This window comes from Dendropsophus ebraccatus, chromosome 5 (assembly GCF_027789765.1).
Source record: "Dendropsophus ebraccatus isolate aDenEbr1 chromosome 5, aDenEbr1.pat, whole genome shotgun sequence".
In the NCBI taxonomy this organism is placed as follows: domain Eukaryota; kingdom Metazoa; phylum Chordata; class Amphibia; order Anura; family Hylidae; genus Dendropsophus; species Dendropsophus ebraccatus.
The window spans coordinates 47,679,258-47,813,801 of record NC_091458.1 but is presented as its reverse complement, the minus strand read 5'-3'; the positions used below and the strand labels follow the sequence as shown (position 1 = coordinate 47,813,801).

General features: G+C 42.5%; 1 protein-coding gene and 2 long non-coding RNA genes across 5 annotated transcripts; 2 read left to right on the top strand and 1 right to left on the bottom strand.

Moving 5' to 3' along the window:
• Window positions 1-31,517: 31,517 nt before the first annotated feature.
• Window positions 31,518-51,989, top strand: LOC138793528 (uncharacterized). 2 transcript variants are annotated; one of them, XR_011363291.1, is made up of 3 exons: window positions 31,518-31,603; window positions 48,772-48,857; window positions 51,744-51,989. It is a non-coding gene; the product is annotated as an uncharacterized lncRNA (long non-coding RNA). The 2 variants fall into 2 exon arrangements; XR_011363290.1 differs by having other exon boundaries at window positions 51,741-51,989.
• Window positions 51,990-57,318: 5,329 nt separating this feature from the next.
• C1QL4 (complement C1q like 4) lies at window positions 57,319-96,967 on the bottom strand. Of its 2 annotated transcripts, none has more exons than XM_069972136.1 (2): window positions 96,401-96,967; window positions 57,319-58,565 (listed from the first exon to the last, which is right to left on the bottom strand). In XM_069972136.1, the coding sequence occupies exons 1-2, from the start codon at window positions 96,965-96,967 to the stop codon at window positions 58,386-58,388; spliced, it is 747 nt and encodes a 248-aa protein (XP_069828237.1). In that variant the 3' UTR covers window positions 57,319-58,385. The 2 variants fall into 2 exon arrangements, 1 of the variants encoding a protein (XP_069828237.1); XR_011363288.1 differs by lacking the exon at window positions 96,401-96,967 and adding an exon at window positions 73,125-73,235 and having other exon boundaries at window positions 58,476-58,565.
• Window positions 65,608-79,208, top strand: LOC138793527 (uncharacterized). The gene is made up of 3 exons (XR_011363289.1): window positions 65,608-65,684; window positions 68,038-68,168; window positions 78,881-79,208. It is a non-coding gene; the product is annotated as an uncharacterized lncRNA (long non-coding RNA).
• Window positions 96,968-134,544: the final 37,577 nt, after the last annotated feature.

Genomic DNA, 134,544 nt, shown 5'->3' with positions numbered 1-134,544 from the left:
GTTGCATTCCATGTGTCAAGCCACTCCTGACCAATAAACAACAGAAGCGTCTTATCTGGGCCAAGGAGAAGAAGAACTGGACTGTTGATCAGTGGTCCAAGGTGCTGATTTCAGATGAAACTAAATTTTGCATTTCATTAGGAAATCAAGGTCCCAGAGTCTGGAGGAAGAGTGGAGAGGTACACAATCCAAGCTGCTTGAGGTCTAGTGTGAAGTTTCCACAATCAGTGATGGTTTGGGGAGCCATGTCATCTACTGGTGTAGGTTCACTGTGTTTCATCAACATCAAAGTCAACGCTGCCGTCTACCAGGACATCTTAGAGCACTTCATGCTTCCCTGTGCTGAAAAGGTTTTTGGAGATGGAATTTTCATCTTCCAGCAGGATTTGGCACCTGTCCACACTGCCAAAAGTACCAATACCTGGTTTACTAACCACAGGATCACTGTGCTTGATTGGCCAGCAAACTCGCCAGACCTAAACCCCATAGAGAATTTATGGGGTATTGTCAAGAGGAAGATGAAAGACACCAGAGCCAACAATGCAGACGGGCTGAAGGCCGCTATCAAAGCAACTTGGGCTATAAGAACACCTCTGCAGTGCCATCAGCTGATCGCCTCCATGCCACACTGCCACATTGATGCCGTCATTCATTTTAAAGGTGCCCCGACCAAGTATTGAGGGCATTTAGTGTACAGACTTTTCATTTGGTCAACATTTCTGTGTTAAAAACATTTTTTCAGTTTGTTTTATATAATATTCTAATTTTCTGAAATACTGACTTGGCTGTAATCCTTAATCATTAACTTTAACAGAAATAAAACGATTGAAAAAGTTCACTCTGTATGTAATAACTCTATTGAATATATGAGGTCACTGTTTGAATTGAACTACTGGGAAAAAAAAAAAACTTTTTGTTGATATTCTAATTTATTGCAAACCACTGTATTTGTAATGACACAGGATCCTCAGGACCCTCACTTGATGCAAGGTATGACACGTAATTATTCTACACCAAAATGCTTGCATATTAGATCAGTCAGTGTCCTGCCACTGTGATCTCCTGATGGATGTCCGTTCATCCAATCTTGGCACACACTTCAGAAATACTGGCACCATACCTCCAGTCATAGGGTAATGTGTTTCCAGCACTCAAAAAAAAAAAAAAAAAAAGGTAAAAATTACATTAACCCTTTCACATCCTGGGGTCATTGATGCCTCAATGCCCAGGTTGTGTTTGGACATCAGCTTATGGGATCATAATGTCCCCTGCCGCTGTTACTATCTTGTAACAGCGGCAGGGGAAAGGGGAGGGGGCAGAGCTCACGGGCGCGCGCCCAGCCTTCCCTCCTTTCCCCCCGCCAGCCTCTGTATCCAGGAAACCGGAAGCCTGGTGCTTTCGGTTTCCTTGGCTACCATTGGGGCTCTACGATCACTTCGCAGAGCCCATTAATTTTAATAGATTTTAATATACTTTACATTCATTTATTACACTATACACACTGATCACTGCTATGCCATAGGCATAGCATTGATCAGTGTTATAGGTGATCTGCTCATTGAGCCTGCCTGTGCAGGCTCAGTGAGCAGATCGCCGATCGGACTGCACGGAGGCAGGTGAGAGACCTCCGATGGTCCGTTATAAGAACGATCGTTAAGTGACAGGGGACTGCCCCTGTCACTTACACTTAAATGTGGCATTTATGGGGTTAATGACTCGCTGCAGCCTGTGATTAACAGTGAGGGCCGGGCTGCTCACTGCAGCCGGCCCCCACCTCCTATGAAGTGCGCTCCGCTTCGGAGCGTGCTTCATCGGTCAGGACGTACCAGTACGCCCAGGGTCGTCTGGGCACAGACTTCCAGGGTGTACCAGTACGTCCTTAGTTGTCTAGGGCAGTGATTTTCAACCAGTGTGCCGTGGCACACTAGTGTGCCGCGACACATGGTCGGGTGTGCCGCGGGGAAAGCTCCCCAAACTATGGTGCCCCTGTGAAACAGGAGAAAACAATGGGGGAGAGAAGCAGGGGGGAGAGAAACATGGGGATGGGGGAGAGAAACAGCGGAGAGAAACATGGGGATGAGGGAGAGAAACATGGGGAGAGAAGTTTGGTGGAGAGAAGCAGGGGGGGAGAAGTATGGTGGAGAGAAGCACAGGAGAGAAGCACAGGGGGGAGAAGAAAACAGGCCCAGGTTTCACACTGAGTGAGTATAAATACTATAATATATAATAGTATAAATGTATAATATGTACTGTTTTAGTGTGATTTTGTGCTATTTTGGTTGGTGGTGTGCCCCGGGATTTTTTAAGTATACAAAGTGTGCCGCGGCTCAAAAAAGGTTGAAAATCACTGGTCTAGGGGTTAAACATAACCCTCAATTGTCACTGTCTTTATAACTTTCAAAATCTAAATCAACAGTAGATGTGATATAAAGCAAGTTTGCAATTTACATTCATTATTTTTTGTTATCATGCTGTAAAACAAAGCTGAACTTACCAGAAATCCAGGTCCAGTCTCCTGAAGACAGATTTTCTGACTTGTGCTGGTTGAAAAAAAAAAAAAAAAAGACAGGAATTCCGGCCAGTCCCTGCTCAATGTGTCCCTGCTCAATGTGTCCATCAGTCACATGACTGCCTTCTCTCTGTGAGCGCTCAGATGGCCTGGGATACACAGAACTCCTGTTTTCTGACTGTTTCCTGTTTTTTGAGAAAAAAGTCAGAAAACATGAAGTCCTGTTGAAAAAAATTAATGTATATGGCAAACTTGCTTTATATTACATCTACTGTTGATTTAGATTTTGAAAGTTATAACGACAGGTACACTTTAAATAACACCCTGTCCGGACAAAGAATTTACAGTCCGGAAGAGAGGATTTCTGTATTTGTGGCTTATGCCATAAGAGCTGGTTTAGAAGAATCAAGTTTAACGCAGGGCTTTCAAAATCTGTTAGAAGTCTGCTGACCAGCAGGGGGCAGCTGTGTATTGGTAACCTCAAACCAGGGCTACAACAGTAACTGAGTCCGTTGCAGACTTCACCCTAATTTAGTGGTGTAAGAATGGACAACGTGTAGCCTAATGCTATGCGCTAACTCTTTATAACAAGCTATCAACAGTGGAGGCGGAGTGGGAAAATACAAGGGTAGGTGTTGTAGAACCAAACTGTGAAGAGAAGCCAATGTTCTATTTACTGAGACCTGGTATGGTCAGATCTGTCTGTAAAAAAATGCCAAATCCAGCTAAACGCTGGAATAAATTCCCCTTACGGCAATCATATATAAACCAAAGATACCTACTAAGGATAATTGGGGAAAACACCATTAAAACTTCAACTTTTAATAATACAATTAAAAATAGAAAACCCCCACAAACAATTAATACCATATGCTGGCGAACACAAAGTACAGGTGTAATTCTACAAGGCCACGCACCAACCACGTGGCACTCCTGGACCCTAATCCACACCAAGGTTAATGAATGCGGTAATAAAGAATAAAGATACGATCTCACCCATTCAGTTGTCCAGCTTGTTCATGGTGTGTCACTCCATGGTCCAGTATAGAGCAGGAGTATACACTCACAATTAGCAGGCCTTCTTTTCTCTCCCTATCTGCCCCTAAGTACGTGTGTGTGTATATATGATTCTACCCCTGCTCGCACAGGGTCCGTCGGGGCACTCGCCCTAACAAGGGCGACCCCTGCCCCGATCTATCCTTTGAAATCCAATCCTTATAGAAACCCTATATCTGCCTCCCGACGTAGCCCGTTTCTATTGGATATACCAATTATCATCAGGGGAATGACAAACAAAAAGGGAATGACTTGATCTGGGTATTAAAGTGCGTAAATCACAAAGTGCCTTAATATAATCACAGTGGTGACTACAAAAAAAGTGTCCTGTGCAGGTAAACAAATCCCCATGCTAAAGTGCTCAATGCTGTAAACTATACCAGTGGGTACGTAATGAGCCGATGCACTATATTAGCTCCGGGGCCTGCCGAGGTGCAGTCTGGTGCCTTTGTGTTCACCAGCATATGGTATTAACAGATCTGTCTGTAGCTGCCTTTTTAATAGAATTATTATAAGGCATATGAAGAATCCTATATTTACACTGCGTTCCCTAAGAACCTTTTTGATTCAGACTCTTATAAATTAAACTTTAGTCTCCATAGCTGTATTTTACATATTTTTTTTGTGTCTTACCAGAAGACTGGGTTTGTACTATTATTACCCTTGGACTATAGATCAGTGGTTGAAAGTTTTCCCCATAGAGAAGCCTATAGGTAAATGCCAAGTTAGGAAGACAAAACACCATGTTATCCTGCATTGAAAAAAAAAAAAAAAAAAAAAGTGAAAAAACATCATGGCAAAAATCTGGTGTAGATTTCTGGGACTGATGCACGGCATCCTCAGATTTTTTTTCCCCTGAGGTTTCCCCACCCCAAAGAAATCTATGGGAGTAAAAACAGGACTGCAGGGGGGGGGGGGGGGCATTCACCGCTAAACACTCAACATTCTGCAATTTATCAAAACTGCCAAAGAGCTGAAAAACACAAACATGCCTTGTAAGAAGGGCAAATGCCTATGGGAAAAAGCTGTTATTTCATGACATCATAAAATTTGATCAACATTGTTTGATGCGTAAATACACACCTAAATCATGAAAACCCAGTGAAAACTATAACCAGGACACACATTGATATATAATTTTATCGTCTTGCAGTGTATAGTCTTCCCTAGGGATGCATTGGAAAGCAGTATAAAATAAAATGTATGTTTTATAGGAGTGTAACCTGATTGATTATGAGCTTTAGGGGCATAAATCCTTGCAGGGCAATGCATAGCTTTGGAGACTTTCATTTTTTGTTTATGGTCACACTTTTTATGTTTAGGCTGGAATCACACATCCTGTTTCTGTGGAATCTGTAGTTATTTGAAGCAAAGCCAGGAGTGGATGTGAAAAAAAAAAATAAAGTACCATCTCCATTGTCACTGCTCCTGTGTTTGGCTTTAAAAAATTGCATGTTTGATTCCAACTGGGGTATTTTCATGCTAGTAGGTGATTGCATATTGTAAGGACTAGAGATGAGCGAACCTCAAGCATGCTCGAGTCCATCCAAACCCGAACGTTCGGCATTTGATTAGCAGTGGCTGCTAAACTTGGATAAAGCCCTAAGGTTGTCTGGAAAACATGGATGCAGCCAATGACTATATCCATGATTTCCACATAGCCTTAGGGCTTTATCTAACTTCAGCAGCCACTGCTAATCAAATGCCGAAAGTTCGGGTTTGGATGGACTCGAGCATGCTTGAGGTTCGCTCATCTCTAATAAGGACATCCCACTACTTTCTGATCAGTAGAGCGACCAATTCTCCTACTCCACTGCTCTTTTACAGGTTTGTGGCATTCTTAACCACTTGAATGGAGCTGTACTTTAGTTCTCTGGCCATGGGTGACGCTGTGCAGGGACTAATCTGATAGGATCTTTGTTCTGCTGATTGGTGGGGGTCCGAGGGGTCAGACCCAGGCTAATCTTAGTGCTATAGCATATGTTATTCATATGTCATACCATTGCAAGGTGAGAATACACATTTAGGCTTTGTTTTTTTGTCTTATGGGCAAAAAACATGCAAAAAAAAAATCTATAAATCAGTTCCTGTCATGGCTGCACCATGGAAAAACTTAAAGGGGTATTCCCCTTGGGGGGGGTGCGGGTGCCGCGGCTGCCGGTGATGGGGCCCGGGGGTGGGGGCACAAAGGTGACCTGGGGGGAGGGAGACACTAATCTGCGGCTGTCAGTGTCCTCCCTTGCTTCAATGGGCAGGGTTAGAAGACAGCGCATTGAAGAGATGGAGGACACGTGATGCCGTCTCGGAGGGTCGGGGCCAGGAGCAGGCAGCGTGTCGGAGTGGACTGAGAGTTGATGATTCTATGCATTCAGTGGGGGTGAATGCACCTAGATAACAGCAAAACTGTGCAGAATCCACAATAAATTGATAGTGGAAAGATGGAAAGCTACGGGTGGGCAACGTATTAATGCAAAAATTTTTTTGGGGGAATACCCCTTTAAGTTTGTTACCAAACCCACCATGCCCAGTCCAGTTGTGATGCTGTGGTAGCAGTAATGGTCTGCCTCCTGTCTGGGCTCCTCTCCTACCTATTCATACCCTTGCTTTTGTCTTTTGCTTTGTCATTGTGCTTACAACTTGCGGACTGCAGATTTCCCTGATATAAGCTGTTGTAAGAAGGGATCTGAAGTTCCTACTGATTTCACTGGGTGTTTCAAAGTAGGACTGCGTGGGGAAACAATAACATTTTTCTTACAATACCACACCTCCCACTAAAATGAATGTTTTTTTTTTAAAGAAACCTTTGAAAAAAAACCATTACTTTATTGCTGCCTGAATATAAGAAATTAGGGTGGTCCTCGGTAGGTTCTCCCCACCCACCAGATTTGATTGATAGATTATGGGGGTGGGTGGGGCTATCTCCTGAGAAGGATGTCATCTATGGGGATTGGGGTATGGGATGTGTAAAGGGGGTATCTTATTTGGAGATACAGTCTACTCACAGTGGTGGTGGTGTCTAACCACCAGGAGGATTACCAGGAAGATTACTGCTGGGGGGGGGGGGGTTGTTGGGTGGTGAATACATACCAGGGGGATTACCTACATGAGATGGTGCTAGAGGGGATGCCTACATGGAAGATACTACCTTGAGGGGGGGGGGGGATTGACTGATAGATGCGCAGAGGGGAGTCTAACTTCTATATGAGGGCACAGAGAGCCCTAACTACTACCACACGAAACAGAGCGAAATAATAACTATATTGGGGCACAGAAGGCCTAACTACTATGTGGGTGCACAGAGAAGCTGAATTTCAATAAGAAGGTACAGAGGGGCCTCACTACCATATGGGGGTGCACAGGGAGGGTCTATCTTCTATATGGAGGAACAAGGGGAAATAATGTACTATGTTAGGGTATAGATGGTGGCCTTTTTTACTATATGAGAGCATAGAGGGACCCTGTAAACTATATGAGGGCTAGAATTGGGTCTAAATACTACATGGAGGCATAAATTGGCTGCTCTCATATACCCTGTACACCATGATTATCAGGGCTGATTTCTCCTACATATTTAATGTATTGTGATGTATTGTTTCTATGAATTAGTAAAGTAATTATTACATTTAGTTATGTTGCAGTAGTCTGTTTTTTTGTATATAGGTTATTTAGTATAGTTGCCTTGAACTGCAAATTACTATTTATTGTTATTACCCAGCGTTTGTACTATACATTTACTCTTAGTATTACAGGTATACCCTTCAGGTATTGCCTATTTGGTCATTGACTATCAGCTATGGTGTAGTCATGCTGTCTAATACAGTGATTTACAACCAGTGTGCCGCGACACATGGTCGGGTGTGCCGCGGGGAAAGTTGCCCAAACTATGGTGCCCCTGTGTTTTGTTCCCCGGCAATGCGCAGCGATCAGTGGTGGATTGTAATGTGGGCGGTCACGTGGTGCGCCGCAGCGCACCACACTCCCGGTCTCCGCTGATTGGAGGAGCATGTCCGGGCCCTACGGGCGGCCAATAGGTGAGGCGGACAGCAGCGGCGACCATCTCGGAGGAGGTGAGGAGGAAGGGGGGGGGGAGAGAAACCTGGGGATGGGGGAGAGAAACAGCGGAGAGAAGCAGGGGGGAGAGAAGTATGGTGGAGAGAAGCACAGGAGAGAAGCAGGGGGGAGAAGTATGGTGGAGAGAAGCAGGGGGGAGAAGTATGGTGGAGAGAAGCACAGGAGAGAAGCATGTGGTGGAGAGAAGCACAGGAGAGAAGCAGGGGGGAGAAGTATACTGGAGAGAAGTATGGTGGACAGAAGCACAGGAGAGAAGCAGGGGGGAGAAGTATGGTGGAGAGAAGCACAGGAGAGAAGCATGGGGGAGAGAAGCACAGGAGAGAAGTATGGTGGAGAGAAGCAGGGGGAGAAGTATGGTGGAGAGAAGCATGGGGGAGAGAAGCAGGGGGAGAAGTATGGTGGAGAGAAGCATGGGGGAGAAGTATGGTGGAGAGAAGCAGGGGGGAGAAGTATGGTGGAGAGAAGCATGGGGGAGAGAAGCACAGGAGAGAAGCAAGGGGGAAAAGTATGGTGGAGAGAAGCACAGGAGAGAAGCAGGGGGAGAAGTATGGTGGAGAGAAGCATGGGGGAGAGAAGCATGGGGGAGAGAAGCAGGGGGGAGAAGTATGGTGGAGAGAAGCATGGGGGAGAGAAGCACAGGAGATAAGCATGGGGGAGAGAAGCACAGGAGAGAAGCAGGGGGGAGAAGTATGGTGGAGAGAAGCACAGGAGAGAAGCAGGGGGGAGAAGTATGGTGGAGAGAAGCACATGAGAGAAGTAGGGGGGAGAAGTATGGTGGAGAGAAGCACAGGGGGGGGGGGAGAAGAAAACAGGCCCAGGTTTCACACTGAGTGAGGAGACATACATTTAGAATCTATATTATTAACTATATATAGAATATGTACTGTTTTAATGTCATTTTGTGCCATTTTGGTTGGTGGTGTGCCCCGGGATTTTTTAAGTATAAAAAGTGTGCCGCGGCTCAAAAAAGGTTGAAAATCACTGGTCTAATAGATATTAGACAGATAAATATGAGATAAAGAAATAGAAGAATGAATGGATGGATGGATGGCTAATAAAAACAAAAACAGCGCTATAGCTTCCTCTATGTTGTTTCTGGTATTACAACTTGGTTCTATTCTCTTTTAGTGGAACTGAGCTGCACTACCACATCCAAGCTTTGGAGGAGGGTGGTGCTGTTTCTGGAAAAAGGCAGCTATGTTTTTGTAATGCTGGATAACCCCTTTAATTTTTACACGGTTATACATGTGAAATGTAGAAAGTCTTTTCCACTGTTCTCAGTCCCTGTTGACTATGAATAATGTAGTAGAAAATACCCTTTACTATTCAGAAAGCATTGTCATCTGCTGAGGTTCCCTATGGGTAACATAATTGGTTGGGGGCCCACTGAGACTAACTCTCCCCCCCTAGGCTGAACCCCTAGCTACGCCCCTGATCCCAAGGATTCATGGTTCAGGCAGCATCAAAGTAATGACGTTTGCGTTTTCCTATATGGTAAAGGCACAGAGATTTTGATGCATAAATCAATGGAAATCCACATTGTCTTTGCATGTATAAAGAAGACTTAAAAAAAGATCAGACATGGATAGACAATGTCAGCCATTAAGGAAAGTTTTTTTTTTTTAACTTCGAAACTCCCCACTCTTGTCCCTGGCCTTTAAACTTTTTGCAGACTTGCAATTGACTGACATCTTACTTTATCCCTCTAAGGACAGAACAGGAAATCCAAATCTGCCAGTATCTGCGTCACAACCGAATATACTTCTGTAATAAACCCCTAAACTCATTGTGGCTGTTTGTGTTGCTTTTGGCCACTTTTGTCATGAGCCGATGATTCTGTATACCAAGCAGTCAGCCATCCCATGGTGGTCTTGTGTTAAGCCAGATGTTGTATTTAATGTAGATCCTCCTGAAGCAGTTTTAAGAACCTTCCAGTCACTCCTATAGATATTGCACTCTGCTGGTAGCATATTCAGTACCTAAAGCCTCATTCTCATGGGGTCTCCGGGTCTGGTCTGACCCTCCCTTCTCTGTTTCAATTTAATCCTCACTCTGTACACTTTCAGATCAATGCTCTGGATGGAGGGATAAGAGCAGAGCCCTGGATTTATGGAGGGGATTGCAGGAACTCCTCAGGGAGAAGATCTAGTCAGAGAATGCTTCCCCCTCATTCCCCACCCCATGTCTGGCTCACTTTAGGTCTGGTGCGAGGAGCTGACATTGCTGAGTGCCTTTGACATCACTCACTGAGCTGGCGTTGTGTTAGCCAGGGTGTGTGTGTGTGTGTGCAATACTTTAATAAGCTCCCAGGATACAACCTGCTTCATTACTCCATGTAAAAGCCTATGTTTAGGACATGGACAGCTGACTTTACAGCAAGGAGGTCGGCATGGTTAATGGTAGCCAGCAGGGCATTCATTACATACAAATATACTATAGACTTTCCACACATCTATAATACAACTTACAAATATGACGCAGCACTATGGGCATCCCTTAACTCATTGCCTAGTGTATTTCTAGAATTATCTACCTTGTTGTGTTAGTTTTATAAGCCTGGGGCCGTATCCCAGTGCATTGCCCTCTTTGGCTATAAGGTGTTAATAATGGAGAAGTCTGGCCTCTCTTTTTGTTCATCCAATTCCTGGAGGAGATGAAGGGAGGGCTCTGGACCTGACTGAAAATGGAGGTTTTTTTTTGTTTTTTTAATACTTCTACCTGAGCAATGATGTGAGGAAAAAAAAAGGGAGGGGGAGAATACAGAGAGGTTGAAAGATATTCATAGGCACGAAGAGAGTCACCTCTGCGGCTGGAATGACGGAACGTACAAGAGTCTGCTGACCAGACCACCTCTGGAGACCGTAGAACCTGTTCCCTGTGATATTGTACATACCGGATGGCCATATATTAGGAGAGAATTAAAATTCACCCGTTGAACAGATTACCATTAGCACAATGCAGCATCATACAGTATGACCACTATGGAATTCCTAGCTTTTAAATTATATAAAGCATTGAGCTCAATAGTGAAGGTCTTTCTAGAAAAGCCGGATAATGATGTTTTCATCATTAACAGTCAAGATTTCTTATAAAAGAAACGCATATGTTAATTGTGTAAAAAAATTACAACCTGGAGAGGTGGCCTGTTCAGGTTCCTTGAGGACTGCTGCAGAACACTGCTCTGTATTTTATTAAGGTATCTTTAGAACGTCCACTTCCATTTTCTCCTTACAAGTGGATCTGGTCTTTTGGCTCAGCTCTGTATTTTGTTCTATTAGACTGTGTAGTAATCTATTCCTTCAGTATACAGCATGGACTGTCTGACCTTTCTGTGGTGGTATACTTCCTATACTATCTATACTAGCACATATATTGCTATAGGAGCTGTATGCAGAGTATGTATAGATTGCTGATCCCTGTAGTAGTAGTAACCTCAGCTTTGGAAAATCCCAACTTGTTAGTAGGCACAGTAAGCATATGTCAAAGTATTTGGCAGCTGGGGCTATATTCTATGGGAAAAGCTTACATTTAATGGGCATTTATTAAAGTGAATCTACCAGCACATATGCAGAGTTTTTATAGTTCCTGGTCATTGCTGCCAGGCTGATTCATTTAGGGATCCGCTCCCCTGTTCTGCAGAGATTTCTATTTTTCGTTATATTCTAATTCGCTTCTCTGGTGCACTAGAGATGGCCCAGCACTCCCAGTGCGCTGATATCTCCTCTCATGGCTGTTGGAATTGATATGGGTAAATAGATTGTATAGCAGATAATATTAGAAATTTCTGGGTCTCATGCAGTAAGTAGTCAGGGCTCTTCCTTCTGTGGTATTGGGACAATATATAAATTTGCACCTCCTCATTTTTCTACCCCAGAGCTAACCATATGAACGAATTATTATTGCACTTCAAAAGGCGATGGAGAAGGCTTGATAAATAAGACACTTGCATGTTTCACTGTTGTGCTGAAGAGGAGAGAAGCCCTGTATGTCAGGTGTACTGTGACAGGTTATCTCAAATAGGAGAGAACTTGCTCATCATGCAAAGGGGCAGAGACAACATATGAGGGTGAATGGAGGAACAACAGGACTTCCAGCAAATGAAGCAAATCTTAGGACTGCACCCCATTACCAAAGAACATATACACTCACCGGCCACTTTATTAGGTACACCTGTCCAACTGCACGTTACCACTTAATTTCTAATCAGCCAATCACATGGCGTGATGTAGACATGGTAAAGACAATCTCCTGCAGTTCAAACCGAGCATCAGTATGGGGAAGAAAGGTGATTTGAGTGCCTTTGAACGTGGCATGGTTGTTGGTGCCAGAAGGGCTGGTCTGAGTATTTCAGAAACCGTTGATCTACTGGGATTTTCACGCACAACCATCTCTAGGGTTTACAGAGAATGGTCCGAAAAAGAAAAAACATCCAGTGAGCGGCAGTTCTGTGGGCGGAAATGCCTTGTTGATGCCAGAGGTCAGAGGAGAATGGGCAGACTGGTTCGAGCTGATAGAAAGGCAACAGTGACTCAAATAGCCAACCGTTACAACCAAGGTAGGCAGAAGAGCATCTCTGAACGCACAGTACGTCCAACTTTGAGGCAGATGGGCTACAGCAGCAGAAGACCACACCGGGTGCCACTCCTTTCAGCTAAGAACAGGAAACTGAGGCTACAATTTGCACAAGCTCATCGAAATTGGACAGTAGAAGATTGGAAAAACGTTGCCTGGTCTGATGAGTCTCGATTTCTGCTTGAACATGAAAATGAGTTTACTGTACTCAAATGGCCTCCACAGTCACCAGATCTCAATCCAATAGAGCATCTTTAGGATGTGGTGGAACGGGAGATTCGCATCATGGATGTGCAGCCGACAAATCTGCGGCAACTGTGTGATGCCATCATGTCAATATGGACCAAAATCTCTGAGGAATGCTTCCAGCACCTTGTTGTATCTATGCCACGAAGAATTGAGGCAGTTCTGAAGGCAAAAGGGGGTCCAACCCATTACTAGCATGGTGTACCTAATAAAGTGGCCGGTGAGTGTAGATTTTAGAATTGCTATATATGCATTAGTGACCAATTTTTCTTTGACTGGGAAATCTCTTTAAATGGAATCTCTCAGCAATTTAAATTCCAAAGTGCTGGCACTTTTAGCTGTCAGGGCAAAGAGACACATGGTACCTTTCATATATCCATTTGTGCCACCATAAAATGCCTCTGTTCTCTGGTGCCAAGTGTCAAAGGGGTGTTCCAAACATCTACAGAGCTGAGGGCTACTATGCATCTTTACTCCCCCTCATATCCCTATTCCTGCTTGATTGTCATCTCCTAGTGCTGATCTCTACTTCCAAATCTCCTTCCTGTGCCCTGCATACATATTGTGCAAGACTTGGAAGCTGACCTCCACTTCCAGCTAACTGTCAATCAAGAAAGGCTTAGGAATGGGGGGGGGGGGGGGGGGGGGTGTTACAGCCCTTTAGGGTCTTGGGGACACCTAATTTACATTTTGCACCAGAGAATAAAAGCATTTTTGTATGTTTTGGAAGCACAGATGGCTATAAGAAAGGTACCATGTGTCTCCTTGACCTAACTGCAGTGTCCCAGCACGGAGTTTCTTTCTCTTTATACAGATATCCTGCTTGGTGTAGTGCTGGGAAAGTTTAATGGCCACTGCAAAAGCTTGTTTTATGTTGCCCCCCAGTGTTTAAGTCTAGTATTGCATCTTATATTATCATAATGCTGTTATGTATATCGATTTGCATATTTGTTGGTCATGTGGTTTGGTGATGCAAGAGGCCTAGTATCACGTGACTTCCCCAGCTGCCATAGCAACTCCAATAGCCATCGAGCTTTTGGCTTGGGGTTTAGTCAGTTCCTCCCTAGTCCTCAAGGGAGAAGGTCGTTTTTTTTTCTCTGGTCCTGTGAAGAGAAGGTCCGGTACCGCCAGCCTCGTGGTGCGGACACTCCTCTGTCAGATATCTCAAAACTCATTTCGGTCCAGGCAAGACCTGGCATATTCTTCAAGATTCCTGTATATTCTAAGATCTGGGTTCATCTTCTAAGTCTCCATAGTCTCCTCATCGCTAACTGCAAGTATTCTCCACATCATTACTACACCCAGCATCATTATCTCAAGGGAACTACTACTCCCATCCTCAACAAAGATTCGTCCTAACGAAAAAAGCCATTTATATATATACGGCCTATTGCAACACCACCCATCTCTTCAGTTATAACTAATTGCCAAGTTGATTATTCCTAGTTGCATCCAGAGACTATTGCTACTAGTGTTGCTGTTCCAATAAACATACAACTACCGTTGTTTCCGAACCCTGGCATTGGTCTCATCATTGGTACCTTGACTAGGGGCAACGAAGAATTGGTGGCCCGCGTGGTCAGGTTCCCGTGGATTAGCCATATACCCTCGTGCCATAACCGTGACCATACCATCTGGCATAGTGGCAACCTGGGCCTGCTTCCTCCCCGCGTGGCATACCACATAACAGCTATCTATTTATCTATCTATCTATCTATCTATCTATCTATCTATCTATCTATCTATAATGTGAGCAGTTTGAAATGTGAATTGTAGCTGACAGATTCACTTTGTGACTATGTATGGCTCCTGTATTATAATAGCAGTCCACGTTTGTCAGCCTCCCATGTGTTCTTTTGGTGTTTTTAATGTTCTGTCAGTTTTTTTTCTATAATGGTGTTGCAATTCTAAATATCTATATTAACCTTATGTCTTATCATTTGCAGCATGCTGTTGCACTTTTCTGTTTTTGTGTACTTAAAAAAGTAAAACAGTAACTAAAATCCTAAGAATTGTAGTTGGTTTCTGTACAGTTTGTGGTTTTTTTTTTTGCTCTGGGTTATCTTTTGGCAATAAGTACTTAGGGCCCAAGAGAAGAGTATAACAGGTGGAGTGACTCCCAAATATAAAGTCATCATTTTAGCTACATCGCACTACATAAATTAGTATAGTATTTGTATATTAGTATAATAAGTTCTGTGTCCAGAAATGTCTGAGCTATTACAATATAATGTTATTTATCCCACAGAGTGAATGCAATAAAAGAAGAACAAAATACTCAGTGCCAATACCAGTATTGCTTAAAAAAAGGTGTCTGAAAAAAAAAAAGACTATAGGATACAGAATACAGAGTAAGAATCCTGGGAAGAGCCAGATGTGTTTTCCTGTAGGATAAGTATCCATTAGGTGTAATAAACAGAAGAGTAATCGGATAATGTCTATCATATCCACCTCATGGATTCTCTGTAATATGAACAAGCAGAGTAAAAAGTAGTCAGTCATCGACCCCAACATTTTCCATTGTGTTTTGTGTTTGCCATACATCTGCTCTAACCTATAACAGATGGGATACAGGTCATTCTAGGTGTTCATCTGTTCATGCTAGTCCTTATGTTGTCCTCAGCTGTATTATGTGCTGTACTTAGGTCTCCCCTAGTATGATGTTCCTTCTACTGGACACTCCACAACCACCGTCAGTAATCTACTTGTCAGTGTCACACGATATCACCTTGAAATTATAGTAAGCCCTTTTATAAAGACCACCTCTTTGAGAAGACCACCTCTTTATCCAGACCAGATTTCAAATGATAAATTTTCAGTCCACCATAGTCTGAATAGTGACATTTTTTTTTTTTTTTGAGAAGACCACCCCACTCCAGGACCACTTTCTACTGCAATTTTGGTTGGTCTACTCAGGTCTACAAAGGCTTTACAGTAACTATGTATTAACCTTTTAGTGGCCAGTCTTTAATAAGGGGTAGTCCCATCTTAGCTTGTTTTCCCCTATCTCTGGAATAGCAGAAACATACTGATTGTTAAGGGTCCAACCACTGGGACCCCCGCAATCACGAGAAGCATTTGGGGGCCCAATGGAGAATGAATGGTACACAGACCATGGAGGCCAGATAGGCGCACTGAGCAACCCATTCATTGTGGAATGATTGCATCCACTTTCTAGGGAATGATGGGGTCCCAGTCGATAGGAGATAACAAGCTAAAGTAGGGCTACCGCTGTAATGACCAAGCAATTTTTCTCAATTTTTATTGACACCTACTAAGAGCCGTATCCTTTCCATCGTTCGGTAGATACAGCCATATGAGAGCTTGGGTTTTTGGCTGGAACAACAGTTTTTTTTTAATGATGCCACTGTTGCTATTGCCTGTGATTTCTCATGAGTTAAATGTCCTCTTATATGTCCTGTCTTGATACAAAGGAAATAACAGCTCAGACAACCCACTACGAAAGCTTCTCCTTGACCTATTCTCCATGTCCTCATCCTCTACTTTGTCTTGTAATGTGTGGCTTCATTTAAGCACCTGTCTTATTCTCACCTGTGCCCTTCCAAGTTTACCCTCCACAAGGCACAAGGTATTTGTTAGGCTAGAGTGTACCACCACCACTGAGTGTATCTGTGTCAGCGCTGATACCACTGAGGTCTCCAGGGAGGACTTTAGGCCTAGTGCGTAAAGCTTTGCCGACTAAAGTCTTACATGATATATTGAGGCCAAGCAAAATGGGATCAATATCCATTTCTCCTTGTTCTGACTTCTGTGGTGGCAGTCGCGAGGCAGATCTAATATACTTTGCTGAACAGGCTGCTTCAGACATCAAGTTCCTTCGCAACCTGTCTGGCCATGAGCTAGATCCAGTGGTCTTGGGACCTTCTCTTTTAGCTAAGCATGCCTTTGCTGGGAATATTATAAAAATGTATAACAGAGCTACGTATGGAGTACTTACACTTAGTAATATAGACTTCATGACAATCTTATACAGAGAATGGACACGTAGACTGCCTAGAGCTAGGGCCATGCTGGTGGCTTAAAGGACGAGCTTGCTCACATAGAAATCAATATAAGCAGGCATGTCCTTAAAGCCGCTAACACAGACGTGACCCTAGGCTGTCTGCTTGCCTCCAAGTTGAACCCACTGCTGTAGAGCTGTCTGTTATGTGTATTACGTGCATATTACAGCACACAATTCTACATTGGAATGGACAGGACCCCTTAGTTAATGGATACCATGAATGTATTCATGTCTCTAGTGAATCTCTTTGTAGAAATAATATTATACCTTTGTTAGTAATAAAATAATCTGCATTTGTAAATTATAACACAAGAAAAGCTGGATTTGTGTTTTTTTTCTGTCCAATGCTTTTCCTCCCCCCCCCCCCCCCTTTAAGTTAGTGCCTGGGAGACCGTGAGCTGCTGCCGCATATTTCCCTTTTTTTTGATCTGTCACACTGAACCATTTACCATAACAATATCTTTATTATATATAACAAAATGTGTCCCTTTGTTGCCAATGAAGATCGAATACTCACCTACCTCTAGGCTTTGCCTCAGGCACTCTCAGCTCACAATGCCCATTGCACAAAGAGAGCCTCGAGCAAGTCCTGAGGCTCTCTAACTTCAAGTGTAATAGTATCCAGCCTTCAAGACAGCACACTGCCACATATTATATATAACAACTACCGAATGGGTTCGCTTTTGTTATTTCCTGCTCCTAATGGATCGGGGATTTTTTTCAAAAAAGAGTTTTGTTTTACTGAAAAGTGGAAAAAAGTGATTTGTTTAATGTCTGCATCTGTTTTTTATATTATTTAAAGAGCAAGGTTCAATAAGCTGAGCGTGCACTGTATCAGAAAGCTAACCGAAAGTGAAAGTATTTACCAACAAAAGTTATAGGATAGTATAGGATATAGGATAGGATCTTTTCACTGAAAGGAGTTGGTCACCAAACTATACATTACAGTAAACTATAGTAATGATAATATAGATTAATTTATTATGGACGGATGAGCAGTCACAAAGACGGAGTAGCCGTGGGGCAGAGTTATTTTATATGTATTATTATTACTACCATAGCATCCTGCAAAGTTGTTATAAGGAGAGCAACTTCCTTCACCATGAAGCTATGTTCACATGCTGTTAAAAAACACCACCATGAATGGCCGTTTTTAAAGCCGGAATTGTTGTTCAAGATCATTAATTCCGGTTATAGGTAGCACTAAACAATGGCTGTTCATGGCGGAACGGCCGTTGTTTGTACATCGTAAAAATGTGAAAATGCTACCAAAGCTATTGTCATTTTGTTATATAGTAGATGGAGCTGAGCAGATTGCCATATATGTTTATGGGAAAAGATTCAGTATAACTTGTAGTTAATTGATTGTTATCTCTGAAGTTTCCATGATAAAGAGTCCAGTCTATTGAGTGACACCACCCACTGGACTCCTTATCACAGAATGAGCAGGGATTTCATTCAACACGATACAATTTATACTGAATCTTTTCCCATAAAGAGATATATCAATCTGCTCAGTTCTCTTTGCTCTAAATCATGATGCTTATAGATTAGATAGCATTATCTTGGTGACAGGTTCCCTTTAAGTACTTTATGGCTAAAGATAACACCCTGTCAAATGACTGGTCACTTGGAATGTAGGGATAAGTTAGGCACAAAGGTGCAGGCAAATAAAACAGACTTTACTTGGCAACTTTGAGAATGGAGACGCAGTCTTTGGTATAACAATATTCCTAGTTATTGCTGGAGCAAGGGGATCCTCCTTGAGGAAAGTGAGGTACGAACAGGGCTGCATCTGCCATGAGGCAAAGTGAAGACTGACCACCTTACACTGCTCCAGGAGGAGGAGGAGATCTGCTGCACAAGGTGTAGGCACAGTATACAGGGGGTTACTGGGCAGTCCCTCCCACTGCAGGAGGAAGCTCCGCCCACACACAGCCCAACAACATACAGGAGAGGGGAGGAGGACTCTGTAAGTACCTCAGCATTGTGTTTGTGTATGTGTAAATATGACTGTATGTGTATATATATGTCCCTGAATGAGTGTGTTTGTATATGTACCTGAGTGTGTGTGTATGTGTATATATGTGACTGTATGTGTATATACCTGAGTGTGTGTGTGTATGTGACTGTATGAGTGTATATATCTACCTGAGTGTGTGTATATGTGACTGTATGTGTATAAATATGTCCCTGAGTGAGTGAGTGTGTGTATATATGTACCTAAATGTGTGTGTGTGTGTATATATATACAGTGGTACCTTGGTTTAAGAGTAACTTGGTTTAAGAGCGTTTTGGTTTAAGAGCTCACAGTTTTTCAAAATTGTGACTTGGTTTAAGAGCATTGCTTTGGTTTAAGAGCTCCCTCTACTGGGTGGGAGCGCAAGTTGAGGAGCAGCATGGTCTGCATAGCGGGGGCTACAGCCCTGTACTCTCACCCAGGAAGTCTCCCTCACCTTCCAAATGATAGCAGATTCAGTTCAGGCTGTGGCTTACATCAGGGGACAGGACTGTGGAGGTAATCTCTTTATAGCTGTAAGTGCAACCCCTCTCTCCCCAGACAGAGAGCGCTGCATTTATGTGCCCACATATGTCCTGCTCATTCCTTCATGCTCCCTGCAGTCTTTGTCCGCCCTTATGTTTCCCATCCTCTCCAATACTGTACAGTAACTTATAATATCACATATTCTGCTGTTTCTGAATGTTTGTTTTACATGTTATTCAGAATATTAAATCATTTTTTTTTGGGGTGTGGACCCAATTGTCTTCATCTCTATGTTTCTTATGGGAAAATTTGCTTTGGTTTAAGAGTGGATTTGGATTACAAGCATGGTCCTGGAACGAATTATGCTCGTAATCCAAGGCACCACTGTATATGTATATATAATGTGACTGTATGTGTATATACCTGAGTGTGTGTGTATGTGACTGTATGTGTATATACGAGTGTGTGTGTGTATGTGACTTTATGTGCATATACCTGAGTGTATGTGTATGTGACTGTATGTGTATATATCAGTGTGTGTGTGTATGTGACTGTATGTGTATATACCTGAGTGTGTGTGTATGAGACTGTATGTTTATATACGAGTTTGTGTGTGTATGTGACTGTATGTGTATATACCTGAGTGTGTATGTGACTGTATGTGTATATATGAGTGTGTGTGTGTATGTGACTGTATGTGTATATACCTGAGTGTGTGTGTATGTGACTGTATGAGTGTATATATCTACCTGAGTGTGTGTATATGTGACTGTATGTGTGTATATATCTGCCTGTGTGTGTGTGTGTATATGTGACTATGTGTGTATATATCTACCTGTGTGTGTGTAAATGTGACTGTATGTGTATATATGTACCTGAGTGTGTGTGTATATGTGACTGTATGTGTATACATGTACCTGAGTGTGTGTGTATATGTGACTGTGTATATATGTACCTGAGTGTGTGTATATGAGATTGTATGTATGTATATGCCTGTGTATACGTACTTGTATGTGTCTTTCTGTAGGTACAGTTTGTTCAAGTCCATATGTGTATATGTCACTGTATGTATGTGCTTGTGTGTACCACGTGTGTGTGTGTGTGTGTGTCTGAATGGGTATATATGTGTCTGGCTGCATGTACATATGTGAATGTATGTGTCTCTATATATGTATGTATGTATGTATGTGCCTGTGTGTATATACTGTATGTGTGTGCTTGTGTGTGTATATATACGTGTCTTTATAGAAATAGAAAACGCCCAAAACGCCAACCCTAGCCCCCATGTATGTGAGTTTTATTCGGTAACAATATGGTGGTATGACATCATTAGGCGGTGGTAATATGTGGTCAGGATTTGTCCCTTGTATAGCGTTGCTATTGGCCCTTTATATACTGGGTTTTAACAATACGATGATACCCAGCACAGTGTGGTGGTAATACATGTTCCTGGTGTGGTGGTATTATTTGTTCTGTACATGACATATCTCTCAGTATACTGGATGTGGCCAGTAAGTATGGTGGCAATATGGATGGGCATATTTTCTGTATACTCTATAGACCATACACTTTGCTGGTACCGTTGTATATATGCGACAGATTTAAAATGTGTTTGTTTTGGTGCAGAAATACCGTACAGTAGATCTGCCGCAGGTCCACAATGTCTGCAGAGGATCCAGTCCACTTACTTATCATCTTCAGTGCGGGGTGGGGGTGACATGTGAATTCTCGCCTCAGGCGGCAAAAAAGCTAGAATTGGCCCTGGGTACGAATATGGGGGAGATTTATCAAACATGGTGTAAAGTGAAACTGGCTCAGTTGCCCCTAGCAACCAATCAGATTCCACCTTTCATGTGTTTATGGGAGGACACATCCAGGTGGGAAAATCTGAAACTAGGAATAGCCTGCAAATTGCATATTAGATCATCTGAAAATGAAGAAAGGTGAAGATTATAGAGTTAGACTCAATGGGGAGATTTATCAAACATGGTGTAAAGTGAAACTGGCTCAGTTGCCCCTAGCAACCAATCAGATTCCACCTTTCATTTTCCAAAGAGTATGTGAGGAATGAAAGGTGGAATCTGATTGGTTGCTAGGGGCAGTGTACTCCTGAATAGAGGTGATCGAACATCAGGGAATCTTAGGTTTGATTGAACTCGAACCTTCAGCATTTGATTTCCGATGCCTTTCCATTCCGTGGGGAAGGTGGAGACTGCCCGAGTACCGCCTGGAAAACAGGGATACAGCCTAGGTGTCTGAAGCACTGAAAGGTCCTAGTATGCGATGGGGCTCCTGTAAAACTTCTCTTCACAGTCGAATGTCGTTCGTATTCGGACGATATCGGCCACTACGAACGATAATCGTCCCGTGGAATAGAGTGCAATGATCAGCCGACATCGTTCATGTCGGCTGATCGTTGCAGTCGCTTGTTTTTCAACATGTTGAAAAAACATGCGACTGATACAGCAACAATCTGCTGCCTTCGCTCCGTGGAATAGGAGCATCGGCAGCAGACGCTGCTGTATCCTGTGGGCTGCCCGGACGATCAGCGATCCCCCGGGCAGCCCCCCCGCAGCTCCCCGCCGCCCCTCCCGCACTCACCCGCTCGCTGCAGCCGTGATGAATAGCGGCGGCAGCGAGCGGGGAACGAGGCGCAAACGAGCGCTGAGAGTGCTCATTTGCTCCTCTAGACGACCGGTGGAATAGGGGCTTTAGTCTCTTTTTCTCTGTAGAAATTCTTTATCTACCTCAGAAAGTGGACTAGGATGCTGCTATGAGGTTTAATCCTTACTCTGCAGGAGCTGCCATGCCCCAAATAATCCCGGGCAAAACTTATCCTGCTGGTCCTCTCCAGAGTGGACAGAGCCACAAAAAGAAACAAATTAAGCTGGTCCTATCCAGTGGCGTTGAGACTGAAAAAATTTAATTTTAATCTAGTCCCCTCCAGAGGGGAGACCAAGCTGAACACATCCTCTCTGTAAAAAGACTAACTCTCAACTGACTGAAACTCTTATATGCCACTAATTTCTAATATTGTTAATATGCGTGCTGTAATCAGAATGGGTCATTTAGGTGTATTTTTTCCTAGGGGTAATATTTTTATGTATAGGTTCTTATTATGCTCAGAACATATGGTATTCTTATAGGGATGAAGGAAATTAATTCCCCTAGGATAGCCTGTCATGGTATGTGTACAATGAACATTAACAGAGCATGGACATCTATATATGATCAGAAAAGGAAAAATTAAAAGGGGTATTCCACTTGAACATAACTTTTGGTGAGACTAAAAATTCATTTCATGCTTGTTATTATGTATTCAGTTTTCTTCCCCCAGTTTTGGGCTGCTGCTTTCTACTAAAGACACAAAAACTGCGTGTAAGCCTTTCTTTCTGTCTCCCCCTACTTCCCCTCCCTTCTGAGATGGATTATGTAAACAAGTTCCTGGCGGGCTTTATCTGCAACTTTGTAGCTTCTTTGTACTGCTGGGAATGTTAATCTGAGGTAAAGTTGCTAATGAGCTCACTGTGATTAATTCTCCTGGTATTACAAAGTTGTAGTTAGGGACTTGTTTACATCAGTGGTTGGGACCCCCGCAGTGTGAGTGAGGAGGTCCTGATCGCTTTCGTAGATCTTCTCATAGAGTATGACTCTGTCTGAAAGGCCCTGTACATGGAGAAGTAAAAGTGCACTAGCTCTTAGAAGGCGAGGAGGAAAAAACAAAAATGAAAGAGTGAAAATCGGTGTGGTCATTTACGCCATTTTGAGCTGGGTCATGAAAGGGTTAATATAACTATATAATATATACCACTGATACCATTTTTTTTTTTTACTATTTATTTGCAGATTTCTGTATTTCAGAAAATTCACACAAAATATGAAAGTGTTTGTAAGGTTTTGGCAAGATGTCTCCTGAAAATGACAAACTCTGATAAACTGTATATGCAGGATACTGAATGTGAGATTCTATACATAGCAAAAAGTTCACAGTTATTATATTGGGAATTAACTGAGATAATATCTAAAAGCTATGAGTTCCAGATACATTATTTGGCCCATATCCACTACACAAATGTACAGGTTACTTCTGATAGTACTTTCATATTGGACAAGTACATTGCAGGTGTATGGGGACCTACATCAACAGCAACAGATAGAGCTGGGTTGGGAAGAGAGGGGTCTAGGAGCTGCCAGGGGAGATCTAATAGATGATAATGTCAACCGTAGTTCACAGGAAGTCAGCTACCCAGGGCAGGTCACTTCCTGTAACACATTCAGCCATGTATTATTCTGGTGGTGGTCACGTGACCCAGAAGCAATAATGAAATGAATGGATGCAACTGAGCTGGAATGAAACAGATGACACTACAGGAATACTAGTGGTGGGTATGGATTATACAGGCAAAAAGTTCTTTTTTTAAGTAGCTTCAAAAAGTCTAAACTATTTGATAACTATGGAATACATCATCTGAAAATTTCGAGGGCATATTTTTTCCACCTCAGTCTGTAAGTTGCCAAGTCATGTATTTTAGTGTTCACTGTTTACTCCCGATTTGACTTAATTAAAGATGGTATATTGTTTGTTAGAGCGACTGCACCAGCAGTACATTCCCACAAGGAAAGAATGGCACCAGTACAGGGAAGTCGATGCCACGTTCCTTTTTTTGAACCACAGCCCGGCTGGGGCTGAAGCACTAGAGGCGGGCCGGTCAATGCCCATTGGGAGGTAACCCCCGTCCCTCTGTGATGCGGCTTCATTAATTCTAATGGAGTCACATCATAGAAGGGCGGAGGTTTTCTCCCACTGGCGACAGGCCGACTTAACTCCAGTGCTTCAGCCCCAGCCGGTGCACGGGAATAGAACAGCACCATACATGAGAACTGGGAAGCCGATGCACTGCTCCTTTTTTTTTTTTAACTGTGGCATCCCTGCGATGGCGCTGTTCTATGCATGTGGGAACCTTAAAGGGATAGTGCGGCGCTAAACATTTATACAACTTTGTAATGTGTGTTATGTATGTGAATGTCCCCCTTCCCCGTGTTCCCCCCCCCCACCCCCGGAAGTGTGGTGCATTATACTCACCACATTCTTGTCGACCCCTGGCCGCCATCTTGGGACAATGTCGACATCTTTGGGAGGCCGGCCGAACCGCTCCAGCCGTCCCTCATGCCGGCCCCCTTTGCTGGGTCATCAGCTGCTCAGCCGCGATTGGCTCAGCACAGTTATGCTATGATGCGGCAAAGGGGGGCAGGCATGTGGGACGGCTGGAGCGGTTCGGCCAGCCTCCTGAAGATGTCATCATTGTCCCAAGATGGCGGCCGGGGGTCGACACAAATGCGGTGAGTATCATGTACCACTCTTCCGGGGTGGGGGGGGGGAACGCGGGGAAGGGGGCCATTCACATACATAACACACATTACAAAATTTGTAATAACTTTGTAAGGTGTGTTATTTTGTGAATAAATGTTTAGCGCCGTACTACCCCTTTAAAGTGAATGTACTGCTGGTACATTCGCTTTAAACATCACATTCTGTCAACCAGCTCTATGACACCTTCTATAATAGTGAATGCTCCCTTTCAGCCCTCTGATCAGGGGTTTGAATGTGGAGTTCAGTGCGCTACTTTGCTTTCTTTTATATCTTAGATGTTGAAATCTAATAAACCCATTTTGTATCACTCACATGTATCATAGAAGAATGCATGTATTGTATGACCGGGATTTCTTCTAGCTGAAAATCGATTCCTCTGGTGACAGGTTCAATGCTATACTTGGATTCTTCCCACCCCCCACCAACAAAAGTTAATTACTCTTATATTTTGCCAATGACCCTCCCCTGCTCCTCCTCCTGTCACCTGCCAGGCGGATGGGAAGTGCTGCTAATTGGCGGTGTGGGCATCTATAATAAGCAATGACGGGAGCCAAGGTGAGAGGTCCTGTCCAGGAACAAACGCCTTTCTCCTTTAACTAATGATTTAATTCATTTTCCCATGTGCTTCTCCTGCTAGTCTCCCACCCCTCCCCTACCTACTCCTAGACAAGCGTGGAGCTGAATGCTGCCTGACAGAGGATCTTTAAGCAGCATAAAGTATGTGCTTTTCTGTTGTGATTCTATAAACTAATACATACACATTTTTCACACTTCCCTTTTTTTTATCATTATCACGTTATTTATTCGTAAATTATCACATATACTGTCGAAAATGTTAAAACAGCTGTGGTGTAACTTGGGGCTGAAAAAAAATATTTCAACTTTTTTCTATGTTGTGAACTGGGTACTAACAGTTAGATAAACCTGCCAACAAAGCACAAACTTACTGGCAGTGAATGCTAATTAATACTGAATCTTGGTTTTTGTGTCTATCTAGCTATCTATGTCCGAATGGGAGCAGTACTCCTAGCAAGACATGTCAGTCAGGGTAAGGGTGCCTTTACACAGAGATTTATCTGACAGATTTTTTTAAACTGAAGTCAGGATTGGATTTGAAAAGAGGAGAAATCTCAGTCTTTCCTTTATGGCCTGTTCTCTGTTTATAGTCTGTTCCTGGCTTTAGCTTCAAAAATCTGTCCGATAAATCTCTCTGTGTAAAGTGCAGGTTCTAAGGCTGGGGTGGGCCAGTCTGACACTGCCAGCAGGTGCGATCGGCGATCAATAATCCACTAATATATTAATCCACTAATAATAAAGATAAACCAGCAGCACTCACAAGTAGTGAGAAAACTCAAATCGTGGGTTTATTTAATTCCAAATTCAGCAGGGACGTTTCAACCACCTCTCGCGGCAATGGCCGCTAGAGGCTATTGAAACGTTGCTGATGAATTTGTAATGGATATATTTATATTGCATATACAAGGCAACAGCAATAAAACAGCAAAGAAAGTCTTTCAATTAAACAGACTTTTAAGTAACAAAAAAACTTTCTTTTTGTGTGGTGGTCACTCCTATCTGCCACTGTCTTTTTTTTTTTCAGCATGCTGCATTGAAAGACTGTGACTTTGCAGTGACAGAGCGCAGATCAGAGAAGTGTTCCTGCATTTCTTATCGATAATCAACATGCGCATATTGAGTTACAGACCAGTTGTTTCAGAGAGCAGAGCAGTCACAGCGAATCTCCTTATTATACAAAATCCTTCTTTCAAATCTCCAGCTAAAGGGTTAAGTGCTCCTATTATGCTAAAAAAAAATTAATGAAGGTCATGTCTTTCCTTTGGAGTGACTTATTCTGTACGTTCTCTTTCTTGTGTTGGGGGAGGGGCTTCATTATTCATTGATTTTTATAAATCAATGCATTATAAAGCAATGCATGCTCATACAGCTTGGCTATGGAGAAAGAGTCTGGAAAATCCTCAGGTTGCAACCCGTCCTAATAACCTGGATATTTTTTATTGCTGGTTAGAAAGCTATTTTTTTTTTTTTACTAAGGTTCTATGACCATTGTTAAAATAGTGTTTTCTATCAATTTTTTTGCACATTTTATATTTAGATTTTTTTTTAACTGTTTTATTCATATTGTATTCTTAGCTTTATTACACAGAAATGCCTAACACAGAGGGGGAGATTTATCAAACATGGTGCAAAGTGAAACTGGCTCAGTTGCCCCTAGCAACCAGTTAGATTCCACCTTTAAGTTTCCAAAGAGTCTGGAAAGAATGAAAAGTGGAATCTGATTGGTTGCTAGGGGCAACTGAGCCAGTTTCACTTTACACCTTGTTTGATAAATCTCCCTCAGAGTGCCTTACTGCTAAATCTGGACAGATGGCCTTGCTAAGTTAGGCCAGGTTCACACACTGTTTTGGGCGTTAAACAACGGCCTTTGCCGCAGTTTGTAACAACGGACGTTGTTTAACAGTACTCAGGTCAATTGCAGTGAATGGGACAATGGACGTAGTGTATACACATTGTATACACTGCAGCCGTACAAAATAATTGACATGTCTATTTTCTATGGCCGCATTTGGATGAAGAGCGTCTGTAGAAAATAGCCTGTGCTCACAGAGTAAAGTAGGGTTTCCAGACCTACACTGTGGTCAATGGTAAATTGGAGTTCGGGCACACCCGAATGTTGTTTGACATGGCGGTGCCACAACAATGGCCGCTATTGTAAGCCCGTTTGAACATGACCTAAAGACGTTAAGTGATACATGATAAAAGACATGCGATAATTGATTTTGGGGCTGCGTTCACACTACGTATATTTCAGTCAGTATACTTCAGTCAGTATTGCAACCAAAACCAGGAGTGGATTAAAAACACAGAAAGGATCTGTTCACACAATGTTGAAATTGAGTGGATGGCTGCAATTTAATGGCAAATATTTGCTGTTATTGTAGAACAACGGCTGTTATATTGAAATAATGGCTGTTATTTACTGTTATATGGCGGCCATCCACTCAATTTCACCATTGTGTGAACAGATCCTTTCTGTGTTTTTAATCCACTCCTGGTTTTGTTTGCAATACTGACTGAAATATACATAGTGTGAACGCAGCCTTAATATGAATTTTAATTATTTTCATAAATCCCACTATACATAGAATCCTGATGCCATTCAGACTGAGGACAATGAGCATGTCAACACACACTCTGTCCTAGTGCTGAATGGTGTCAAGATTCAGTGCAGAGGACAGAGGATGACCAGGGAACCTAGAATAGCCAGTTATGCCAGCAGCCACTGCCCAGGCCTCCTCTACTCATTCTGCCCTCAGACAGACAGACATAAACTCTATGGGGGAGATTTATCAAACATGGTCAGGGCCGGACTGGGACTTAAAATCAGCCCTGGAACTCAAACCTCAGCAGCCCACATACTATATCCTTCCTTATAAATTAGAGATAGCATTGTACTATACATGCTGTAGCGAATTCTACTCACTACTTCCTTAAATATTGAACCCTACCATCAACACATAAAAAAGAAAAAATCTTTTGTGCATATTTATGTATTTCAGCAGCACCAAATCCGCAATAGATTAGGTATGTACGGGAATCTGTGAGGTCCATACCAGGTACAGAGCTGTAGAAAGGTGCGGGGGAGATACAGTATCAGTGACAGGACTTTTAGTCCAGTGTAAACTTTAATAATCATCCTTTTTCTTTACCAGCTGAAGTGTCACAGAGGAGGAGCCTTCCTGCTCTGACTGATTTACATACATGGCGGTGCTGCGGCTGTCACTGTGACACTTCAGCTGGTAATAAAAAGGATGATTATAAAAGGAGTGCTTATAGTGCAATTACATCCAGTGACTTACAGGAGGCGTCTTCTCTGCATGAATTGCAAGTGACGTTTTTGCTAAAGTTGTTCTCTTTTTCTTGCTCGCCTATCATGAAGACTTCTCCGGCCGTGACTCCCCTCTGTAGGATCTACCAGACAAACATTTTAGGATCCTTGTTCCAGCATCATACCCAAGTGTATCGCTTCACAAAGTAACCTTTGCCAAAGTGTCTGGGGCCTCCCTAACAAAAGGGCCAATGCCCCACTCACACCTTGGACGTGACCCTATTATTAAAAATTTGTGTTTGTTAATACCCAATAAAATAATAAATTTAACATGAAGATGAAGGTGACACTATTAAAAATACACTCCAGGTCACCAATATATGAAGTGTATGGATATGGCGGCCCACACAGGCCCTGGCTATACTGTAGTAGCTGCAGACTACTATCCATTGAACAATACTGATGACCGGATGATATATTAAAAGCTGCATAGCCCCTCAACTAGTGTCACTTTGCAAAGAGGCAGCTTATTTCCAGGGAAGTGAATGGAGCTGAGTTCTAATACAATAACACACACAACCTGAGGACAGGGTGGCGCTGTTTTTGGAAGAAAACAACCATGTTTTTCTAATTCTGGATTATCCTTTTAAATTCTGTAGTGATGATTATGACCATAAAGTCACTACATGTGTGCGCAAACAGCCATTTTAATATCAAGTTTAATTGAACATAATAAACTGTTATGGACCTTTTAGGACTTTATGAGCAGCTACTGTATGGTCGCATTCACACGTTCCGTGTTCTGCACAGAACACGGACGTGAAATGCCTGTAACGGACTCTCCCCCGCCCGGACAGCATCTGTGATAAGATGCTGGGAGCGGGGGAACTGTACAGATATGCTGTAATGAAGCAGCCGTGCGGCTTTGTCATTACAGTGCGGCGCATATCTGTACAGTTCCCCCGCTCCCAGCATCTTATCACAGATGCTGTCCGGGCGGGGGAGAGTCTGTTACAGGCATTCCACATTCATGTTCCGTGCAGAACACGGAACGTGTGAATGCGGCTTATGGCTCAAAAAAGTGTGTGTGAACATAGCCTGACAGACAAAAGTCCAGCACCTCGTTCTGGTGTATTAGAATTCACAGCTTCATAACAGATCCATAATGTAAGACACCCTTGTTACCAACAACTGCATCATGTGATGGTGATGGCGTCTTGTATCAGGGAGTTACAATAAAGATGTGAATATAATTACATAGGAAGAAAGTGCTGGACTTTTGTCTATGGAATCCTACATATATTTACAGTCACATTTAAAGGGGTAGTGCGGCGGTAAACAATTATTCACAGAATAACACACATTACAAAGTTATACAACTTTGTAATGTATGTTATGTCTGTGAATGGCCCATTTTCCCGTGTCCCACCACCACCACCCGTGTACCCGGAAGTGTGGTGCGCTATACATACCTGTCACGTGCCGACTCGTCTCCGATCTTCAGTCAGCGATGTCGTCTTCGGACGGCCGGGCCGAATCCCTCCGACCGTCCTGAGTGCCGGCCACCCTCTTCAGTGTCACCAGATGCTCAGCCGCGATTGGCTGAGCATAACTATGCTCAGCCAATCGCGGCTGAGCATCTGATGACTGAAGATCGGAGACGAGTCGGCACGTGACAGGTATGTATAGCGCACCACACTTCCGGGTACACAGGTGGGGGTGGTGGGACACGGGGAAGGGGGCCATTCACAGACATAACATACATTACAAAGTTGTATAACTTTGTAATGTGTGTTATTCTGTGAATAATTGTTTACCGCCGCACTACCCCTTTAACTACAGATTATTACAGATTATTCCAGTGGTGTAAACACCCAGCACACACTGTGCATACATACATATATATATATACATACGTACGTACACATGTAGCCGGCATTAAACAGATTGTGCTGACGCTACAGTTCAGGTATGGTCACATGTCAGCGCAAGTGTCTAACACTGGCAGCATACACTTTCTGTAGCGCTGTGTACTGCCGATACCCTGGGATGGGCACACTACAACCAACCCATGGCATCCCTGTCACACAATGGAGACTATAAACTAGGACAGCATCTCCTTCATACAAAAATGTGTTTTCATATTCTGCCATATTGCATATACAAAAAATATGTAATACTGTATGTGCAATATGTCAGAATAAGAAGGCACAATTTTATTATACACATGCATATCATATGAGAACATTCTGTACAAACATAAAATTATATACACATATGCCTACTGCACATACATGCATACAATATATCATAAGCATACTACAGAAGCATGTATACACTATAAACTGTACATACAAATACACAAACACACTATACATATATTGATACATCATAAACATACTACAGAGGCATGTATACACTATATACTGTACACACATATACATACATCATAAGCATACTAGAGGCATGCATACACTATATACTGTACACACATATACATACATCATAAACATACTAGAGGCATGCATACACTATATACTGAACACACATATACTGTGTACATTACACACTTGAACACACTCCATATAGTAACACACATACACATACACTCACTTACTTCTCATCACTAAGCTCCTCAGTTCTCTGGTCCTGGCAGGTCCTCCTCCCTCACAGCCAGCATGGTTCTCCCCTGCCCCTCCGACTGCAGAGCAGGAAGGAGATGATGAAATCACTGTGAGGGGGAGGGAGACTTGGTTGCTTCCTCACACAGCCCAGCAGGGGGCAGATGACAGGCCCGGGCCCCCCTCTGACTGACACCTCAGTCAGCAGCCTCTCAGTGCTGCAGCGTGGGGCAACTTCTTCTCCTCTCTCCTCCAGGAAGCTGATCCCCTGCAGGAAATGACGTCAGATGTGAGAGAGGAAGTTGAAGCAGACGGCCTATGCGGCACCTCCGTTATGCTGAGGTATAGGGAAGTAGGCAGAGGGGAGGGGGGAGCAGGGGAGGAATATTCCGGCCCAGTCACACTGGCAGAGGCTGAGAGAACAGCGCGGCGGCCGGCCACACTGTTCTCTCAGCCACTGCAGAGGGCCGATGCAAGTTTACAGCAGGACCAGCGGCCCCACTGACTGGTAATCTGGCGGCCCAGCGGGCATTTGCCCGGCCCGCCAGATTACCAATCCGGGCCTGAACATGGTGTAAAGTGAACCTGGCTCAGTCGCCCCTAGCAACCAATCAGATTCCACCTATCATTCCTCACAGACTCTTTGGAAAATGAAAGGTGGAATCTGATTGGTTGCTAGGGGCAACTGAGCCAGTTTCACTTTACACCATGTTTGATAAATCTCCCCCTTATTGGCTGATGAGCCCTTCCATGGGTCTTTGGGTTCGGGGCAGGTGCAATAACATTTCCCTGCCAGAAGAGGTGAGAAGTTTGTACAGACGTATTCATACACTATGAAAAGCATTACACCTAAAAGGCAAAAAGGCAAAAGAGCTATCTCAAAGTTAAAGAAAAAAAAAAACCTGTTTCAATCTCTTATTATGAAAAAGGTACAATACTACATGAGCTATACCCAGCTGTGAATGATCTACCAGATAAACTGGTTTTAGCAGAAGCGGTAAATCACTTCAATGAAGCTTTGTAGGTTTTACCGGAAGCGGTGTAATATAAAAGGTTCTAGTAGGTGGGGGTTCTTCCTCCGAAAATCTCTTTTTAATTGAAGCTATTCCCACAATCTCCTGATCACACTGTGGATACCCAGTGATCACCTATAATCTGTGTGGGTACTTGGCAGTAACCTGTTCAATTATCTGGGAGCGACACTGCAGAGCAGCTAATGTCTTACAGAGCAGTTATTGAAATCGCTGTAATGCGATAAAATAACGGTATACTGATATATAACTTGCCGCAGTATACTAAAGTGACTCTCCATTTGCATCTAGCAGGTCTATAGGTTTCAACCTATTTAAAGGGGAACTCCAGGTAGAGGTTAAAAAAAAATGAAACTTCTGCAGAAGCATATAGCATTACTTACCTATATATTCCATTTTTGAAACTACCAAAAATCCATTTGTTTTGGGGGATTTTGTTCGGTTTTGTGTTTCTGTACTTCCTGGTTTATCAGTTGTACACAGTACTACAGGTTCCAGAATGCATTGCTTTCCCTCAGCTGTTCATCACAGTCCCCCACCCTGCCTATTCCCTGACCAAATCTGTTGCAGAACATTTAGGCTGTGTTCACACATTGCAGTTTCATTGTGTTACTGAATTATTTGAAGTAATTTATGTCATCATGTAGTCATTGTGGTCCCATGGGAGGCCATGGAACGGCCCTGTAACCCCCATGCCACAGGACCAGACCCAAAAATGCCACACCAAACTCCAGCCAGCACCACCGGCGGAGGAAGCTGCCCCCAAACAGCACAAGTCTGGATAAGGTATTGCACTCGCCATAGCTATTAAAGATAGAATGGGACAGACAGGAGGGATTAAAACCATGAGCACTCAGGTGTCTCCTACTAATTGCTGTCATGTGGGTCTCACCAGGAGGAGTGCAAAACACGGAGAAAAGAGAAACAAAATACGGTTCAGGGAAGAAAAAGAGTGCTGCACCTCACACCTATGGCTGATACTAGTACCTCTCGGCTGCATAAAAAACATCAGAATTCTGTATGTGAATTGATCAAGCCACACTGCCCCATGTACCGCGTGCAGGTATCTGATACACATGGGTCCCTACACTAAGTCCACACTGTGCCAGTCAGCGACCACCACCCCCGCAGGTGTGCACAGTCAGGGAAGGGAGGCCATGAAACGGCCCTGTAACCCCCATGCCACAGGACCAGACCCAAAAATGCCACAGCAAAACCCAGCCAGCACCACCGGCGGAGGAAGCTGCCCCCAAACAGCACAAGTCTGGATAAGGTATTGCACTCACCATAGCTATCAAAGATAGAATGGGACAGACAGGAGGGATTAAAACCATGAGCACTCAGGTGTCTCCTGCTAATTGCAGTCATGTGGGTCTCACCAGGAGGAGTGCAAAACATGGAGAAAAGAGAGAAACAAAATACGGTTCAGGGAAGAAAAAGAGTGCTGCACCTCACACCTATGGCTGATACTAGTACCTCTCGGCTGCATAAAAACATCAGAATTCTGTATGTGAATTGATCAAGCCACACTGCCCCATGTACTGCGTGCAGGTATCTGATACACATGGGTCCCTACACTAAGTCCACACTGTGCCAGTCAGCGACCACCACCCCCGCAGGTGTGCACAGTCAGGAAAGGGAGGCCATGGAACGGCCCTGTAACCCCCATGCCACAGGACCAGACCCAGACACCACACAGCACGCTGTATTCTCTACCTGTAACACCACACAGCATGCTGTATTCTCTACCTGTAACACCACACACAGCACCCTGTATTCTCTACCTGTAACACCACACACAGCACCCTGTATTCTCTACCTGTAACACCACACACAGCACCCTGTATTCTCTACCTGTAACACCACACAGCACCCTGTATTCTCTACCTGTAACACTACACACAGCACCCTGTATTCTCTACCTGTAACACCACACACAGCACCCTGTATTCTCTACCTGCAACACAGTGGCGGATTAAATGTACCCTGGGCCCCGGGCTGTCCACCCAACCTGGCCCCCCACCCCGGTCAATCCGCCCAAACCACCCACATTATAATCCGCTACTGCCCCCCCAACCCCCCATGCTGTCCCCAATAATAAACACTGCCTGCCTCCCCTCCCTGCTGGCCCCAATAAACATAATGTTTGGACCCTTGCTGCTACCCCCAGTAAGCATTGTCCACCCCACCTCCGCTGCCCCCAATAAACATATTGCCATTTGTTCACCCACTGTTGCCCCCAATAAACACATTGCCACCTGGTTTCCTGCTGTCCCCCCCCCCCCCCCCCCCTCAAGGTCACAGCTGCACAGAGGTTGTCAGGAGAGGAGGGGGCTGATCTTATAGGGGAGGTCACAGGGTCACAGCAGCACAGAGGATGTCAGGAGAGGAGGGTGCTGATCTTATAGGGGAGGTCACAGCAGCACAGAGGATGTCAGGAGAGGAGGTGCTGATCTATAGGGGAGGTCACAGCAGCATAGAGGATGTCAGGAGAGGAGGGTGCTGATCTATAGGAGAGGTCACAGGGTCACAGCAGCACAGAGGATATCAGGAGAGGAGGGTGCTGATCTTATAGGGGAAGTTGCAGGGTCCCAGCAGCACAGAGGATCTCAGGAGAGGAGGGTGATGATCTATAGGGGAGGTCACAGCAGCACAGAGGATGTCAGCTGGCCCCCTCTTCCCCCCCCCCCATAGATGGTCCCTCTCTTCCCCCCTCATAGCTGGCTCCCTTCATAGATGGTCCCCCTCTTCCCCCCTTATAGATGGTCCCCCCTTCCCCCCCTTATAGATGGCCCCCCCCCCTGTGCACAGCAGATAAAACACACAAAAAAACACAACACAACTCACCTGCCATCCGTTCCCCCGTTGAGCCTCTTGCCTCCTAGTCTGTCCCCGGCTGATTCGCGGCTGTCGGGGGTGTCCCTTCCTATCCCCGGCAGCGCGCGCATCAGAGAGCTCCCCATGCGCCGGAAGTCACAGCCACAGGCGCACGGGGAGCTCTCTGATGCGCGCGCTGCTGGGGATAGGACGGGACACCCCAGGCAGCCGCACATCAGCCGGGGACAGCCGGACTCTTGTGACCTCAAGGAAAACAATGCTTGCAGTCACAAGAGAGTGGCGTGGCACGGGCCCCCCCGGAGCCTCGGGCCCCGGGCGGCCGCCCAAACCGCCCACATTATAATCCGCCACTGCTGTAACACCACACAGCCTTCTGTATTCTCTACCTGTAACAGCACACAGAACACTGTATTCTCTACCTGTAACACCACACAGCACACTGTATTCTCTATCTGTAACACCACACAGCACGCTGTATTCTCTGCCTGTAACACCACACAGCACTGTATTCTCTACCTGTAACACCACACAGCACTGTATTCTCTACCTGTAACACCACACAGCACACTGTATTCTCTACCTGTAACACCACACAGCACGCTGTATTCTCTACCTGTAACACCACACAGCACACTGTATTCTCTGCCTGTAACACCACACAGCACGCTGTATTCTCTACCTGTAACACCACACAGCACGCTGTATTCTCTACCTGTAACACCACACAGCACGCTGTATTCTCTACCTGTAACACCACACAGCACACTGTATTCTCTGCCTGTAACACCACACAGCACACTGTATTCTCTGCCTGTAACACCACACAGCACACTGTATTCTCTGCCTGTAACACCACACAGCACACTGTATTCTCTACCTGTAACACCACACAGCGCGCTGTATTCTCTACCTGTAACACCACACAGCGCGCTGTATTCTCTACCTGTAACACCACACAGCGCGCTGTATTCTCTACCTGTAACACCACACAGCGCGCTGTATTCTCTACCTGTAACACCACACAGAACGCTGTATTCTCTACCTGTAACACCACACAGAACACTGTATTCTTTACCTGTAACACCACACAGCAGTGGTGTTGCTAGGCATTAAGATTCGGGGCCAGTGCCCCGGATAGGAAATTCACTGCCCCGAATCTTTTGCCTACCAACGTTATGCTACAGGGTCAGGGACGTTGCACGGGCGCCCGGCAGCTCTCTCTATCCCCTCACTCCCCCCGCCCAGAGGCCGGACCCCACAGACGCACCACACGCTGGGGACAGGCTGCTCAGTGACGTCATCCATTGGAGGGACTGCTGCAGCGTCTCCACGCTCCTGCGGCGCCTCTCTCCCCGCTCGATTTACGGCACCCAGCTGGTGAATATTTTGACAGCCGCCACCGCGCAGTCAAAAGGAGGCCGCCCGCTGCCAGACACTTTGGGAGCAAGCAGCGCTACAGCTGCAGTTCCTCTCCTGGCAGCACGTGGTCTCCGGTGATCTTCCGGCACAGGCAGCATGGTACAGAGGCGCTGCCTGCGCCGGTTGTGTTAGGCAGCCTCTATAATGAATTATAGAGGCTGCAGGGGCATGCGATGTGAGCAGCGTCTCTGTACTATGCAGCCTGCACCGGAAGATCATAGGAGCCCGCGCGCTGCTGGGAAAGGAACTGCTGGGAAGGGGTGACAGGTGAGTTTTTTTTTTTTTTTCTGGTGGGGAAGTGCGGGGGCCAGGCTAATGTCACTAGTAGGACAGGGGCTAGGGGAGGGGGCTGGATTGGATGCTATATGGGGCATTATGGGGGAATTGGCTACTATATGGGACACTATGGGAGGATTGGCTACTATATGGGGTATTGGCTACTATATAGGGCACTATGGGGGTATTGGCTACTATATAGGGCACTATTGGGGGATTGGCTACTATATGGGGCATTATTGGAGGGATTGGCTACTATATGGGGCCCTATTGGGGGGATTGGCTACTATATGGGGCACTATGGGGGGATTGGCTACTATATAGGGCACTATTGGGGGTATTGGCTACTATATAGGGCACTATTGGGGGTATTGGCTACTATATGGGACACTATGGGAGGATTGTCTACTATATGGTGTATTGGCTACTATATAGGGCACTATGGGGGTATTGGCTACTATATAGGGCACTATGGGGGTATTGGCTACTATATAGGGCACTATGGGGGTATTGGCTACTATATGGGGCACTATGGGGGGTTTGGCTACTATATAGGGCACTATTGGGGGGATTGGCTACTATATGGGGTACTATGGGGGGATTGGCTACTATATGGGGCACTATGGGGGGATTGGCTACTATATGGGGCACTATGGGGGAATTGGCTACTATATGGGGAGGGAGTAACTAGTCGCTTGTATAGAGGTGGGTAGGAGGTATTATAAAAGTGCAGAGCCTAAGATTCTGACAGATTCTGTCCGACAGATTCTGTGGAGATGGCTTGGGACCAGAAGAAGTCATCATGACAGCCTGGGCCAAGTGGGGAAGACAACAGAAGAGGAAGACGCCAATCAGAGAACAGGTCACTTGTGATTCACTGGATGTACAGTATCTGTGCTATAATATGCTGGCTGTAGGGGGGTATAAATGGTCTGTATATAGTGTATTATATACAGTATAGTGGTGTTAGTCATTATGTGGTGGTGATATGTGGTCATGGTATTTTAGTATCATTTGCCCCCCGTATAGTGTTCGGGGGGCAAATGTACCCTAGTGACTGGCCTTGACTCATGGGTCAGTGCTGTGTGCTTGCCCCCCAGGCTAAAACTTGCCTGCCAGCCAGCCCCTGTGTGTATGTAAGGATGGCGGCCAGGTGGGGTAGTGTGTATGTGTGAGAAGGGATGGTGGGTAAGTGTGTTTGTGTACGGGGGGGGGGGGGGAGGTCAGGTGTGATAGTGTGTGTAGGGGGGGGGGCAGGCGGGGATAGTGTGGGTAGGGGGGGTCAGGTGGGATAGTGTGCGTAGGAGGGGTCAGGTGGGATAGTGTGCGTAGGGGGGGTCAGGTGGGAGAGTGTGTGTAGGGGGGTCAGGTGGGGTAGTGTGCGTAGGTGGGGTAGTGTGTGGGGCAGGTTTATTGCAGGCAGAGGGGGGAACTTTATTGCTATGGTGGGTACAGCAGGCGCATTATTACTATGGTGGATACAGTAGGCGCATTTTTACTATATAGGGGCACAGCAGTGGGAGAATTTTTACTATGGGGGACACAGCAAGGGGCATTATTACTACATGGGGACACAGTAAGGGCATTTAACAATATGGGGCACAGCAGGGGACATTACTATATTTGGGTGCACAGCAGGAGCATTACTACTATATAGGGGCACAGCAGGGGGAGACTATTACTATATTGAGGACACAGCAGGAGGCATTATTAGTATATGGAGGGCACAGCAGGAGACATTATTACTATATGGGGCACAGCATGGGGACATTATTACTATATGGGGGCACAGCAGGGGGCATTATTACTATATTGAGGACACAGCAGGAGGCATTATTAGTATACGGAGGGCACAGCAGGAGACATTATTACTATATAGGGGGCACAGCATGGGGACATTATTACTATATGGGGGCACAGCATGGGGACATTATTACTATATGGGGGCACAGCAGTGGGCATTATTACTATATTTGAGTGCACAGCAGGGGACATAATTACTGTATGGGGGCACATCAGGGGACATTATTACTATATGGAGGCCACAGGGGGTAATATTACTATATGGGGGCACAGTAAGGCATTTTACAATGTGGGATAGCAGAGCAGGGAGCATTATTACTATATTTGGGTGCAGAGCAGGGGGATATTCTATATGGGGATGCTGCACAGCAGGGGGGATATTCCATATGGAGATCCTGCACAGCAGAGGGGGGCATATAATATATGGGGTATGATTCACAAGGGGGGGCATATACTGTATAGGGTGTGTTGCACAGGGGGCCATATACTACACGAGGACTGCTGCATGGGGACCTATACTATATGGAGGCACAGTTAAGGCCTATAATTTAGGCAGACACAGAGGGATGGGGGGGTCTACTACTATGTGGGGTATAGAGAAGGCCTATACTATATGGAAGCACAGATAGGGCACAGAGGAGACCTAATTACTGTGTGTGCTGGAGCAAGGAGCCTAAAATGTTTTTCCTGGCAGATTCTGAAGAGACGGGTTATGGCTTGGGCCGAATAGAAAAGAAAGAGAAAAGTGAGCGACTCAGATCAGAGAAGACGACAACGTCACTATTTCAAATGCTAGCCTATATGACCATCTGTTTTTAAAAAAAGATATGTATACACACACACACACACACACACACATATATATAGTGCGTGTGTGTGTGTAACGTCAGTGCAGAAGTCAACTCGAGGGCCCATGCCCCGGATGTTTTAGGACCCTAGCAACTCCCCTGCCACACATAACACTGTATTCTCTACCTGTAACACCACACAGCACGCTGTATTCTCTACCTGTAACACCACACAGCACGCTGTATTCTCTACCTGTAACACCACACAGCACACTGTGTTCTCAACCTGTAACACCACACAGCACGCTGTATTCTCTACCTGTAACACCACACAGCACGCTGTATTCTCTACCTGTAACACCACACAGCACGCATCTGTTATCTATGAAGTTGAGCCCCACAATAAGGCTCTGATCCTCTCTGCCGTTAAGCATTATTTACTTGTGTTACTGCATCATTTTTGTCAATACACTGCAGTAATGCAATGACACTCCAACATGTGTGAACACAGCCCTAATTTCACTGCACACTTCTGCACAATTAGAGAAATCAGTACAACACCTGCTTCTGGCCATTCAGATATGTTGGATCACTCAGGGGATTGGGGGATCCAGCCCAGCCTCCTGTGACATCACGCCCTGCCCCCTGTCTGCATCCTCAGCCTGATCTCGGCAAACACACACAATGTGAGACAAGAGCATGGAAGATTTGTCTCCTAAGGGGGAATAGCAGCAGGAGCAGGAGACAATGTGGATTTGCACAGGGGGCATTTTTTTTCACTTCCTGGATTTCTATCAGCTACCAGTGTGGCAGAACCATACAGATATGGTAATACATTGTATAGACACATCTATATAACTTTTAATGTACTTTTAATACAAAACAAGTTTTTCTTATCCGGAGTTCCACTTTAAGGTTTGGACTGGGAATATCTCCCACAACCACGTGAGAGATGGCAGATGTAGTAGGGCCAGCTGGGAATTGTAGTTCTTCAGACAGAGTTGGTGCCTTCACAGTAGGACCCCGACCCCATCCCCATGGCTTTAACAACCTTTGTCAATGGTATTCTGCATGCATTGGATAGTCTCTGACCCTGGGGACCTCCTATAATGCTGATGATATTAGGTATTTAAAAATTAAAAATATATAGGACAGTATTGTTTCTTTTTAAGTTTTTGGATAAATTAGACCATACATTATAAGTATGTTTGCACAATGTTTTTTTAGGTGAAAAATCAGCTGAATTTTGATAATTAGAGCTGTAAATAATGATCGTGAATATTATTTACAGCTGTAATAAACAAAATACAGCTGCATTTTCGCCTCACAAAATGTTATGTGAACATACCCTAAGGGTGTTTTGCCTTTTCTGGATCAACAAGGGTTAAAAAGGATTCTTTTTTTTCCCCCCTGTAACCCCTTTCTTCAGTCCCTACTGAATGTGATAGACATGTCTTTTTCATTTTGTCTGTCACACCATGTGTCGGGACAATATTACACTGTAGTGTAGAGACCCTTTCAATCAATTAATGTTCTGATACTGTCTATAAACGGGTATATTTAGTTGATGTTACAGTCCACTTGAAGTATCAAAAAAGACTAGGGCTACACTGAGACTTTTATGGCTCTGCTCAGAAATTGCAGGTTCTAAAAACACATTCAATCCCCCATCAAGCAAACTGCAAATTATCATTATACTTTTTTTTTAGGCTAGGACTACCTGATGACTTTGGTCACCCCACAATATCATGTGACATCACACCTAATGTTAGTGAATGGTGTTGCATGGTGTTGATGAATTTTTGGGCACAGCTAAATTGTATGTGACCTTGCTATCATATACCTCAATGCAAGCTGTGTGTGACTGTGATTTGCTTTTGATTCCTTTGCAACTTGGCCATTTTGTTAACAATCTAGTGACAACTTTATTAAAGGGGTTATCCAGCGAAAATCTTTTTCTTACAAAAAAACTGGTATCAGATATATAGATTTGTAAGTTACTTCTATTAAAAAAATCTAAACTTTTCTCATGCTTATTAGCTCCTATATGTCATGCAGGAAATGTTGTTTTATTTTCAGTCTGACACAGTGCTCTCTGCTGACATCTCTGGCCAAGACAGGAACTCTGTCTCAGTTTCCTATGAATCCCCATAGAAAACCTCTCCTGCTCTGGACAGTTTCTGTCTTGGCCAGATATGTCAGCAGAGAGCACTGTGTCAGACTGAAAATAAAACAACATTTCCTGAAGGACATACAGTAGCTAATAAATATGAGAAGACTTCATTTTTTTAATAGAAGTAAATTATAAATCTATATAACTTTCTGATAGTTGATTTGAAAGAATTTTTTTCCCGCTGGACAACCCCTAGTCGCGCAACAGAATGTCACATAAAATATTTTAGTTGCATGACTTGGATGGGACTTGTAGTTGTATGACCAAAGTCATCATAAAGCCCTAGACTTAAAGTGAACCTGTCATGGCAAATATATAGTTAACACTTGAATTTTGTATCCTGTCCATTTTGTTTTTAATTTTGCTGCTCCAGTGGCCGTTTAACCCCCTTAAGGACAGAGCCTGAAATGGCCTTAAATTGTCACTTTTGCGTTTTTGTTTTTTCCTCCTCTCCTTCTAAGACCTATAACGCTTTAATTTTTCCACCTACAGGGCCATGTGAGGGCTTGTTTTTTCAGGAGCAGCTGTACTTTATAATGGCATCTTTCAATCTGCCAATAAATGAATGACGGAACCCCAAAATATCATTTATGGGGTGAACTTGGGTCAAAAAATGCGATTCGGCAAATTTTGCGGGGCTTCCATGTTTACGTAATCCACTTTGCGGTAAAACTGCAATTTTTCCTTTATTCTATAGGTCGGTCTGAACACAGCGATATGCATGGTTACTAGGTTTTCTTACGTTTTACTATTTTTATTAGCAGTAAAACTTTTATTTGCAAATAGGCATATTTAAAATGGTCCTATTGTGACTCCTATAGCGCATTTATTTTTTCACCTATGGGGTCGTATGGGGTGTCATTTTTTGCGTCATGATCTCTAGTTTTTATTAGTAACATTTTTTTCTAGATCAAATGTATTGATCGCTTTTTCTTAAATTTTTTATACATAAAATGTCATTAAAAAAAGCAATCTCTGTGTATTTTTACCGCTTTTTTTTCACGCCGTTCACCGTGCAGGAAAACTATTGTTTTATTTTAGTAGATCGGACGATTACGCACGCTACGGTGTATAATATGTTAATTAACTTTATTACGTTTTCTGTGTTTTATGTATGCAATGGGAAGGGGGGGGGGTGATTTACACTTTTATTGGGGGAGGGGCTTTGGGGCACTTTGTAAAACAATTTTTTATTTTTTTTACACTTTGGCCCATAATTATAGTTCCCTTAGGGAACTATCACTTGCATATATTAGATCAGTAACACTGATCCCTGCCATGCCATAGCATTGCAGAGATCAGTGTTATCTGTGATCTTCTAAATCAGCCTGCCTGTGGCAGGCTGAATCAGAACACCGATCCAAGGACTGCACAGAGGAAGGTAAGAGACCTCAGGCAGTCAGGAAAAGCGATCGGGACCCCCGCAGACACGCTGCGGGGGTCCCGACTGTTAAGTGCCCGGAGATGCTCCGGTCACTTATACTCGAACGGTCGTGGTGCAATTGCGGCATTTAAGGGGTCAATGGCAGGCGCGCCCGTCATTGAGGGTGGGGACGTGGCTGCAGATAGCAGCCGGTCCTCACCCGGTATGGGGCGGGCTCAGCTTGTGAGCCCGCTCCATAGCCCGGGACCGCGCCAGGGCGTACATTTACGTCCTCCTGCGTTAAGTCCCAGTCAGTGAGGGCGTAAATGTACGCCCGTTTTCGTTAAGGGGTTAATGCCCCTTTGTGTTGCTCATGCTTCTGCATTTTACTGTACAGCAGTGCACGGTTGCTGACCAATCAGCATTCATCTTCACTTCACCAATTGACTTCACTTCCTGCATTTGGTCTCTTTTTTGCTGTTACTAAAGACCAAATGGCCTTCGTGATGGAGTCTCAACTGCAGTTTTCTAGTAAGTGAGACACCTATTGGCTGAATGTATAGCGTTGTATTTCAGGCAAAACAATAAATAAAGTAAATTGCAAAATGTAGTATATCACCCCCTGCTGACTTATAATTATTTATTGGTAATGACAGTGCCCATTTAAGGCTGTTGTCGGGGAAGGTATACTTCTGTGGTGGCAAGTGGGAGCAAGTGTTCTCCGGAAAACCCCTTTATCAAAGTGCAGATTTTTGAGCCAAGGCCGGAGGGGATTCCAGAGGAATGAGAAATATAAAAGAGGGATCCACCTCTGACAAAAAAAAACTGCATAAAAAATGTGCTTCCAGCCTAATAGCAGTCTTCTGAGCTATATCTGAGTATAATAACTACTTTTTCCTTCACAGAGTAATATTTAAATAGCTTCAACATCCCTAATAAAAACTGCACATATGAATACTCAGTGGCAAAATGTTTTACTGCATACAGCTCCGTGTAGCCCTAGCTTTATTTACCGTCACCACAAAATGCAAATATGGATCCCTTTATTCTATACTATAAAACATAGATAAAGTGGCGCTTGCTGTCAGCACTTCCATTACAATCCATCTAATTTAGAGTATACAGACCTGGTCTTAGAGTAGCTGTCAGTCTTCCTGGCAGGACTGGTGCTGTCATCCTGGGAGAATGCTCAGCGTTTAGAGGGACACACTTCACTGCCTCTGTCTGTTACAGCAGGGGAAGACAAAAGTGATGGCTCAAACAAGAGACGCTACGTACCTGACTGTGAGCTACAGCATTCATTGTTTCATGCGCTTGAATGAAAAAATATGGATGTAGGGATTAGCAAATTGTTGGACTAGTTGTGAATAATGGTCAGACAGGTTTCCTAATAGCTGGGGAAATGGGTAACTAAAGGGAAAAAACGTAATGAGTCCCAGGATTCATCCTTCCTATGCTGGTATGGCTAAGGTAGTTAATCATAAAAGGCTTATGGATTAAAGTAAAATGTAATTATTTTGCATGTACACAATATCAGGTTTACTAGTACTAAAATGATACTCCAGAGAATTTTATTTAAATCAACAGATGTCAGATAATTATACAGATTTGTAAGCTACTTCTATAAAAAACAGACAAACAAATAAACAAAAACCTTGAGCCTTTAAGTACTTATCAGCTGCTGTATGTTCTGCAGGAAGTGGTGTATTCTTTTCAGTCCGACACAGTGCTCTCTGCTGCCACCTCTGTCCATGTCAGGAACTGCTACTGCTACTGCTCTGAACAGGTACTGACATTGGATAAATAGGATCTGAAATAATGGTTATGTTCTTTTTTTCAGGCCGTATTTATCCAAATAGAGCCGTATTTAGCCTTTATTTTTACGTTGTGTGACCCTGGCCTTAATGTACAATGTTGATCCAGGGATTTTTCAGCAAGAGTCAGGAAGATTTTTTTCTTTTTATTGGATTAAGTGGGGTTAATTTTGTTTTCATCCCACTGCTTACATAACTATGTTATAACTACATATCTACCATATCCATAATGGTAAGTACCAACACGAAAAGTATGAAGTCCCAAATAATTAAAAAATGATAACATTTGAGGTTGAAGAAACAACATAACAACCATAACAGCATATTTTCATATGCCTAGGGCTTCCCAGCTTGGGTTCCCTTCTCATCCCTCTCAAAGAGTGAGAGTCCTGCTCTGGTGAACTCAACACAACCAAGTTAAACATCCTGGACTCACTCAGGGCTCATCAGAAAGCTTCATTGTCATTGGGGTTGTGCAGCAAGGCAGTAAAGGCCAACAATAAACAGCATATAGGAGCTAAAAGGGACATTTATTAAGGAGTCTAATGTGTGCAACTATTCTAATGAGGATTGGTGTATATTTTGTTCCAAAAGCTTGTGACTGATTCATTAAAATGTAGCACTGCCATAGTGAATGTATCTAAGTAAAAAGTCGCAAAAATGCAAAAATTGCGCAATTATATTCACCTGGTACTGACCAGATCTAGTCCTGCACCTGTTTGCGTGACTTTTTAAAAAGTCACAAATGATAAATTGGGCGCTAATCCCAGATTATGTGAACTTTTGGGTGAATATTTAAAACAGGCAGATTGAAAAAAAGTTGCATCTAAAAAATATTCACCTGTTCAATACTGGTTCATAAATAGAGCTTAGACCAAAAATGGGCGAAAAATCCAATTATTCCTCTAAAAATTGGCGCAAAACCCTTAAAATAAATTTCCCCCTAAATGTTCATTACTAACCATTTACATTTGTGTCCTTTGATAACTTATCTCTAGATACTGTATATTCTGAGATGTATGGTGTGAGATTACCAGCTTTTTACAACAACATGATCTTCAGACACTTTATCACTAAGGGGGGGATTTACTAAGCTTGCGTCAGAGGCGTACGCCAGGGAGAAGGTGCAGATTCGCCCCTCCCTGGCGTACGTCTCCTGTGTGCAACGCTCGCCTGATAGGTGGGCTGGCGGAGCTTGCGGGGCGTGATGAGGCGGGGAGGAGGCGTGGCCTCCTCCCGTGCCTCTTTTATCATGATTTACGCCTGCTCGCAGGTGCAAATCATGATGCAAATCCACACCTGCTGGAAGCAGGTGTAGATTTGGTACGCCGGGGGCGCAGATTCGGGCGCCCAGACAGCCGGATTCACTAAGAGGCGTACGCCTCTTAGTGAATCCTGATGCGAAAAAGGGGTGGGGCTTAATGTAAGACCTGCGTACTTGTCTGCTGGTCTTCATAAATCCCCCCCTAAATGTATATACTCTGTCTATGTGCATGTCCATAGTTACCTGATTTTCTGGTGGCAAGAGTGACTGCACACCGATCCTTAAATGATAGTTGTGGCCTATTTAAAGGCTCATGTAGGTATCTATAAATGCAGTTGTAAGCTGGCTATACATATAAGATAATGGTCAGACAAAATGGCTAATTTTGACTTTTTTAGCCTACCATCTTCTGTAAATTACACATAAGTGATCTAGCCTAAGTTTTAAATTAGACTTGACAGCCTAAAAGTATTTTAGATTTTTAACAGTGGCTCAGGCTGCTTGAAAATGAATGTCAAAACTCATATTCTTATTGAATTTATTATAAAAAACCTGTCTAATAACACAAGCTTCAGTTTTTGCACACTGCCAAAATATTTCTAGTGGACACAACTTTGATCGGAGCGGCAGTGGGGGTGGCGATCGGGGCAGCGCAGGGGGCTGCGGTTGACCGTGGGGCTGGGCTGCGAGCGGGGGGGCGGGCTGCGGGCGCGCGATCACAAAACAATCGCACAACGATTTTTCCATACGATATATCGTACCGTCTAAACGCTGATCGTTATGAAAAAAAAATCGTTACTCCAACATCGTTAATCGTACGATCGGGCCAATTATCGTTCAGTGTAAACCCAGCATAAGGGTCCATTTACACAGAAAGATTCTGTCAAAGATTTGAACCAAAGCCCGGAATGGATTTGAAAAGAGGAGAAATCTCAGTCTGTTTCTGGCTTTGGCTTCAAATTTTTGTCAGATAATCTGTCAGATAATCTTTCTGTGTAAATGGACCCTAAGTCTAATGAGTTTGGCCAGCTTTAGTAATGAGCATGTGTAAAAAAAAAAAAAATTTAAACTCAAAGTCAAAAACAGGAAGTTATGACAAAGAGCAAAACTGAAATTTGTTGGCTTTTAATTTAACTAGTATTTTATTGCTGTCTGTCTCTTTTCCCTAGACATTCACGTCTGAAAAATCTTTTCATATTCTTGACTTACTTGCTGTCTTCCATGTATATGCTCTGTTTTTGTTAGTTATTACATTTCTAAATCCTATTATATTACAGTTTTGTCCTTTCTTTTGGGGGCAGCGATACAGATAATTGCTCACTTTATTTTTGGAGCAGCTTTCGCGAAATCTGTTAAGCAGAATTTCTAAATCAATATTCTACAACTTTTGAGAACCTGGCGGTTATCGTGTTCACTGGCAGGTCACTGATCTGGTTCATTAAAACCAGAAGCAAAAATATTGAGCATTCCTGAGTCTTAGATTTTTGGGTACTTGATCATAAAAGCCATGATTTAAAAATATCAAATTTTAAAAGTCCACCAGTTAGTAATCTGGTGTACAATGGGTATACAGGGTCAGAGCAAGCTTACAGTACATAGGTCACTGAATTCAAATGCCAGACAGCGGGAATCTGCTGCCGAGCATTTGGGTTCATACGAACCCGAATCTCGGCAGGTTCGGACCATCCTTAACTGCGATGTAAAAATTATTAATGGGGAGAGATGAAATTAAGAACTAGAGGACCTTGACAATTATATGGGGCCAGTATAAGTGAAATGATTTCTCTGCTTTGGATCCACTTGGCAAATTCTGTCAATTCCTGTGAACACAAATAGAAATAGGTAAATTATTGTAAGAAGGATTTGTGAATTTGGTATCTCCCGGGATATAGTCACATAATACCCCAGGTTTACCAATGTGTCTGACAGAATTCTGGTTGAAAAAGTGGTGCATGCTTTTCCACCAGGGCATATAAAGAGGGCGCGGAAAAATTAATCTGGCTGAAAATTCGGAATAAAAAACTTCAAGCCCCCCTCCCCTCTGTGATGCAGCTACATTGATTCTAAGGAAGTTGCATCACAGAAGGGAGGGGGTTTCCTCACACTGGGAGCCGGCAGGCTGCCCTCAGTGCTTCATGTCCAACCAGTGCCTCGGAATAGACTGGTGACGCCGGTCTGTTAATGTAAAAAGCCCATAGTCATGTAGCTGGTGGTATATTCGCTTTAGGTTGACCACATTTATAAATCTGGCCCATTTAAAGACACTTCGACAGTGTTAGTAAATTTGGAGAAATATACTTGTTTTGCACACAAAAGGGGACCGTTCAATACCCCCCCCCTTCAAATATAATTATAATTTCCTGCTTTATCCTATAGTCAGCCTCATCCAACCATTTCCTTATTTCCTGCTTTTCGTGTTGGCATCACCCTTTCACTTTTATTCTTGCCTGCCGATATTTCAGACCTGTATAATGAAGCCACTTCATTACCATATCCTCTATGAGACATTTGCATATTTTGCACAATTTTCGTCTACACGTTGGGCTTCTTGTACAGAAAGATTCCAAAGGGAACCTCACTCTTTAGCTCATGAATACATAGACGTGTCTTTACCTGTTTAATAGTACATTAGTTTTTGGCAATTTTATCGTTACCTATTGGACTTCTGTGCTTCTTCTTATTTTATGATAATATATAATATTCTGGAGTCAGATTTCTAGTCATATAGTCCAATATTGCCACACTGCTTTGTATAGTTACTGGTTTATAATATAAGCCTGTCTAGGAGCCGATTTACGTTGTAGGATATAACATTGCATCATATTATTATAATACTCATGAATATTCCGGTAAGGAACACCGAGAAGTCACTCAATATGCTTGCTCCATCCTCCAGTCTTACTTTTACCCATTGACTGAAAGAGTTAAGTGATGAAACAGACGAAGCATATTGAACCCATAGGCCTATTAAGATGGCTCTCCTGGGGGAACATTGCAGACAATGTCTTTGTTTAGTGGCAGATACTAGAGAGAGAGTTACATTGAGAAGCAGCCGCGCTAATCCTCAAACACTCTGATCTTAGTCGCTCCGTCCTATATTGATCCACCGGGTTTTATGGACAATGTGGCGTGTGGTGAAAATATTACAGATGATTAAAGAGTGCTGACTTGTAAACAATTCAACCCTTTCCCTTCTGCAGGCCAGAACATGACCAAGACCTTCGATTTCTCACTTATTCACATCCTACAAGGCCGATAGAAATTGTGTACATATTCCTAGTTAGCGGTAAGTGAGAAGTGAAGCAAAATTGATTAAAAGAGATTGAAAACCAATTTTATTATGCCATCTTACGGTCACGTAGCATGACTTCCTCCTGAGAGACGCAACCTGTCTCAACCACTCGCATCTCTTGTTCAGCAGGAGTCATAAAAACGTAAAAAGAAGAGCAGTAAATGTTATTTATTAGTCTCTGGTATTTATATAGTATCAATATATACAACAGGGGTTACATTTCCTGCCCACTGGTCCTGAAACATTGGTCTCCGCATCAGCCACAGAAAGGGTTTTTTGAGAAATTTTTGGAGTTATCCATAAAGAAATATTAACGTCATCTTGAAGTAGACATCAGATGCAACATTTAGGCATATAATTAAAAAAAAAAAATCAACGACCTCTAGCTATGATATTAATATATGGAATAGTGTTGGCTTAGGGAGCTGACCCCGATAAGTCAAAAAAGTCTGGAGAAATGTAAAAGGCAGGAATACTTTATTATTAAGAAATTCTGTTGCTATATTAGACTTACTTGTTAGAGCTTACTCTATTTGCTGTAGTAGTCTATTATCTGTTGATTCCATGTTTTTTTGGAAACTCACTAGAAACCCCATTTATTGCTTGGCATTAGGGATGGTCCGAACCTGCCGAGGTTCGGGTTCGTAGGTTCAACCCGAACGCTCGGCATCAGATTCCCGCTGTCTGCCGGCTCCGTGGAGCGGGCGGATACAGCGGGAGGACCGCCTGGAAAACTGGGATACAGCCTATGGCTATGGCTGTATCCCAGTTTTCCAGGCGGTCCTCCCGCTGGATCCGCCCGCTCCACAGAGCGGGCAGACAGCGGGAATCATTACCGAGAGTTCGGGTTCGTACGAACCCGAACCAAACTCGGTTCGGACCATCCCTACTTGGCATTTCCTTCAATAAAACTTCTAGCCAGGTGGACTCAACATTTAAATTTTCCCTTTAAGGTAAGGTTTAAAGAGGATTTAATAATGATCAACTACCCCCCTTTCCAATTTATGTTTTTAATCATATGAGTCAAGGTCCTATTACACGTGTCGACTATGGCCCAAACACTTTAGTAAACAAGCGCCGATCAGCTAGATCGGCGCACGTTTACTGTACCTATTAGATGGCCTGATAATCAGGCAGTAAGGGCTACATGGACAGCTTTAGCAATGTCAATGCAGCCCTTGCCCAAACACCTGACACCTTACCTGTGCTTTGTTTGCTTCTGTCTCCAAATGGGGTGGATATTAACTTTAATTTAAAGTTCAGATGAGACTCTCGGGTTTTGGGAGTGTACCCAGAGTTCTGCAGAGACATAAGCATATTTCCATAACTGCTCTGACCCTTTACACCAACCCAACATTTACTAACATTTCCCAGTCTTCTAAACTACCTTAACCACTGTTCCTACATTCTCTACCCCCACCATCTAACCCACAAGCCACCTTCTTTTAAAGAATCCCTCCACTTTACTCCTGCGAAAAAAAATAATAAATTCACATCAACTGGTGTCAGAATGTTATACAAATTTGTAAATGGTTTGTATTTAAAAATATCCAGTCTTCCCATACTTATCAGCTGCTGTATGTCCTGCAGGAAGTGGTTTATTCTTTTCAGTCTGACACAGTGCTCTTTGCTGCCACTTTTGTCCATAACAGGAACTGTCCAGAGCAGTAGAAAATCCCTATAGAAAACTTTTCCTGCTTTGGACAGTTCCTGACACAGACAGAATAGACTGGAAAAAACAAATTGCTTCCGGCAGGTCATATAGCAGCATTAGAAAAAAGTAAGACAAAGTAAGAGACCCCTTGTTTTATAGAATCCATTCTATAATCTGCAGGAGGAGTTAGTGGAACCTATATGAGCTAAAAAATTATAATTCTATTGACCTTGTTGAACCATGGTTAGAAACTTTATATGGCTATGTTTACACAACGCCAAACTTAAAGAAAAGGCGCCCGATTTTGATATTTTTAAAAAGTCTGTTTTTGCCGCAATTTAACTGACTGCAATGGCAATGCATCGAAGTCAATGGGAAGACGGACGTCCAATGACACAATGTGTTAAAAAACTGATGGTTTTACTGTGGACGCCAAAATAATGAAAATGATCATTATTTTCGGACGCCATTTGCAAACAGCGGACGTTTTTCATTACTGTTTACACACAGTTTTTCTTTTTCCACCGTTTTTACTATTGAATTCTATGGACTTTTCAATTAGGTCAATTAGTAACCCCAAACTAGAATAATGTACAAACCTTACACTAAGGAGAGGCCAGACAGCTAAATAAAGTACATTATTTTAGACTCAAAATAACGGACGTCATTTAAACGGAGCTGAAAAAACGTTGTGTGAACATAGCCTATGGGTGTACAAAGTCAAAACACGGGACCCCCTCTCAAGAAAGGGGACCCAAGGCTTGTTTCAGAGTCTTGCACGTCTTTGCTATCTCCATAGACAATGAATGGAGCATGTGCATGTACAATTCTGCTCTATTCCTAAACAAGACTCAAGCTCCCGTTCTCGAGATCAGGGGAGATCTCAGCACTGACAATCCATGATCGGACACTAATCACTTATAACATGGAATGTCCCTTTCATATTCTCTGAGAATTCTGAAAACTTACCCACAATTACAAGGAACAAGATAAATGATATTAGGCAGCAATGTAGATGAGTTTGAGCAAATTAATAAAAAAAACTTTTTGGTTCTTCACTGGTAATCTGCAAACTTCAACATACATCCAGTATAAGAACACACAATTCTCAACACTTACATCATGCTGAAAAAATATATTACATTCCGAACATCCGGAAACATAATTCCGCATATACAAAATAGTAATATATCATGTTTCATGCTTTCTTTTTTTTCCACCAGTAGTGCTGCTACTTCATATGGTGCTGCCAGAAAACAAGTACATTCTTGACGATAAAGCGGTAGACAGAGAATATGCGACATCCCTCCACCGATGTTACAAGGACTTATCCCGCTGCCACTTTCTACCAGGAGGTTGAACCATTAGTGGAGAGACTTGTGCTGTCATTCCTCAAAGCCCTTTTTCCAAAGTCATCTACATTTTTCAGCATCAAAGGATAAAACACTTAAGGTGCAAGCCAAGTCCATGAAGGCTTAGCCTACAGCTTCGTCCTGTCCTTAGTAGTGGGGCGCGTACTAGTTGTTGATTGTCTTGTTGAACATCACTACAGTATCACCATCTGTAGGGCAATACCAGTCAGACAAAGCTACCGTCTCCTTATCAGACTGAATTCCTCCCGGCAGCCTCTTATGTATGACTAATATATAATAACATGATTTCAGGGGCCATTTGCCAGTTTTTCTAGTTCTATATAAGCTGGAAGCCTTTAGTCCCCAGGAATCAAGAAATTCCTGGCATGTAGCCAGTGTGTGCTGCAAACAAAAAGATTCTGTAGACGTTAATAGGGAATGGTAACAAGTGGGCTAACCTCAGCTAAAGCTCCCAGTCGGCCCCATTGTGTCAGAGACGATAAATTCACAATTTCACTGTTGTTAAAAGGAGACAAGAATTTAAACCCACATCTTGAACTCAACTTAAAACCTCTCGGTTGTATTAGGTGGCGCACAAACATGTTATTTCACTCCTCACCTCAAAATGAGAGTGCTACACATGCGTCTATATCAAAATAGATCTAATGAAAAGAGAAGTGAAGCATGTGCAAGTGCACACCTGATAAGTAATATAAATTAAGATAAAAACACTAAAAAGTAGTCAATGGACACAGGGCAATACATGTAAGTACTGTAACAACCATGATAGTAGTACAGCAGATGAGCGGCTATGGGTGAAACATATAAAGAAATCACAATATAACAAAGCAATTAGGGATGGTCCGAACCTGCCGAGGTTTGGTTCGTATGAACCCGAACGCTGGGCAGCAGATTCCCGCTGTCTGCCCGCTCCGTGGATATGGCTATGGCTGTATCCCAGTTTTCCAGGCGGTCCTCCCGCTGGATCCGCCCGCTCCACAGAGCGGGCAGACAGCGGGAATCATTACCGAGGGTTCGGGTTCGTACGAACCCGAACCGAACTCTGTTCGGACCATCCCTAAAAGCAATATCCCCAACCTAAATTTTTGCAGAAAAAACAGAATGGGGTCATATAATCCAGATATCACATGAAAAAGAAAAACCTAATGCATAAAACAAATTGAAGAGCAAGTGGAGAAAGAAGCAGCCCAGCCTGCCCATTATCACTGAACTGGAACTTCAACAGCATTGTAGTGTCCTCCCAGAGGTACAGTATGACACTCATGATCATAAAGCATCACTTTACAAGATGGAAATATGTATTTAAAGTGTACCTGTCATACCGGCCTACAGCCAGATCAGTGGAAAGTTCCTGCTAAACCAAAAGTTTGGGTCTCTGGATACCAACAGGAAATAAGACTTTAATTGAATCCTCCCAATGGATCCATGTTAGGTCTCTACTGATTTCTAGAAAAACATAGCTTTTTATAGAACTTTATCCACTTTGTACTTCTCATATATATTTGCTTCTGAAAATCTGACACAGCATTTCATGGCATCTGAAATAAATGTTTGCTTTGAAAGTTAATGTCAGATACCCACCAACTCTATGAAAAGGGACAAAGGGGTTTATGTTCTTTTTGAATAAGCTATTGGACATTGCACTCCCAAAACATGCATCCTCTCCCTCTCTGAGATGGCCGCCTGTAGATATACAGCTCCATACCCAGCAAGTTGTGATACAGTCTGTGTTTTGACACCTTTCATTTACCGCCATTATTGCTAATTGAGTAATTTGTGCTTCAGTAGCTCTACTGTTGGCATGAATCAGACATCGTAGTCTTCACTCCCAACATGTTACCAGTTGTTCTGCCTTACACGGCTTTGGTAGGTATTATCTATCCATGAGTTCAGATGAGCATCACTCTCTCCTTATGCAACATCTCTCCCAGGACTGCAAGGAAAAGCAATTTAGCCTCTAGTCTTACACTCCTGTGTACATGTTTGTATGTTTTCTTGCAAATAATGCCAGAAAGTGATAAAACTGTGATGTGTAATGATCCCTAGACACAGATGTATGCAGAAGGACCTGCAAAGATAAGGACATCTAACCATACCTTTTCAGACCATTAAAGGGGCAAAATAAAAAAGATGCTGAGCAGCAAGGGGTGCTGTGAACACATTGGGTGAGGCCCCCTGTACGGAGTCAATCCCTCAATTAGATTGAACCCCTCAGTAGGTAAATATTCCCCCCTATTAGGTAGATGCCCACCAGTGGGAAGACCTCTGCCCCAATTCAGTAGATGCCCCCAGTGGGTAGGTTTTCACCATTAGGTTAATGCCCTCAGTAGGTAGGTAACCCCCATTAGGCAGATAGCCCTAGTGGGTAGGTAACCCTCCATTAGGTTAATGTCCCCAGTAGGTGGGTAAACCCCCCATTGGGTAGATGTCCCCAGTAGTTAGGTAATCCCTCATTAGGCAATTGCTCCAGTAGGTAGGTAATGTAGGTGTTCCCCTATTTTGTAAATGCCCCCAGTATGTAGTAGGTCTTTTGAATCAACTGGTGTCAGAAAGTTCTACAGATTTGTAATTCACTTCTACTTAAAAATGTCCAGTCTTCCAGTACTTATCAGCTGTTAAAGGTGCTGCAGGAAGTTGGTTATTCTTTCCAGTCTGACAGTGCTCTCTGCTGCCACCTCTGTCCGTGTCATGAACTGTCCGGAGCAGGAGAGGTTTTCTATGGGGATTTGCTTCTGCTCTAGACAGTTCCAGACATGGACAGAGGTGGCAGCAGAGAGCACTGTGTCAGACTGGAAAGAATATACCATTTTTGAAGGGAACCAATCACCTGAAAGATCGATATTAGGCCAATAATATGTGGTTATACACCCTCCAACACACTTCCCACACATGTATCTATAGCAGCTGCCCCTGCTCCACACACCCCAAAATCATACTTTGATCTTGTCCCCGCCGTATCTAAATTCCAGTAAGGTAGTCATGTGGGCGGTTTTTGGCTGTAATCACACCTCTATGGGTGTCATACACAGCCCTTGTTACTGCATCATCATAGGGAGCGGGGCTAGGACTGTGTAGCTGAGATACAGCATAGTGGCTGCCTATTCCCCTGCACTGTATATGTGTGACCTGTCCTCACACACAGGCAGCTGCTGCACACAGCCTCCCGGAATGGATGGTTCTACACCAGCAGCTGGCTGCAGAATCATTCAGGGACGCTCTTATCACCCCTCCCCCTCCTCTCTCTTCATGTTCTCCGTGTGACTCCATCTCCCTGTGACAGCAGCGGCCTCACCCTCCCTCCTCTCCCCTCTCCTCCTCCTGCTGTGGGTGATTCTGCAGGTGTAGAACAATCCATTCCGGGAGGCTGTGTGCAGCAGCTGCCTGTGTGTGAGGACAGGTCACACATACACAGTGCAGGGGGATAGGCAGCCACTATGCTGTATCTCAGTTACACAGTCCCAGCCCCGCCCCTTATGATGATGCAGTAACAGGGGCTGTGTATGACACCCATAGAGGCGTGACTACAGCCAAACCCCGCCCCCCCCCCCGAGGCCGTGGCTACTCGGTCTGAATGTGACTACTTGGAATGATGAAACGCCCACATGACTACCTTACTGGAATTTGCATACGGCGGGGACAAGATCAAAGTATTATTTTGGGGTGTGTGGGGCAGGGGCAGCTGCTATAGATACATGTGTGGAAAGTGTTTTAGAGGGGGTATAACCACATATTATGATTTTTTTTGATGATTGGTTCCCTTTAAATAGAAGTGAATTACAAATCTTTATAACTTTCTAATACCGGTTGATTTAAAAGAAAAAAAAAATTCCAGAGTTCACTTTAACCTACCACCAACATATTCAAGCATTTTGTTTTCTGATTTCATACCGCTTCTAATACACAATGTGAGGTGTGCTCTGACACCTTTTACTTGATCCATCTCTTTTTTAACCTTTAAAAAACATGTTTTTAATTCACTTACCTTTCATAAAATATCTCTGAGCCCTATTTCTCCTGCAGGCCATATAATCACTGTGGCACAGTGATTTTTCATCCAAATGATCACATGACTCTAGTCTTAGAATCCACCTCTCCAATGTACAATACATTAGTGATGTCCTGTTCACAGGGCTGCAGCAAGTCATCCACCAAGAAGGGGTAAAGTGGTGTAAAATGAATACTACACATAATCAGTCATATAATGTAGTTTTTTGGCATCACACTGAAAAAAGGGCATGCCCCACACATAATACAGGAGATCTTAAAAATTTCTAGAGATCTGAAATCTTTTCAAAGGTATACAGTAAACAGAATTAAATAAAGGAAAAATAACTCCTTACCCACAAAAAACCCTAAAGTCTTAGCCAGTAGGTGTCTGACTTATTATCACTTATTACCGCTGCTTATTGTTAGGCTCAGTGTCTTTCTAGTAACAGAGAGACCAGGATGGGACACAGGAAGTGGGGCAGGTCTTAGCTTATGCTATGCTCAAAAAAATGAAGAGAGCCTGGGCTGTGTGCATGCTGGCGGCTTGTCTGCCTCCTTCAGAGGGTCTAGGTTGTACCTGAAATGTAAATGACTGGTTCCTCTTTACATCTGACCACCCATACAATTACTACCTCCTTTCAGGCTGCAGGCTTCCCTTCAATATTATTATTAGCAGTAATTTAAGGCTTAGTGTAACTTATTCTTGCTGTGCTGCTGCTGTTTAGTTCTTGCAAACCCTGTGCATCAATAACCCTCTAACTCACATGACATCTAAAGTAGTTTACTGTGTAAAGCATTCCCAGGGCAGTAACAGTCTGCTTAGTCCAATGCACTTTCATGACATTGTCATGACATAGCAGAGAAAAGTAGGTGCTGTTCTGTGACTTGCCAGACAAGCAAGGGAAAGGAAGTCAATGTGTGAGTACTGCTAGCAAAAAGATTGTCTCTGATGCCCTTGAAATAGAATGAGACATAGATTAGCATTCTCAATGGCTGAATATCAGTAGCGAGAATACTAAAATTACCTGTCACCTTTCTCAATTGGTTAATGTAACCAAACCAGGTTATAGGTTCTTACATTTTTTTTTTTAATACAAGTATGTATTAAGCTAGAGACACCAACTCCTCATAGATGGTTTGGAATCACATGTGTTTTATTATTAGTAGTACAAAACACTCCAATATTTCACGCTGCACAACACAGAGATGTGGGACAGAGAGGTGGAGGCTTGAACCCAGCAGCATGCACAGCCAGAGCACAACTTTCAGGGCCAGAGTCAGTACAACACTTGGGGGGAGATTTATCAAAGGGTGTAAAATTTAGACTAGTGCAAACTGCCCACAGCAACCAATCACAGCTCAGCTTTCCTTTCAGCACTGCCTAAAGCTGAGCTGTGATTGGTTGCTGTGGGTAGTTTGCACCACTCTAAATTTTACACCCTTTGATAAATCCTCCCCTTGGTGTATATCCCTTCTATATCTCCCTTATTAGGAGTGGGACTGGGTGCTCAGGTTCCATTGTGCACATTACATTCATCCATTCATTCATCCCAAACACACGTACAACAGACATCACTACATTTGGGGATTTTGATATGAATTATTTTGCTCTATATCTGCTGTAGAAGTAGTGAGCACACACAGATTGAGTTTAATGAGAAAGCATACCTTAAAAAAGACTTTTTTCAGTACCCTTGTAGTACCTTGTTGGTACATTGATGTTGAATACTTTGGCATACTTTGAATACTCATGTAACAAGGCAAGAAGAAGGGACAACTTTACAGAAAGATGTCTGATGTAGATATAATGGACTAAACTATGTCCTGAAAGGCAGATGCAGAAGACCCAAATGCATATTTCTCATTACCAATACACCCTCTTTAAGATTTGCAAAGACATCTTGAAACTTGGATGAAGTCAACTTTAAAGTTATAAATGAAATATACTCCATCAGCTCACAACCACTACATTGTTTCACCTATAGGGCCCAGCACTTATATGGTTTCTGCATATTGATACTTAGGGACACACAATAAATTACACACATGCACACAGATGGTTCACCTTAGTTATATGTGATATTTGCCCCAGGTTTAGTCCCCCCATGCTCCCATATCCTGCAAAGACAACAAAAGATGGGACACTGACTTATTCATGATCTCCAAGGTGAATGGCTGATAACCGGCAAATATAAATAGGTTCTGCAGATCAGAAAAAAATAAGTATAATCTCTGGCCACCGGTAATAGAAGCTTCTCAGGTCACTCAGATGTAGGGAAATTCTTTCTTTAACCTCTCCTTTGCTAGAATAGTCCCCATTGTCATTAGGCATTCTAGCCATTTCTAGCAGAAAAGGGGTTAAGATATGTCCTGCAGGTCACCACTGGGGAAAGGTAATATGGAGCATCACTGTAAGACTTGCAGGTGAAGGGTTACTGGAGCAATGCTCTGCAAGTTTCTGGCAAAGAAAGTGTTCATGAAGATATTGTTTGCAGCTCTTCCTATTCCTCAGTCAGGATAGATGATGAATCCAGAGAAGGTACTGTATTTGTTTGTGTTCCCACCATGCACTTTGCCACCATCCAATTTTACATAGACCTCATCCCCCACATCTAAGTGAAGTATTACGCTGTTGCTGGCATAGTCATAGTTCTGATCTGCGTCCTGAGCAATAGCACTGGCCCGGACCTACAGGAGATAAAGGAAAATAAGAACAGTTACAATTTGAAACATAAAACATTGCTAAAAGGTCCAACATGATACAAAGTTGTGTAACGGAACCTGAATATTATGGTAGCACACATGGTGCCAGGTGGTGGCATTTATAATATTTGGGTCTTCTGGTGTAAGTATATCTTACGGTGGTATTCCCATCACCTAAATCTTTGTTGGATAAGGAATGAAAAAGAAAGCAATTTTACAAATGATTTGAATTAGCAAAATCGCTTACTTATGAAGTTTGGCCATTCGTCTCACTGTAGTTTTGATAACATGTTGTCGTGGTTCCCAACCACTGCTCTCCACTCTGATAGCTGTGGCTGGGCTGAGACGCCAGTGGGGTGGTTGGGTCCTTGGGGAGTGGAACGTATACTTTATTGCCTCTCCCTCTAATGCTGGTTTACACGGAACGATTATCGTGCGAATTTGCACGATAACAATCTAATTCGAACTATAATCGTACGTGTAAACGCAGCGAACGATCAAACGACGAGGGAGAAATCGTTCATTTTGATCTTTTAAGTTGTTCTTAAATCATCGTTCGCAAAAAAATCGCCGATCGTCCCATGTAAACAGTCGTCGCGAAAGTCCGGCCACCCGCAGCCCGGCCCCCAGCTCATCCGCAGCCCCCTGCGCTGGCTCAATCGCCACCCCTGCCACCCGGATTGCCACCCCCGCCGCTCCGATCGCCACCCCCGCCGCCGCCGCTCCGAACGCCACCCCCGCCGCTGCTCCGATCGCCGCCCCAGCCACGAGCATACCTTACCTGCTTGGCGTAGCGGGTGTTCGAAATTCCTGGCTTCCCTCTTCAGTGCATTGATTGGCTGAAGAGGGGAGCCGGGAATTTCAAACAGCTCCTCTTCAGCCAATCAGTGCTCCTCTTCAGCACTGATTGGCTGAAGAGGAGCCGTTTGAAATTCCCGGCTCCCCTCTTCAGCCAATCAATGCACGGCAGCACTGATTGGCTGAAGAGGAGAGTCGGGAATTTCAAACAGCTCCTCTTCAGCCAATCAGTGCTGCCGTGCATTGATTGGCTGAAGAGGGGAGCCGGGAATTTCAAACGGCTCCTCTTCAGCCAATCAGTGCTGAAGAGGAACACTGATTGGCTGAAGAGGGGAGCCGGGAATTTCAAACGGCTCCTCTTCAGCCAATCAGTGCTGAAGAGGAACACTGATTGGCTGAAGAGGAGCTGTTTGAAATTCCTGGCTCCCCTCTTCAGCCAATCAATGCACTGAAGAGGGGAGCTGGGAATTTCGAACACGGGCGATCTTAAAACGATCGCAAAACTATTTTTCCGTACGATATATCGTACCATCTAAACGCTTATCGTTAGATAAAAAAAATCGTTACTCCGACATCGTTAATCGTGCGATCGGGCCAATTATCGTCCCGTGTAAACCCAGCATAAGTTTACACACATCTCCATCTGAAGACATGTGAAAGCTCAGTGGGAGACACAGCAAAGCTAAGCTGATTCAGTTCAGCTGAGTCACAGCACAGCTCCCATTGTGCTGAATCAGGATCAGCTGTAGTCAATTGAATATTCAGCAGGTGGGACAACCCCATTTAAAAGAAAGGCTTGAGTGAAAAGGTACATGGTTTAAAGCATACCTGTCAATTTGGGTAACATTTCAGGATAAGCTGTTTTGTATGTACATAAGGAGTAGAACTATTTATGGCCATCAAATAACTTCTATATAACATCTTTATCATGTCTAATTGTCAGTTGTCCTTAAGCTAGTGGGTGAGGCCAAGCTTCTAATATCTCTCCAATACTCTACCCACATACAAAAAAAAGAAATCTTGCCCCCCTATATCTCTATAGAAACACAAATGGCATTATTGAGCAGTACTAAGCAGTTTAGGCTGTCAGATAATCTCTGGTGTTAGATCTGTTGCTATAAGCTTCTGTAATATCTCTACAGTCTGCAGTAGAGTAGTTCTGGAAAGCTCATACACTAGCCCACATTACTGTCCAATCACATTTCATTTGTAAAATTCATAGGAATATGCAGAAAAAAAGATCAATGGGGCTACATGTGCAGAACAAATTACTCTGGGTGAGAGGTACATAAGTAATGTATGACAAATGGCCACTTACCTACCGTGGTCGCATTGTTTAGGCACAACTCTAATGTTGATATAATGGGACTGCAGCTCTCCGCTGACAGAGGAGTCTGTGACAATTTAGATCAGAGAATTGTAAAAGAAAAGTGGATTTAATGGTGCATTTCCTTATTTGATCCATTGGTTTTCTTAACAATTCCTTGATCTATTAGTAAAATTGACTTTTTAGGGAAAACATTACATTTTGGAAATGAATCATAAACCTCATGTAAGTCCAGAGAGATGAAAACATTTGAATAACCAGACACATAACAATAGACTTCACTACGTTCCTGGGATATTTTTGCTTAGTCAAGTGTAATTTTGTCCTAAAACCACCGGGATTCTGGGTTTAACACTTTAATTAATATTTATTATAGTAATATTGTGGATAACATAACACAGCCATCTGTGAACTATCCATTTAACCCTGACATACTGTAGGTAGCATACTTCCAGCAGCTATAGATTTGGTACACCAGGCGCTGAGATGGGTGCCTGGCAAGATTCACCGGTGCACCTCATAGTGAATTCGACTGGGGAAAAGGGGGGGGGGGGTTGGCTAATTTAAGACCGGCATACCAGTTCATAAATCCCCCCCAAGTTTCTCACTTATATGAATTAACTTTCTGCCATTGTATTACTTTGCTGGTCTCATCATCTGATGATACAGTAGTCATCACACTTCTTCCCTATAGAGCAGAAATCCTAAAAATGTCTTTTTAGCAGCCAGCATTTGAGCTTCTTAAAACTAAAATGAGATTTTACCTGTAGTAAAATTGTGCACACCTTCATTGTTTTTTCAGATTAATTGTTAGATTGCTGCCACCTCGTGGTGCTTGGGTAAGGGTGGCCATGCACCTTAAATAACTGATAACCGTATGATGCTGCAAGTGTCTTCCTGAGACCTTTTCATTCTAATTTATGTATATTCCATTTAATCACCCCTTCAAGGGACAAAATATACAAAAATGTTAACTAAAAAATTAAATGGGTTTCTGCAAGACACATTAGAACTCTGGCGGAAAGAAAAAATGCAATGGGCTAACCAGGCACCCTCCGCTGTACACCTGGTTAAATGCTCGAGTAATCCATATCCATCAGTTACGAGCATTGAAAAATGCTGAACTCGAGTAATGAGCACTTGCTTAAGACTATTTAGTATTATACAATAAAATTAGAAAAAAACTCTTGGCAAAGTCTGAACTAAACAAAGAATACTGCGTGGAAGGTATATGGTAGTTTGAAATGGCTATGCAGACTCAGAATTTAAAGGAGCTATCCAGGTGTTACATTAATATTCATAGAACTTCATGGAACTAAACTGCAAAACCACACCCAAACTGTAGACAAGGGTGGTGCTGTTTCTGGAAGAAAACAGCCATGTTTTCTAGGCCTGGATAATCCCTTTAAAGGAATTTTCTGGCAAAATGGGTGCCATAAAAATGACAAATAATAATAGCCTCCTGATCAATCTACACCCCTGCCATTCATAAGTCCTTGCTACTCATTGCTTCCTGATGATGTCTCTACATACGGGAAAGGCACAGTCACTGACTGTGACATGAGTCCCCATAATGTCCAGCCATTCATTGAGAAAGCACTTCCTGCATGCTAACATACCACCAAGAAGTGGAGAAGTGGAAACCTGGGCACCATCAGTAGTCAGTAGGAGATTGTATAGGTGAGTATCACCTATTTTTCTTTTTTCTTGACACACTGGCCCTTTAAACAATTTTTTTTTTTGCCAGAAAACCTCTTTAAGGCAATGTTCTAAAGAAACAATAAAAGCTTTACCATCATAGGGAACAGTGCAATAAGAAGGTGCTTGTCCATGAACTGAAACGTAGGATGTAGAATGTAGGTCATGTAACATGATAGTTGTCCTAAAGACATAATTCTTCTGGGTTTAGAAACTGAGAAAAAAATAATCATTTTGAAATTGTAAACTGACTGCCTTGACCCTAAACGGATTTCAGCTATGACCTGAAGTGAGCAATACATGAAGCATATACAGAATCTCAAAATGATAACATGGATGTCATATGGATGTGATCAAAAGTGCAGAAATGTTCAGTCAAATTTTGGATCAGAGCCAGAAGTGGACTTAAAAGAGAAGAGAAATATAAAGGAAAGACTCTTTTTCTGCTGGATCCACTTCTGGCTTTGGCCACTTTTAAAAACTTGGCCACTTTTGAAAACTTTGAAAACTTTTTTTTTAGTTTACTACATTTAAAATTTTTAACATTTTCTTGAAGTTAATGTACCATCAGGTACATTCGTTTTAAGCCGGCCCGCCTCCAGTGCTTCATCCCCGGCCCAATACCCATGAATAGAACAGTGCCGTACACGGGAAGCGGTTCAAAAAAAGAACTGCGGTAGCGGCTTTCTTGCGCCGGCGCCATTCTATACATGGGTAATACTTAAAGCAAATGTACCTGATGGTACACCCCTATAACTTTTTTAGTTTGTTGCTGGGGATGTGAGGGCTCATTTTTGTGCCATGAAATCAATTTTTTATTGGTTATCTTGGTTTTATGGTCACTTTTTATACATTATTCGTGTGGCATTTTCACTCGAGAAGTGGGTGCTTCATAAAGCGCAATGACTAAGGGTTTCTGTCTTAGGCTATGTTCACACTGCATACGAATCTGTCCGCAGTTCTTACGCTGCCGCAAATGTGTGGCTGAAACTACGGCCGTGGGAAAAATCGACATGCGGCCGGATGCGTACGCACTGCGAACATACGCCCGTAGTACACTTATGCTTCCCTAGCTTGTTTCGAAGCGATCTGAGGCAGGTCATTTACTTGGAAATCTTCGCCCAGCCCAATAAACCACACAGAACCTTTTGGATCGAAAAATCAAGTTCAATTTGGCTGAAATAAGTACTTCGTACGGGACCGCATGTAAATCCACGGCCGTGAGTTCGAACATTTCTGTCCTCAAACAATGGTCTTGTTCATTTTTCACGGCAGCGTATACGATCCGGTCGTAAGTTCATAAGTAGTGTGCACTGTGCGGGCGTATATCGTATACTTTCAAGCAAACGCATCAACCTCAAAACTACGTGCGTATATTCGCGGTTCACACTACGAGCATAAATATACGTAGTGTGAACATAGCCTTAAAGTGGACAACCATGTTAACCATCTGTTTACTAAGGAAAAACCATGGGGTACCGTTTCCAAGTTACACCAGTCTCTGGTTAATAATATTTGTATCACACCATCACAGGCACTTCAACCCACACTAGCCAGGGGACTTACATACCACAGGAAATGTCCAAGGGACTACCACCATAGTCCTAGCCAGGCCAAAGAGTATAGAATGCCTGGTAGAGCCCAACCAGTGTAACTACTGTGTATCATACTGGGACAAACCAAAGACTACAACCTTCATCATTCATCTACCTGTATCCCACTTGGCTTTCATACCACACACTCCCCTGGGGTAGCTGCACCCACGCACAATCCTTCAAGCGTTCTCTTCTTGCAGCTAAAAGACCCTTTTGGTGCTATTTATTTCACTCAAACACTGCATGTTGTATCCTGTACCATCTCATGTATATTATAAGGAGGTAGTTATAAAAAGTTAGAATTATCTGCCCAACTGCCTGCTGTTCTGACAATGTGTGGCTCAGTGATTGGCATTGAGAGGGCATTTCCTATATACTTTCCAGAGTTTTCTGTGCAGTGATTTTCACCTGCTCCAAATCTACTTACTGATCGCACTCTTGAGACCCACTGTGATCCCAAAATATATACAGGAGGAGTGCGTGGCGGTGCACTCCACACCTGACCGTCAGGTTTGATTGACAGATGGGGAGTGAGCCTCTTCTCTGCACATTCCCCCGGCTGTATCCTGAAATGACAGACTTTAAACCTATTTATTAATATATTTTGCATTGTTTACCTAGCACCATTGCATTACTGTATGGTAATTTCTACCACTCTTCAAATCATTTTTGCTCCTAGTGTTACATATAATCTAATTTCTCTATTTCAAACACTGGAGCCAATGAACCTATCAGTATGTATTTGAAGTGTGGGAGAAAACTGGAGGACCCGAAGGAAACCCATGCAAACACAGGGAGAACATGCACTCTCCACGCAGATGTTGCTATTAGCTGCTCAGAGTCCAGAGCCCGATCGCTGCCAGCTTTTATTTCATCAATATATTATGAAGAAGTGAGAACGATTCCTTGTTATCACAAATGAATTGAATGACATTGTTTAAAAAAACAAACAAACAACAATTGATTTTTCTCATTTTTGTTACATAGAAAAAGAGTGGATAATTTTCAGCTGCGCCTGGCCGCTATGACTAATATTCTGTATCAAAAGTTCATATTTAATAACCTCGAGATTTTATCGTCTTTTCCTTTGTTACACGACTTCATAAGCAGACCTGCTGGTTTTAATATGCACACAATGATCCTCCACAAGTCTACCTTTCAGAGATTGTCCTCCGGGAGGAGACCAGAGATGAACCCTTAACCTGGACTACATGCAGACTTGATGCATGTAAAGGAGGAGGTGTCTCACTGCTGACCCTCCTCCCCTTTCCCTGGACAGCAAGGGTGTGTTGCCCTGGAAACCAGACCGCTGGGACGGTTACGGTGTGTGCCCTGCCAGATGGTCAGGTGAGAGAGTGCGCAGCCCGCACTGTCTATATGACAGCAGCACCTTTAGCTGATCTCTTACTGTAAGCTTTCTCTCTACTTCCTGAGCACTTCTTTTGTTCCTTCCATTTATTATAAAACAAAGCTATTCTTCAGCAAGGGATACGGCTTTATAATATTCAGAAATTAGTAATGATATTAATTAATGGAAACATTTATAACAAAGTTAATGCGGCATTAAAGTTAAAAATGTCCTCTGTATGAATAAGAAATCCAACTAGAAGTTTTTGAGACATCTGTATTTTTTGAATTTTCAAGACCTTTCACACTATGGATTACCAGTTAGACTGGCACACAGTGGTGAGTGAAAGTTTGGGAACCCATTTCTGTAGATTTCAATAGAACACTGCAGCATTTCATGTCTATGTTAGGCTATGTTCACACAATGTTTTTTCAGCTCCATTTAAAATGACATCCGTTATTTTGAGTCTAAAATAACGGACGTCATTTAGCTGTCTGGTGTTTGCACATTATTCTAGTTTGGGATTACTAACTGGACTGTGGGTGTGGCTTAATTGAAAAGTCCATTGAATTTACTAGTAAAAACAGAGAAAGAACGGTGGAAAAAGAAAAATGTTTGCAAAAGACGTCCAAATATAATCATAATGTTCATTATTTTGGCGTCCGCGGTAAAAACGTCCGTTATTCAATTCATTTTTTGCATTGGATGTCCTTCTTCCCATTGACTTCAATGCATTACTATTGCAGTCAGTTAAATCGCGGCAAAAATGGAGGTTTAAAATATTAAAATTGGCCGCCTTTTCTCTATTTTTTAAGTTGTGAGAACATAGCCTAATAGTGACTGTATAGGGTGCCAGGGAATGGGATTACGGAGTAAGGAATACATTTTTATTTCAGGATACTAAAATATAATACCTATACTATATTCAAAATGGATGCTGTGCCTGGAAAGGAAACCCATCTTTTAGCACATAGAGCAGGACAGTTTGTGTGGTGATATCTCTCAGGACTGATGTTAGCCATCTTCCCTACTCTGCGTATTACCAAATACCATATTACTCTTTACAATATTGGGGTAAGTGTAGCCTGCTGGATGCTGTCTATATTTATCCCTATGTTACACTATACACTATATCACCGAAATATTCCTTCTAATGTCCCTGTGAGACTGCAAGACTAGAGTAGAGCACAGAGCAGATTAACAGGTACTGCATTTGTACTTTCTTCAGCTGTGTCTATGCTGTGCTTCATACTTCATAGTCTTGGAGGCACAGGCACAGTTTTCTGTCAGCCTGCAGCTTGCCCCTCCTTCTTACGGCTACAGTGTCTGTGCCTCTGAGGCAGTCACCCCTATTACATGGGACGACGCAGAGGAGCAAACAATTGCTGTCAGTGCTCGCTTGCTCCTCACTCCCTGCTCGCTACTGGCGCTATTACACGTGTCGACAGCGAGCGGGAAAGAGCCGGGAGGGGAGGGGGGGGGGCGCAGGGAGCTGCGGGTGGCTGCCCGGTTGATAGCTAGATCGTCCGGGCAGCCCATAGAAGACAGCAGTGGCCTGCTTGCCCCACTTCTATTCCACGTATACGGCCGATAATCGTTTCGAGTAATAGGGCCTTTAGTTCACTCAAGTTCTTGTTGACCCATTGGCAGCCTATAAACATTGTTGGTGTCTGTGGATTGTCAAAATGGGCAGTCACCACTGCTCTCCACTGCTCTGAACCTGAGTCTCTCCCTGATAAGAACTGGATAGTGGAGTTATTAATATATTGGGTGACAAACTAATGGGAGAGATAGATGGAGAATGTGGGAATTCCACATGGTTGATGGTCACAGGTGAAAAGTCAAAAGAAGGAACTGTGGTAATCATATAGAGAACCAATATTCCAAATGACTTCATTTCAAAGCTATGAACACGTTTGCAGACTAATTCAGATAGTAGACCTGGGGGAGGAAAAGCTCACAGATAATAAGTATATAGAGAAAATATGGCTCATATAGCACAATGTAGAATCTTTACAAGCAAATTATACAGAAGATCTATATGTTTTTGCACAATGATATTATTTAAAAAGCAAGAATAAAAAATGTATTTTAAGGCTACGTTTACACAATGTGAACACTTTTGCCCGTTCCACATCCATCTTTTTGGACATCCATCATTTTGAGGCCAAATACCATCCGTTATTTTAAAATAATGGGTGTTATTTGGCCCCAAAATGACAGATGTCCTTAAAGTTAAAGTAACCTTGAAGTTTATATACTATGACCCACTGAGACAATGTTAAGTGAAACTGAAGACATGCAGACCCTCTTTATTTTGTTATTTTGCATATTTTCTTACACGGTCTATGTCAACTGCAGTTTCCTATGTCTGCTGTGATTTATGGCCATATAGCTACGTGGCTTTGTGTGGCTATATGACTTTGTAGAAGGCAATGAATGGCATTGTAAATGATAGGCCAACCTTCAGGGGTAGAAGTCACCACCAAACCTGTCATCTTGGTTTGCTTCTTTCCATAATGATGTTCCTGTATTAAGTCTTGTTTGTGACAAATATCCTAATTCTACTGTTCTAAAATTCATGGATACTATGGATATATGTATTAATTGTTATTATAGTTCAAGTATTAAGTTAATGTATGTACAGTTGTGAATAGTTCAATTGCTCCATATTTTATTACTATGGATTAGGTAAAGAGCACCATCTGTTACCAACAACCCTGAAGCCTCAAGTCACATCACCTAGACAGTGGGATCCACTTACTAATATAGAACATGTCTTCTTGTCCTCTCAGTGCCGTATAAATAGAATATTATACACGGTAGGTGGTGAAAGGTGTTTCAACAATTAACTAGTTTATTTCAACAAACTATATAGGAGGACACTCATGAAAGCATACCCATCATTATAAATGGTTATGCTTAGAAATATTCTATGAAAGTAACCAGTCCCCAAAAATTCTATCTACAAGTATGGACGCAGAGAATGTGCATTGTTCTATCTATCTAAATAGGACACATGCTGGAGAAACGAACACATTCAGATGTGATTTAGATGGATCTTTATATATAGTTATGTCTGCAACCAAAGAGAGCCTAAGGGTACTATTACACGGGCCGATGGGGCCCGATAACAACTGTAAACGAGCGCTGATCTGCTAGATTGGCGCTCGTTTACTGGGCCTATTACACGGCCCGATAATCGTTTAACAATTTATTACCTATCCACGCTCCAGGGCTACTGCTGCGGTCCGCTTCTCCCCGGTCCCGCGCGCTCTAGCTTTAGAGCGGCCTGTCAGCTGACAGGCTGCTTAGCCAGTCACAGGCCGCGACTGTCCCGGTCTGTGATTGGCTGAGCGGCCTATCAGCTGACAGCTAGAGCGCGCGGGACCCGGGGAGAAGTGGACCGCAGCCCTGGAGCATGGATAGGTAATGTAGATCGTCAGTCGCCAGTCACGCACCGCTATTACACATAGCGGTGCACGGCCGGCGCCCGCCACTTATAAGTTCTAATCTATATCAACCATCAGCCAATGACAGCGATCATCAGCTGATCACTGTTTCTATTACACAGAACAATAATCGGCCGAATCGGGCCGTGTAATAGTACCCTAAGGCTATGTTCCACACATAGTATTTCTGTCAGTCTTTTTTCAATTAAAACCAGGAGTTGGTTGAAAACACAGAAACTGCAAATCTTTCCATTATAATTTTGCCCTGTCAGTTCCACTCCTGGTTTTGGTTAAAAAAAGACTGATGGAAATACTATGTGTGAACATAGCCTAAATGTGCGTTGTGGCTATTTAATTTCTTAGGAGGCAAAGAGATAAAGTGCTATATTTCTTCCTATGTATAGTTTGGTGTGGCACAAGCTTAGTGGATCTGTATTATCATGCTACAAAATGTGCAAATCCCCAGACACTCACACTCACACTCTCCTCTGGGGTGCTACACTGCTCCCTCCAACAAGGTGACAAGTATACTACACTGATACCTAAGCAGAAAGATGCTGGTGGCTTTGTATCCCATGAGTTGCTGCTGTGTAACAATCTTCCACTATTATAAGTGTAAATTCTTATTAAAACAAAATAATATTGAAAATAAGGTGATACCACTCAGGTATGGCATATGGTGAATGAGTACACTATAATCTAAAGAAAGTAAAGTTTTCAAAGCATCTAATTGATCCCAAAGTTTGCAGATCTTCGGCCACGGTATTCAAATGTTGCATGATCGAATTCAGAGGAACCTGAGCATGCTCGAGGTTCGCTCATCTCTAATTACAGACTAACCTTATAGAGATGTATTGAAATGTTGCATACCTTATGTATATGACTGCAAGCAAGTACTATGCTCTGCACTCACAAACCATAATATAGCTTGGATAGACCTCAAATAATTTTTTTTTACAAAATCTTATCTAACAGATTAATGTTCAGTAATTGGTCCAAAGTTGTAACTTAATAAATAAAATAAAATAAATAAAAATAAATTCTTACTCTGATCCAAAGTCCTGTACTTATAGTGCCTCGCCCTCATCAACACATCAATGTGGACAGACACTGCATGGGCAAACTCATTACCTGCTACCATACATACACAACTGTATACGATTTGTCAGAACCCTAGTTCCTATAGTGCACTGCAAAAAGCTCAATAAATCTAGAAGAAGAGAGAAGCTGTAGTTGGCAGTCCACTAGTGAGCATGGTACCTTTTGGTAATTTGTCCGTGGATTATACACAATCTCTCATGTCCCCTACTGTAATGAAGAGTCAAAGAGGAGTTGTGGCTCAGTGTTTGTGCCACATTCTGGCACTCCTCACCACTCCTCCTTCATCCTTCTTCATGAATAATCTCTGCTGCCTGGCCTTCTGATCAGCTGTCAGCTTGTGTTCTCTGTAGACAGTTTATGTCTAAAAGACACACTGAGATATAGTTCAATCTCCTAGTTTAAATGTGTTGGAGCTGTGGACCAACAGCAGTTTTTTTCCTTGGTTCAATTCCTCAGATGTAAATTATATTTATTTTTTCTCATCATTGTATCATTTGTAAAACTACACATAATTCCTAATCAGGTCCAAATTAGTTTTTAAATTACATTTTTTATACAATAATGAGAAAAAATATATAGCTATATTTCATTTCCATCAGGAGAACTGAACCAAGGAAAAACAACCTGCTGTTTATCTCTACACCGGTGATTCACCCCTAGACCACAGCTCCAACATATATGGGTTTGAAGATTCAGCTATATCTGAGTGTTTCTTTCAGACATTAACTGCCAATAGAGGACTGTGTAATCAGAGACACTGGCTGAAAGCGTGAAAAGCAGGAGGCCGGGCAGCAGAGATTACTCATGAGGAAACGGAGAAGAAAGGAATAGTGAGGTGTTCCAGAATGCGGCACAAACACTGAGCCACAACTCCGCTTTGACTTTTCATTACAGTAGGAGACACATAATTCATTTAACAGACAAATTACCACAAGGTAACATGTTCAGTAGGGGACTGCCAACTACAGCACACTGCACCTCAGGTAGGGCCCAGGCACGGACAGATTCCCTTTAACCCCTAGACGACTTAGGACATACCGGTACGTCCTGGAAGTCTGTGCCCAAACGACCAAGGACGTACCGGTACGTCCTGAGCTATGAAGCGCGCTCCAGAGTGGAGCACACTTCATAGAAGGTGGGGGCCGGTTGCAATCGCGCTGCAGCGTGCCATTAACTCCTTAAACGTGGCCGCACCGTTTAAGAGTAAGTGACAGGGGGAGGGGACAGTGTGACTGCGAGGGTCCCGATCGTTTAAACGGACCGCCGGAGGTCTCTCACTTGCCTCCGCGCGGTCCAATCAGCGCTCTGGTCACTGAGCCTGCACAGGCAGGCTCAATGAGCAGAGCGCCGATAACACTGATTAATGCTATGCCTATGGCATGGCAATGATCAGTGTTAAAATCAAAGTAATGTATGTAAAAGTCCCACAAAGGGACTTCAAATGTGTAAAAAAAAAAGTTAAAATCACTAATACACTACCCCACTGCCCCTCCCCCAATAAAAGTTGAAATCACCCCCCTTTCCCATTATATAAATAAAACATATAAAAATAAATAAACATATAATATACCGTAGCGTGCGTAATTGTCCAATCAATTAAAATATAACAAGCGTCATGGCGAACGGCGTACATGAAAAGAGGGAAAAATGTGCGCAGATTACCGATTTTATGTTACATTATATATATATATAAAAAGTGAGCAAAACGTCCGATCTTCACAAATATGGTATTAATAAAAACTAGAGATCATGGCGGAAAAAAAGACACCCCATACAGCCCCGTAGGTGAAAAAATAAAACTGTTATAAGCGTCACAATTGGCCCATTTTATTAATAATTAATTGCCAAAAAAAAGGATTTCATAAAAAAAATATATAACATTAGAGAATCTGTGTAACCTGCATATGGTTGTGTTCGGGCTGACCTATAGAATAATAGTATCATGTCGCTGTTACCATATAGTGTATTACGTAGACACAGGAACTCCCCAAACGTTACCATATTGCATTCTTTTTTACGATTTCACCAACTTATATCTTCATAAATAATATATTTGGGGTTCCGTCATACATGTTATGGTAAAATGAAAGGTGCCATTACACAGTACAACTATTCCTGTAACAAACAAGCCCCCATATGGCATTGTGGATAGAAAACTGAAAGTGCTAGAGCTCTTAGAAGGGGAGGAGGAAAAAACGAAAACGCAAAGAACAAAATTTGCGCGGTCCACTGGGTCATTTAGGGCTTGGTCCTCAAAGGGTTAAAGTGTTTACATCCTTCTGCTTTTATGTTTATTTTTTCTGGCAGCAGTTGTAGTGTTTGCCTGGGTCCATCCTGAGCTTTAATGGTGCTTCCTCAGTCTATATAATGGATCCATTTCCTAGTTTTCAGTATTGGTCGTGCTGCTTGTTTGATTGATTGTCCCTATGAGATTTCTAGTCCCTCCAGTCGGTATTCCTATGTATAGTTTAATTTTTGCTAATGAAGTCTGCAGGTTAGTGTTCTGCTGCTGTGTTCTGTCCAGTCTGCCTTATGTGGGTTTGGCCATGTACTACTGGAAATGTCTCTGGAGTGCTTTACTTTTCTGCTTATTGAGTTTTCAGGTCCTGCTGTTGTCAGATATCTTCTTTAGTTATTGTTATCCTGTTGTGTGTTTTTTTTGTTTGTACATTATATGAGTCATCCTCAGGGCGTAGCTAGGATTCATGGGGCCCCATAGCAAAAAACTGTATGGGGCCCCATAAGTCCTGTACGCCCCCCCCCCTCCCCCGCCAAACACAGACAATGACGCACATATACACACACAGAGGCACCATTAACATATATACAGATACGCCACTGACATACACACATATATACACTGTAATGTGATTACACTAGCGCTGATGTATACACCATGAGTAGACTGTACACAGGGAAATCATCTGATTGTAATAAGAACTACTCAACCAGAAATAAAAGAAAATGCAGCAGATATTAATGGTGGGTTCTTTTATTAGAGCCCAACATTAATAGAAGCTGCTGCAGAACATCTTTGGGAGCAAACACACATATACACCAGTGCTACAGACATTGCTGACATACACACACACACATATAGCCACAGATACATACACACACTGACATATACATATATACCCACAGATACATATATACACACACTGACATATACATATACCCACAGATACATATATATACACACTGACACACATACACAGCACTTACAGCTCCCAGGCTTCCCCCTCCTCCTCCTGTAGTCCGGGCTGATCTTCACATAGGTATTGAGGACCTTTGGGTCATGTGACCCAAAGGTCCTTAATCCCTCTCCTGTGCCGTCTGGCAGGTCCTGCTTCTCTGTTTAGCCCGCTCACCCGGCACTACAGTGAGGGGGCTGAACAGTGCAGTGGGGGTCCCTCTTCCTCTCTGGACCCCTGGGGGAGCGGGGTACCTACCATGAAGGCAGGGCAGGCTTCCTCGGGCCCCCTTCATGCAGGGGCCCCATAGCAGTCGCCTTCCCTGCCTTCACTGTAGCTACGCCACTGGTCATCCTGCAAAACTACTACCATGTAAGGGAACCAGGGACCTGGATGGAAGACAGGGGCAGACAGAAAGTGTGAGTCTTGCCTACTTGCCAGTCCGACCCTAGGCAGTTGGGGAAAACTGAGCGACATTCCCTTCACTAGGTAAGTAAAACACAGAAGAAGACGAGACAAACAAACACAATAAAGAATACTCAGGAAGATACAGGTCAAAACGGTGATAGCAGAATGGTAAAAAAACAGCAGGCAAAGAAGTCAGAATTTCAAGCTATCCAATCTAATATAAAATGCTACAGTAGCTTAAGCTACAAGAGACTATCTCAAGCAAAGAGCTAGAGCACAAGTGGACTTCTTATGAGATGTCCAAGTCACTGTCCAGAGCATGATTGGACCAGCCCTCTGGCATCCAGATCACACAGAACACCGACTGGCAAGGAATGGAGATGAGTGGCAAAGGCAACTGTCCATCTCTACTCTAAAATATCTGCAGCCCAGCACTACGTTAGCAGAAGGAACCAGACGGATTTGGTAGAAATCGGTTGATCACTACACAGCAAGTACTAGCATAAGACACAGTTCAGACTGGTGCAAAGGAGACATACAATTCATACAGTGAATCCTGGCCAAAAGCACAGTCATGGCTATACTTTATGGACAGAGGACTGCACAGAGGTCTGAACAGGCAAGGTCATAACATACCATCTGCTACTCCAATCGGCCACTGACATCTAATGGAGAGCTGCCCTTTTTCTTTATGTTTCTGACAATAATATGAGCTTGTCTGAATTTCTTGCATGACTATTAATTGGTCCTTCTATTCTGACCTACCATAAGTCCTGGGGATATATGAGTACTGGCAACCATTGTTAGGACCCAAGGACAACTGCTAAATTGAAGCTGTTTCTCCAGTCTAAGGACCTGTCAGCATTGTAATCCTTTTAAGGGGTATTCTTAATAGAAAAATAGCATATGTTATGATATATGTCTTACTGCTGGGACTGCTGAGTTTTTAGACCCTTAGACTTTTCTTCTTCGCAGCAACAATTTCTACATAGCTTTGTATGTGTATTGCCCAAATCACTTGAATAGCACAGAATGACTGATTTACTTGTTGGGCTTGCCTGTACATGAGATAAGCAAAGCAAATCTTACTATCTAGGATTCATTACAAACTTTTCACAAAATTTGGTTCGGTACCAAAATGAATTTGTTGCAAAGTTCATAACAAATTTGTAAAGATGGTGGTTGCACAATTTAGTACAATAAAAAACAAAAAGGCTATCCTGGTCTCCGGTGTGTCCAACCGCCTCCAGCCTACTTAACCAATCACTGACTAAGAAAGGACAGAGCCGTGGCCAGTGATTGGCTGAGTAAGATGTCACTCCTCAGATGAGAGTGACAGCCCACTAAGCCAATCACTGACTGAGACGGGATAGCGCTGTGGCTGAGTAGGCTAATCACTGGCTGAGCAGGCTCTCAATCTCTTCTCTGGAGTGGCAAACCTCCAAGCCAATCAGTGGCAACGGCTCTGTTCCATCTACGTCATTGATTGACTGAGTGAGCTGGAGGCAGCTGCAGGGGACCCCGGAGACCAGGGAAGGAGGACACCAGGGGAGCACAGACAGTAAAGTACAGATGAGTGAACTTAAAGGCATACTCCAAGAGCTAAAAAATGAAATGCTCCCAATTCTAGCTGGGCTTACTCACCAAGTACTTTTGAGTATTTTGAGCCATCTAGCAGCCATTTCTGAGTTACAAGTTTTTCTAAAAGCCAGTCTATTTCCAAGATGGCACCATCATGCACTGCTTCTCCCGCATTGGTCTGTTTGTACCCACCCCCTTAGCCTTTGTTCTTCCCACTGCTGATCATTACTATATTTCACAGTAAACACAGGACTGTGTTTACTGTGCATCTGAAGCTGCAACTGAAAGAAAGCAGCCCTGACAGAGCAGACCAATCATCACCAATCATCATAAAGTATAGTAATAAATACCTTCAAAGCCTCATGAGGATAAGAGGGGCGGACAGGGCAGAGGGGCCAGACAGTGATCATGTATTAAAATAAAACAATATTATTCCCACACGGGGAACAGCGTGAACAAAAAGCGGTAAGCTGTACATTTTAAATATAAAAAATTTATAAAAAGTGATCAATAAGTCCAATCTACACAAACATAGTACTAGCAAAAATTGGAGATCAGGGCGCAAAAAATGGTGCCCCAACCAGCCCCATAGGTGATAAAATAAATGCGCTATAAGAGTCAGAATAGGGCCATTGTAATCACAACTATTTGCAAAAGAAACTTTACTGTTAATAAAAATAGTAAAACATAAGAAAAGCTATATAAACTGCATATCGCTGTATTCAGAGTGACCTATATAGTAAATATATCATGTCAGTTTTACATTAAAATGCATTACGTAAACACAGAAGCCCCCCAAAATTTGCGGAATTGTACTTTTTATCCTAATTTCGCCCCACAAATGATATTTTGGGGGTTTCATCATTAATTTTATGGCGGATTGGAAGGCGCCATTAAAAAGTACACCTGTTCCTAAAAAAAAAAATTCTTACATGGAAAAATAAAAAAATTATAGCTCTTAGAAGGCGAGGAGGAAAAAAAAACGCAAAAATTTGCTTGTACTTCTGACTAATCTGTGGTGAGCCCCCGTATGATGTTGTAGCGGTGGGACGACCGGTCACTTGCTAGATGGAAGTGTGACACCACTACTGTGGTGGATGGCTAAGATACAGCTGGACCTTTGGGTTTTGTCATGTGACACCAGTGGCCAGACGCCTGTGGGCACACAGGTGTGATGGCACCCCTGCTTTTAAGGTATAGGGACAGTTGTACCCTTTTCCCCTGTGGTCGGTGTCCTGTCGGGTTGCTGCCAGGTCCCTTGGGATATTGTTGTCACATGTGGCCAGAGCGGTGTAATGACCCTCCCGAATAATAGTAGGACCCGTCACCCACAGAAAGCGGAGATGTCCCAAGGTTGCGGAGTGAATGCTGTGCAGGTGGTAGTGAATAATCACAGACTCAGTTGATAGCGTTGACTTGGTTTACTACTTGTAAAGGTGCAGCAGGTAATACAATGGATTTTGATATAGACTTGATACAGTTCCAATAAATACTCGAACATAGAACCACCAGATCTGTGTGGTAAGTGCAGAGTAGGATGTAGTAGAATTGAGAGAGTTGTACTGAGGTAGCGTAGTAGAGAGGAGGGTGCCGTGAGAGTCTCAACCCAAGTAGTAATGTACTCTGCCGGGATGTTGGAGTGTATAGAAGAATACTTGTAGAAGAAGAAGAACACAACAACCTGTGCCAGTGTATTAACTTTCCTATAGTCTTTAAACCACCTGATGCCCACTAGCTTTGGCTGAACCGTACTAATAGGCGACACAAGCCCCAGACTTAGTTACCTGGGATGAGCAGAGTGCTGAGGGTTTCCTGCTGACACTCACGCTTTGAGATGAAGTTCATAGACTTTCCAGTAACTTTGCTCCGCCCGGATCTGTTCCTAGCTCTTTGGCTTTGTAATGGATACTGTCCTGCACTGTTGTAACTCCTAGTCCTCGGCGTGGGTTGAGATGATCTGTTGGCTAGTCCTCTCCTGAAGGGTTCAGCACTGCATCACACAGTGTGGGGGTGCTTCAGTAAAGAAGTTTGTAAGAGGGCACTGTTCCGCATCTTATCCATGCAGGGGACTGACTAAGGGTCCTATTCCACGGGCCGAGGAGGGCCCGATCAACGATGTAAACTCGCTCGTTTACTGGGCCGATGATCGTTGAGCGAGGGCTGCAAGGACATCGTTACCGATGTCCTTGCAGCCCTTGCAGCAGCAGTAATACATTACCTGCAGGGCTTCTTCTCCACGCTGTCCTCATCCCCGAGTCCCGCGCGCTCTATCTTCCGAATGGCCGGTCAGCTGACAGGCCACACTCAGCCAATCACAGGCCGCGGCGGTCCCGGCCTGTGATTGGCTGAGCGCTCCGTCAGCTGACCGGCCATTCAGAAGATAGAGCGTGCGGGACCCGGGGATGAAGACAGCGCGGAGAAGACCTGACAGGTAATGTATGATGCTGCTGCTTCTGAAATCGTCGGTCGCCCGCCGTGCACTGCTATTCAACCATAGCGATGCGCGGTGGGGGGGGCGATGATTTTAGTTCTGGCCCTAAATGAACGATCAGCCGATGACACGATCATCGGCTGATCGTTCTCTCTATTTCACCGAACGATAATCGGCCGAATCGGGCAAAATGGGGCCGATTTAGCCGATTATCGTTACTGTGGAATAGGGCCCTAAGACTGTGACTTGTTAGGGGGGACCTGACAGAGGGCCTGGGCCCAGGTAGAACCACTGTGGAGAGCTATCTGAGCTGCGTCCTTTCTCTGCAGAATCTCAACTAAGACTCCTCCTCACCCAAGGGACTAACTTCCTAACCAGTGTGTAAGGTGCGTTGTGATTGGGTGGAAAGAGTGCAACAAAAAAACAGAAAGGGAAGCAGTGATAGGATAGAAGAAAGCAAGGATCCTACTGGTTCACAGAATCTGGTACACATAAATACAATAACCCTTTGAGACACTTCAGCCGTGCAGCTTCCATATTTCAGCTACAGATTGATACTAATAGATAACAGATACTAACAGATACTAAAAAAGTTTTTTTCCGTAAGCTGTTACTTTTAGAAATGCAAGATAGTATTTTATAATATAGACAGTAAGATGGAAAATTAGAAAAATCACTTAAAACGCTTAAAAAAAATATGTTTAACATAAACAATTGATTCAAACAGTCGCTGACTTTCTGCGGACACATTCCCTGACCCTCAGAGCCTCACAATTGTATGACACTTCCTGCTCTGCAGAGATTATTTCTGAGCAGTCATCACATCATCACGAGCAAGAAAACAATGAATGGTAACGCTTCTATTATAAAGCTGGAGGCAGATAACACAGGATCACACCATGCACAAAAGGTGTTGGTCTCATCTCACCTCCTCCCCCTCCCCGCAATGTATCTCCAGAATAGGTCACAGACCAGACATACAACACACTCCAATAGAAGGTAATAAAATCACAGCCGTCTGTTCCCAAAGCAGGTCAGGCAAAATGGCTGCCCCCCATAATCATGGCAGTATAATTGATTGAACTAAATATATATATATATATATATATATATATATATATATATATATATATAAAAAGTTGTTTTTTAAAAAAATATTTTCTTTGAATTTGTAAAATTATAATATTTAATATCTACTAGTCTATGTATGCAAGAAGTTTTTGTCCATAGTCTACTATACAGTATATTACCTCATTGTATCTTAAATCTTTACTCACTGTAGTTTATTGTTCTTTAAATTGTTGCCTCATTATTTTAATGCATGTGCTCTTTTTATGTCTCTTTTCTCTCCTTCCATGCTCATGTAGTGTAATGATTTTCAGGATTTATTACTCCTCACCTTGTCACTTCCTTCTGGCACGGATATAGACACTGGAAGGCAGAATGCCAACACCTTACCCATCTGTATCTCACCCAGTAATAACAGTGTGCTCTGTTCATATGGATTGACAGCTTCTACTACAGCCAAGCTAGACACTGCAACAATACAGCAAAGAGATGTAGATATAAAAGGTGGAATAGCTATAGAAGTAAAGAGTGATCCAGAGTCTATGGATTGTATCTGTGTATTTCAGTTATTATATTGATACTCATTTGTGAACAGTTTAGAGCCTAAAATCGGTGAGGACTGGATTTGACAATAAGGACCAAGCCAATTTTTTTTAAAATCTAACCAGCCTTGTTTTTTTGTGTTAATTACTTAGTGAAACTTAAACTTATCCAAGCGATTCTAAGATTGTTTTCTCTTGACAAAATGTAAGTAGTAAATTTTGGTTCATACATTAACTGGAGTGAAGATCAGATACGCTAACAGCGGTGACAATAGGATACAGTAACAAGAGCGATGATCAGGTACAGCAACAGGGGACAGGCATGAAGATCAGGTTCAGTAACGGGGACAGAGATGAAGATCAGGTACAGTAACAGGGGTGACTATTGATCATAAGCGAAATTTGGGGGGTGCAGGGGGGCAGTGGCTCCTGGGCCCACACTGGCAGGGGCCCACTGAGGTCTCAGAGGCTTAATGCTGTCTGCAAAAGCTATTTCTTTTGCAGACAGCTTGCAGAGCAATGAGGAAGGACCTGTGGTGACGTCATAAGGGGGCGGGGCTGAGAACTGGAGAGGATTCTTGTGGATGAAGGACCTGATGTGATGTCATGAGGGGACGGGGCTGAGAAGATGCTGGTGCATGAAGGACATGTGATCATTGTCCTCTTATATCTCCTCCTGTAATGTGATAGATAGATAGATAGATAGATAGATAGATAGATAGATAGATAGATAGGAGATAGATAGATAGGAGATAGATAGATAGATAGATAGATAGATAGATAGGTAGATAGATAGAAGGATGATAGATAGATAGATAGAAGGATGATAGATAGATAGAGATAGATAGATAGAGATAGATAGGAAATGGATATCTAGCAGCTCATCACATATCTTGGATTGTACATGTATGATCACAACCAGCTCACCTCTTTGAGGCTATGTTCACACTGCGTATGTTTCTGCACGTAGTTTTGAGGTTGATGTGGTCGCTTGAAAGTATACGATATACGCCCGCACAATGCACACTACGTATGAGCTTACGGCCGGATCGTATGCGGCGCCGTGAAAAATGAACAAGACCATTGTTTGAGGACGGAAATGTTGAAACTCACGGCCGTGGATTTCCATGCGGTCCCGTACGAAGTACTTATTTCAGCCAAATTGAACTTGATTTTTCGATCCAAAAGGTTCTGTGTGTTTTATTGGGCTGGGCGAAGATTTCCAAGTAAATGACCTGTTTCAGATCGCTTCGAATCAAGCTAGGGAAGCATAACTCTACTACGGGCGTATGTTCGCGGTTCGTACGCATCGGGCCGCCTGTCGATTTTTCCGACGCCCGTAGTTTTAGCCGCACATGTACGCCGGCGTACGAAATGCGGCCGGACTCATACGCAGTGTGAACATAGCCTTAATGTCTAAAAACATATTACCTATACCACTATTATTTTTAGGCAAAGATAATCTGGTTAAAAGGGTTCTCCAGAATTTAAAAAAAAATAGTTGCTTTCTTCCAAAACAGCGCCACCCCTGCTCTTAGGTTGTGTGTGGTATTACAACTTGGCACTATTCACTTCAGTCGAATACCACACACAAAGGCTATGTTCACACAGAGCAAAAGGGGCGGATTACGCGAGGAAATATTTCTGCCTGAAATCAACTGACGCTGAATTCCGAGCAGAATATAAGCAGAAAGTAAGCAGAATCCCTGCGTATTCCGCTAGGAAAGTGTTCAGCTCGTAATCAGCTCTTGACAAATTCAGCACGGAATACTCGAGGAATCCGCACTAAATACGCATGCATTCAGCGCTGAAATTCAGCGAGTATTTGGCGAGTAAACTAGACTATACCAGAATATATACTAGAATCCTCCCCCCCCCCTTTTCCCCCCATTTTCGCGCTGATTCAGCGCGTAATTTCCGCTTGTATTACGCTTGTATTCCGCGCTGAATACGCGCGCATTCTGCGCTGAAACTGAAAATCAGAGCCCCCTTGGTTTGTATAGGCTTCCGCTAGCGGAAGAATGAACATGTTTATTCTTCTGGCGGAAAGCGGATTAGCCGCGGAACGTTCAGTGCGGAAATTCCACCGTGTGAACTGCAGAGCAGAATTTCCATTCAACACAATGGAAATTCGCTTTGCACCTGTTTTAATGGCTGAAATTTCAGTGCTGATTCAGCTGCTTTTGCTCAGTGTGAACGAGCCCAAACTAAGGACAAGAGAGGTGCTGTCTGTGGAAGAAGGCAGCTATATTTTTCTAATCTTAAGCCCTTTACATTTTTTTGTGGTTCTATATGTGAAATGTACAGAAGCCTCTTACACTGCTCTTTATCCTTATCCACTATGAGTAATGTAGAAGAATATTCCCTTTATTATTCAGAAAGCCTTGTCACCTGCTGAGGTTCCCTATGGGTAAGGTTGGTTGGGGGCCCACTCAGACTCACTCGCCCCCCCTAGGCTGAACCCCTAGCTACGCCCCTGCTATAGATACAGTAATAGAGGATAAAGATAAATATCTAATACAGCAACTGGGGACACTACAGTAATACCTCTGTTCTCGAACTTAATCTTAAAAGCTGTTCCAGAAACAAGCAGTGCATTGCACACTGCTCCTTACTGCAGGAGTGGGGAGTCCCAGCTACAGACAGGGTTTACTTCTCTAGAGGGGACCCTGTCTGTACGGCTGCTGAGGAGGCTGCAGTGCACACAAATACATAGACAGGAGCCAGGAAGAGTTAGCGAAACCTATCCAAAGAGGAGTACCTCATTTTGATGTTCTGCTCCTCTGACGGGGTTAAGAGATGATTCTCTGCACAGCATCACAACTTAAACCCCTGCCTGGCTGGCAAACTGATCCGGCTCAGCAGTGGTACAGACAGGGCCCCCTGGAGCAGAAGTTTTCTGCTTCTGGCTGGGAAACCCTGTTTAGAGGAGCGGGGAATCTCTTCATAATGAAGACATTCCCTGCTCTAAACAGTGGTACCCGAACCTCTCCGATAACTTTCCCCCAGGTTTGTTCGGATACTGAGCAAAGTTCTAATACCGAACAAAACTTTGAAGGAAATTGTGGCCCGAATACCGAATTGTTAGAACACAGAGGTATCACTTATTAAGTACAACAGGGGACAGAGGCGACTATTAGAGTAAAGGCTCTATTATATCAAGTGATTATCAACTGTATGTGGCTGAATATCGTCTGTTATGCTGTTTGGCTGTTACGGCTGATAATCGCTTGGTGTAATAGGTAATGTTAAAAGGCAATGATCAGCCGACATAAATGATGTCTGCTGATTGTTGTCTTTCAACATGTTGAAAGATCCACCCTTATTATGTTAGGGCACTGCAGCGCTATTGGGTAGCTTTATCTTTTGTCAATATGTAAATTAGGACATTCGGTGCACTGGGGGTGGTCCTTTAACCCTCACTGCACTGATCCAACTGCCCACCGGCTCTTGCAGAAAGTCTACTGATGAATATTCTCTGCAGTGCAGTAAACAGCAGCCTGGAGTGATCTGACTATTCATCAGAAGACGATTAGCAGGCACCGATGGCTAAGGGACCCAGTGCAGCAGACCACTTTGAAAGTTACTTAATAATGCTGCAGTGCAACGATCACCAGGACCACCTAACCGACTGTTAGATTCCCTTTAAAGCACAAAGCATTTGGCTGCTAGTCATCAATATACCATTACTATTTACAGACTGCATATCAAATATACCTAAGAAAACAGGGTATACATTTTGTGATAATAAAGGCGGTAGGAATTAACCCCTAGGCGACCTAGGACGTACCGGTACGTCCTGGAAGTCTGTCCCCAATTGACCCTGGACGTACTGGTACGTCCTGAGCTATGAAGCGCACTCCGGAGCGGAGCGCGCTTCATAGCAGGTGGGGGCCGGCTGCAATCAGCAGCCGGCACCTCACTGTTAATGACATGCTTCAGCGGCGTTTAAGTGTAAAGTGACAGGGGGAGTCCCCTGTCACTTCCCGATCAAGACCCCCGGAGTGGGACTGCGGGGGTCCTGATCGTTGAAACAGACCGCCGGAGGTCTCTCACCTGCCTCCATGTGGTCCGATCGGCGCTCTGGTCACTGAGCCTGCACAGGCAGGCTCAATGAGCAGAGCGCCGATAACACTGATCAGTTCTATGCCTATGGCATAGCAGTGATCAGTGTAAAAATCAAAGTTATGTATGTACAAGTCCCCCAAAGGGACTTAAAATGTGTAAAAAAAAAACAACTTAAAAATCACTAACACACTACCCCAAAACCCCTCCCCCAATAAAAGTCAAAATCACCCCCCTTTCCCATTATATAAATAAAACATATAAAAATAAATAAATAAACATATAATATACCGTAGCGTGCGTAATTGTCCGATCTATTAAAATACAACAAGTGTCATTGCGAAGGGTGAACGGCATACAAGAAAAGAGGGAAAAAATTGTGCGGATTACAGATTTTGTTACATTATATATAAATTTTTTTTTAAAAAGTGATCAAAACGTCCGATCTTGACAAATATGATATTAATAAAAACTAGAGATCATGGCGGAAAAAATGACACCACACACAGCCCGTAGGTGAAAAAATAAAACCATTATAAGCGTCACAATATTAAAAAAATATATAGAACATTAGAAAATCTGTGTAAACCTGCATATGGTTGTGTTCGGACTGACCTATAGAGTAATAGTATCATGTCGCTTTTACCATATAGTGCATTACGTAGACACAGGAACCCCCCCAAACGTTGCCATATTGCATTCTTTTTTACGATTTCACCTATTTATATCTTCATAAATAATATATTTGGGATTCCGTCATACATGTTATGGTAAAATGAAAGACGCCATTACAAAGTACAACTATTCCTGTAACAAACAAGCCATTACATGGCCTTGTAGATAGAAAACTGAAAGTGCTAGAGCTCTTAGAAGGGGAGGAGGGAAAAACGAAAGTGCAAAGATCAAAATTTGCGCAGTCCACTGGGTCATTTTGGGCCTGGTCCTCAAAGAGTTAAAGGAGAAGTCCATCATTTTTTTTTTATTAAAGTATTGTATTGCCCCCCAAAAGTTATACAAATCACCAATATACACTTATTATGGGAAATGCTTATAAAGTGCTTTTTCCCCTGCACTTACTACTGCATCAAGGCTTCACTTCCTGGATAAAATGGTGATGTCACTTCCTGGATAACACGACCCGACTCCCAGAGCTGTGCAGGCTGTGGCTGCTGCAGAGGATGATGGCAGGGGGACACTGAGGGACACAGGACACTGGAGGGACACTGAGCATCCCTCTGCCATCATCCTCTCCAGCAGCCAAAGCCTGCACAGCTCTGGGAGTCGGGTCATGACATCACTATGTTATCCAGGAAGTGACATCACCATGTTATCCAGGAAGTGAAGCCTTGATGCAGTAGTACGTGCAGGGAAAAAAATCACTTTATAAGCATTTCCAGTAATAGGTGTATATTGGTAATCTGTGTAAATTAAGAAAATAAATATTTGCACATAGAGGGATAAGCTGATCATGTGTCCTTTGTAATAAATAAACTCTGCAGCAAAATCCACATCACATAGGGTAGAGGTGGGGAACCTTTTCCATGTCGAGGGCCAGTCAGGCATTAATAAAATTATTTGAGGACCGCATACCGTGCATGGCAGTTAGTAGCGTGGGTTTGCAGCACCCGGGGCAAGGCAAAGTATTGTTCCCCTAATGCCCCTGCTTTTGTAGTTAACCCTCTTTGATGCCCCTTGTACCTGATGTGAATCCTTAGTACTGCCCGGTAGCCAGAGTTAGCCTCCAGTGATGCCCCTGGTAGCTGTAGTTAACCCCTTACTGATGTCCCTGGTAGTCTAGTTAACCCCCAGTGATGCCTCTGCTATGTCTAGTTGCCCCCCCTTCCCCAGTCATGTCCCTGGTATCCTAGTTAACCCCCAGTGATGCCTCTAGTAGGCCTAGTTACCCCCCCCCCCCCCCCCAGTCATGTCCCTGGTAGCCTAGTTAACCCCCAGTCATGTGCCTGGTAGCCTAGTTAACCCCAGTGCCTGTCCCTGGTAGCCCAGTTAACCCCAGTGCCTGTCCCTGGAAGCCTAGTTAACACCCAGTGCCTGTCCCTGGTAGCCTTGTTAACCCCAGTGCCTGTCCCTGGTAGCCTTGTTAACCCCAGTGCCTGTCCCTGGTAACCAAGTTAACCCCAGTGCCTTTCCCTATTAGCCAAGTTAACCCCAGTGCCTGTCCCTGGTAGCCCGCAGGAGAAGGAAGATGTGCGCCGCTGTGGTGGGGAAGGGGGTGGCACTCACAGCATCCTCCTGTGTCTGGCAGCTGTCAGGAAGATGCTGTGTATGCCGGCTCCTTCCCAACCACAGCGGCGCACGTCACAGAGCAGCCGCGGGCCGCATTGGGGGCTCTCAGGGGCCGGATGCGGCCTGCGGGCCGGAGGTTCCCCACCCCTGACATAGGGCATGCATAATAATAATAATAATCTGCTTAATTCAATACTGAGATCATAGCCAGAGGTGTAACTTAGAGCTCCTGTGCCCCGCTGAAAGTTTCCACCAGAATATCCCACCTACCAGGTGCTCTTTATAATACCAGAGTTTTCTTATGTGCAGAGGGGCCCTCTCAGGATGGCCTTTATATTCTCTATATTCTCGCATTATACCAATTTTTTACCTTACTTTCTAACATGACTTACAGTTTCATTCATAAAACGTACAGTTAAACATTAAACAAATTGCTAATAATATAAAAATCTAACAGTTCCATTTTATTATTATGGTAACATTAAATGAGATATAAAACACCTCAGGTGTAATTTAGGAGGCAAATATAAAGAAATATTCCAGATACTAATTCCAGTGATTCCAGCTGTGTTTTTACTTTCTAATATTATTGTGAAGCTGTTTAAACGTTGTCACTTCATCATCTGTGCTATGCTTCCTATATAACTGCAGTTGGATTATTACCTGTATTTTTGCACACATCACGATCTGCAAAAGATGTTCATCCATGCACATATATGACCCAGGAGGCTGACAGGGAATTTTATGCAGACCCTGGCCTTGGGGATGGTATATTTTAACTGCACCCCTATATTTTAATTTTTTATTTTATATAATCTTGATTTCTCAATAAACCTTTTATTTATATCAAATATTCTGATTTCATCTGTAACACCTCCGTCTTTCTTTTGAACAGGGGTGTAACTACCACTGTAGCAGCCATAGCGACTGCTATGGGGCCCACGGCCTCAGGGGCCCAGTGGCCCGCTCCTGCAATAAACTGGGCCCACTGAGCGATCATCATTTGCAGCAGTGTCTGAGTCGGCCTCCCCGGTTCTGTAAATGTCCCTTTAATGGCAAGCACTCCTGACAAGCAGAACGGCCGCTGTCAGGGAAGTTCATCCCAGCTGGTATTGCAGTAGCAGCTGAACGAACTTAATTTCTTTTGAATTGGAATGCGGGCACATTCGGGTGTAAATTCAGGTATGCCCGCATTCCAATTCACCATAGCCGACAATGTAAAGTGCAGCCGGAGCTGCTCTGTCTGCTCTGTCAGTCTTGTGCAGTTGCTATTCAATGAAAAGCTGGATCAAGTCCTGGGAAACTTTGCTCATCTCTAGCAATAACTTCATGCTATGGGATGCTATTTTTAGGGAGTATGAATATGAGGTTGAGGGGGTGAGAATCATGTTAAGCCCCTTTGCCACCAGCATTCACATAGTTTTGAAATAAAGTTTATTCCCATGTGACTATTCAGTGAAAAGTATACACGGACAATAAATCTCGATGGGGGAGATTTATCAAACTGGTGTAAAGTAGAATTGCCTTAGTTACCCCTGGCAACCAATCAGATTCCACATTTCATTCCTCACAGACTCTTTGAAAAATGAAAGGTGGAATCTAATTGGTTGCTAGGGGCAACTGAGCCAATTATACTTTACACCAGTTTGATAAATCTCCCCCTATGTTTTTTCTGTTTTTGTTTTTGGAGTTGAGGCCTGGAAGTAATGGTGTGGATTTAGATATATGTCTAATTCTATGATTCGCTCTAAGAAAGCAATATTATATTAATTTTACAGGTTTCAGTACATAATACTGTATACACCATAGAAAAGTGGAAGAATAAATAAGTAACTCAAGTGACCAAAGAGAGACCAATATCAATTTTCTATAAGACTATACTTACCTATACAGATACCTCTGCCCTATTTTAGAATGATCTGTCTGGTTCTGACCTGCTAAATAGCATAGTGACATATACTCTATACTCTCTGGAAAAGACATTTGCATAAAACATAGGAAAGTGGAGTAATAGCCTTGTTCTCAGGACACTCCGTCAGGAAGGTTATATGAAGCAGTGTTATTTCTGACCAAGAACGAGATCTCCTTTGGTTAATACTCTGGTGATTATACATATAGGGAAGTCATTTAATATAAAAACCGATATATGATTGATCTCTAGAGTATTAGCATATTCTGAAGTGATAGGGAACAAGTTCATGCCCACTTGTTAATTTCCCTATGGAAATTTCCCTTCTTGCACACACAGAAGCATACTAAGGACGATTTCATCAAACAAATTGACCAACCGATATATTTATGAACCTCAGAAGAAAACTAGAGGGTTGTAAGGATACCTATCTAAGCAGGGGGGTATATCTATCTATCTATCTATCTATCTAGGAACAATATTTTTCTAGCTGGACAAACCCTTCCTAAAATAAGGCGACCAACCCAGCTCCTTGTGATCTGCTCAAGAGACGACCACCTTAAGGTTCTACAAAATGGGAAACGAGTGGGGAAAAAGTGATGTTGCAGACCAGGGTCAAGGCTGTGGACAGCTTAGCAGGAAAGAAGACAGTGACATCACATACACTGGGGATGGCAGATCATGTGATAGATCATTGGCACCTGATATAGAGAAGAACCAGAAGATTGCTCAGGAGTAGAGATGAACAAATCTCAAGCAGGCCCAGGTCCGTCTGATAAATGTAACCTGCTGATTGCTCCCTATTGTGCACAGGGCGCTGAGGATGAAGATATGTTTCTTCTCCTCTGCGACATTCCTGGGCAGTTTTAATGTCGTCCTGTGTCCAGTAATCATTAGAATGGGTGGGCCAGCCGGGGATGGATCGGTGCTTCAGGGTCAGGGCAATGCTCTAAATGGCCTTACCGACCAGAAGACTACATTAAAACTGCACAGGAACAGCGTTGAGGATAAAGGTAAGATACCTTCATCCTTAGCGCCCTGTGCACTATAGTTATTAGCAGCTTAGATTTCCCCTTTTAAGTTACAGGTTGCATCAGTAAGTTATTGATCTCTATTTGGAACACTGATTACATTGTGAAATGTTGAATAAATTATATTCATTTTGTATTTTGAGATCAGAAAAGGCCGAAGAGGCGCACAATGCAGTATGGTATACAGATGCAGAAATGACCATAAGTACAAGACACTGTATGAACTAAGAGTTAAGGACATTTTCTATTGATTTTATGATTATTATTATTATTATTATTATTATTCATTTGCTTCCTGGATTCAAAATTAACCCTTTGAGGACCAGGCCCAAAATGACCCAGTGGACTGCGCCAATTTTCATTTTTGCGTTTTTGTTTTTCCCTCCTCCCCTTCTAAGAGCTCCAGCACTTTCAGTTTTCTATCTACAGGGCCATGTGGGGGCTTGTTTTTTTCAGGAATAGTTGTACTTTGTAATGGCGTGTTTCATTTTACCATAACATGTATGACTGAATCCCAAAATTATTATTTATGAAGATATAAACTGGTAAAATTAGAAAAAAGAATACAATATGGTAACTTTTGGGGGGTTCCTGTGTCTACATAATGCACTATATGGTAAAAGCGACATGATACTATTACTCTATAGGTCGGTCTGAACACAACCATATGCAGGTTACACAGATTTTCTAATGTTTTAATTTTTTTAATGAAATCCTTTTTTTTTGCAAATTATTATTAATAAAACGGCCCTGTTGTGACTCTTATAACGTTTTTATTTTTTCACCTACGGGGCTGTATGAGGTGTAATTTTTTGCGCCATGATCTCTAGTTTTTATGAATACCATATTTGTGTAGATTGGACGTTTTTATCACTTTTTATTAATTTTTTTATATACATAATGTAACAAAAAATCGGTGATCATGGCATTTTTTCCCCTCTTTTCGTTTAGGCTGTTCACCCTACGGGATGGCGATTGTTATATTTTAATAGATTGGACAATTACACATGCTACGGTATATTATATGTTTATTTATTCAATTATTTTGATATGTTTTATTTATATTATGGGATAGGGGGTGATTTTAACTTTTGTTGGGGCAGGGGCTTTGGAATGTTGTAGAAAACATTTTAACTTTTTTTTTTACACTTTTTAAGTCCCCCGTTGGGGGAGTTTTACATGCAATCATTAGATTGCAAACACTCTACAATGCTATGCCACAGGCATAGCATTGATCAGTGTAATAGGCGCTCTGCTCATTGAGCCTGCCTGTGGCTTCCTTGTATCCCTTTTCTCAAAGATAGAAATATCACCTGGGAGGGGGAAAGAATTGTACACGGCAGCCCAAAGTGTGCACAGAGGGGAGAGCATACATGGAGGGCAGCTCACACAGGCTATAGGTAGCTAGGAAAGCGCTGGCAAGGCAGTGCAGGGAAGAGTCACATTGGCTGAGTATAAACACAGCACAAATCTAGGCTCCTGAACACACAGACCTCACATTCAGCAGACATTACATATTGGGCAAATGCACACGTGAAAAGTTTGAACCTTCCAGTAGGCATCTTTCTGTGATTAGTAAATATAAAAATGAATCAGGTAATAAAGATTGCAGACTCAAACTCAAATTGCCTACAACCTTTGAACCCATTAGGTTATACATCAATAATGTTGTTTTCCTAAAATGTTTCTGTCATGATACTGCTGAAACTGGGAGCACCCCTAACATTTGTCTATGACCAAGAGCTGAAATGCGTCAGAGACATGGGGAACTACTAATTGGTTCTTAATATGATGTTAAAAACTGGATTTTGGAATCAAACAACTAAAATCTAACTTTCATATTGTAGGGTTGTAATGTCTAAAGTTTTTATGTCCCATGCTGGCACCAACAGCACTGGCATCTAAGGGTCCTTTTACACAGATTTCGTGGCGGTGTGGGCTGCAAACGAGCGCCGATCAGTGAGATAGCAGATAGGCTGCATGAACGATCCCTGAATCACTCATACAGCCCTGGAAACTGACAGCACAGATATTTATATAGAATATGTATCCTATATACATATCTGCACTGTCAGTTTTTCTTTATCTTTCTCGGTCGCACAAACCCCTGTTTACACAGGACGAGGTGTGGCCAATAAAGACAGATTTTTGAGTAGGCAGAAAAGATGCGATCAGCCAATAATCGCCCACTCTTTGGCTGATCGCTGGTCCTTTCTCACCTATTTTGCTCTGCTCCAGGCCTGTGAGAAAATCCCTGTCAGTATGGTATTGTTACATATTAAGAATTACTTAGTTCCTGCAGAACCTGATAGTTATTGCCGCAGACCAGCTGATTTGTGTATAGTAAAAATAAAAGACCAAGACGAATGAAAATTGCTGTAATAGTATCCATGACACATATCACACTCTGCTAATAATCCACCATGTCAACATTCAATGATCCATGATGGCTGCGCGCCAGTAAGCTGCAGATCTAGCCGCTCTGGATGATCACAATTTCATTTGTCCGCAGGATGTACTTTTCCAATGCAAATTCCGAACGCCGTCATAATAACAATTTTATTTCATTCTCTAAAATGTCACAGATCTTATGATTTTCTTGATATCAAAATAAGGAGAAAACACTCACATAGAACAATATTGTGCCTCCCTATAAATGGCTGCAAAGACTAAAAAGCCACATGTCCATCAAGATCAACCTTCTGTGCATGTTAATATCTTTATCCTGGTGCAGCTAAGCTGCTATAATGATTGGAACAAAATCATGCAAAAAAATTTTTTTTTCTAATTTCCTTAGATAATAATCTCAATGATGCAAAGGATGTAACTGGGCGGAATCTTACAGGAAAGTAGTGCTCACCACTGGTAGGACTGGTTAGTGCAAGTCACAATGACCATTGGGATAAGTGCTATATAGGTATGGTAAATATTATAGTAAAAGATGATCACAGAATGATCACATTCTGATACCTAAATGCAACAGTTATTAATACAGAGAACAGTTTCTATCTATAATCTATCTAATCTAATCTATAATCTAATAGCTATACATGTGATATGCCTCTTGTACTAGGGTGAATACACACATGGCACTTTAAAAAAAAAAAAAAAACTCCATGGATGACCTATGTTTTTTTTTCTTTTTCTCTTTTAACTCTTGCAGTCAATAGGTAAAACAAAAACATTGTAGGTATGGAGTTTTATATTTGTGTCACTTTTTTCTCCCTCGTGTGGCGCTATTTTGGTAAGTGCTCGTTTTTCCAAATCACAGCATGTTCTACCTTTTGGTGTTTTTCACCTAGTTTTTAGCATATTTAGTCCTTCATAAGTTTAAAAAAAACTGTTAAAATCCATAGTAAATGTGTGTTTGCATTTTTCTCACATTCATAAAAATCTTTGAATCACATGATCAAAGATCACGTGACTTGTAATGTGATAAACACAATTAAAAAAAAAAAAAAAGCCACCAAAAGTGCATTTACTAATATGTACTATTTTGGGAAAAACACATAACCATCTGCATCATGGAGGACAAATAAAGTGTATTTTTTGTGGTGTTTTTCAGGACAAAGGCTATATGTGTGATGGGAGCCACATGTTCCTGTGCCCCCAGCATCTGCTGATATGCCTAGCTACAGACAACGGATCCTACTGTACTCTATGTATCTGTAGATTCTGCATATTTTTAAAGATCTGTATTTGAGCAATTTACGCCAAATTATTTGCATATTTATAAGAAACCTTGAGTAGTGCTACCTGTTATAGACACTGAGCTCTATGATGTTAGGCCAATTACAGCTGATTTATGAGGCCAGGGCTGTGCTAATTTAGCTGTTGCTGGAAGCACAAATAATACTAATACATACAATACTAATACAAATAATAATATAAATACAAAATAAAATTTATTTAAAAAAAAATCATTTTGTTGGGATTATGCAGATTGCTATCTGATTATTGAAGATTATTTCTCAGATGGTCCCTCGATCCCTGTCTCCCTTGTCTTTTCTTAAACAATTACACAGTCGCTGTGTATACCTGTACATGTATAGCTTTTTTAAAAATAAAAACTGTGAATAAAAAAATAGATTATATTTTAAATCAGCTCATCAATTCATATATATATATATATATATATATATATATATATATATATATATATATATATCTGTTACATCCCAGTGACATCTCTTCTCTATCCCTCAGTCCTAATAACACTGCTCACATTACCGCTCTTATCCCACTGACTCTGGAATCCCACAAATTCCCTCACAGCCGCTCACACATGACTCTTCCAGCGTGGATTGTTTCAATTAGAGGTGATGCTTTGTTGTAGTTATTCAGACTGGAGCTGGCATAATGCAGACAGGAAAATCAAGTGGATTGTCCTTCTTTTGTCATGGGTAACCCCTATGCTCCTTGATAAATGATCCCCACGCTTGAGCTTCCCAGTCCTCCACCTGCTGAGCTGACCTCTCAGGCTGCAGCTCTATTAACCCCCTCACTGCTGGCTCATTTTCAGCAAGGATCTTTTATCATGTCATGGTTTTAGGTTATTCATTTGTGTTCACCTGCTGTGATGCTGAGCAGTGGGGAAACTGTCCTTTCAAGTGGACAATGGGCATACAAATGTTACACAACCTATGCTATTGATAAGACATATATCTCCTATCTATCATATATCTCCTATCTCCTATCTATCCATCTATCTATCTATCTATCTATCTATCTATCTATCTATCTATCTATCTATCTATCTCATATCTATTTATCTATTATCTATCTATTTATCTATTATCTATCTATCTATCTATTTATTTATAATCTATCTATCTATTTATCTATAATCTATCTCATATCTATCTATCTCATATCTATCTATCTATCTATCTATCTAATTTCTATTTATTTATAATCTATCTATTATCTATCTATCTCCTATCTATCTATCTATCTATCTATCTATCTATCTATCTATCTATCTAATATAAATATCCTTATGTTTCAGACTCAGTCCAGAATACCCCACCTATAGGTGGCATTTAGAGCACCACCAATAAACTAACACCTGTTCAAACTAAATGCCTCCCAATGGATCCCAACATCTTTAAAAGTTAGTCACATAGAATAATGCTGAAAAGTGAAGGCTGTCTGATGGGGGGAGGATAGCACAGATCACTGTCTGAGCTCCATATAAAATATTCACTAGCTCCAACTGCAGGACAAACATCTCTCTGTAATCCTTGTTGATGCTCCTGTGCTACACAACATGTCATTCATTGTCCACACACCCAACCTTGTTGTCACTTCAATAAGGATTCCTCTCCTGCCAAGAGACATGAAGGGGATGCTGGCACAATGCAGGGGCAGAGGGCACTTTTACCAGGATCCAGACCCGAAGAGCTTGTGATGTGAGGAGCAGCACAGACAACGTCAATGTAGACATGAAGCTTAAACAAATAACAGGAGTAAAGTCTGCAACTTAATGAGCAGCAGGGGACAGGCAGCAGGGGACAGGCAGCAGCTGGTGCCCCCTCCTCATGTCACACAGCTCATCCCTGGCATCACCAGAGCAGCCCACAGCTCAGGTCACAGGGAGGAGACTTCAATATTAAATAGCAATATAGTGGCTACTAATTGGTATGGAAATACAGGGGAAATTTACATTCACATAGGAAGATGAAGGATGGAAGACAGACAAGAGGATAGATGATTATATATATATATATATATATATATATATATATATATATATATATTACATCTAACACCATCTCTATAATAATAATAATAATAATAATAATAATAATGGAAATTTCTCTTGTCACCCATGTGCCCTTTGCTGCAGGTTAAAGAGATAAGAAGACATTGGGAAAGTTCCTGAATTTAGCCTTATACTGATGGCTGTGGGGGCTGGGGGGGCATCCCCCCATATCAGGTAGGGTCATTATTCGTTAGACTGTAAGCTCAGGGACAGCTTCATGTTACTTTCATGTCAGTGGGTCCTATAAGGGTCCCTATAATGTTAGTGTACAGTAATGCTGTGATGTGTGAGACATATACCCTGGTGACATAGTGTTATACTATTCATTACAGGGCAGAGAATTATGTCCTAATGAAACGAATGGAAACGACTGACTGCTCACTACAGCGATGCCAGGGGGGCAGCCAGCCCCTAGCCCCCCAGGGACGTGTATACAGTCTCTACATCAGCTGGGCTTCACGATTTACAGGCATTAGAGGAAAGGATTTCTCTTCTATAAACTTGCTTTTGTGATAAAATCGGGAATGTAGAATGTTCTGCTGAGGAGACAACCTGACCTAACCCATAAATGCCGGGAATATAGGGATCAGTCCCTTATATGTGGGATGCGCATCACAGGAGAGAAGAGGACTGATTGGATGAATCGGAATAGACGAAGTCAGCTATGTTATATCATAAGAAATAGTGTTATCCGGTGGCTGCAGGCATACATTTATAGTATGGATCCAAGTCTTTAGTTCCTATTAAAATGGATGGAAATAAATGTTATATATATATATATATATATATATATATATATATATATATATATGTATATATAAAATATATAGTAAATAAATGCAATGATGACAGTAATATAGTAATATAAGGTACAGATATACAGATATAATGCAACTTGGCATATTCTTCTTCTCCACCTGTTGACAGCAGATTATACAGTGCTTGGTTATTATCACCAGCTTCTGCATACTGAATCACCGATCCTGATCACCTAGATTTACTAAAGGAATAAAGGGCTGAATATATTAGCCTCTTCTCTCTCTCTCTCTCTCTCTCTCTCTCTTTAACACAATATTTATTGTTACTATTTAACAAATATTTATTGTTTGTAATAATAATAATATTATTGTTGAGGGAACGTTTGTGAACCTGAGCTGTATACAGAACAGGCGGTATCTGATCAGATATCTCTGATGGTAGAACAGGTTGTTAATAGTACACACAGTCTGACACTACACACAGGACACACTTTCTACACTACACACAGTACACACTTTCTACACTACACACAGTACACACTTTCTGACACTACACATAATACATAAACACTTTCTGACACTACTACACACAGTACACACTTTCTGACACTACACATAATACATAAACACTTTCTACACTACACACAGTATACACTTTCTGACACTACTGCACACAGTACACACTTTCTGACACTACTACACACAGTACACACTTTCTGACACTACTACACACAGTACACACTTTCTGACACTACACACAGTACACACTTTCTACACTACACACAGTACACACTTTCTGACACTACACATAGTACATTAACACTTTCTGACACTACACACAGTACACACTTTCTGAAACTACACATAATACATAAACACTTTCTACACTACACACAGTATACAATTTCTGACACTACTACAGACAGTACACACTTTCTGACACTACTACACACAGTACACACTTTCTGACACTACACACAGTACACACTTTCTACACTACACACAGTACACACTTTCTGACACTACACATAGTACATAAACACTTTCTGACACTACTACACACAGTACACACTTTCTGACACTACACATAGTACATAAACACTTTCTACACTACACACAGTACACACTTTCTGACACTACACAGTACACACTTTCTACACTACACACAGTACACACTTTCTGACACTACTACACACAGTACACACTTTCTGACACTACACATAATACATAAACACTTTCTACACTACACACAGTATACACTTTCTGACACTACTGCACACAGTACACACTTTCTGACACTACTGCACACAGTACACACTTTCTGACACTACACACAGTACACACTTTCTGACACTACACACAGTACACACGTTCTACACTACACACAGTACACACTTTCTACACTACACACACTACACACTTTCTGACACTTTTCCCATCAGCTTGCAGGTATCAGTGGGTGCAATGTATGTATATATTCCCTGTATAGATGAGCCTTGCTCTCACCTGTGAGTTCTTCATCAGGTCTGCCCACATGCTGGTGCCATCCCCCCCTCTCATCAGCACGTGGTAGGCGAAGAAGTAGATGCCAGGCAGGGGGCAGGTGAACTTGCCGGTGGAGGGCTCATAGTAGTTCCCCACATTGGTGACAACATCGTCGAAGCGCAGCACCTCGTACCCCTCATGCGGCTTCCTCAGCCCGGCATAGAAGGCGATCTTTGGGCTGTAATACGATGAGACATATCCCCCTGGGCCAGGTCCCGGTGGGCCAGGTGGTCCCGGTCGTCCCGGCTCCCCGGGGGGTCCCTTAGGTCCAGGTGGCCCAATAGGTCCTGGTAATCCTCGCAGTCCTGATTTGCCCTTCTTTGCCCCTTGGTCCAGTTTGCTGCCCTGCAGGTGGGGTGGGGGGGAGATGAGCCCATACTCCTGGCTGGACTCTGCAGAGGATGCCCCATGTGTCTGTGGGGTGTACGGGTCACACACCATCCTGCAGCTGCCCAGCATCTCATAGTGGCTGCTGGTCTTGGAGCTACTGACCAGTAAAGGGATGGCTATGAGAAGGATGAGCACCATGGCCACCCCTATGGCCGCCCCAATCACCCTCTTCCTGCGGCTCAGCCTGGACGCTGCCAGGGCTAGGAAGTCTTCTTCACTTTTGGAAGTAATGGTGGAAACTTCCTAAGGACAAACCCAGAGAGAAAAAAAATCCCCAAATCCTGTGCCAGCTGCACTATGAGGCTCCCTATGGGTTAGAGAGTCCCACCTGTTGTCTCCAGTCTCACTTCTCCTGGAGTTCAGTGGAAGCCCAAACTTTTTCTTTTCTGGTAGCCTCTTCTCCCGCTGTAGCCTAGAACGCAGCTGTCTTGCTCCAGGGCACCTCTATCTTCATGCCAGTTCATATGGGCATGATGTGTGCATCACCTCGTAGCTCCTGTGAAACTCTGCTCAGATGCAAGTGATAAGGGAGGTCTGTGAAGGCAAAGATGTGTTAACTGTCTTTAAGAAAATAAGAGCGACCTCTGGTGCCATGAGGAGGAGGAGGAGAAGATGAGAGCTGAGCTGCCTGCAGGCTCACTGTCTGATCCCATCCCATCCTCTGCAAACCAGCTCTCTCCTCATTTACATGAGAAAAAAGCAGATTGGTATAGACAGGGTACCTTACAGGGCATGGAGGAGGTGGGGCTGGAGCCTCTATATAATGTTACAAGGGAATCCACTACATGTTGACAACCTGCAGATATCATCACCAGTGGCTTCAGACTGCTCAGCCCTGGTATTGTTCTTCTTTTCTTCTTCACCTGGTTATTGAGAAACCTAAGACTGCAAGCAGCAAATCCGCAGCATTGTTTAAGACTGTGTTTTATATGCTGAGCTGGTATCATTCCAGAGCAATTAAGTACTTTCCCTGTGTCTCCCTGTCTCCTTTTCCCAGTAGAGATTGATTAAGAGCTGACAAATCCAGCAGGAATCACCTAGGGGTGCAGCACAAGATCATAAACCCCATCTCATTGCTGCCCAATCAACAATTCATCAATTAAAAAGCCTTCTTGGGACAGATGGGACTTCCAGGGCTGCATACAAAAGGTCATAGGCCCTTCATTCATTGTCCAATAGAAAATGACTGCTAGAGATGGATAGATATAGAAATACATACACATACACTCAATATCCATATACATATTTTAATATACCTAAAATACCTAAATTGTATGTGAATGTTTGCAGTGTTCACACATCATTTGATTATAGATAATTGTTTAAGATACAGTATATGGCTATGTTCACACAACTTAAAAAAAAGAGAAAAGGCTATTAAATTTCGCAATTTAACTGACTGCAATGGCAATGCTTTGAAGTCAATGGAAAGACGGACGTCCAATGCACACAATGTATTGAAAAACGGATTTTAAGGCGGACGGCAAAATAATGAACATGATCATTATTTTTGGACGTCTTTTGCAAACGGCGGACGTTTTTTATTAGTTGTTCACACACCGTTTTTCTTTTGTCACAATCAATAGACTTTTCAATTAAGCCGCATCCAAAGGCCAATTAGTAATCCCAAACTAGCATAATGTACAAACACCAGTCACTGCACTAAGGGGAGGCCAGACAGCTAAATGACGTCCGTTATTTTAGGCTCAAAATGACGGACATAATTGTAAACAGAGCTGAAAAAATGTGTGAACATAGCCTATCAATGCTTTCACATTGAGGACACTAAAGCCTCCATCACATACATCATCTGTAAAAACTTGAAAAAAACAAAAACACAACATTTTTACCAGTCCCTTTAAGCATTTTGTTACCAGCTTTTTGAAAGAGAAAACACACTGGATGCTACACGCCAACCAAAATGTATGTATTTTTTAATAGTTTACTATACACTTGTCTGAAAATTGAGTGAAAAATGCTGAAAAGGAATTTAATTCTTTTTCATAGTATTTTTACAAGCTCTTTGGGGCCATTTTTGACAGAAAAACACCCTGGCCAAGACTTGTCAGAGGGTATCCAATAAATCTAGAAATCTAGAAAGTGAAGGTGAATCTGTCACCTGGTAATTGAGTAGTAAATAGCTTAAATAGGTTATGGGGAATGAATACACTTATTACCTTTCTTTAACTTTCTGTGATTAATATCTGCTAAAAAAAATGCATTTTTATGCTGCAGAGGAGTGCCAAAGAGGCGTGGCCTAGGTAGATCACAGCTCTGGGCCACGCCTCATTGTTATTTTGTTTTCTAGCAGACTGTAGTCAGGGACAGCTAAACATTAGGTAATATGAGTATTCTTTCCCTATGTAACACAGTCAGCACTTTGGTACTTCATTTCTGGTGACAGGTTCACTTTAACCATTTCTGAATTACATAATTTTTAAGTCATATGAGATTGGTTTTGTTTTATGTATAACACAGATGACTTGGCCATGGCTGCTCCTTTTTCTGTAGGACTGTTGTTGGGTGGGTATATTGGTCTAAATACTTGTATACAGTAGGTATGTATTACAGCGATGATTTTCTGCTGTCTATCTCTACTATGAGGGTTGTTTCCTTTGTGCAGATCTGCTGTATGACATTATTACTCCCCCTTCTCTTGTTCCTGCTGTTCAACTTTCTGTCAATAGAGGGCAGGGGTCCATTCCTTACTTTTTCCTGGGGCCCTATAAATTCTAGTTTTACCCTGAACTTCACTTTCATTTGAAAGAAAATCACTTATAAAAAGGTTCAGTTAATAAATATATACTTTGTAGAAAATGGGTCACGGCAAACATTTTAGCTATCTATATGCAAGCCTTATGTGTGGCTATTACAGTGATTGGGTTGTTTCCAGGTCCCCACAATGGCATGAAGACAGGATCTGCAGCATATTTGATGGCTCAGATTTAAAGCTGTAGATTCAAAGCAAATCTGCACATGTGCGTGTGTACGTGTGAACGCACCCTTAGAGGTATTCTGGTATCAGAAAATTATTCTTAAATAAAGCTATCACTCTGATAGATATAACTTTCTAATATAGCTTTGTCACTAATAGTACTAGCTTCAGTATGTTTATCCTTATCAGGATGTTGAAAATGAAAGAACTACAATATGGCACATCATCCTTCCATCCTCAGACACCAAGTCATCTTCTGCTGTCCCAGCAGAGATGGCTAGATCTTGTCTCTAAGCCAGTGCTTCTTAAACTGTGAGGTGGGCCTCACCAGTGAGGCGCCCCCTAGTTGTTGGTGAGGCCCAGCTGAGGAGCCAGTTTTCACAAATGTAACTATAATCTCAACTGTCCTTTTGCTGTTTGCAAAAATCTCCATTTTAGCAACATTATTAATTTATTTTGTACTTACTTTATTAGTATATAGAGCTTGGGAGATGGGTGAAAGGTAGCCCTAGCATTATTTTCAGCTTTTAAATGGACTTTCAACACAGTGAGGCCCAGGCACCCTCTTGGTCAGTCTGGTGAGGCCCAAGCATTGCCTTGGTCTGTTGGGTGAGGCTCCAGTAGAAAAAGTTTGAGAAGCGCTGATCTAAGCTATAGCCCCATGCCATGTATGATGTCATCCCCTCTCACCAGCCCCTACAGCCTACATCACCATCGCCCAGTTGTATGCATATATGAGAATGTGTGTTTACAGCATGCAGCCTTGTACTAAACAATAACATAGAACACTAGTCAGGGAATGATACAGCAACTTTTGCAAACTTGCTGTGTAAAGCAATGTTCTGCAGCAACTCTGGTCTGGAATCTGGCAGGAGTGCTGTGGGAGGGAGGTGAGCAGGGGGGGAGGGCTGTAATAAACAGCTGAGCAATGCATGGGAATTGTAGTACTGAGGAACCACTTAACTGGGAAGTTGTACATCATAAAAACCAAAAGAAAGAATTACGAATGCAAGACCAATGTATATATAAGTACTTATCTTTTATTAGAATATAAAAAAAAATTATTTAAAAAATACATAACAGGGGGGCTGGAGCTAATACAAATCCCCATGAAGGTGGTGGATTAACTAGGTTCTTATATATAAGGTACTATATCACAAAGTAAATAACAGTAAAATGGGAAACCTATTTATACACATATATACTGGGCACTGAGTTGGTACTGCATACAATAAATAAATAAATCTCACAGTGAGTACACAGAAAGAAATACCATCCACAAATAATACATATTACCCATACATGTCCTTAGTATACGAGTCCACCTCACCATACACCCGACGCGCGTTTCGCGTGTTGCTTTATCGAGGGTGATGTCCCAAGTACTGAGCTCAAACCTTATAAACCCCATACAACCAATCAAGCACATGCCCATCATGTGTATCATATAGAGCAATCAGTAATGCCGAAAAACCGGAAGTGATATCCCTCAGTCACGTGACCTTGCTCCGTCACATGATGGACACATGTCCACATATCCAGGTTATTCCTACACATAAATTCATTATGACCCTGCCTAACTTCCCCCTTCACGAATCGCATTAATGTCTAATTCCTCTCATTTTCAAACAACATGTATACCTTAGTTGCTATATCCGTGGACCGCATCGTAGAAGCGGAAATGACGCGCGTCACATGACCGCATCACATGACCTCGTCATTCCCGGAAAAACCCGACGCTGGAACTGCCACTCAAAGAGCGTCATCCGGAGCAAGGTTGTATTTCCGGGAATGACGTGGTCATGTGATGCGGTCATGTGACGCAACTAAGGTATACATGTTGTTTGAAAATGAGAGGAATTAGACATTAATGCGATTCGTGAAGGGGGAAGTTAGGCAGGGTCATAATGAATTTATGTGTAGGAATAACCTGGATATGTGGACATGTGCCCATCATGTGACGGAGCAAGGTCACGTGACTGAGGGATATCACTTCCGTTTTTTCGGCATTACTGATTGCTCTATATGATACACATGATGGGCATGTGCTTGATTGGTTGTATGGGGTTTATAAGGTTTGAGCTCAGTACTTGGGACATCACCCTCGATAAAGCAACACGCGAAACGCGCGTCGGGTGTATGGTGAGGTGGACTCGTATACTAAGGACATGTATGGGTAATATGTATTATTTGTGGATGGTATTTCTTTCTGTGTACTCACTGTGAGATTTATTTATTTATTGTATGCAGTACCAACCCAGTGCCCAGTATATATGTGTATAAATAGGTTTCCCATTTTACTGTTATTTACTTTGTGATATAGTACCTTATATATAAGAACCTAGTTAATCCACCGCCTTCATGGGGATTTGTATTAGCTCCAGCCCCCCTGTTATGTATTTTTGAAATAATTTTTTTTGATATTCTAATAAAAGATAAGTACTTATATATACATTGGTCTTGCATTCGTAATTTTTTCTTTTGGTTTTTATGTTGGACAGTTTTGGGTGCGCATAGACCGCACTATTAGGGCCTTATATAGGATTATGGGAAGTTGTACATGTAGAATGCAGGTGCTGCCGCTACAGACACGGTGCTGAACACATACACATATTGCTCCTCAGCTCAATGGTCTTGCTGTTCCAGCTGATCCTCACCAGTCCGGACACATCTTTGAAAGGCAGCAGAATGAGCGGCGCTGCTGAATGACTGGGGAGCTCATGGGTGCTATATAAGGACAGGGGGAGGAGGACACCCCTAATAACATGATGACTGGTATTTTCTTTCTCTTATTATGTTGCATGGGACTGCAGGAACCCCCTGCTGCAGCTGCCTAATTCTGAGAGGGAGCTGGAGAGCAGAGGAGGGTGGCAATTGGTGGGGTTAAGTAATGGCTGACCACACACCTTGGAGCTGCCTAGGAGGCTACAGAAGAGAAGAGGAATGTAGGGACAAGACAAGAGTGAACTGCACCCTACCCCAGCTCCTGGTAATAGTATGGGTACTGGCTTTGCTATATCAGAGTGATTGAGTGGCCCCCAGTGCACCCCCACAACTGGTGCTGGATTATTCCACTGTATCCCAATGGATCAGAGAAGGTGCCATTGGGTGTCCGCCATCTGCCTATCCCTTGTTTGAGAAAAGGTTGGTGTGTGCAGTAGGGGAGCCACATAAAGGTTAACAGTGCCATATACTTTCTGTAGGCTGGCGCACATGAGATGGCAGAAAGAGAGAGCTCTCTCTGTCATTCTGTGGTTCTGCAGTAGCAGGATCCCGGTTCTAATACACTTACAGGACAGGGCTACTACTGACGTTAATGTAATAAAATTATTTAAAAAATTTGTAAAAACACACACATGCATATTTGGCATTGCCACAATCATAACAACCTGTGAAATATAATAAATGTATCATATTTTGGGGGACTGCAATGTTATTGCAGAATTGCTCCAACACCTTCCCCCCCTCTGAAAAAGACTTTTTCAGAAAAGCCCCTATATAAACTATAGCGCATCCCATGAAAAACAAGCCCTCATATGGTTACGTTAATGGAAAAATATGGCTCTTGAAATGCAGTGACACAAAAATTACTTTTTTTTGTCAAAAAATGGAGAAAAAAACAGTTCAATGAAAAATAAATAAAAAGGACTATACATGTTTAGTATTAATGTGTTCATATTGACCCACAGAATAAAGATAGAATGATGGAAAGAAAAAAGAAAAAAGTTATTACTGATGGAATTTTTTCTTACCCCTTTTCAAAGCTAAAATTAGTTCTGTCCCTAGGGGGTTAAAATAGGAGTTAGGCACCAACAAGATTTACTTAAGACATATATTTAAAAATGTGCAATTAAAAAAGATTCCATTTAATTTTGATGTGACAGTTAAGAGGTTAATCTGGTCCTGGTCCTGCACATACAGCACATGGCCAGAGACAGATAGACTGACCGAGCTTTAGATAGCCATGCCACTAAATCTACATCTTGATGAAAAAGATGTTGAGGGTCAAGTGGTACGAACGGCTCTCAAAATAAATAAAACTTATAACTTTATTCCTTGGTACAGTAAATCCCAGGGAGCCCTGCAGAATAATTAAGAGTTCACACACATTCTATGTGTTGAATGCTGCAGATGCCAAACTAAGAACACCTGACAAGCGGAGAGATGTGTGGAGGATATGAATCCCTTATGTGAAACATTCATACAACCTTCCGTTAAACCTCCTTTAGTCAGAAAAAAGAATAGCTTTCTTTGCAGTCATACATTCAGATCTTCGGGTCAGGGACATTCACAGTTGGGTCATTCATGCTCTTTCTATAGGAACATGTAGCTATCACTATTGGCCCTTCAGCACTTGGACAGCTACCAAGAGGATGGAGGGTCTCTAAGCTGGTTTTCTATGGGCACCAGAATGCTTTACATTAACTTGACAGGTCCCAGCCCTCTTGACCTCTGACTTGCGAGCCCTGATGATCCAATATGCAGGGATAGGACGCCCGATCCGATACAAATATTTACTCCAATATACGTAGTCATCTAGCTATTAATGCGGAGTGTGATACCCGCTGGCTCTAAATTAATTTGCAAGAAGCTGAGGTATTATTTTAAGTAATGACTGGGATTATGCACTTTTGTCAAAGCAATTATACAACGCCAAAGTGGAACGTGATTGATTTAGAAATTACATGGTGATGTCCTATTAGCAGTGTTATGACAACACTGGCGCTCTAGTAAGTACAATGTTGGAGCCTTAGACAGTAGAGGAAGGGGCGCGGGGAGGAGGATGACATCTAGAGTCTACCAACCAGACAGGATCTGATTAAAATATTAAAAAGTGTCTATTCTAGTGTCCAGCTAAATTCTTCAAATTATTCTCTAGAAATCCCAGGTCATGCATCATTTTGGTAAGGGATATAAAATCCATGTAGTATAGAATTTACACACAATATTAAGGATAGTAATGCAGGTATAATACATAGTATAGAATATATAAGAGGGAAGGCAGCAATAGCAATTCCAAGCATGTGCCTGACTTTATGTCTAGGAGTTATTTAAAGGTGTTGTTCAGTTTGGAACACTTTTTCATACATTCTATTAGGTAATGTTGAGTTAATAGATCCTCACCTTTTGGTCATAGGTGAGAGTGGTTATAAAGAGCATCTTTTGCTCTGGAGGACTAGTTCTGACCTGCATTACACAGAGAACCCACTGATTTCAATGGAGACATTGTAATGTTTCAGTCTCCCCTGTGGTGGCGCTGCAGAGAAGCCAAACACTTAGATTACAATTGATTACTAGGTGTCTCAGAAGAGAAATACTTTGTGATCCGCTCACAGTCAATGTATTATTCTTATAAATAGTGTTTTTTTTTGAAGGTGGAGATACCCCATTTAATGAGAACAATCCCATGTTGGTCCACTAAACACATGTTCAAGGCTTAAAACCACCTGTAATACAGTTTCACTATGAAAAACCCTGCTCCCATTGACTTCAATGGGTGGCAGGGAACTTGGTGGTGTGAACATACTCCTAGAGAAGCCAGACCCATAGTAATCAGCTGGGATCATTAAGGTAAGCTGGATCTGGGAAAATATTTCCCCTCCAGTGGGAATTTAGCAGCACATGTCAGTCCTTTAAATAAAAGAAATGACATGCCAAGTTCTGGATCCTTTTTCTGTATTTTCCCCCCAAAGGGAAAGGATAAGCCACAGCCACACTGCTCTGGCCTCAGCTTATCTCTCAGAGAACAAAGGGGTCCGCCATTAAAAAATCATCATGCCATTATCTGTTAGTGGAGAGTTGGAAGTCCCCCATACACTGATGGCAGAAGGTCTGGCCAACTTTTGTGTAAGGATAAGGTGTATGGGCATCCTAAATCATTAATTTGTAGTGGTTTACTTTCTCCTTCTGTTTAATGGACATTCTTGCAAATGGTTATGTGTTTTTTTTTTTTTTTATCATAATAGAATGAGCTTTTAATACTTAAAAAAGTAGTCTAATACTTCTAATACTGTCCTCTGGCACTTTTGTAAGTGTCAATACTATGGTGTATAGTGATACAGAGAAGGGAATGGACAACTATAGGATATAATTGACCAGAAGAAATATCTGAAATTCAGCAATAGACCGAAAGAAATGTAAAAAAATCTGTCTCGTCCAAGTGATTGGATATTTTCAGTGTCAGACAAAGCAAGAATAGTGGCAAAAAAATTCAGGATCAATAGACACCTTTGTGTCTGCCAAAACACTTATGGCTATTGTATTGAAGGATTTCTTTTGTTTAGAGCCTGCAGCACAATCTTATATACCCTAATTCCTTGTGGAAGCAGCGGAATCCCCTCTAAGACGCACAGTCCTCAGTCAGGTTGGCTAACACCCGACACGTAGTCCAGAAAAAGGTTAAGAAGACAGCGTCCTTTTGTAGATTAAAAAGTTTTCTTTATTTTGCCATATGCACACACAGAAAAATAATACGACGTTTCGGCTCCTCTAGTACATCCTGAGCCTTCCTCAAGTATACGCTGTCTTCTTAACCTTTTTCGTCTTCTTAACCTTTTTCTGGTCTATATATATATATATATATATATATATATATATATATATATATATATACATATATATATATATATACATACATATATATATATATATATATATATATATATATATATATTTGATAATAATAATAATTATTATTATATAATTATTATTTGTGTGTTATAAATATTATTATATGTGAACCCTAATATTTTACAACCATGTGTTGTAACCACTTCAGTAAATAAAAAAAACATATTGTGATTAAGAAGATACAATAAAACAGTGAAAGTCCTTACTGAACTATATTTGTGCCTGTACCTATATGTGCGTTATGAAATACTGGGAATACTTTTGCTTGTCACAGACAACAACCTTCCCACTGGGGGGAATTAATGTGTAGACTGTAAATTTCATAAATAACCCTAATAAGTCTTGAATAGTCTTCCATCTGTAAGGACGCGCTCGCTCTCCAGCCCTGTGTTCTGTCTCCGTAGGGCCCATTTATCAAGCTCAGTTAAGGATAACACAAGCGTTTGGCTGTACTGTATATACCATTAACGTCAATGGGAGTTCCAGCCAGAGCGGCCTCGTTATCCCTAACAGGGCTTGATTGATCACCCCCTCTGTTTGCTCTTGTCTTTCTCGCACATCTATATCACTTGCTCTTGCTCTCTTTACATGTATATCTCTCTATTAAAATCAAGTCAAATCAAATCAAGGTTTATTGACATGACAGGACATTTTCCATCTTCGGAAAAGAAGGAAGATGCCGGCCTTGGTAATAAGTCTAGAAATATGGGAAAGAAATCAAAGTGGAATGTGCAAGGTGGAGACAATAAGTCTCAACGGAGATTTGAAGTCCAATGAAGAAGATGCAGTATTTTTATTTAAATGTGAAAGGAAGCCATTTACTTTGATGAATGAAAACAGTGTGCAAAAACTTCTGCAGAACAGTGGCATATTAATACTGGGGACAAAGGTTACACTCATCCCCTATGTCTGGCCCTATGTATAATGCCATGATCTACCAAGATTACTGCATAATGATATAATTACAATAAAATTATCTTATTTTTTTATATTTATATTTTATATGATCCTATTTAGTCATCATAAATGACAGAATGAACACAAAACAGGCTGCAGTGTACTGGGGATGATGACATTACACTGCTATAGATGTCATGTGGAGGGAAAAGGATTGCATGGATATTTTAAGGCCTTGTAAGGTGCTGTTGGAGGAGAAATCCAAGAAACATCAGCAGCACAGCATTGAAAGAGTTACACTAAGCACTGAGCTGCTGCTGAAAAGCTAGGGGGAGGTTTACACTAGTAATGGCTGGTAAGAGGTGAGAAGAAAGCCTTGATTTACCTTTTAGGAACAGTATGGATCATCTTCTGCAGGCAGATTGACTTTACCTGCAGGTACACAGTCTGGGCTGTATCAGACTTTTTCTCCTGAACATAGCACATGCTAAGCTCTGCCCCACTTCTTGCGTTTTGTTTTGTGTTGGTTACTAGACACAGATTTTACCTAACAACAGGCAGTGGACAGTAGATTTCAGAGACGCCAAGATTTGAGTTGTTTTTCTGGGGGTAAAGAGTCATTCTTGGTAAATGAACTGGTTTTACAGATATAGCTGTAATCACATAGGCTATAACATGGAGGGAAGTTGTTTGAAATGGTAGCGACCATATAACTATAGTAATTTTTTAATTTAAAGTGCCAAGATATTATGTGGCACTAAATACCACGTAATATAGAGAGGCTACAAACTTACACAAACTTTAAGGGGTTGGCCACTTTATAGTAAAATAGTTCAGTGTACAGTATTAGTAAGTGTACTCACTGCACGTAATGACAGCAGCTCCCTGTGTACCTCAAAGAACTAAAAGCCAGACTCCCCTCCACTAAGCTGCTCTGTGGTTAGTCTGTCCATAAGATGGCCGACATGGAGGAGCATGTGACCATGACCCGCCCCCAGTGTCCTCCTCTGAGCCTGTATATACCAATGGAGGACATTGGGGGCGGGGGCATGGTCACATGCTTCTCTATGTTGGCCATCTTATTGACAGAAACACCAAAGGACAGCACAGCCTTGAGGAGAGGAGCCTGATTTTAGCTCTATGAGGTACACAGGAAGCTGCTGTCAGTAAGTGCAGTGACTGAGTACACTTACTAATACTGTACACTGAGCAATTTTACTATAAAGTGGCCAACCCCTTTAAAGGGAAACAGTCATCACAAAAATTGTGCCAGAACCTATTACCATAGCATAATATAGCCTGCAGCACTGTTTCCAGACATATAAATATTTTATTTCCGTAGTACAAGTTTGGAAAATTCCTGCACTGTATGGAGAGAATGTTTGCACCATCTATCACTACTTAGTGCCAGAGGGGCCCACATGACGAGAAAGCAGTAATTTACATGAGGCGCATCAATTTTTGAGTAATGTCAGGGAACATGGCTATATTGTGCTATATTATTAGGTTCCGGACCCATGATGTGATGACTGGTTCCCTATAGGACTAGATGTAGAAAAATAAAGGACAGTAGGAGAATGGGAGCCTGTACAAAAATCTTATCTTCTAATGAAAGTGACACTACATCTTTGGACAGTCCAAGGTAATACACTGATCCCAGGGTGTCTGGCTGATGGGATCCCCTGCCTTCAGCTGTAATCTCTCGGGTATGTCAGCAGCCAGTGTTCATCTTTCCTGCGGCACCACTGCAGAGATAATTGAAGTTAACACACTGCTCATTAAAATCAATGAGCTAACTGTGTAATTCTTGTACATGCTGGGTCCCCCAAAGCGAGAGCCCCTGCGGTGGCTAAGACAGCGTGACAATCCAGCTGCTGCAAAACTACAACTCCCATCAAAGCTGGCAGGGCATGATGAGAGTTGTAGTGTTGTAGGCCAAGAGATGAGGGTCCTTAACTAGGAAATCCCCTCTTTTAACTGGTAATTCTCTAATATTACAGCCAACCCCTTTAAGACTGGAGTTTGTAGTAGTTGATAGGGGTATATGAAATATAAAAAAATCCTGTATTGTTTTGTCCCCCTGTAAATCAGTAGCAGCTAAACGTTCTATCACTGTATCTCCTCGGATGCAGATGGTCAGGTGCAGAGCATTGTCCATAGAGCGTGTTCATACCAGACAGAACTATCTATCTCCTTAATTGGCAGAGACCTCATAAAAATTTGAAGACACTTTTTCTTGACTCTGGGGATTCCGGGCACCCCCTGAGCCATGTTGTTACCCAGCGGTAATAGACACTATTAAATTGATGTTAATCTATCAGGATTGTTATGCGGGCAGATTTATGGCAGCTTTATGTTCCAGATCAATGCAATTCTGCAAAACCAAGTGATGTTTCTTCTCCAATTGTTCCCACCTATTGAATCAATGACAGCAGAATAAATTGCCCCCTCCTTACACTCTCTCCCTCTCTCTTTTACTCCGAGTTCTCTCTCTCTCTCCCTCCTTCGTCTTCACTCTCTCATTCCCAAATTCCCAAAACATGTAAAAAAAAAATAAAAAAATCCTGTCTTGTATTCCAACGCTGCTTTCTGGAAATCAGTAGCATAAGCTTTAACCCTATGATTGCTGATAGACATGACAACGTAATCCCCTGCATCATCTGATTATACAAACCACTGAAATATGTCATCCAGGAGAGATGAAGCTAATTCCCTATCACTTAAAGCAAAGTACAATGTTAACCCCCAGCCTCACTAAAAGCCTATTGTGGAACAGTCAGGCACTTGAGCATAGTGAGATATACATGGCTAAGCAAGCCATCCCAGGGAATAGATGAGAAATGATCAGCCAGGTATGTCCTACTAGGTCATGTCCACTATCTATATTAAGATAAATGCCGGCATGTAATAATAACACCATGCTATAGTTATTGGCTTACACTTACATAGAAGAGTATGTCCTCCGTTATCTATCTCTCTTATTGTAGATTTGTCTTACTAAATGGTTTCTAGACTAACTGGAATGCAAAGTCAGACAGAGGGAACTGGAATATTACAATAATGCAATTTTTGTAAATATTATAAAAATTTATCCAGCAATATTATCACAACCTTCCGTCAATTTAAGAAGGTTACCCACAATGTCAGATTGCCATTTAGTTACAGTGGGGCAGGTTATAAGTGCAATTAAAGGGGTTGTTCTTTTTTTTTTTTTTAAATGAACTGGTTTCAGAAAGTTATATACATTTGTAATTTACTTCAATTTAAAAATCTCCTGTCTTCCCATACTTATCAGCTGCTGTTTGTCCTGCAGGAAATGTTTTCTTTTCAGCCTGACAAAGTGCTCTCTGCTGACATCTTTGTCTCAGACAGGAACTGTCCAGAGTAGCAGCAAATCCTCATAAAAAAAACCCTCTCCTGCTTTGGACAGTTCCTGTCTCGGACAGAGATAGCAGCAGAGAGCACTGTGTCAGACTGGAAAGAACACACCATTTTTGCAGGACACACAGCAGCTGATAAGTATGGGAAAACATGAGATTTTTAAATAGAAGTAAAATATACTAAATTGGCTGTTAGTATCTGCATTCTGGTAAAACAAATACAGTTTTTTGCTGCAGTTTAGTGCCAGAAAAACCGTGGCCCAGACAGTTTGGTGCTCTAACCCTTTTTTTTTTACCAGATTGTAGTCACAGACAGCAAGAGGTAATAGACGCATCCTTTCCATTTCCACTTTAATAAGTTTTCTCCTCTGCTACCAAAAGGGTTGGTTTCTTCCAGAAGTAGTACCACTCTTGTCCTCGGTTTGGGTTGTGGTTTTGTAACTTAGTTTTATTGAATTAGCACTGTTTTAGCAAGAAAGCAATTGTACTTTTTCTAATCCTGGATAACACCTTTAGGCCAGGTTCACACACAGTAAATTAAAAGCTAAATACGATCATAATTATCTAAATTCAGGTTTTATTCAGTCAAAATGAGAAGTGAATTCAATAATAAAGAATAATGATGAATCCACTTCTGGTTTTGGCTCAAAAAAATCAAATCAAAAACTGCAGTGGTATTTTTCCATTGTGTATGGATCCATAGGATCCACAATATAACTGGCAACATACCCCCGTAGTGTGTATGGATCCATATGATGCACAATATAGCCATAAGGGTCTAAGGGTAGTTCTGTTGCAGACCTCTCCTCAGCTGTTTTGTCCATCTGAATGGGGTCACTTCTGTAGAATGAGGAGTTTTACAAATCCATTCTGACAGATATCTATTCTAACAGACACAGAGATATTTGCAACAACAGAAAGGATTAATAAAGCAAATGGTTTCCCACCTTACTGAACCCACTGCCAATCTGATGTTTAGCGGGTACCAACCAGTCTCAATACTCAGTTTATTTTTTAAAGGGGTTTTCCAGTTCTGAAACCTTACTGTGTAGTAAATAAACATTACTAACTTTCTGTGGCTTTTTATGCTTTCCTTATGACTCTGAGGCAGACTGACTGCTCTCTTCTCTTTGTTTCCCAACTTCCTGTCTATTATATATCTTTTAATGGACTTCCTATTGGTGTTGTACACTCTAGCTGGGAAATAGGCCAACTATATCTCCCACATTGTGAGAGGCTCCTGTGGGGGTTGTGAGTGAGGTTATAGCCAAGAAGATGTGGAGTTGGCTAAATTTCTGGCTAGAGTGTACTGCCTCTGGATATGCCCTTTAAGCATTATATAGATGCAAGACACACCTTGCAGTGCACACCACCATTAAAATGCTAATATATTGTTATAGTAACTTAAAAAATTCCCTAATTATACACTTACTTATTACACTTTTTTTTTTTTTTTTTTTTTTTTTTTAAGCAAACTCCTTCAGTACAGACTGGCCCAATGGAGTTTGCTAATAGGCTTCTCGTGACAAGACTAAAGCATACATGACTACATCATCCAAAGTCAGAGACAAGAACAGTGGCCACTACAGGACAAATGTGGTATTGCGTAAAAATCCTTCCAACAAATATCTATCATGGATAGACCAGGTCTAAGGAGCCAAACACTTCTTAAGGGCTAAAGGGGGATGTATTCTCTATGAGGCCCACATGCTTCTGCTGAGCATATACAAAACATATATAATAGTATAGCAAAACCCATTCTGCATCTTTTGTGAATGCTAATTAAATGACATAATCTTCAGAGTTTTAACCCATTCTATAGGTTTTTTTACTATAAGGCCAATTATTTATTTGAGAGTTTTAATAAAAAAAACCATAAGATTTCTTTGTCATCTTTTATTTGCTCAAATATTAAAATCCCCCTACAATAACAAATCACCTTATCTGATCTTCTAGGCCGTGAAACAATGGGGAGCAATTGTGTTGTGTTTCATTAACCCTTACCGCGCTGATGCCAAAGGTTCCTCTTCTCCTTTTCTCTTTGCTTGTACTTTAAAGTGTTATCCGGGAAGGAGGGGTAAACTGACAGTTTGATATGCCAAGAGGCTGACACCGGGACGCTCTCGGAATATCATTTATCATTTATACTGCAGGAAAACCAGACAGGGAAGATAAAGACGGGTAGGATTAGGTAAGATTAGGGATTGAATATTAGCACGATAATAAGAAGATTTAGGGTCGGGGTTACTTTTGGGTGGAACAATACGATGTCATGGGTAAAAGGTATTATGTAAGAGGATCATTGAAAGATTAGGTAAAAACCAAGGTTATGGATAGGGCTGGCTGGCATTTACAGATCAGCAGGTAGTGCCAGGAATAGATTGTGAATACTGATATGAGATACCAAGAGTGAATACAAGGCAGAGGGGTCATTTTCTGAAGCCAGTCAAGCAGCACAGTTGAGCTCAAAATATAAGAAATATTCACAAGGCTGCTTCCTCTTTCCTATAAGATACATGAATTCTAAAGCATGAAAAACACATGACATGAGAAGTATTTGTATTGACAATGTAGCGGTATAATAACATGGGACCTGGCAGCTGCATGGAAATAATAACAGGCGCTGTGTCCATACAGAAGTTTATCCTCATGTATGTTCGGATTAGACACCAGAGATCACACAGGTGAATCCTGAAGTCTTCTAGGCGCAGTCATTCCATAGGGTTGTCACCAGATGTATTGTCCGTCTTGCGTCAGATGTTAAACAGGTGAAGGGCAAGGAGAATTGTAGATGTGATGTAAAGTGTAAAAGTAAATGCACACAGGATGGATTTACGGCAGGAGTTTTCTGCCACAGACCTGTAGAACTCAAAATAAATCTGCACCAAAACCTGCCCTGGCCAAGGGGAAATATTTGGTAGACGTATCAATTACCATTAGATTAGAGCTCTTTGTTAGCTCTGCAATTCACTCATCAGCCTGCTGCCTTCTAACTGACTTACACTCCGAGCCGCTACTCCCCGGGTGCTGTAAAAAGCTGGAGCCAGTCCTGGGAAACTGGGAGAAATTTCCCAGGACTGGATGCAGCCTTTCCCAGCTCCCGGGAAATAGCAGTCAGGTAAAAGGCAGCAGCTGATGAGCGGGTTGCAGAAATAACAAAGCACTTCGCTTCGTTACTACTGTAAATTCGCTCATCTCTAATTACCATCAATATCTAACTATTCTTATGGATTTACCCTCACTTGTCTTACTATTATTGACCTTGGATTATTTGACAGTTTCTTATTATATTGACTCAATGCCATGACAAGCAAACAGTCCAGACCTCAATCTACTGTAATTAGAAAAAATTTAGGGTGGAAATTTTTTTAAAAACTTGGCCCGTAACAAAGCAGTTCACAGTTGGTCTGTCAACTTCTCTTCAAAAAGGTGAAACTAGCTTGATTCCATATTTTTTTTCCTTTCTTTGGTGTAGAAAAGGTATGAAATTGATGAAAATAATTTCCAAGTCTGTTTGAGGGATGTGTCATGAAATCTGAATGTTTAGCTATAAAGAACAAAATGCCAGGATAGTGCCTTTTCGCTTGTCAGTTCAGACTGTGCAGCGGAGAAGGCGCTTATTCCTGAACCTTGTCTGAACAGGGACCTGTCTTTGTGTGTCCTGCCCCACCCATTTTGCCTGTCAGGTTTCTGGCAATGAAAGAGTCACTCTGCTTCTGGGTTCCTTCAGCTGTTTGGTGTTGTGTTTATTTTGACTGACAGGTGCCTCTGCCAATGAGGCTCTGGACCAGGCTCCTGATCCATGATACATAGTCTGACACTGGAGCAGTCTAATGCTGGCTACCCTGCTACAGCTTATTCCTCTGCTATTGTCTGTGTATTTCTGACCTTTGGCTTTGTTTCCTGACTTTCCTGTTTGCAGCCTGCCCTGACCTTACCGCCTGACTTTGACTACTTTTTTGGATCTTTATTTTGTACTTTTGCCGCCCAACGTTGCTGACCCAGATTGTCTACTCTGGCCCATTGTGTCTGTTTTGTCTGTCAGAGTTGTGTGTTACACTTTATCAGTGTAGGGACTGTCCTCGTGGTTGTCCGCAGCCGCCTAAGGCTGTCCGTTGCAAGTAGGCAGGGACAGTGGGTGGGTCCAGCTATGGCTCACTGTCTGTGTCCTTTCTGACTGCCTTTTGCCATACCTGATGCTGTCACAAACATTGTTTAGTGTCATATTTATCATTTCTGTATTTGCTATAAAATAAAAATCAGGGTGATCATCTTCTACGTGTGGTGATTACAAAAATCTCGAGAGGGCTTGTGCATTTTGTCGAGAGAAGGGAGGCTGTCACAAAAAAGCCAGCAGACACCACAAAAAGTTTATGTGGCTGAGGTAAAAAAAGAACTATACTCACCAGCCCCTAAACCCTGCAGCCACTCTCCTCTTGTCCAATTACTGGTTGCTGATGAAGCGTCATTCCCAGTAGTATTGCCCCACTCAAAGGCAGGTGAGTATAGGTTCTTTTTTTTAATCACCCCCCATCCGCATATACAATTTTTTTATAGCCCTGGATAATCCCTTTAAATATCTATTGAATCTGATTTATTAGGAGTTAGGCTGCTTTTACACGTCCACAATCCTGTCTGCAATTGAGAATTCCCAATTACGGCCAGATTGTTGGTGTCAGTCCCTAACCAGTATTTTTCACAGCAGAGATCACGGACCTATCACAGATCTGTAACTACAGATGTGTGTATGGAGCCATAGAAATCAAGTCAGCAATATGTAGATGTGTGAATGGGCCTTACTCCTACTCAATATTAACTTTTGCCTAAATGCAAGAAGTAAATTGATCTAATTTACATACTATAGGCTACATGTATGTGTATCTGATTCTTATCTGTATGTGTATCTGTTACTTGATGTTGGTGTGCCCCTTTCACCATAATGCATCTTACTGTATATGAGGACAGGGGAAAAATATAACTGCTTCATCCCTTTCTTACTGGTTAATACCATCAAAAAGTAATGATAGTATGTGATTTGATAAATTTATAGATATTAAAAAGCAAAAGATGCAGCACTCCAGGTATAGATAAAGAGGTGCTTAGTGGTATACACCTGTATGACCAGTGCAGGATGGCCCTGTCCTTAGTTATTCACCATCTCTGACCATCCTCTCTAGTCTATATCTGACTAAATAAAGCAGGTGCTGAAACGTTACTGATGCAATAGTCTGCAGTGAACTGAGATGTTATGTTCTGCAACAGCTTTGGGAGGGGAACTGGCGGGAGTGCTGGGGGAGGAAGTAGGCAGGGTGGGAGGGCTGTGATGGTGAGCTGAGGAAAAGCACTGCATTCTGGAACTTGTAGTACTGAGAAACTGTTCAACCAGTAAGTACAACCACAAAATACAGAACTAAAAATGGATTTTTGGTGGTTTCAGAACCGGAGCAGACAGGTAAGCAATGCTATATGCTTCTGCAGAAGTTTTATATTTTTACCTTATGTTGGAGAACCCCTTTAATAGGCATGTGATGTGGCACAAGATAGGCACTGGAAAGCGTGTTTGCGGGAAAGGGGGTCTTGATGCTCAGGCTGTAAGGAGCCCTTCAATTCCTGCTGGCAACCCTGGATACATAGGTGGTGACAGTAATACATACAGGTGGCCATATACATTACATTAATGTCAGCTGAACCTGACGATTTCATGGGACCAGCTGCCCATTTAATGTGTTGGTGTGTCCCAAGTATAAATTACAAATTTAGTAGAAGAAAACTAAAAATCAATTTTCACCATAATTTAAAATATATACAGTACATATAAATAAATGCTATTGGCTTTCTATAGCGATATCTGTGTATTTACCGAGAGTAAAATGTCATGTAAGTTATACAGTATAAAGGTAAAGAAAATAACATTTGTGACACAGCTATCAGGGTGTGAAAATCTAAACATGGATATGGCCTAAAGTGTGAACATGACACAGACCTCTGGGAAGAAAAGCTTTTTAAGAAAATAAGTACAAATGAAAACAACTCAAGGAACAAGGAGCTTAAAGGAGAGTTCATAGAGAGGTTATAATAAATGAAGTAGCAATGTGCAGAGCAGTGAGGTACAAACTGCAGTGCTCAAGCTGTGGTACAACTACACCTTCTGCCATAGTGAACAGTATAGTAGTAACACAACTGGAAAGCCACAGGTTGCTGATAACTGACTTTGGAGCCCAACCAGAGTGATCATTGGGTTATGGTCAACTCTCTTATCAAGGCATTCTCCCCAGATTACTTAAGGCCCTATTACACAAAGAGATTATCGGCCGTATTTGGCCGATTATTAGCCATTATGGCCAATAATCACTTTGTGCAATAAAAGGCAATGATCGGGCGGCATGCATGATGTCGGCTGATCATTGTCTTTTAACATGTTGAAAGACCAGCCATCCAGATAGCAACAATCTGCTGCCATCGCTCCATACAATAGGATCAGCGGCAGTAGACCGCCACTATCTTCTATGGGCTGCTCAGACAATTTAACGATCGGTTCCCTGCCTCCTGCCACTCCCGGTCTAACCTGTTGGCTATCGATGGAAGTAATAGCGCCAGCAGCGAGCCAGGAAAGAGGAGCAAGTGAGCACTGATCTCATAGGTTGGCACTCGCTTGCTCCTGCCAATCGCCCCAAATAATAGGGGCTTTAGTTTGGTGGGGCGGCAAGCCCTAGGCAGAGTCCTTGTTCTTCCATTCTTCCACTGTGCTGTTTGGACCTTTCAGTTCAGAATTTTTTTTCGACCTATCTCTGGATCTGTGCCTTTATGAAATTCTTTCTCTGAGCTCTCTAGGCAGTTCATTCCTCCTCATGACTTGGTTTTTTCTCTGATATGCATTGTAAGCTGTGAGACCCTATATAGACAGGGCTGTGTGTTTCCAAATCATGTCCAGTCAATTGCATTTACCATTGGTGACTCCAGTTAAGATGATGGGAGGTCTTTAGAATAAGTGTCATATCAAAGGGGCTGAATTTCCATAAGTTCAATGCAGTAGCGGAAATGGCTACAGGAGCCACAGGGCAGATTACACATCCTTAGGGTATGTTCACACTACGTAAGTCTCCGGACGTAGTGAATAAGCGGCCGGAGATTTACGTAGTTTGTGTATAATGGAAAGTATACGATGTACGGCTGCACAGTTCACACTACATACGAACTTACGCCCGAACCAGACCATTGTTTGAGGACGAAAATGCCCTAACTTACGGCCGTAGCGTAACATGCAGTCACGTACGTAGTGGTGATTTCTTCATTTTTCAACTTTTCTTTGCCGATCCAAAAGGTTCTGTGGGGTGTCCGGGGCTAGCCAAAGATTTCCAAGTAAAAGACTGCTGTCAGATCGCTACGTAGGGCGCTCGGGAAGCGTAAGTAGACTACGGGCGTATATTCGCGGTCCGTACGTAGCCGGCCCCAACTTGCTTAAATCCCCGGCCGGAGTTTAACATGTATATGTCCGGCCGCGAAAATGTGCGGCCGGATATATACGTAGTGTGAACATAGCCACATATTGTATTTATTAGGGATTTAATATTTTCATTTCTGTCACTCATTCATGATGGGTCTTTATTCTTATTTCCTTTATCTCCTGTCAACAACTGTCTATAAATAGTCACTGAATAATGTATGTTTAGAATCAATACATCTGGAATGATGAAGTATAGACAAGCATGTACCTGGTTAGGGTGCAAATAAAATTGTTTGGTTATAGCTGGATCTGTAACCAGAGGATGGGGTACATACATAAATATAGTACATATATACATATGCATTTCAAGGACTCATGAAAGTTTACTTTCAGATCAGGACATGGGCCCTGATTAAAAGGAACCTAAGTATCTAAGCCTGGAGCATCTTTTCTTAGCTCTGTGATGGGCCTTAATCCTTATTCTTACTAGAAATATTGACTTAATAGCCAACTGGGTGTTACCATTGGGGGGCGTGTCCCCAGTTGGTAACACCCAGTTGGTTATTCAGTCATACATTTATAGTAAAAATAAAAGAGGAAAAACACATCACAGAGCTAGAAGAATAGGTGATCCAGAATCGTTATTACATGGGCATTGCATGTATCTGCTAAAACAGACAGGTCAGGGTAGGTAGTAGGTCCCCTTTAATAACTTGGCCTGATTTATTTACATTTGTTGACAGAAAATCTATTGTTGCCTAGGATCAGGATATAAATGCTATCCCTACCTAGCAAACCTTATCTTGAACCAGAGGTTGAAGCTTTGTTTTTTCCTGATATGTTACTTTACTGTGAGAACACCACTTACAGATTGACATAGTTGTGATATCTTTCAAGTCTAGTCCTTATCACTTGGAGCAAAGCTTGTAACTTGTTTTGTTACATGTACTTTGCATATGGAATCTGTAAGGACCATATTTCTAACACGCAAGACAAAAATTAATAAAATGGATAGTTCTCTCAGATGGATTGTTATGGAGGTGATCAGCATTGCTTCTATGGAGAAATACTGGATGATGGCTGTACATAGCCATCATACAGAGACATGGGGGAAGGAATGTACTAAACCTGTCTTTGAAAATATAAGCTTAAAGTGGCCATATACTCTAGACCATGGGTCTCCAAACTGTGGTTCTCCAGCTGTTGCAATACTACATTTCCCATCATGCCTGGACAGCCAAATCCAATGCTTTAGCTGCCCGGGCATGATGGGAATTGTGGTTTTGTAACAGCTGGATGGCTGCAGTTTGGAGAACCATGCCATCCTAGAGCATGGGTCTCCAAACTGCGGCCCCCAAACTGTTGCAAAACTACATTTCCAATCATGCATGGGCAGCCAAATCCAAAGCTTTAGCTTTCCAGGCATGATGGGAGTTGTGGTTTCGCAACAGCTGGAGGGCCGCAGTTTGGAGAGACATTGCTCTAGACTATGGGGGACATGTATCATCCGGCGTACAGAAGATTTTTGGCAGAAAGTGCCGATTTGCGTATTATTTTATTTGCAAATGGCCGATTTGCGAATAAAATATTCGCAAATTGGCACATTCCGTCGAGTACGCCGGGGGGCAGGAAGGGGGTGTGAAGGGGGCGGAATGGAGGGCGCGGACTCAGAGTCCGCTCGATTCACCATCCGTTCTGCCAAAAGATCCGCCGAAAACCTACTCCAGTCCTCAGCTGGAGTAGGTTTTCGGCCGAGCGCACGGGATTTATGTAGAGGCAGTCCGCCTCTACATAAATCCCCGTAGCGCTGGAGATGCGGGGACATTTTTAAGTCCGGCACAAAAAACGCCGGACTTAATAAATGTCCCCCTATGTGTTTTCATATAATTTTTTTTATGAGGAGAGGGGTAAGCTGCTGCTAGAATGCTCTGGCATCGGCTTTTTCAGCTAAGATCAATAGGGTCAGACAGTTCAAATCCGACTCAGGGTTTGGCCAGCTTTAGGGCAGATTCATACACAGCAAGATAAAAGCTAAACATAAGTGTAATTTTAAATAAGAATAAAACAGTGTGTGAACAGATAAAAATAAAGGCTGTATTTTGTAAAAGCAGGTGGTAAATTATGATATTTGGATGGTCGTAATCAATTACGGCCGTTATTCTACACCGTCCTTTCACCGTTTTTACTATTAAATTCAATGGACTTTTCAATTAAAGACACACCCACTACATTGTTGTCATTGATTTCTGGCCCATTTGGCCAGATCAAGAATGGCATACTTAGACATATGTTGACAGCAGCTCGTTTAGTAATTCCGAGACATTGGAAATCCCAAGTGGTGCCCAATACGGCTGAATGGTTGTCGGAGATAAGAGAAAACTGGTAGAATGGAGGAGATAGTGGCTGAGGCAAATGATCATTCAGATAAATTTGACCCAATTTGGCTGCCCTGGCGGACATCCATGGACCCCCCTAGGTTTTTGGAGTATACTAGATAAATAGCCTTCATTCCTGCTTCACTTAGCCTCCCCCCCTTGCTTTTTCCCCCCCTTACTTCTTGCATCTTTTTTCTTCTGTACAATTCTTCTTTTACTTTGCTCGTTTTTTTTTTACTATTTTCTTTGGTTAGCATTTAGTTACAGCTCATATTTAGCAACTTACTTTTTATACAAAATGTTTTGATTCTGTGTGTTAAGAGACCAGACTACGACGATATGCTTTTTTATTGGAATTATATATCAGATTGTTGTGTATTTTTGCATTATTGTGTCTTATTCAACAGTGGGGATTGTATCCATTATGTGTATTGTGGAACCTTACAATAAAAACAGATTGAACATAAAGACACACCCAAAGGCCAGTCAGTCCAACCAAACTAGAATAATGTACCAGCAGCCATCATTGCACTGGCAGGTGGCCAAACAGTGAAATAACTGATGTTATTTTAAACGAAGAGGAAAAAACAATGTGTGAACATCGCCTATAATTGTTTTTATATATTCACAATCTTTGGATAATTGATAACTATTACCTGGTAAAGAAATATTAAGAACTAAATATCAAACCTGATAGTGAATTGAGCTTTTGTTTGCTGTCATGGGGACCGATAGACCTAAATCAGTATTGACTTGAATATGCCAGAGATGCAGTGTGAACTGTACGTATTGGGCAGGTAAGGAGAAATAGTCATACTGTAGGCTGGGGAATAACAGAGGTTAAGGAACTGGTGCACAGTGAGCCTTTTGCTGGTGATCCCGGCTGCAGATGTGTCATCCTTGTAGAAGATTCACATACACTCAAAGCATTGGACTGCTAGAGGATGCTTTGTCCCTGGGGGCACGGGGAAAGACAAAATCTTAAACTGGAAGTGTAAGCAGAACAAGGTCTGAAAGGGAAGCTATTCACTGCTGGCAACATGAAAATTGACTGGAGTGTTAGCGAAGCGTGCAGCTAGTTGTGGAGAGCAGAGGTTTGTTAGCATTATCAGAGGAGATCAGGAGGGGCTGATAGTCCAGAGCAGCTAAGATCCAGGTCGCCACAGGCACAGATGACCTAGCACATTGCATGGAGCCACTTAAAATGTGCAAACAGACTGAGATTGACACTGTCTATATAATCATACAAACTGGATCAGCCAATCAGGCAGAAAGGTGAGCTGAGCTAAATGGTGACAAGTGCTCACAGAGTAATCTACAGAGACAGCGACACCACAAGAAGTGATCGATAAGCCTTGTAGCCGACGGATTAAAGTGATATTATATACCTTGTAGCTGCTGCAATTGCATTGTTGCACTCGGATTTGATATTTCTACCTAAATGCAAGCTGTGCAAAGAGATACGGCCACACAGACAAGACATGGGCTCTATATAATAATAAGCAATGAAGGATGATGCAAACACCGCACCATGAGAATGTCGAAGATACATCGATGACTTAGTGTCAAAATGCAACAGGGGAAAAAAAAGCAAGAAAATCAGAACCAGAAAGGATAGAGAAATTGACCTTTAGACTTGGCACTTTCATCAGCATTGTCTCGGTGGAACGTTGTAGGTGCATGCAGTGAGTGAATGAAGGGAATGTACACTTTCCACTACAGTAGCTTCGTGGCACAGCAAATTAGAGAGAACTAGATAGAGAGGGAATTGCTAGGACATATTTCCATGTATTTCATTGTAGTCAAAGCATCTTAAGCCCCAGCGGGGCTCAATGAAAACTTTTCCATTCAAAATGCAGGGAAAAAATATACATTTTTGGGAATAATGAGAAGGTTTGTTTTTTTTGCAAGAATATGATATATTTTTATGTATTTTTAAGTCAATCACTAGTCTTGTGTGTAATATATAGTATACAGTTATTTATCCCTGATCATCGTTACTCTACATAGGAGAAGTGTATATAGAGATGCAAAGATATACAGTGTAAGATATGATAAAGGCTTTGATTTTTGTTTTTGATCATTACCATGACCACATTTAAATACACAGCAAAAAAAACAAAAAAAAAACAACACACGGGTGGGGCCAATGTGATGACAGCATAAAAGTAAACAATGCAAGGATACATCAATGGAATGGGAGGGGACAAGATGTCGTGAACAGTAGTAGGCAATCTGGGCAGAAGAAACAGTGGTGTAATGGACATAGTACATGCGATGCCGATAGTACATGCGATGCCTATTGCACTAAAATAAATTAGCAGAATTACTTGGTGAGTGGTTCTTGGAAGTAGGTCTTCTCTACTACTTGTCTAGATACCCATCACCTCGAGCACCACCGCATACGGAAGTGCCGTCCTCTCTACATCCATATGGACACTAGCACTATAACTTCCCAGAGCAGAAATGCCTCTTCTGCAGGGAGCTCAGGAGGAGGAAAAGTAGAATGACTAGTTGGGAGCTCTTTCCTGATGTAGTCCTCCGCTAGAAGGCCAAAATGTGATGTGATGTAAAGAATTAAAAGGGTACTCTAGCGGGGGGGGGGGGGGGGGCTATTTTGGGATCTGGCCGGGGAGGAGTTGGCTGAGAGAAACTACGTCCACTCACCTCCCCGGATCCAGCGGTGGGTCCCGTATCGTGGCGCTCCGGTCCCCGGCCGCTTCCTGGTGTCTGACGCGGGCTCTAGATGTGACGTCTCAAGTCGACTCAGCCTGTCAGTAACAGAGGCAGGTTCCGTTTCAAGTCTGCTCAGATCCCGCCTCTGCACTGACTGGCTGAGCGGACTTGAGAAGTCACGTCTCGAGCCTGCATCAGACACCAGGAAGCGGCCGGGCACCGGAATACTGGACCTGCCGCTTGATCCGGGGAGGTGAGTGGATGTCTTTTCTCTCAGCCACCCCCTTCCCGGCCTGATCCCAAAATAGCCCCCCCGCTGGAGTACCCCTTTAATTGTTTGATCCAAGGAAAGGCACAACAGCCCCTCCAAACTCTATCTGACACTGCAAGACTCAACATTCCGATCAGCATCATCTCATCTTATTGTAAGATGAAGAAAATGCTCAGGACTTAAGTGGTTTTAGTTGTCAGAGACTTCCAATACGACTCATATTGCCAATTCAATCAATATACCATAAGAGTCCACAGTGAGGACACACACTAGGTTAATCATTAACACAGAAATTATTCAAACTAATGTTGTCCTATATTGTTCTATACAGGATGGGGGACAAGGCCGTCTGTAGAAAAGAAGATGGACTAAAATGATGGAGTATTCTAGGCCATAAATGGAGAAGAAGGGAATATCCCTTTAAAGTCTAAAATGACATTTCTTCAAATTATACATCAATCTTTATATTAATTTTAGTACTTGAAGTTGATGTTTCAGCTGGACTTTTACTCTAGCACATTTGCCTTCTGTCACCCTTATAGTTCCTTGTTATATTCTCCACATTTTAGTAATATATAACTTTGCTTTCTGACTCTGTTTTTTTTAGCGATTGGAATTAGGGAATTTTATTTTTGGGGAACTTTTGGTATGAAATGCGTTGCACATCATTCTCCTATTCCAAAGTGTTTAGTTTTGCTTTTTATATGCAATGTACCACAATGACTGCATACACTGGATTACATGTAGTAAGTCCAGCTCCGTCTACCTTCAGCACCATGGACAGTGGACAGACTTGATCAAATTAAGCAGTAATGCTGGACCTGTTTGGTCCTTGAGAATAAATAATTCTGCATAATTTATTGTATCAGGCTGCCTTTCTATAGTGACTACACACCCTTATCATTATTTATAAACATTTCTTCTGCTGTGTATAAACAAGATGATATTTACTACATAGATCCATGTTTATACAAAGCAGCGTATGCAATGTTATTATCAATGAGAATAGGTCATGAATGCATAAGATGGATCTTAATGCCAGTGCATCATTTATCTACACTGCATGGGAAATAGAAAAGAGGAGAAGGGTAAGCTGATCCTTCGGAATAGATTTACTAAATCTTATATGTTTGAGATTTGCTTGGTCTCAGTCACGAATAGAACTGTATCAAACTGTATTTAACAAAAGCAGAACATGCATCTATATTTCCACTCATTGGGGGCCATTTATTAAGTCCGGCATTTTTTACGCCGGACTTATTAATGTCCCCGCATCTCCGGCGCTACGGGGATTTATGTAGAGGCGAACTGCCTCTACATAAATCCCGTGCGCTCTGGTGCGCACCGCCGAAAACCTACGCCTGCTGAGGACTGGAGTAGGTTTTCGGCGTATCTTTTGGCGGAACAGATGGTGAATCGCGCGGACTCTGAGTCCGCTCTCTCTGTTTCGCCCCCTTCACACACCCTCCCCGCCCCTCAGCGTACTCAGCGGAAATTGCTGATTTGCAAATATTTTATTCGCAAATGCGCAAATCGGCACTTTCCGCCGAAAATCATCCGTACGCCGGATGATACATGTCCCCCATAGTCTGTTCTATGAGTGGCATCACTAACATAATCAGGTGCTATACGTTTGGCAAATTCTCCTTTCATATAAAATGGTATAATCATAGTGTCTTTTGATCTGTTGTTACCCACTGCAATGTGACATCTTAACTAGCAGAAGTTCAATTAGGACCCTGCTTTAGGTACCTTCGGCCACTGAAAGGTGATTTACATAACAGTATGTGTCACCTTCGTAAGCCAATAGTGGAATGGGTACCACCAACAATGAGTGCAGTAAAGCGTACATAAATCATATGACCACAACTAAAAAGGAAACAGCTGTATAGTATACTGTAAGCAACACAACTCAAACCATTGAAAATAATCATACATAGTAATTGTATTATTGCCAAGAAAAAACACCAATATAAAGTCAATAAAAACAGCATGGTCACAAAAAACGCACATTGTGAACACAATTGAAAACCATTAAAACCACTTGAACCTTTGGCTCTGTCCTGCATGCAGGAACAAGGTCCTACTCACCAGGCAATAACCCCTAAGCTCTGATGTACATAATGTACAACCTGTATGTTTTTAACAGTGACCGCATGTAGCAATCCAACCGTGGCAGAAGGGTAAAGTGAAAATGTGGATCCCAATACATGGAATAACACTCCATGTGTATTGCCTCTCTTGGAGGCTTTGCCAAAAGTACATAAAAAAAAATCCCCAGCAATTCTTAAAAATATATTTAACACAAAAACCTTATTTAAACAATAGGTAATTTTCTAACACACATTCAATTTAAAAAGGATGTTCATGACTATTTTGTATGTCTAAACGTGGCTAGGCTGTGTACTCACCTACCCTGATCCCCCATCACAGCTGTATAGTGAGTATCCGATCCTGCTGCTCAGCACTTCCTGGTCTCAGTCTCAACATAAGAAAGTGATTGCTCAGCCAAACAAGGTTTCCCTGGTTTATTGGACTTTTTGCCTTTTTTTGTACAGAGTTGAACAATAGTTTCTGACCTGGCTAGACAACTTTGTATTTATTGTGTTTGTTTGTTTTGTCTGGTCTCTGTGTTACACTCAAATAGGTTAGGGACCGTCGCCCAGTTACCCGCTGCCACAGATTGCAGTGAACAGGCTTGGACAGCGGGGCAGATGCCAGCAGAAGTGGCTCACCTGTCTAATGTCCTTCTGTCCCAAACTCAACAGGTTAATTGTTATTAGTTACCAATGTTAATATTGTCAAACCTTCATTGTCAAGCAGCACAAAATAAAAAACTAAAATCAAATAGAAAAATTTTAAATGAAAAAAACATGTAATATAACATTAATATAATATAAATACATTGTATATAGTTATAGAGGAGCTCAAAAGGAGGTCAAATACCCAACTGCCTTATAAGAAGCCACAATGATTGATACCCCCCTGCAGTTTCACCAGCTTTCTCTGCATTGTATATTTCACAAGTAACTGAGATAATTACAGATTTTACATTGGGGCCCAGGAGCCTATAGATTCTAATATGTTTATAGGTTATGACTTCCCTTTGTACTCTATACAGCCTTATGTTTCTCTCTTTTAATGCAGACATCTGATCCCAGGAAAATATATTTCTTGTGTGTCTTTAACATTATAGTGCACATTTTTCATCTGTGTTTCGTAGTGTCTGCCCTCTCTACATAGGGCAATCCTATTACGTGGCTACATTGTCATCCATCTGTTATTGATTGGTTGACCAAGGACATTTGCAGGGCTCCTGTGTTTAGAGACGTCTCCTGACATCAATACCAACATAACATCTTCTCCTGTGAATTACAGCTATGTAAATGTTTTTTTCAATGTTAGACTAAGACCTGGACCTACAGTCCAATTGGTGGCATGGCTGTAGCATCAACCTCATACCCTGACATGATACATTATCCTCATCCAGTATTTATTCGCTTGCCCCAGAGGTCACAGCAGATTTCGGAGTCTTTAAAAAGATTTTGTGTTTCCACTTTTCCTATTCCCCTTGATTTCTACTTTTAGAGATAACTGGGGATTCGATAAATTATCTTCAAGATTAGACATTTCACTAATTCTCTATATTATTTGACCATCTAAATCGAGCCATCATCTCGACTATTATAGGATATCCACAGAATATACCTAAGATCTAGTCGTTCCCCCCAGCCCTCTCTAACCTGCTGGTTTTATGCAGCTTACTTAGGGGGTACGCTAGCAGAATTCATTATTATTATTATTTTTTTCTTCCAAATTAACTGGTATCAAAAAAGTTATAAAAAAAATCTTATAAAAAAAATCTCAAGCTTTTAAGCACTAATCAGCTGCTGTATGTCCAGCAGGAAGTGGTGCATTCTTTCCAGCCTCTCTTCTGCCACCTCGGTCCATGTCAGGATTTTTCTAGAGCAGTAGCAAATCCCTATAGAAAACCTCTCCTGCTCTGGAGAGTTCCTGACACAGACAGAGGTGGCAGCAGAGAGCACTGTTTCAGAATGGTAAGAATAGGACAGTTCCTGAAGGGGATACAACAGAAAGTACTGGAAGACATGAGATTTGTAAATACATGTACTCAGGGGCGGACTGGGCCACCGGGGGACCGGGGAAACCCCCGGTGGGCCCCAAGCAGGAGTAGGCCCCGCCCCCCAGTCAGGGAGCACGGTCCCCCCGCATCGGGGGCCCCCGTGCTCCTGGGGGGCCCACTCAGCCGCCGATAGCTGGCCGGCACCTTCCCTTCCTTGTGATCGCAAGCTTGCGATCACAAGGGTGCTGCCGCCGCCGCGGCCCCGACAGATGAGCAGCTGCTGGTCCCGGCAGCGTCATCACCACTGAGCTCTGTGTGCGGTGCGGCTGCTAGGACTTCCGGTTTACGTAGCGCATACCGGAAGTCCCAGCCGCTGCGGCGCGCACGGAGCTCAGTGTTGATGGCGCTGTCCAGGACCAGGAGCTGCTCGTCTGTCGGGGAACAGAGGAGAAGAGACCAACGACGGGGGAGCGTGTTGACAGGTGAGTTGAGTTTCGGTTTTGTTTTTTTTATCATAGGGGGGAGATGGACAACATGAGGGGGGTGGGGGAGAGATGAACAACATGAGGGGGGTGGGGGAGAGATGGACAACATGAGGGGGGTGGGGGAGAGATGGACAACATGAGGTGGGTGAGGGAGAGATGGACAACATGGGGGGGGAGAGATGGACAACATGAGGGGGTGAAAATGGACAACATGGGGGAGAGATGGACAACATGAGAGGGGGGGGAGATGGACAACATGAGGGGGGGAGATGGACAACATGAGGGGGGGAGATGGACAACATGAGGGGGGGAGATGGACAACATGAGGGGGGTGGGGGAGAGATGGACAACATGAGGGGGGTGGGGGAGAGATGGACAACATGAGGGGGGTGGGGGAGAGATGGACAACATGAGGTGGGTGAGGGAGAGATGGACAACATGGGGAGGAGAGATGGACAACATGAGGGGGGAGAGATGGACAACATGGGGAGGAGAGATGGACAACATGGGGGGGGAGAGATGGACAACATGAGGGGGGGAGATGGACAACATGGGGGAGAGATGGACATCATGAGGGGAGGGGAGAGATGGACAACATGAGGGGGGTGGGGGAGAGATGGACAACATGGGGAGGAGAGATGGACAACATGGGGAGGAGAGATGGACAACATGAGGGGGGAGAGATGGACAACATGGGGGGGGGAGAGATGGACAACATGAGGGGGGGGAGATGGACAACATGGGGGAGAGATGGACAACATGAGGGGGGGGGGAGATGGACAACATGGGGGAGAGATGGACAACATGAGAGGGGGGGAGATGGACAACATGAGGGAGAGATGGACAACATGAGAGGGGGGGAGATGGACAACATGAGGGGGGGGATGGACAACATGGGGGGGAGATGGACAACATGAGGGGGCTATAGGGGGAGATGGACAACATGAGGGGGCTATAGGGGGGATGGACAACATGAGGGGGCTATAGGGGGGGATGGACAACATGAGGGGGCTATAGGGGGGATGGACAACATGAGGGGGCTATAGGGGGGATGGACAACATGAGGGGGCTATAGGGGGGGATGGACAACATGAGGGGGCTATAGGGGGGATGGACAACATGAGGGGCTATAGGGGGGAGATGGACAACATGAGGGGGCTATAGGGGGGAGATGGACAACATGAGGGGGCTATAGGGGGGGATGGACAACATGAGGGGCTATAGGGGGGAGATGGACAACATGAGGGGGCTATAGGGGGGAGATGGACAACATGAGGGGGCTATAGGGGGGAGATGGACAACATGAGGGGGCTATAGGGGGGAGATGGACAACATGAGGGGGCTATAGGGGGGATGGACAACATGAGGGGGCTATAGGGGGTAAATGGACAACATGAGGGGGCTATAGGGGGGGATGGACAACATGAGGGGGCTATATGGGGGAGATGGAAAACATGAGGGGCTATAGGGGGGTGGACAACATGAGGGGGCTATAGGGGGGGATGGACAACATGAGGGGGCTATATGGGGGAGATGGAAAACATGAGGGGCTATAGGGGGGTGGACAACATGAGGGGGCTATAGGGGGGGATGGACAACATGAGGGGGCTATAGGGGGGGATGGACAACATGAGAGGGCTATAGTGGGAATGGAAAACATGAGGGGGCTATGGGGGGGAGGGACAACATGAGGGGGCTATGGGGAGATGGAAAACATGAGGGGGCTATGGGGGGTTGGACAACATGAGGGGGCTATAGGGGGCAATGGACAACATGAGGGGGCTATTACTGAGGAATCGACAACATGAGGGGGCCATATGGGGTGAATGGACATGAGGATATCTATATTGAAGAAGGACAACTTGAGGGGGCTATATATATGGGGATGGACAGCATAAGGGGGGTACCTATATGGGGGATGGACAATATGGGGTGCCATTTATAAGGGGGACAACAGAGGGGGGACCATATACTGTAAGGAATATATAATATATAGAGAGAGAGAGAGAGAGAGAGAGTGAGGGCGTACAGGGGCCAATACAGATGTGCAGTTTGTAGAGAGATGAGGATGGTGACATAGTGAGGAGCCTAATATGTTTGTCTGGCAGATTCTGTGGATTCGTGGCTCATAGAAGTTCTCATTATGGCCCAGGACGGATGGAGAAGATGAAAAGGGAAGAACTCCGATCAGAAAAGACGTCCCCTGTGAGTCACCTGATATATTTGCACTGTAATGTATATGGTGTATAGAACCTGTGTAGAGCTGTGTCTACCTCTATATGACTGGATGAGGTGATGGTGATCTGTGTACAGTGAATCTTATTCAGTAGCAGTGGTGGTGTTAGTCAGTATGTGGTGGTATTAGTCAGTAGCAGTGGTGGCGTTAGTCAGTATGTGGTGGTATTAGTCAGTATGTGGTGGTATTTGTCAGTATGTGGTGGTATTTGTTGCTTGTAATCCGGTACTGTTTTTTATTGTTCTTAGTATACTAGAATTGGTCAGTAACAATATAGTGATGGTATTGATTGTGGTGTGGCGGTAATATTTTCCCCTTGTATACTGGTATTATTGGTATACAGGATTTGTTCAGTAACAGTATGGCGGTAATATGTATGGTGATAATATTTCCCTCTGATATACTGGTATTATTAGTAATATCACTCTCAGTATACAGGATCTGGTCAGTAACAGTATGGTGGTAATTGTGGCGGTAATATGTATGGTGATAATATTTCCCGCCTATATAATGGTATTATTGGTAAAATCAGTCTCAGTATACAGGATCTGGTCAGTAATAGTATGGCGGTAATATGTGTGGGGATATTTGCTCTTTATATACTGGTGTCATTGGTAGCTGTATGACTTTTGTATCTAAGTATACAGTGTTATCATACAAAGGAAATTGTCTTATAGCCCAATTACATCGGCCAATTATCGGTAACAAGCGCTCCTAGGAAGCCCCATGTAAAAGTGTCAGAGATCAGCTGACAAGCAAATGCCCCATAGTCGGCTGATTTGATCTTTTGTGCGGCTGTAAAAATCATTGCTGTCGGCTGCACATCTCTGTGTATTCCTGCCCTGCTGATTAGCAATCGTTTGCAGCCCCATACTGCCCCAAATCACGCCGTGTAACTGGACCCTTATTAATGTTACCATAGATAAGTATGGTGGCTGAAGGGTGGGCCCTAAGAATGATTTCCCCTGGTGGGCCCAAGGCACTCCAGTCCGACACTGCATGTACTGTAACAGTTGATTTGAAAAAATAAAATATATATATATATTTCACTAAAGTACCACTTTAACTTCAATAGAGGCCAGAGGGGGCAGAGGTGGATACATGTCCAGATGAAAATACCCCTTTATGAGCACTTAATGTGCATTGATCTTTTAATATTAGCAATTTTATATCTGCTATACATCCAAACAGCCAACGCCCAAAACTTTGTTTTTGGATTGCCTTTATGTCTCCTTAATATTTTAGCACTTGTGCTTTACCATTTCCATGAAAATCAATTGTGCAAAAAAAAAAAAAAAAGATTTTTTTTTTTTTGCCATCTTGATTCGACCAATTCACCTTCCTTAAAGACGGTTCACTACACAGTTTCATTACATTTGCTATTTATCAAGTTATTGACGATGACTCTCTTTTTTGCCTTTGACAAACTGTGACTCTCACATCTCTTCATCTTCTCCTTGATCCACTACACATATATTCTGACCATTCTCTGCATTTGAAAATAAAACGTCCCTCCACTGTGACACACATAAAGATAGATGTATTGGTGGCCTCCTGCCTCTATGGAGGAGAGAAGTTTCCGGCACAATGTATTTAAACTCCCCACCACTTTTGTTCTCATAAAGATAAGAAGCTACAAGCGGCTTCCGGCAGCAGCTTACCCCTCTACAGACACTGGAACGTTTGGCCATGCTGAACACTTATGTGTATGGGGAGATCAGGACAGAGAGCTGCTGGCATAACAAACATTTATCAGACAGCTATTAAATGTGTATTGCCACCTTATGATTTGCTTGCAATGCCAGACTGTTCACAAATCATATCCACAGTAGTGTGCCTGCAAAAAGATAAATCAGGCAATGCAGAATTCTGTTTCTACTTGTAGCAATGATGCAAGCGAATCCTCATAGGTAATGGATGAGATCCCAAACTTCTTCTTTTTCCTTTTCCTCGAAAGAACTATTTGTCATTGCCCTTTGCTCTAACTTCCTATCAGTTTTGAAGAAACACATGAATCGTTGAGCAATACAAAGAAGCATTGACAAATATAAAGGTCTTCTTCCTGAGTGTCACATGCAAGGTCCAATTGTCCAGTAAACGTCATTCTGGTATCTGGTTCTCTCAGGCTTTATACTGCCTTCCATCAACTCCCTAACATGTCCTACACATCCAACATCTTTATGTTCACTGAAAAAACTGTAGAAATGGAGGATTAAGGATTTGAATATGTATAGTCTTTAGGAAAGAAGGGAAAGGGGGGACATGATCGAAACATTTAAGTATGTTAAAGGACTAAATAAGGTTCAGGAAAGAAGTGTTTTTAGTGAAAAAACTGAACTGAAGACCAAAAGGACACAGTGAGAGGTTAGTTGGGGGAAAGATCAGAAGCAACATGAGAAAATATTACTTTACTGAAAAAGTAGTAGATACTGGGAACAAACATCCAGCAGATGTGGTTGGTAAATCTACAATAACAGAATGTGAACCTGCCTGGGATAAACATGTATCAGGGATGGTCCGAACCCTTTGAGGTTCGGGTTCGTATGAACCCAAACGCTCGGCATCAGATTCCCGCTGTCTGCCCACTCCGTGGAGCGGGTGGATACAGCGGGAGGATCGCCTGGAAAACTGGGATACAGCCTATGGCTATGGCTGTATCCCAGTTTTCCAGGTGGTCCTCCCGCTAGATCCGCCCGCTGCACAGAGCGGGCAGACAGCGGGAATCATTACCGAGAGTTCGAGTTCGTACGAACCCGAACCGAACTCGGTTCGGATCATCCCTAACATGTATCTATCCTAAGATAATAAGAAAGAAAATCCTAAAAGGACAGACTAGATGGACCCAGTGGTCTTTTTCTGCCGACATTCTTCTATGTTTCTATGTAACTAATGCTAACATATAATATACTATTGTTTGCCCTGGAAATGCTTTGTATTATCCGCTATAAATATACTGTAAGTATTAAAGGGGTACTCCAGAGAAATTTTTTTTTTGAATCAACTGGTGTTAGAAAGTTACATAGATTTGTGAATGACTTCTTCTTTCTAGCATTTACCAGCTGCTGCTTGTCCTGGAGGAAATGCTGTATTGTTTGCAGTCTGACACAGTGCCCTCTGCTGCCACCTCAGGAACTGTCCAGGGAAGAAGCAAATTCCCATAGAAAACCTATCCTAATCTGAACAGTTCCTGTCACGGACAGAGGTGGCAGCAGAGAGCACTGTGTCAGGTTGGAAAAAATACACCACTTCATGCAGGACATACAGCAGCTAATAAGTACTGGAAGACTTGAGATTTTTAGATAGAAATCATTCATAAATCTGTATAACTTTCTGACACCAGTTGATTTGATTCCCTTCCCCTCTGGAGTACCCCTTTAACCTGTCCATTGCTTCATACTTTACAACTTCCACAATGTTCTACTAAGAGCCATACTGGTAACCATACCTATCTATTACCTTAATAAATCCTCCATGTTTACTGTGGCCCAGACAATAACACTTGCTGAGCCTAATTCATCACCAACCACTAGCCTTAAAAATTCTCCTAATAGCTGCATCATAGACACATATAAATTTAATGAAAAAGTAGCAACCACCATCAAAATTCCAAGGGATCTAAACATGCGCTGGTTGTCTCATTTGTAAGGATGATAATACAGTAACAGGTTATTATCCTATACACATAATAGGCCTCGGTATAAAGCATGCTGACAGCTTGGTAAGATATTTACTAGACATACCCAATTCACTAAATGCAAAAACAAATTGTTGACTCCTTATATACAAACTGTATACATATATTGCAATATAAATGTTATAAAATAAACTGCAATGTATGTATACTAAATATTAAGGAATATGTTTCATGGTTCCAGTATATCTATCTGTTTAGGTACTTGCAGACCAGGCTATGCCAATCTGGATGCTGTGCCGCAGGGTATTTGATCACTGTTCCACAACATAACTTATAAGATAGATACAGTACATGGTTATAAATGTGATAGGGCGTCCTTGTTCTAGCACTACAAAAAAAGTTCCCTTCAGAGGTCATGAGCTTCTCAGACTGCAGTTAGTCTAACAACATCTTCTCCATCTTCCGCCTACTGACATTAGGTCAATACCTCTTTTATGTAACAGTGCTTGGTTATCAGCGATCTCAGAGTAGCTAGCAGCATTTTACATCAGGTGTTCCTATCTTTGTCTTCATTCTTTTTACCTTACCAAGGATCTCTTCACTTTATTAACAGATGCTAGTCGCTGGATGAAGCTCTCATTGTAAATCACTTGTCCTCTTGTAACAAG

What these genes read in the sequence shown, in the direction of transcription:
- C1QL4 (XM_069972136.1), bottom strand. Translation starts at nt 96,967, where the DNA reads ATGGTGCTCATCCTTCTCATAGCCATCCCTTTACTGGTCAGTAGCTCC. An exon ending in ACCTGATGAAGAACTCACAG is followed by an intron (nt 58,566 to 96,400) that starts GTGAGAGCAAGG and finishes TATCTCCTGTAG; the next exon opens with GTCCGGGCCAGTGCTATTGC.